General features: G+C 41.6%; 2 protein-coding genes and 1 long non-coding RNA gene across 5 annotated transcripts; all 3 read right to left on the reverse strand.

Moving 5' to 3' along the window:
- Positions 1-25,676: 25,676 nt before the first annotated feature.
- PAWR (pro-apoptotic WT1 regulator) lies at positions 25,677-103,836 on the reverse strand. 3 transcript variants are annotated; one of them, XM_039362924.1, is made up of 8 exons: positions 102,766-103,836; positions 101,937-102,233; positions 101,624-101,885; positions 70,911-71,039; positions 68,325-68,359; positions 33,969-34,110; positions 33,776-33,880; positions 25,677-28,279 (listed from the first exon to the last, which is right to left on the reverse strand). In XM_039362924.1, exons 2-8 carry the CDS (start codon positions 102,077-102,079, stop codon positions 28,193-28,195), a joined length of 903 nt encoding a protein of 300 aa, XP_039218858.1. In that variant the 5' UTR covers positions 102,080-102,233; positions 102,766-103,836; the 3' UTR covers positions 25,677-28,192. The 3 variants fall into 3 exon arrangements, with proteins under 3 accessions (XP_039218858.1, XP_039218856.1, XP_039218857.1); XM_039362922.1 differs by having other exon boundaries at positions 101,624-102,233; positions 102,766-103,787; XM_039362923.1 differs by having other exon boundaries at positions 101,624-102,233; positions 102,479-103,787.
- LOC120316838 (ubiquitin-conjugating enzyme E2 R2-like) lies at positions 81,018-81,769 on the reverse strand. Its single transcript, XM_039362925.1, has one exon. It carries the CDS (start codon positions 81,746-81,748, stop codon positions 81,041-81,043), a length of 708 nt encoding a protein of 235 aa, XP_039218859.1. The 5' UTR covers positions 81,749-81,769; the 3' UTR covers positions 81,018-81,040.
- LOC120316839 lies at positions 92,997-101,616 on the reverse strand. The gene is made up of 2 exons (XR_005559069.1): positions 101,299-101,616; positions 92,997-99,320 (listed from the first exon to the last, which is right to left on the reverse strand). It is a non-coding gene; the product is annotated as an uncharacterized LOC120316839 (long non-coding RNA).
- Positions 103,837-120,813: the final 16,977 nt, after the last annotated feature.

Raw genomic sequence — 120,813 nt, forward strand, 5'->3', positions numbered from 1 at the left:
CTTTTGGTAAGTTCACTCTGTGCCCTCTAGGGGGTGTTGGTAGCTTGGGATAACTTTAAGTAACTTGCACTTTAACTAACAGATTTACTCTGCATAGTTAGTGATGCGTGCAGTGAAGTACTTTCTTTCCCTCTGTTGTGTGCAGCATTTAACCCAATAACTGCCAGACACTCCAACACACTGATACCTGCTTTCTAGTTAGGGCTACATAGACCTATACGGTCCAAAATACTTTCTGTCGCATTGTTCTCCATCTCACCACTCCCAATCTTTCCATGTTCACCTGTGACTCCATGGCATTGTGCTTGCTCCTATTCCCATTGTTACCCTCCATTTTATTGTTGTGCTATACAATAAAGTATAAGAGAGTGTGAAAAGGGTGAAGAGTGCTATAACTTGTTATATATTTCTACAGTTTCCTTGCTTATCATCACTTCCTGGGTTGAAAAAGTTTGAGAACAGGAGTTACATCTTGACTTGTAGGATGGATTCTGAAGACCATCACAGGGTTGATTAGACAGTGCACAGTCACACATCCTCTGAGGGGACCCACAAGAAGGTAGCCAATACCTTCAATGAAAGAAATGCCCCATGTTTAAAAAATAGATGGAACTTAAATCATACAATTGTTATTGCCATCTGCACTTTAAAAAAGACTCACTGCTTGCCCGCTTGCTCATACATGAAGGAAATGCAAAGCCCCCAGACTTCCTATAATTTCAGTGGAATTTTCTTTTCCTTTGAAAATACTTCATAGCAACCTCTATAATTTTTTGACAATTTAAATGTTATGAATTGATGAGGGGAAAGATAAAAGAATTGGGCAGATGATGAATTTTTAGTACTGACTTTATGAAAGTGCACCTGTTGAAGATATAGGCCATTTAACATTAGCTATATGTGTTTTTTTTTTCTCTGCAACAGGGATATATGCATTGCTGGGTAAATGATAAGAAAAAATGCATGTCAAAGTTTCCAAGTTCAATACCTGGCATTTTAATATTAAAAATATCCTCCAATCTGTAACCCAAGACTCTTTTAGTAATTTGAAGAATATTAAGTGAAGAGATAAATAGACTAATTACGTATAAATCAATTTCACCTCTTTTTCTACATATGCAGCTATTTTGCTAAAAAAATCATTTTCATCAACAGCTTTGAGATTATATGATGGAAAAGATCCTATGGACAATTGTGGTGCATTTTTAGTTAATTTGTTTGCTTGTTCACCTCAAGTGCTCTCTCTCTATACCCATCTTGCACATTCTTCTTCTTCTCTTCTCTCTGAAGAATTGTCTCATCCTGTCAGGGCTTGTAAAATCCCACCACAGTAATTGCTTCATAAAGACTCTGGGAAGGAATGCCGTCTGCCAGTTCTGATTTCTGAGTCAGAGGCCTCTACTTATGCTTTGCTTTCTGTCTTGCTTCATAGCTCCTTGCTCAGTTGCATGCCTTCCCATCCATTGTCTCCCACAGATGCGAGGAATGGATGGAATGTGAGCTCAGAAATCCCAATTTAAAGAAGGATCAACATATTCAAATATTGATCCCTGACACAGACATTATTACTGCACGTTCCTTTCTTTCCATGTTCCTTAAGTATAGGTTCACAATGTTTTGCATTAATTACAGATTAACTATAATTTAGCAGAATATAGTAATGTTAATGCTCCTGATGGTCTAATAAGGTCAATAGGAAAGCCATTTATAGAACTCATGGCTGCCAGTGTAATGCCTTTCCAACAAAGCTTTAGAGCTCCATGTTGACCACAGTGGCACTCATAAAAAAAATTATTGAGGCTGTGGCCCAATGTTCAGACATCTAAAATAAAGCAGAGGAAAACTGAAATAGTAAAGAATGTGTCGGGAGGCAACAATAAGTAGCTGGGGAACAGTCTCATAAGTTTGCTTATTGATCACAATATCATAGCAGCCAATTTACTATAGTGATCATAACCTACTTTCAAAATACCAAATATGCCACCAATCAAAAATGTTAAGGAACATTTCTTAGGATTTAGGCTGAAGGAATTTATCTACTTGCTTTGCTCATAGCCAAAGAGAGAAATGATTCACCTTTCTTAGTCTCTTCAATCATATCATCCTTTTTTAGTCTTTATGGCCACACAGAGTGGCTCAATTTGATCAGGACCTTGGGCAAAGCCAGAGGAAAATTTAATTCTTCCCTATGTAGAAGAGCCTGCAAATAGGAATTGAGAATGGGAGGTAGAATGTTGTAGCAGTTGCCCCCCCCCTTCCTCAGCGTCCAGTTAAATTGGCATTGATAGAGAGATCCAGACCAAGGCCTTTACTGAGGTACTTTGGGGTCCATTTCTCTCCCAGTTTCTCTTTAACATCTACAAAATGAGACCATTCAGTGAGGTCATCTACTGACATGGGTTTAGATATTATCAGTACAGGGGCACGAGGACTCAGTAATTAAAGACACTGAGCTTATTAGCTGGAAAGTAATGGCGAACTCGCATTGCTTGCCCCAGCTCCTGCCAATCTAGCAATTTGCAAACATGCAAATGTGAATAGATTAATAGATACCACTTCATTCTGTAACAGCTTTCCAAGCACCTCGGTGTATAGCCATGCTGACCGGTTGACCACAAAAATGTTTTCAGACAGCACTGGCTCTCTTGGCTAAGAAATGGAGATGATCATTGCCCCCTAAAGTTAGGCACAACTGGATAGGGAAAACCTTTACCTTTACTATTACCTCAGTACATCTCAATCATAGCTCTCCAAATAATAATAATAATAATAATAATAATAATAATAATAATAATAATAATAATCCCCCAGTGAGGCACTACCTTCATGTAGTTGTGTGGGGCTTGTGTACTCTGAGGAAAATGAGAGCTATGCCAGAGGTTCAACCATACTGGACAGGTCTCATCAGAGGAGTCAGACAAAGAGTGTCTCTCCCATAAAAAATATGGTGAGAAGTAAATTTCAGAATGCCATACCGGCTCGGATGTCGCCCGGGTTAACAAGGTCCGCACTAGATATTGGAGTTCCTGGATATCTGGTGAAAAATGGGTTACAGGACTCAGGACTGTTGGCTGAGCAACCAGGGCCAGCAGCTGCAGAACTACTGGAAGAAAAGGTGTTTACCCGTCACAGATACACAGTGATGGAAAACAAAGAAATAATGATCTGTTACTACAGATCAAGTCCAACAAGAAGAGGATATCTAAAACGAATGCACCAGTTCTGGAAAGAACAACATCCAGAATCAGAAATAACAGAACAGAGACTAGCAGATCAACGCAGATTTATAATACAAAATAAAGTATTCACAGAAACAGAATTGGACGAACTGCAAAGGTTTACCCAGGGCAAAGAAATCAAAGCCTTACCAGAAGTAATTCAGAATGTAGAGGCAAACCAGGGGGAGTTGGCAGTGAAGGAATCCAGCAGAGATATACAACTGTTCTCATTTGGAAACCAGGCACCTCTTCCTCAGGAAGAACAAAACCCTCTAACTAAAGAAATAAAAGAATTGAAACAAAGAATAACTGAGCATCTAGAACAGCACAAAAACAACAGAATAAGGCTGCCTGCATTGAAGCTTGTTCCAAAGAAACAGCTAGCACAAGCATTAAAAGATGCAAATACTGCAATATCAAGTATAAGCACCAATTCACTGCAAGAAACAAACCAATTAATGTATAGCACAGCTGCAGTTATAAATGAATACCTGGGATGCAAAATCAACAAAGAAGAAAAACAAACAAACAGTGCACCACAAAAATGGAAGGTTAGACTAGAAAATAAGATCAGCAAGTTAAGATCACATGCAAGCAAGCTAGAACAGATGAAAGAAAAGAAGCTGAAGAACAAGAAGACCAAAGAATACCTAATCAAGAAATACCACTTAGAAACAAGGAAGATCAAGGAAGGACTGGAAATAATAAAGCAACAAATAAAAGCTATAGCCAGGAAAATCAGTAGATATGAAGCTCGAATTGCAAACTATAGGCAGAACCTCCAATTTCAATCCAATCAGAAACGTTTCTACCAATCCATCAATGGAGAAACTGCAAGGAATCAGTCAGTACCTGACAAGGAAGAAACAGTGCAGTTCTGGAAGCAGATATGGGATAACCCAAAGAAATACAACAAGGATGCGGCTTGGTTAAAAGAGGTGGATGCAAATAAAACAGAAGTTGAAATGAAAGAACTAGTAATAACAACAAAAATGGTAGAAAAAAGAGCAAAGAAAATCAAAAATTGGTCAGCACCAGGTGAAGATGAACTGCATGGGTTTTGGTTGAAACATCTAACTGTTATACACCCACTCATTGCCAAACAGTTCAACAATATACTACAAGGAGGAGAAATTGAAAAGTGGCTAACAACTGGGAAAACCTACCTAATAATGAAAAATCCAGCAAAAGGGGCAACACCAGGTAACTACAGGCCAATTACCTGCTTACCAACAACTTTCAAATTACTAACTGGTGTGGTAGCTGATGCAGTACAACAGCATCTAGTTGAAAACAATCTCTTTCCACCTGAGCAGAAAGGAAACCACCCCAATAGCAGAGGAACAAAAGATCAACTCCTAATAGACAAAATGAAAACTGCAAGAAAAGGAAGACCAACCTGAATGTGGCATGGATTGACTACAAAAAGGCATTTGATTCTCTGCCACATGACTGGATAATCAAGTGCCTAGAAATAACAGCAGTCAGTAGAAACATCACAAAATTTGGGCAAAGATCGATGGCACAATGGAAGACACAGTTGCAGATCAATGGTGAGAGACTGGGAGAGGTTAATATCAAGAGAGGAATATTTCAAGGAGATTCATTGTCACCATTACTATTTGTTATTGCATTGTTTCCTCTGTCAACAATACTGAATAACTCAGGATATGGCTATCAAACATCAAAAACATCTACCAGACTATCCCTTCTCCTTTATATGGATGATCTGAAGCTGAATGGAAGAACATCATCTGAAATAGAATCGCTGCTCAACACTGTCCGTATATATAGCCAAGATATTATGGAGTTTGGGTTGGACAAATGTGCCACACTTACTATCAAACAAGGAAAAGTAGTGAAAACTGAAGGAATCAAGATGCCCCACAAAAATAACATTAAGAGTCTGGATGAGGAAGATTACTACAAATACTTGGGTATCCTTCAAACTGACAACATCAAGCACACTGAAGTCAAGAAAAAGATAAGAGGTGAATACATCAAGAGAGTGAAGAAGATCTTAAAGTCCAAACTCAATGGAGGAAATACTGTGAAGGCAATCAACACCTGGGCAATTCCAGTCATTAGGTACACGGCTGGAATAGTGGACTGGACTCAAGCAGAACTAAAAGCAATGGATAGAAAGACCAGAAAAATAATGACAATAAATCATGCCCTTCATCCACGCAGTGACATTGACAGACTTTATCTACCAAGGCAAATAGGTGGGCGTGGAATGCTACAAGTACGTCAGATGGTTGAAGAAGAAAAAATGGCTTTGGAAGAATATCTGAAAAACAATGATGAAGATGCACTGAAATTAGTATATCAGAAAGGCTTACTGACTACTGGAGAGACCAAACTGGCCTACAAGAAAGACCAAATAAAGAACAGAATAGAGGCATGGGAAGACAAAGCACTACATGGCCAATACATTAAAAAAATAGCTGGGTAAGCAGATAATAACAAGACCTAGCAATGGCTAAGAGCAGGAAAATTGAAGAAAGAGACCGAGGGACTAATTCTGGCTGCACAAGACCAAGCCTTAAGGACAAATGCAATAAAGTCAAAATTGAGAAGACAGTAACAGATAGTAAGTGTCGCCTATGCAAAGAAGCTGAAGAAACAGTGGACCACCTGGTAAGCTGTTGCAAGAAGATTGCACAGACTGACTACAAGCAGCGGCATGACAAAGTAGCAACAATGGTGCATTGGAAGATCTGCAAAAAATATCATTTGCCTGTAAGCAAAAACTGGTGGGATCATAAAATAGAGAAAGTCATAGAAAATGATAAAATTAAACTGCTCTGGGACTTCAGAATTCAAACAGACAAGCACCTGCAACATAACACCCCAGACTTAACAATTGTCGATAAGAAAGACAAAAAAGTCTGGATAGTGGACGTGGCAGTGCCTGGAGATAGCAGAATAGAAGAGAAAGAACTGGAGAAGATAACAAAATACAAAGACCTACAAATAGAAATAGAAAGACTGTGGCAAAAGCAAGCAAGGGTAGTACCAATAGTCATAGGCTCCTTGGGTGCAATCCCAAAACAACTGGAGCACCACTTGAACACCATTGGCATTGACAAATTCGCTATTAGTCAATTGCAAAAGGCGGCCTTATTAGGAACTGCTTCCATCCTGCGACGATATCTGTAATACCATCAAACATCCACATCTGCCTATCCCAGGTCCTGGGTAAGGACTCGATAGGTAGACAAAATGCCAAATCCAGTCTGAACACCTGGCTGACTGTGCGATGATCCATAATAATAATAATAATAAAGTTGGAAAGGCCCTTGGAGGTCATCAAGTCCAACCCGCTGCTCAGGCAGGAAACCCTATACCATTTTGGACAAATGGCTGTCCAGTTTCTTCTTAAAAACGTCCAGTGTTGGAGCATTCACCGTTTCTGGAGGCAGGTTGTTCCACTGGTTAATTGTTCTAACTGTCAGGAAGTTTCTCCTTAGTTCTAGGTTGCTTCTCTCCTTGATTAGTTTCTATCCGTTGCTTCTTGTCCTGCCTTCAGATGCTTTGGAAAATAGCTTGACTCCCTCTTCTTTGTAGCAGCCCCTGAGATATTGGAACACTGCTATTGTGATGCCATCAAGATTCAGTCTCAGTGTTTAGAAGCTATAGGGATCTAAATGAGGGAGAACAAACTCAGACTTAACTCTCACAAAACAAAGTGCTACCACCTATAAAGTGCAGTTTTGTGCTACCACCATCCTATACAATATGTTGTACGATCAATTAACTTTGGATAGTCATTTATTCATCACTGTTTGTAATACTAATATTTTATTATATTTGTTCTTATTTATTTTTAGATCCTATTATATACATTGTTGTTTTCTATAGAAAATGTTTTACTATTAGATATTTTGCTGCATCTAGCCTTATGACTGTAATAAACTAATTTGCTTTGAAGGACAGTCCCTGAGATTCAGTTGGCCTCAACTCTGCCAGTCTTTTGAAAAGCATTAAAGAGCTGTGGTTGTGGGGGGGGGGGGGAGGTTGTTTGTTTTTTTTGCATTTGGTGTGGGAGTAGGATGATCAATTGGATGTGGGTTTTTTCCCAACACTCTATGTCTATTTTTGTTCTGAATTATGTTATAATGTTTTGTTTTAACATGTGGTTTTTATTCTCTTACTACTATTTTAAATGAGAATGGCACCCTGAGTCATGTGCTGAGTGAGCAACCTTATAAATGTATCAATTACATTAAAAAAATAATTTATGCAATTTCAAATGAGGGTGTGCCATTGTAATCAGAGAACTTATCTTTTTTCAAGAAAGAGAAGTGAACGATCTCATTTGGTTCACTACTTCTATGACAAAATAAATTAAAGATTCTAAAGTGTTCAGGCCATAAGGTTACCCACACACACAAAAAAAATCTGCAAACCATTTCACATGATTTTAAACTAAAAAGAATAAACCAGGGTGTAGACTTGAAATGTTTATTTTTCTCTTTAAGAAGAGGAAGTAGGCAGTTCAAATAGGAATATCATAGCTCACAATCTTTTCCCCCCTTCCAGTACAGTATGACCTCCAGCAAATTAGGCAGAGAAGAACTGGTTTCTGCAAATGCTTCTTCCTCTTTGCTTACTCCAGAAGTAGATTTGTCCTTGGGCCTTCTTTCAAGCTACAAACTGCCACACCCAGACTGGGAATTTCCTCCCTGCCCAAACAGACAGGTACCACACAAGCCATGATGAATCATACTTCTTTCATTTCACATCTTTCATTCCCTTTCTCTCCTCCATCCCCCTCCCTTTTCTGTTTTAAACAAGAATGCCCTTGAGAAAAGTGTCTGCCTGTCATTGACCCACCTTTTCAAATAGCCCAAACAGAAAGACCCCTTTAGCTCAGAGCAGCCCTAAAAAAAGTAGAGGCAAAATAAGGCCTGAATTCAGTTCAAAAGTTCTGCCAGTTCTAACCCCAGAGCCCTCCCAGCTCTATAATTAAGGACATTCAGAGCCATGATTGAATTCTCTCCCCTACCTGCCATTCTGAGATCAGCAATACTGAGATGAGTGAATGTGTATAGGCAGATCTCCTTCTAGATTTTGTTTCCTGTGTCATCAGCTGCAAAAGTCAAAGGGCAGAGTAGTAGCATTCGTAATAAAACATTTTTTTAACACTCTCATTCTACATTTGTTTTACTTAGAATGAAACAGACAACAGTGGTGGTGTATATTTTCAGTGTCTTTGGAAACTATTGTTAAACTAGTTAAATGTCAAACTAATCAGTGTTCTTCAGTATTCTGAGAGAAGTATTTCACAATGTGAATTTCACACTGGAGACAATAATCAAGCCATACATAAAGACAGAACACAATCCCTTTGCATATTTATTCCAAAGTAAGTCCTACTGAGCAATGGAATTTTACTTCCTGTAGTTGCTCACAGTGTAGCTGCCATAAAGAAATAACATCTGGCAGATTAGGCACGCAGATATTGCATTTAAACGCAGGAGTGTGCAAGCTGTTTGGTGTTTTTTAAAAAAATAAAAATAAACATCAGAAAATTTGTTAAGAAATTGAAATACTTGCCATAAATTCCTGTTGCTATTTTAATCTAAGCCAGGAACCTGATTTATCTAATTTTAATTCCCCTCCAATATCCCTGTTAGTTATTAAGCTTTCTCACTCTAAACCAGTGTTTCTCAACCTTGACAATTTTAAGGCATGTGGACTTCAACTCCCAGAATTCCACAGCCAGCATTGCTGGCTGTGGAATTCTGGGAGTTGAAGTCCACATGCCTTAAAATTGTCAAGGTTGAGAAACACTGCTCTAAACTGTGCTGCATCACTCTCTTGTCTAACACTGATAGCTCCATCTTGATGGTTTTTTGTGGAATTATTTTTATTTTTTATTTATAATAAAATATACTTCTTTAAAAAGTAACACCAGGGGCTTTAAATGTCATGGATATCTCCACTTTTATTTCTCACAAAAGATGCTCAATCAGTTCTGTTTATTAGCAAACAAAATGTGGCTTTGAACCATTTTGTGGACAGGGAAAACAAACACTTTCTTTGCCAACTTTTAAAGAAATGTATCCCATCTTTCAACTTTACAGGACATAGAAAAAAATGATCACACAAAAACTGAAGCTTTGTTTTCTTTAGTTTGGGTACTCTATCGCAACTGTTGAGAATGGATTAAAATAAAAATAAAATGATAAAGCAAGAAATTGGCTTCCTTCCCACTCTAAAACATTTGCTTCATTTGCTTTCATTTCCTTTACCAGGAACCGGGCTCCTGTTACTGGACTGGTTTAAAAGTCTGGTCACAGACTCAACAATGTGGCTGCCTAGCCTACTCTGGGAAGAAAAGCTAAGAGTCAAACTTTGGCTTAGTTTCCTGTCTTCGAGTGAACATAGGCATTCAAGAATGTCTATGAATAGCCAGATTCAATTACAGGAGTGTGGTATTACTGGGTTGAAAAGATCCAAAAATACGAATTCCTTTAGCTCCATGCATGTATGCCTGTTAATTCTTTCTTCCTAAGTGAAAGAATAAAAACAGAGGGGAACTAACCAAACAACCAGAGAAGGGAAAGCAGGAAACACAGCAAAGTGGATGTATGAATTTTAAAAAAGATGGTCTAAATTTCTTCTTTCTAGCACCATCTATGGGGAGTTCTTGTCCAGTTGCAGAGCTCTTGCCTCCTTTGTAGAGTTGAGAGAGGGACTGACCTAAAGTCACTCAGTTGGCTTCCAGCCTAAAGCAGGACTAGAACTCATGGTCTCCCAGTTTCTAACCCAGCACCTGTAACCATTATTCCAAACTGGCTCTCAATGGTGTTTTTTAATAATTATCCTAAACTTAATAAGGATGATACTACTCTTATATCATTGAAGAGGTTGTTTTAAATTTGAAGTGCTACTAAAGAAAAGATCTTATCTTCAACTAAACTAATTTTTCTTGGTAGTAGGATTTAATTAAAATGAATATGATATTTTAAACTAATAAGCTTGTAAAGGGAAATAAGATTAATTAAAACCCCAAAGAGGCTCAGAAATAGCTAACACTATAATGAATATCTTTGCCCGTATTTCCATAGTTTCTTTTTCCTTCTCCACTATTATTTCCTGCTACTTAACTAAAGAGCAGGGTTTTTTATATGATATCGTCCTTCCATAGTTAAAATGTTTTTTTATTGGCCAGCTGATTGGAGTTGTCTGAAATCTAATCCCATGCATTTGGCAGGGGGGATATTATCAGACTTCACACCTAGTTTACTGGTAAAGTTCTGCTCTCTAGATACTTAACAGCTTAGACTGATGCTGCTTAATGCAAGGTCAGACTATAATCAGGAATTCCTCATCAATGATCTTCATTGTGTGGCTTTAATACACTTTGTATATATTACCAAGACCTGGAAAGACAGAGTTTCCCCTTTCAAAAATGAGCCCATCTGAGTTTCAAGGGTGGCATCACTGAAAATCCCAGGACAGCAATGAGAGAGTAGCTATTGTTATCCAGGAGACCCTCATGGCTTTCCACTGTGCTATTCCTCAGATAACTGTATGTGAGACCTTGTTAAAGGAAGTTGGGGGGTCTGTGGAATAGATGAGATTGCTGCTATTATACTGGCCTTCCTTCTGCACAGAAGATTCTCCAGTGAATTGCTTGACATTGTGCTAGGTCATCAGCAGAGTTTCCCAGATTTATGATACTGTGAGACTTTAATCTACCTTCCATGAGGTTAGAGTCAAAAGCAGCTCAGGAATTCATGGTTATCATGGAAACCATGGATTCAATATAAGTCATCAAGGACTTTTTGCCTAACATCACATGGTGGATCTCATTTTAATCTCAGTGAAATACCACCATGATCTGGAATTGGGGAATGGTAGCATTCTTCTTTTGTCATGGACAGATCATTCTTTGATTGCTTTGGAATTTTCCATACCAGCTTCCTGCCACAGGTGGAACCTATTCAATTGGTCTGCCACAGACACCCAATGAATCTCATTAGGTTTCAGAGGGTGTTTGGAGACGTTCCTGAGGATCTGGTGCCCAGTTTTAGTGTTTAGTAACAACTTGAAGAGTGGCAAGCATTACCAATCCATTTCCAACTTTCAACTTGAAGAAGTTTGATGAGATGTTTGGGATGCAACTTCAGAAGGAGTGAGGTGGAAATGGTGCATACATCCGAGCCCTTATTTCCTCTTACCAGCTTTCATGCTATCCTTCTCATCACTGATAATCCCAAGTATATATCTTATCCCTGGCAGTCAAAAGTTGTTATTGAAGTTCTGTCCTGGTCCCTGGAAGTTGCATAGGTTTGGAGAAGTATGAACAGGCTCAGACTCAAACATGACTGAGTGGATTTTTAAGAAAAATCTTAATCCACAGATTTTTCCATCCTTTGTTCTGGATGATGTCATACTCTCCTAGACTACTCGAAGCATACCTAGGGAGTCCTCCTAGACTCATGGCTTCTACTTGAAGAGCAGGTGGCAAATGTGGCTTGAAGTAGCCCTTAAAAAAACCCATCTTGCAAACTAGTTGTAGCCATTCCTGGATCAGAAAATTTACTCAAGGTCATCTCTTTCTTTGATTATTGCAATATGTTCTACATGGAACTATCTTTGTATACTACTAGGAAGTTACAAGTGATCTAGAATGCAGCATTGAAAGAAGCTTCTAGGCACACATTGATAGACCCATGCAATACCACTACTTTTTAACCTGCTCTAATTGCCAATAAACTTCTGGTTACAATTCAAGGTGCTAGTTATCATCTTAAGCTCTTCTTTATATATGATCTGGTTATTTATGGACCCTCCTATCTCCTATTGAGTCTACTTATTTGCAAGGTCTGTCAGGTGTGGAATGCCCTGAGACACATAAACAGCCGCATCTGCTGGGAGCCAAGAAAAGTGTCTTTTCATCAATGTCATGTTTTCTGAAAGGCCAGCCATTGGGTCAGATGGTTTTGTAGCTCTTCTTGATTGATTCTATGATTGTTTCTGGTTGTTTGGGTGGCATCTAATGTAGAGTACTTTTTTCTGTGTTATTTTTTTGCTGGGTGGTACAGTATTTGCTGTTTTTAATGGGCAAATATATACCTTGGTTTAAAAATACATTTCCAGTGGTTTTATTAGAAATAAATGTAACACTTCCATCAATCACAGCATTTATCCTGCACTAATAAGGAACATGATGGCAAATAATGTTCCCAATGAAGTTCAATCTGAAAAGCTGTTTTAATGCTCCTAGTGTGCCTTTTAAGTAACCTGAAACTATGTTATTCTTCTACATAAATGTTTTAAACATTCTTTTTGGAGAAAGAAAAAGAATTGTTATTTTCTTTAGCTAACAAAAATGATTGGAATGACTGTTCTTGCCACACAGCCATGTCATATAGGAAATAGGAACCAGGATTAGAAACCACGTGAGGCCAGCTAATGTCATGACCTTAACTTTTCTACATTCACATCAGGAATGACTCGTTGTCTTCTCCCTTTTCATCACTTTACTTCACATTTTCTTTTATGACATTTGCTCTTCAAAACAATATAAACATTCATGAAATGAATAAAAGTTTTGGAAAGGAGGTGCCCATGCACACAAAGCTAATTTCTTTATTCTGTTTACAGTTAAAGCACTTGCTGTGCAGGAATGTATTTAAACAGTTGGACATAACTTTGCTGTTTTTTCCACGCAGTATTTTTCTCTCAACAAAGGAATTGTCTAGGTTTGGGGTTATTTTGCCCCCAAAAGAGATTTTTGTTGTATAAGTAGCTTTGATATTAAGTTGGATGGTTGAGATCATCTTAATGCACTTTAAAGATACTTTAAGTATGCTTTCATGCTACTTTTGCATTTTAAAATACTGTTAACTGCACTTTTAGAGTTCATTAAATAACAGCATCTATCTGTCTGTCTCTCATATAGCCATTTTGTCCATCAGTTCCTCTATGAAAGCAAACAGTTTGTGTGAAATACTGGAGAAATTCAATGGTCACATTTTTGGAGAGATAACTTTTTCTGCCTTCATGTTCATTATATCCGATTCAATGTTTTACCACTTGTACAAATCTCAGCTGAAGTCACCAAATGCTGTAAAAAATAATGATACATTTAACTATGTATCCACACAGACCTTGCTTTTATTTTTTAGTCAAAATTATAATTTGCCATTTTTATGTAATAAATAACTTTTTATTTGTTTTTGCTTCGCATTTCTATATGAGATTATAGTCTGAATCAGCCAGAAATGTGTTTGTTTCTTTGCAATGCTATGATGGTCATAATATCTATGGGAGAGACACTTCAAGGTGAGAGTATAAAAACTGAACAAAGAGAGGTCAGGTGCTAAAGGTTGGCTGTCAATCCTACCAGGACAAGTCCTAGGCACAAGTGAACAAAAATCTGTGGTATAATCTTATGGAAAAACTACAAACAAGCTGCAGAATTTATGTCTGAGCAACTAGTCTGACCAGATATAGGAGATGACCAGGCTGAGCCTGAGGGAGGGGTCAAATGTGTCCATTCACGCCCACAAGAGAGCTAAGTCCAGCCCACCTTGAATTCCTTTCTACTCTTAACTCCAACTAATTTCCCTTGATCATTAGTAGTTCAGATTCTTGTAGAGAGCTTAAGCTTACAATAAATCTTTATACACAGTTGAACTGCCTGGATCTTCTGATTTCCCTGGTGCTTGACACCAGATGTAACTTCAGCCAGTAGTGCGTGAAATAACTGAGTCATCTTGACATTAATAACAGCAGGAGAGGCTTGATAAAGCTTCAAAGACTCTCAAAGATGAAAGAAGTTGTAATCCAAATCAACTGGAGAGCATCAACTGGAGAGCAACTGGTCAAGAAGCTCTGACCATTCACTGACACTTTCTGCAAACTTACAACACTCCATTATCTAAATAAGAGACTTATTTCCCCTAGAACAGCGGTTCTCAACCTGTGGGTCGCGACCCCATTTGGGGTCGAACGACCATTTCACGGGGGTCGCCAAACAATGCAGTCCGCCATTTTTTCCCCCTTTTCCTTAGCTGTGCTACTCCCTTTTATTCTATTGGCTTTTGAAAGCCAATAGAATAGACTCTCTTGAATAGAGTCTAATTGTCCAGGCTGTCTCTGCCCGCCAAAAGTCCCATTCTGCAAACGGTGCTGCAAATTGTCTGCAGCGAAGGTGAGCTGTCTGGAAGTTTCCACCCCTCCCTGCTGAGCAGCTACTAAAAATGTAAGTAAAAGAGGGCCAAGGGTGGGAGGTGGGAGGCCGGCAGGCACAGGGAGGGTTGCTGGCGCGCGTGGGATCCGGCGGGTGCCTTACCTCCCTTGGGCTGGGCCAGCTGGTGGCCCAGCCGGTGGTCGGCCTGTGCCGTCTCTGCCGCTTGCCAGCTATGCCTTGGCCGGCACAGGGGGTGGCACCACACATGCGCGGCACTCCTGGGCAGGGAAAGTCCTCAACTTACGACCAGTTGGGTAGTCCTCAACTTACGACCGGTTGGGTAGTCCTCGACTTACTACCGGTTGGGGGTCGCGGCATTAAAAAGGTTGAGAACCACTGCCCTAGAAGCCAGAACTTCATGTAAAGGAAATTTCCCATTTTGACTCTCACTACTTATTGTATTGACATTTTCACTGATAATATCCATCGAACCATCATTAGTTCAGAATTCATTTCAGGAAGTAATAGCACCCAGCCAATATTGTGTGGGCCTGAAAGCAGAGTTTGGGGTAGTGAGTATTTGGATAAGAGATATTAGGATATTCTAGGCTATAGAATAGACTGGGAAATGTTTTAAAAAGGCAAAGACCATTTTACCATTTCCATATTCTGTATTGATTCCAATGAAGTCATAATGTATCAAAAGTTGAGTTTCAGTTCGAGGCTTGACTCACATATACCATACACACCTATATCCTTGCATATGTATATGGAGTTAGAATTTCGTTAGGTTACCTAACAAATTACTTTTAAAGTTGGTCAGCAAAAGACTCTCACTTCCTCACTTTGAACTCTCTAGTGTTGAGTTCAAAAACAAAAGGGAGATTTCATATCTTCAAAATAGGTATTTTACTCCACTTCTGTGGCTCTTCTCATAACACAATTATCTTCATTAAACTTCTCCCACTTCTTTTAAAGCTTTTGAACTATAATTAGCAAATATGGTACACAATTGTGTATATTTATCACTTGATATATTTGATATTGAGTACCACACAAGAGTAGATATATCTTTAAAATGTCACTTGCTATGGAATAGTCTCATCAAGTGCAAAGTTGGGAAAGAAATTGACCGAACCGGTTAATTGCCCTGGCCTTTTTAACTACTGCTTACCAGCAGTTCCTCCTTTCATTTGAAGAGCATTTAAAATTACGCTCCAGTACATTGCCTACATCCGACCTGCAAGGCTGCTGAATGTATCTAACAGACATGATAGACAGCTGCAAATGAATCTGAAAATGCAGGGCTGTTACTAAAAACCCTTCAGGCAAATGAAGAGATTAACATTCTTCCTACAGACAAAAACTCATTGCACAGACTTTTGGTCTACAAAATCCATCCAAATTAGACATAATAATGGGCTATGTCAAATAGCCAATACTTAACCAAAGTCTTTTGCGAATCCAGCCTTACGCAAGAGATGAAAATCCCCTTATGGTTAACAAAAGCATTTTGTTTAGTATAAATGTTCCAAGAATTTGAAGAAAAAATAAAGTTAACATTGTCTTATTACAATGTGGCTAAATGATAGATCTTTGACTCAGATAATTAGCTTAGTGGCAGGTAATAATGATTTTAATAAACTTGCATGCTTCTCAACTTTCAAGGATTTTCTGGGCATTCGCAACTATCAAAGAAAGAAATTATAATAAAGCATAAAAATAAAGGAAAAAGATCAAGAGCTATATAATTTTCAAGAGATTTGGAAATGGAAATTGGTTCTGGGTAATTATGATTGTGCTTTTTAGAAAAAAATAAATTAAACAGGATATACAACAAAACTCTCTAAAGCAGAGAGCAACATTCCTACCATTTAAGGATATTGGAAGCAAATATTTGAAGCTGTAACCCTATTAAAATAGGCAAAAATTAAATTTGCATTCCTGTTCTTATTTTCACCCATTGTTTTCCATCCAATTTACCAAGACCTAACTACAGCTACTATGACCATGTTGTTTCAGGAGTCATACTTTATCAGGTGTAAAGGACTATACTGGTAGGGATGAAAGCTCTCTAATGTTCATAAAAAAATATTACCTCAATATTTATTGATACTGGTTATTGTAGTTCTAAACACACCATCTCATTTAGATTAATAAAAAGAAGCCACACAAAAACCAATGTAACCTTGCATAGGATGGTACTTATGGCTCTGAAAAACAAGTGCATATTTTATATTATGAGGGATTTTTACTCTTGGGTACCTCTAAATGAATTAACAAAATGTTTGAAAATATAACAAAAAGCTTGACAAAAATGTTGCTGTATATTAATTAAGAAAGGCTTTGTTAAATTCTTTGCATCTGATGAACAGACATTTATAAGTGGCCTTTGTTCAAAGAAGCTAGAAGAAAAATGTCAGTATATTTAAATAAAATTGTCAGGGTGATTTTTAGCTTTATAAATATTTATGCGTTTAGAAACTATGTCTTGACAGTCCGTAATAGCTTAGTCTTAGTAAATGGTTACATATAAAGTACAAAGTATTTAGCTTATGAAAATTTGCCATGAAAATGATATTCAGATTTTTTTTTATTGCTTTGCATATTCTTTTACAATCTTAGGGAACAGACACACAATTTATTCACTGTATTCCATTAGATCTAGCTTTCGGTGTGTTTTACCTATATATAAGGAATGTTAAGCTTATGTCTGCATTTTCAGGTGCGGCATTCATGTGGCCCATAAATCTCTCTTTGCACCTATCAGACATCTTGTTGTACCTAATATTTTACATATAAACAAATCAGTTAATAAAAATGGGAGGCTGACAAGCTACCCAGCAAAATAGGAACCTGTAGCTTTTTTTTACTTCTGTCAGTATCTCGGGATTCAGAATGGGTTACTGTTTATAGTGGAAGTAGGTCTATGTAAATAGTTGAATGCATCTTTTTGAGGGACTGGGAGAGGACATTTGTTAAGCTAATACTTTGTAACTAGGTATACTCTCCATGTTATCCATTTTGTGACTGGATACCCTCCCCCTGAGCTCCCTTAGCTATTTTGAAAGTGTTCACATCACATTCTCAAATACTCATTGTGTTTGACTAGAGTCAGTCCTAATGAAAGCTATAAGAAAAAATGTGTATACAATACAAATAGCTGTTCTCCTGTGGTGTATAGGCATTTGTGTTACAACATACATACTTTGGTTAGAGTTTGAAAAATGACCATCTTTGACTAGGATCAATTGGAATAATAGATTTGTAAGGAATCTCTAGCAGAATGAGTAGCCCATAAATTGGAGACCCCAAACCTTTCCCAGAAGCCCTCTGGGTCCCCTCATTCTGGCCCACCTTCAAATTTGGATAGTGACTTGGCAATTTTGCTGCCACTGTCTGTCTTTTAGAGCAGCAGTCCCCAATCTTTCTGGTTCGGCGGACTGATGGGGAAGCCACAGCGGGGGGGGGGGGGGGGATGGGATAGTTTTGCATGCACATGCACTGCTTTCACAAATGCAGCTTCACACCTGTGCGTATACTTGCGCACACTCACACACCACTGCTGCAGCCTGGTTCCAAACAGGCTACGGCTTGGCACCAGGTCACAGACCAAGGGTTGGGGGCCCATTTTAGAGGGCTTTTCATCTGTTATTTTCCCCTAATCCTTCTGTGTGAAAATGATAGTGCTTTCATACTCCATGCTGCATTTTGGGGTGGTTAAAAAATTAAAAATTTAAACTAAAAAGAGAAAGAGAGAAACGTAATTGAAGGCATATGACTAGAAGATTCAATCCTTTCTTGGGAGGCAAATTTTTAACTTTACTTAAAAAGAGAAAAGGTAAAATATAAATGCCTCTTTTAACTTTAAACATTAAAATGTAAACAAAGAGCAATTTAAAAGAGTTACAAAAGAAAATGCAATGCACCAGGCCACAAGATCCTTCGTGCTTGCTAGAAATTGCTTTCCCCCTCAGAACCTTCACACAGACTACAAAGGTCTAAAAAGATGTTTCAAATCATGAGATGATTGAGGTGGGGAAAAAAGCCAATAGTGCCTTATGTATGATCCAAGATTCGCATAAAAATCAATTTTCTAAGTTGTACAGGGAAATAAGACATTTAAATTTTAATCCATCACATATCATAGCTTAAGAATATAGGAGACAAGAGACAGTTAAGTCCTTGTGCTAGACATATTTACTAATTTCCTTAGAAACGGGGTGCTTCTAAGGCAAATATATTCTGCTTCATTTTACTTTTTTTCCCTGGAATTCAAAACTTTAATATGAAGTGGTGAAGAGATCTTTGTTGTTTTTCTTTGTTTGTTTTTTCCCACCCTTCCTTCATAGCTTTTAGTATTCTGACACTCATTTTAAAAGAATAGTTTTGTTATATCTATCAAAGTGAACGATTGGGTGATCTCTGTATACCTGGAAAAGAATCATCTTTCTCTGTGTCTCAGTCTCTATCTCTCCCTCTCAGAATATGTATTCTTTCTGCATCTAGCAATAGTGCCACCTGAAACAATTGGTACACAGAGATATTTTGAGAGGCCTGAATAGATAGAACTGATATTTCATTTGCCTCAAAACTTCTATGTAATCATTTGTACTATATATAATGGCGTGATTTGTGAAAACAAGTCAGAGTCATTTAACAAGTCATTTAACTAGATAATATTAGGAAGATGGATTCAGTGGCTATTTAAATTTGATTTGCTGGCTAGACTCTTGCAGTATTTGCAAGATGCTGATTGTCTTCTCATTTACAGTAATGTATATGTGTCTGCCATAACAAAAAGGGGAGAAAAATAACACTATCTTTTTGATGTCTCAGTTTTTCATTAAAAACAAAACTTTTCTTTTAAAGTTACAGGTTTAAAAAGAATGATCTGGAAAATGGAAGCAACTAGCATTCTAAAATTATAATAAATATCAGTAATTCTATAAGGAGTTTTTGACCAATAAATTAGAAAAAAAAACAAAATATGTAATAAATAGTGGCCAGATCTAACAAAATGTATTAGTCACTGTAGGATTTATGTCAGAATAAATATTTGCACATTTACATACCTTTTAGCCAATGAAATATGCATTTTGACCTTTCCAATAACAAAATAAACCTAACGGCAGCATATGACTTTGTTTCTTATGCTGCAATAATTTAAATATCTTTAGGAATATGGATAATAATCCACAGCAAAGTACTTTATAAAAGGGAGTTGGTGATTTTTTGCATTTTTGTTTCCAAAAAACGTTATCCAAGGGGACTAATTGAGCATTGACAACAAAGATATGTACAATATTTGTACACGCCTATTTGGAGTCTTTCTGGAAAGATTCTAGTTTATAGATTGCAATTTACTGGGAGGAAGTGTCATCTAGGGATGATCTTCATGCTAATTTCTTGCTGAAAGCCTGAAATTCATTTAAATGAAATTCTATGGCACAAAGAAATCAAATAAGATTCCTTTAATTTTAATCCCAGGGAAGGAGCCAAGATGGTGGACAGGCAGCAAAGGCTGTAAAGAGCTCCCCCAAAAGTAAAAGCTTCCTTTTATTTTTATTTTAACTTTTTAACCCCTTTAACACTGCATTTTTAACCTACCAATTTTTAACCTATCAATTTTTCACCTATTTTTAACCCTTGTTAACCTATTTTTAAACCTGTTTTAACCCTTGTTTGACTTTTTATAATAATCAAAAGATTTTTTACAAAGGATATATACTGGAGAGGCTACCATTGTTTTACCTACATTTTAACAACTCTACAAACCATGATTACCAAGAATGGGGAAAAGGAGAGAGACAGCATGTTCACTCAACAGCACAGGGTTCTTCCACTGAAGCAGCAGAAAATGGAAGATTTCACTGCAATTAGACAGCCTGCTCCAGTAAGTAACTCATCTGTATGTGACTCATTGGAATGGGATTTACAAACTGAACTTGAAAGCAAATGGCATATAGAACTTTCTGTTTCTCTCACAGAAAATAGCTCCCCTCCCTGGAATTCCTCATCCGCTTTTTCTGCACAGGATGGGATAATAACAAACACAGTAAGGGAGAATGAAACAGATCTCCTTTACAGACAATGTTTGCTCACAGCTCAAACCGTAAATTCAATCTACAAACTTTTATCAATTGTCACAAATAAGGTTGACTGCTTGAAAGAGTATTTGCAAAGTTTATCAGCAGTCAAATAAACATTGCAAAGGACCCAGGAGAACACATAATGATAGACATGGGATGGCTAATGGAGAAATGGAAACTAGAACAGGCCCCTCTCTCCCTTCTACAAATGAGAGAGGAAAGACTATCCACAAAGAAAACAACACTCAGTCAGATAGTTCTAGAGGTGACCATTATAACCTCAGTTTACAGACAAACCAGGTCACCTTGCAAATCTATGACAACAGATGGAATAGAGGACGTTGGAGTGATAGAAGAGCTTATAGGCAGTCTCTGAGCCAGCTGCTCCGCTGCGAGTACATGCAGATTATTACATGCAGAGTGGCTGCCCGCAAGAAGGCAATATATGTGGGTTTTGCTATCCTTCAAGCAGTCCATAATTCCCTCAATGCTTCTTAGAATGAAGCACTTCCTGACCACTTTTTCAATATTTCCAATACATGTTTTCCACTCAGGGAACCTGAGCCTACTCCTGGTTCAGTTTCTCCATGAGGGAACTATTGCTTTAAATCTAAGCAGCAACAGACTTCATACTGATAAGTTTAAAACACGAGCACCTGAATCAACCTTGAGAAAACAGAGAAGTGATCCACAGAGTTACCCACAGTCACTGATTCTGCTGAGGGCGTGCCAGAAGAAATGTTGATAGACTTTAACGATATATTGCCAGATCCCGAGCAAGCTAATTATACACAAAGACTGGATGATTTAAAAGAAGCATTGAAAATAACTATTCAAGTTAATACATCAAATAACAATTATCATAATGATCCTCCAACAAGTGCCCCTATGGAGAACTTGAACTGACTATATGAAGGCCAGTGCAAGAAAAACACTTTAAACATCATGTCATGGAATGTAGCCGGGTGGTATCATTTCAGAGGCCTTCACCACTCTGATCCTCTGAAAGGTAAGGATATTATATTGGTGATTATACATTATTTGGCTGAGTGCCAAAGAATTGAGGCCTTTGAACTATGGTGCTGGAGAAGACTCCTGCGAGTCCCTTGGACTGCAAGGCATTCAAACCGGTCAGTCCTAGAAGAGATCAACCCCGACTGCTCTTTAGAAGGCCAGATCCTGAAGTTGAAACTCAAATACTTTGGCCACCTAATGAGAAGGAAGGACTCACTGGAGAAGGGCCTAATGCAGGGAAAGATTGAGGGCAATAGAAGAAGGGGACAACAAAGAATGAGATGGCTGGATGGAGTCACTGAAGAAGTAGGTGTGAACTTAAATGGACTCCAGAAGATGGTAGAGGACAGGAAGACCTGGAGGAACGTTGTCCATGGGGTCGCGATGGGTCGGACATGACTTCGCAATTAACAACAACATACATTATTCATGAAACACCATCAATATCCATCATCGGAGGTCCCTATACAAACCAATGCCCCCCTCATATGACTCTCTAAAGACATTAGAGCTAACTATACTGGCCTTTGTCTTGCCAAGTTGGCAAATAACTTCTTCATATCAAATGGCTCATGGCCTGGTGACTATCCTGGCAAATTTACATTTATAGCAGGGTCCAAAACTAGCACCATTGACTACATCTTAACTTCTATGGAAGTTGAACTCCTGCCTTACCTAGAAAGTGATTATCTTCCTCTGTGTATATACATGAAGCCCTTTATCAGGCAGATAACCTCCAAGGACCATTTTATCCCTGCAATCTCTACAGCCAGCCTAACAAGATGCCGGGTCAAATTTATTTATTTATTTATGAGACTTATATACCGCTTTAAGTGCGAGCACTCTCTAAGCGGTGTGCACCGGTAAGCAATGTATATATATATATTTACATTGGCCCCAACAATCTGGGTCCTCATTTTACCTACCCCGGAAGGATGGAAGGCTGAGTCAACCTTGAGCCGGTGAGATTTGAACCGCTGATCTGCTGAACACAGTCAGCTAAAGTGGCCTGCAGTACTGCACTCTAACTGCTGCGCCACCTCGGCCCAACAACTTGATGAGAAGGTAAGGAGAGCCCTAACAGAGGATAATTTTCAAAAAATCGGCGCAGCCTTTATATCAGCCAACCCGACTCAAGATTTATTATATAAAAGTTTAGTTTATGAGCTACAATCATTATTAGCACATGACCGAAATTTCTCAGCTAAGAGGTCCTGTACCATCTCCAAACCATGGTTTGATAAGGATTGCGTAGAAGCCAAGAAAGCCCTTAACTTGGCATACAAGGAATACAAAAGCAAGATTGGATATGGCAATAAAGCAATTCTTAATCAGTTACTTACACTTAAAAAACAATTCAAGCAATCGATTGCATTCAAGGAGAGACAAGACACAAGGTCTTCTTGGGAACAGCTCATCGTGGCAACAAAGCAAAAGAACTCTTTATTTTGGCATCTAATAGCTTGCCACTCTGAATCTATACCCCATTAGACTGTCATATATCTCCTATAACCTGGGAACTCCATTTTCGGAGAATGTATGAAGACCCCTCCAGCGAGAGTACAGGTCTATAATGAAGGACTTACTGGAGTAGCCTCCAGTTTCAGAGTCTGAAATCAAATCCCTCATTGGCCAACTCAGGATCGGGAAGGCTCCAGGAGCTGACTTCATTTCGGCCAAATTATTAAAGAATAATATGGAGTGGTGGATACCCATTCTGGCAGCGCTATTCACCTATATTGACTCCACTGGCCAGGTCCCAGAGGATTGGGGCTTGGCAATTGTGATCCCAATTTATAAAAAGGGAAAGCGAGACGACCCTGCCAACTACAGACCAATAAGTCTGCTAAATATAATCAGCAAACTCTATGCCAAACACCTTCAAGATAAATAGAGGGGGAAAAAATTTTTAAGGTATTAATTTTAGTTATGATTGATTACCCTTTCACCACGCTGTTTTCCTGAGCACTTTGATGTTAAAATTAAAAAAACCAATAAAATGTATATTAAAAAAAAAGATAAATTAAAGGAGTGGTTGGACCTTGAGAACTTGATTGCTGAAGAACAAGCCGGATTTAGAGAGGGGAGAGGCACCATAGATCAGTGCTTAGTTCTTCATTTGATTGAAAAATATGCATCAGATAGACCTGTATCATTATACGTTGCCTTTATAGATCTTAAGGCAGCTTTTGACACGGTTACAAGGACTAAGCTATGGGAGAAGCTGGAAGCTACCTCAATTGATCACAGGCTCCTCCATCTGTTACATGCCTTACATATGAAAACATTGCTCAAGGTGGGGGGTAATATCCAAGGGTCTCTCTTGAGGTCAGTTGAAACTCAAAAGGGGGTTAAATGGGTACATTTTGCCCCCCTTCTTTTTCAATTTTTACATAAATGATATGGTAAAATGATTAAACAATCCAAATTACCACCCCCCAAAAATAGATGACTGAAACATTGCTCTGCTGCTCTATGCAGATGACGCTGTGATTCTCTCCAGGACTCCAGTTGGCCTTAAAAGAGCCTTGCGATCTCTTATCCAGTATTGCAAATATAATAAACTGGACATAAATTATGAGAAAACAAACGTTATGGCTTTTGCAAAAAGGCCAAAACAGTGCACATGGTATTTAAATAGCCACAAAATAGAGCAGGTAACCACCTTTAAGTACCTTGGGGTGGTCATCCATGCCACCGGCTCACAAAAAGCCCATGGAGAATACGCGGCTGCCTCTGGCCAACGATCAGCAAACGCCATTCTTAAATTTTTCCACACAAAGGGAGGACACTATGTTCCAGCTGCAATTAAGCTCTTTTTGGCCAAGTCGCTAGCACAGCTTCTTTACGGGACCTTGCTCGGACCCTCAGCTTCGTGTTTTACACCACTGGAAAGAGTTCAATCCAAATTTATCAGAACAATTCTCCAGATGCCATGCTGTGCTCCCAATGCACTTCTGCACCTGGAGACACAAGCAAGAATCTGCATAGCTTCCTTAAACATCTGGCTAAGGCTTAATTGCTTTCCACAAGGCCTTGCTCCATTAATTCTATAAGATAATTTTTTCTTTTCATGGATCAAGGCAGTCAAGTCCAACCTTGCCAAACTAGGTTTCTTGTCAGCCTCAATTCTCAAATTGGATTATGACCAAGCAAAACAAATCTTGCGTCAAAGGGTAGAGGACATCGAGAGGCAAGCGGACTTAGGTATAGCTCCGCTGTTTCTGGCTCCAGACTCTATTAGATACGTGGTAACACCTGCCAGGTATCTTAGTCAGTTGGAGTCAGTAAACCATTGGAAAGCATTCTCACTTGCACGGTGCCATGCGTTTCCATCGTCCGTCTTGTATGGCAAGTACAAAAAGACACCACTGTCTGAAAGACTCTGCTCCTGTGGCTCAGGAGAAGTGGAGACCATTGGAGACATACTCCTTCGATGTTCCTTCTACAGAGCCATTCGGAAAAACCATATCCTCCCCATAATTGATAGATATCCTGGTTGTTCGGAAAGTATCTATCTCCAGTGGCTGCTTAAGGATAAGCAGACAGAGACCAAGGAGCAGGTGGCCAGATTCTGTGAAGCAGCATTGGGGATTTGCCAGAAACATAAACATTTTAGATCTTTTTAATAATCTTTTAAAATTGATTTTATTACGTGTTTTATCCAGTTTTAGACTATACTCATTGTATTTGATATACTGCCTCTAAAACTAGGCAGACCTTGGTCGCCCATTGATTGTGATTTATTGCTATGTCCTCTTGTGATGGCTCTGTCTAGTTTTGTTTTATTTGGATGTTTGATTTATGTGTGGCCTTTGGCTGTAATAAAATACTTGGTACTTGAATCCCAAATAATCTTTCCAGAGTTTAAGAGACTCTTAAAATAGTATGTTGTACTTAATATAAACTTTTTATGAAAAATTGATCAGTTTCTCTTCCTATTGAATTGTCTATTGCATTTCTTCAAACATGAATCACTGTAACTGATGAAAACTATGCAGTTTAGGGAGAGATAGTTTAGGAATGATTGAACTCAGTTTAAACTAAGCTGGAAGCTACTATCTTGCAGAAACGACTTGAGTATCCAACTAGGTTCTTTATTTATTTTAATCATAAGAGTTGCTCATCCAGGAAAATCTAAAATGTAGTTTTTCAGCTGAATATATTACTTTTTGCAGACTGTAAAGAAGCTATACGTTTTTTGAACAATACATACATTTTATTTGGGGACATATATCCTTACAATTCTCTTTACCAACATCTGAAAATAATACACTTAAAGACTTTTACACTGGGATTTGAACTTATTTTGTCTCATTCTCCTTTGTTTTACTAGTTTTTTTCCTGGTGAGTATCTTAATTTGGGCTACAGATAATTCTCAGATTACAACAGCAACGAGGACCAGAATTATCATCATTAAACGACGCAGCTGCATAGTATGATACCATGTGACCATATTGCTTATTGATGGAAATTCTAGCAGTCCCAGTTGCTGTTGCTAGTCAAGGACCACACAATGCTTTAAAACTGCAGATATGTTAGTGAAATTGTGAAGATTTCAGCTTTGTTCCTGCAGTCTCAAAAAGGATTTCCTCTCAATGCTTGGAATGGAGCTGAAATCCTTTGGTAGTGTACAGAAACATTTGAGAGTAAAAGGGCTGTCTGCCAGGAAGATTTTGCTCCATCCACTTAATAAGTAGCTTAATGACTGCAACCGGGATTGGCAGATACTGGGATTGCAGTAATTGACAAAGCAGTCATGTGGCATCTCACTTAATGACTGCTTCACTCAACAGGCAAGATCTGAACCCTAATTACAGTCATAAATCACCTATACAGCCTTTAAAAATACAAAAATGTAATCTATTATGAGTAGTTACAGAGTTGCTAAGCATTGTGATCTACTAAGAGCATTTTTGGTATGCTGCATCTATAACTGCAATCATTAGAGAAAAAAAGGTATGGACAAATTAGTGCATATTCTCAAATAGTGAGTCATGGGGGGAAAGTTGACTACATTAACTTTGTTCAATAGAAATTGCCTTTGCAATATTAATACACTTTTCATACATAAACATTGGCATTAGGAAGCAACTAAGGATGCCTATGAATTCCAGTGCTACTTTTGAGGTCCAGTTGACAAAGTATTTTTCAAGGCTATATAGCTGACTTCAAAACAGAAAAGGCTAGATCATTAGAAGCACAATTATATTTTTTCAAGCAAAAGGAAAGGTAGCTGTGTTGCTCGAAAGAAAAACATCCAGAGTCAAGGGTAAGACTATCTGAAAAGTCAGAAATGATGATTTTGAGTTTTTCAGAGCTGATTATTTTTTTCTATTTTTCCTTCTCCACTTTTTTTCTATTTCCTATTTGCCTGACAAAGCAGTGGAGGTATTTTGAAAGCTTAAATGTTATATTTAAATTTCCTTGCTAAAAATTATTCTCTAAAATGCAACTTTGGAGTTTTCTAACATATACAGAACAGACAATTGTTGCACAACAGTGACATAGACAACTGACACTAGACTATAATAGAACATGCAACATACTTTATTTAAAAAGCATTGGTGTTATTCTAGATATTTTCTATAATACTTTTAGAGGGGTGAACAATCATAAAATTCCTTTGTAAACTATATCAATTAAAACTTTATCACAATACAAAAACCACTATGAATCATATAACAGCTTGGTAGATCATGGTGTTGCAAAACAAATCCATTATACTTATTTTGATGCTAACCTTATACATGTATTTTGGATGAAATCCATTCATACAGGCATGGTTTAAATGAACAGTTTTGGTCTATAGTTATTTGGCCAAGAACACTAATATTTCTCAAAGCAAAGGTTATATGATTTGTTAAACTATTGTTAGGCAATGATTCCCATTGTATCTAGATCAGAAAACTGTAACTTAATATATAAAATCAGAAAGACTGTTCTTAGTCCAATAAAAACTGTGATTGTAATATTTGAAGTACTAAATTTCAAAAAATGGCACCCTCTGAATTCTTCCTGTGGAAACATAAGCTCTGTGTGGCAGTATGCAATATACACATTTTTCTAAAAACTACTTATTAGTTTTGATAATTATTGGTGATTTATTTATGATTTATAAAACATTTTTGTCAAACAGCATCTATACAGGAAAATACTATCTATTACTGTCAGTACTTCAGATAAAGTATAAAATAAAATCACAACATACAAGATTTTTGCAGAGTAACACTCTGTAAAAATTTTTATATCAGTAATGCACTTTATATCTGTTCAAAGAAAGAACAAATACCTCCCAAAATACGTATTTTGACCCTGTATAAACAGGTTTTATTCCTATTTCTTCTATTCATAGAGCAGGAAAAAACCCCTCCCCTACAAGTAATCTCCATATTGACTAACTGTGACCTTTGTAATCAGGAATTCTTTAAAAAGTATAACTGGGTCAAATATATATAAACACCTAATGCATCTCAATGAGCATCATTTGAATCACTTTGGGAAATTCAAGGGGATGAGCTTAGAAGTAACAGCTTCATGTAAAACATTCATCATTTCTCCCTGCTCCTTAATAATAAATATAAAGACAATTGTTTTGACATATTGCCACAAAGGAAATATCCTAATCTTGACCCTTAAACATTCATATCAGTAGTTTCATATTTCCTTCCTCACTGAGGCTTCCATCTTCTATTTTGTCAGCTTCCATCTTCTATTTTGTCAGCTGTCCAACAACTTTTAACAGTGTCTTATTTTCCTGCTTTAATTGCTCATTTTCATCTTCTATATCATCTAGATCCTTTGAGAGAGAATAAAACAAGATATACTGCTATTAATTAAGTTCTTTTTAATCATTCAGTTAATAATTCACTCTGCAATACATGATATGAATTTTAGTCCATAAAACCAAAAAATGGTGAAATATAGATTGAGATGGCTAACAAACTGGTTGGGAGCTACTTAATAAACATAATTTATATTCTGTAACAAACAATTTACTCTGATATGAATGCTTTATATACTTAACTTTATTATGGCTGTTAACCAGCACAGGATAATTGGTATTTAAGTATCCAGAATATCCAAAATTAAATTGACAATGTCAGGATAGTTAAGAAAAGTACATACAGACAAAACAAATAGGCTAAAAACCAATTATTAAATAAAAAACACCCTAAAGGGCTTGCTCAGGCTAACATATGCAACAAGGAGAAAAAAGATTAAAATTAATAATATAAACTTTGAAATAGCAGTATAAAATACAAATGTACTACATATACACAAACACATGCAAACACACAAATTTATATACCATGTATATTTGAAAATAAAAGAATAAAGTTAACAAAAGGGATTTAAGAATTATAAATTCTCTTACAGAAACCTGTTAAACCTGAGAAAGATATATTATAATAGCTGACATGGCATGTCCACCCCAAACCTAATGGTTAATGCAGTACTTTCTTACTTGTGCCGTTTTGATGGTTGGTTGAGATATGATTCTGCCTTCTCCCAGCTTGGGATCAAAGGTAGCTCAAGAGATCTTTTGTCACCATGGAAACTGCAAAGTGATCCAGGGTAGAGATGATCTGACTCACTGGAAGGGTTTCTACACCAGATCTGTTTTTTCCGCCTCTTGAGGCAGTGGTGACTTGATCTGCGTTCTCACATACACATCACTCTGTACTAGCCTTGAGCCATTAGACCAGGGGTGTCAAATTCAATTTCACTGAGGGCCGCATCAGCATTGCAGTTGCCCTTGAGGGGCCGGGTGGGTGTGACCTACTAGGTGGGCGTGGATGGAGTGGGTGTAGTCAGTTCTACATTGTTCCCGTCAAGGGTGCCTGTGGGGGCCTGGGCAGCAGTGGGACAGATCTGAGGGTCTCTGGCAGAAGGGGGTGGGACCAGGGCAAGTGCCAACGCATGGTCCACTGGAGGAGCCTCACTGTTCCTCTCAGGCCATGCAGGGGGGCTGGATGGTGGCGCAGGCTGCCCGGAGCCTTGGGCAGCAGAGGTCAAACACCCAGCCTGGCCCTCGAGCACCTGCGGCACCAAGCCCAGCCTCACTTCCCCAAGGGGGCGCCCAGCTGCACTTACCTCCTCCTCAAGGCTGTTGCTGCTGTGCTTGCTCTCCTTACTCAGGTTGCTTATGATGGGTACGAGGGCAAAGTCAGAGGGAGGCCCATTCCCTCTCCATGGGAGGAGACCCAGCTTTGTATCCAAAGCTTCCTTAGAAATAGGATGGGAGACCCCCAGGATTAGGCCAGGAGGAAGGGGCAAGGGGATGGTGAAATGGCAGCAGGGTAGGACTAAGGCAGGACTTCCCTCAGACCCTCCCTCTCCTTCTTTCCTTCCTTCCTTCCTAAGTACAGAGTGGTGGGAAAATATTTAAGATGAGGGAGGGAGAAAAACAGGCAAGAAATGCAGCTGGGGAGGTGTCACCCTGCATGAGGAATGAAGAAATGCACCATCGCCTGGAATGCACATGGCCCTCACCTACTTCATAAATCTGGCTTAGTGGGCTCTGGGGGAGGGGATACCATGAGCAGCGTGAAAGTCAACATTACCTGAGCAATGCTGCCCATCCCCCAGCCTGCCTGGTTTCGGCAGGCAGCAGGGCGCTCTCCTCACAGCGCCGAGACGTTAAGCTGGGTGGTGCGAAGCTCGCCAGCTTTGCACCTCACTGCCTGCTGAAACTGGGCAGGCTGGGGGCTAGGCAGCATTGCACTTCTCATCTTGCGCCACCCGGCTCAGCTCTTGGCGCTGTGAGGAGAGCTCCCTGCTGCCTGCTGAAACCGGGCAGGCTGGGAGCTGAGCGGCCTCGCGTTTCTTTTTGGATTTGCGCTGCCTGGCTCAGCCTCTCGGCGCTGTGAGAGTGCTCCACTGCCTGCCGAAACCCCTCCCCCAGAGCCCATCAAGCCGGATATGTGAAGTAGACAAGGGCCATTTGCTGGCCACTTCCAGGTGATGGTGCATTTTTTCATTCCTCACAAAGAGTGACACCTCCCCAGCATGCACCCAAGGGGTGCGGCCAACGCGGCAGGGACTGATTCCTCGCTGTTTCCAGACGGCCTTGTGGAGCTAAGACTGAATGCGTTTCAGCATAGATGGCCACCACAAAATTGTACATTGGCTCCTGGCCAGCCTGGGCCAGGGCCACAGCAGTGGGGGCCGTTCCCTCATTGTTTCCAGGATGGCTTCGCAGGCCACATCTGGCCCCTGGGCCTTGTGTTTGACATGTCTGCATCAGACCTTCTGGAAAGCCTTGAAGACCTGGCTTTTTCCTCAAGCCCTGGTATCAGGATGTTAGTGGACCCCAGGACATGTGTTTTGCTCTGGGTTACAAAGCAGTTTTGTGGAGCCTTGATTAATTTTAATTATGCATCATTTTATGGCTTTACTTTATGCATTACTATGTGCATTATTAGCAACTGTGGCTAAGATGACAACTATTTCAATATCTATTGTAATCCCCCCTATCTTTTTGAGTTGTTATCTCTGGTATTTGCTCTTTGCAGCAAAAAATTTAAGCATCAGTATAAATTAAAAAACCTTATCAAAACTGGTTGTGGGAACTCATCTGAGAAATACATGTTCAACAGCATTGTTTTTTGTTGAGCAACACTAAACTTATCAGCATGATATTGTTTTATTACTTAAACCAGGGATTACTTAAGCCAACCCCCGGTCCGTGGACCAGCACTGGTCTGCAGGTCGCGCAAACAAGCAAAGCCACATCTGCAGGATGCAGACAGCCTGCGAAACCACGCCCCTTCAGAAAAACCTCTCTCCATGAAACCGGTCCCTGGTGCCCAAAAGGTTGGGGCTGCTGATTTAAGCAATATAGCACTTCACATTCGAAAAATGAAATAGCATTGTCAGAATACAATTTTGAAGTCCACCACTGTTTTTATTTAATGTCTGAAAAAAGTATGGACCATATCTAGGATTTTCAAATATCAAGAAAGCTACAATTTAAGTTTACCTTTGTCTTTCAAGTGGGTGTCACAAGTACAGATCAAAATAATTGTTTTAAAGCAGAGACAGAAACATTAAACATTTACTCGATATTTGATATAAACACATTCTGGAATGTTTATCTAGCACAAGTAACATTCCAAAATGACTAAAAGTATGAGTTACTTGGACTAGGTCCAATCATAACCACTGGCTGAAATTTAAATATTCAAACAATTAAAAAAAACAAATTAATTGAATTGTGTGCAGGATTTGTTTCCCAATGAACTGAAATTCCTTTCCTAAATTACAAACTGTGTTTCAGAAGCAATGCCATGTAATACACAATAAATTCAAATAAGAAAATATTGGGCACCTAGAACAGCTACTTTATTATGATTAAAGAACTCATACTGTATTTCTCAAGAGTAGTTTTTAGAATCCCACTAGAACTGGCCATTTTATTTAACATTTCTAATATGTTTCAACTGCCTAACAATAAATCAGCAATAGTTTATCCATTTTACATGCATATATACATACTCATCTTTCTGAGCATAGGAAACCTTATTCAAAATGCAAAAATTAAGTAAGAAAAAAGACATTAAAAAAGGAACTGCATTCAAGCTACTTTACAACAAGAACACTCACTATGTTTCTCCATAATTTTCTATTCTTGCGAACACCCACATTTCCACCAACTCTGTAAACAACTCATACCATATACTGCTTTTTGTTAAATCTGATACTTTTGTGAATCTCATCTCTATCCACAAGTTTCTCACTCTTCCCTTTCTTTTCAATTCATTCACTCTTCTTCCTTGTTACAATTTGACCCTTATTTAATCTCTCTATATAACTAAACAATCTCAATATTCTTCTTTCAGTTTTGTACCAAGTCCATATTAATTACAATTAGTTCTATCTCCTCTTGTTTTATCTTACAAACTTAAGTAATGCACACCTACTGAATTCAACTGTGTTTTCCTAATAAATCCAATTTTCAAGTTTAGATGACCAAATGGGCATAGTATGCTCTTTTATTCAGCCATTTACACTTATTTCATCATTCTTTATTCCCATTATTCTACCAGTATTTCCCCTTCTTCAAATTTCTCTACCCATTTCTCCATCTTTCCTAAACCATTTTCCAAAATATTTGTTCTGATTTTTCACTACTAACTGTAATTTGCGTTCACTCCATTCTTTTGTCAAATAGAGTATTATTTTTCAGAATTATGCTTTTTCATTGCATTATACAAGCTAATTTTGGGTGTAAAGTATCTGGGTCCTCAGTCATCAATTGTATATCTGCATGTAAAAGTACACACAAACATACTTCTAATATTCTATTTATTCTCATTAATTTTTTGCTTGCTTAACGTATCATTTTATAGCATTAAGAAACAGCTTTTACCTCTATATTCATAAACAATATTTACAAATTATTAATAATTCATCACTATTCACTCTTTTAACCCACCACTGCTGCATGCTGCAACTGTTGCTCTGTCCATCTTTGATGAACTTGCTGTACTTTTTCCTTTATCATTCTGCACTGCTCTCAATTACCTTCTGTTCACCCTAATGCCGCAACTATTATTTTCATACCATTCCTACTTTCACCTGCACTCACAAGTCTAGCTGACATATCTACAACATATATTTCCAAATCATAATTAAATATGTGCATTCATCCCTTACATATATTCATCAACGCAACTCCATAAGAAATTCTATCAGAACTATTACATCTTTTCCCATTTCTTATCTTCACAACAACAACAACAACAACACACACACACACACACACACACATACTTCAATTTGGTTAATTGAAGCCTTCCCATAAGTCTTTTTAGAAAAATAGAAAAGGAATAGATCAGGGCACCAGTCTTAGTTGTCCTTTTGCCACATGCAGAATTTCCTGATAAAAATTGTACCAGGTGTTTTTGTTGTATTTTCACCTGTGTTACAAATACAGTCCAAGCCCAGTTTTACTCCAAGCACGCTCAAACTACTCTATTTAAGTTAGGCAAGATCTCTAATTTTGGCAACGGAATGTTGGCTTGCAAATCTAAAGTTTAAACACTAGATTTGAAAGCCAACATTCTGTTGCCAAAATTCTTCTCTTCTAAAGACAAGAAACTGCAAGTACACTTCTCTCTTGGATTCTTTGAAAGAAGAAAAAATGAATAAAAGAGTGAACAAATAAATGAGCATCAATGTGCCAGATTATGCACAAATGTAAATCCAATTTTTTTTGGGGGGGGGGCAAAGGAATGTATGACTTGTACAGGAATTCTAGGAAACACAGCTAGGTTGAAGAAAAACTTACCCTATTTAATAAATCAATTTCTTCCTTTAATTTTCCAATCAACTCTTCTTTATCTTGGGCTATCCTCACAAGTCTCAGGTTTTCTTGTCGCTCCTTTGCTAGATCCTTCAAAAAATAAAATTTAAAATAGTTCATTTAAAAACAGTAAAAACAATAGACATTAGATTGCAGCTTTCATGTTGATTATATTTACCTTTTCAAGATCATCAATCTTCTTTTCCAAAGAATTAGCTGATACAAAGTTTCCAGAAGAATTTGCATCCCTGTTGAATCTGCTATATCCTGTCCTATCTGTACGTGAACATCTATTAGAAACTTCATCATCTGGTGTTGTGCTGTGAAAAATACAACTTACAATTTAACATACTTGATGCATAATAGAATTATCAAAATTATTTCCATGTTCCCCAATTTAGTTGTGGCAATATCGATACTAAATCATTGAAAGCAAGTAAATAGCAACTTGTGTTAAGCTACTTGCAACAAGCATTTGGAATGGCTGTGCTAAATTATTCCCATCTTCTTTATTGTAGCATACCCATAAGACAATTCCACATTACATCTGTTTTACAGATAAGCATCAATTAATCCAAACAGGCCATAAAATATTTCAGTCTTCCAAATGTTCAACAATTTATATACAAAAATGCCTATATCATTGTCAGTTGCTATATTTAGGATGAATATATTACATTTAATGCATGGCACACCTGATTCTTTTATTTTTGTTTGCATTACTTTAAACCAGGATACAGAATACCTGTAGACTGCTAAGCCACAGTCTGAATATGGACTTCAAATTCAATATACAACCCATTGGAATACTCTTAATTTTTTTTTAAAAAAACTTAGTTTTAGGACCTTTATGATGTGGGAAAAATGATTATACCAACTCTTTTTACAATATTTTTCTCTCTCCCACTCAATTTATTAATTAAAATATGGGGAATGGGTACTGTAAGGGACAGAATAAATAATTACAGAAGGAAAGAAAAAATAAAAATAATGTATTAAAAATGTCAATTAAGTAATCATTTTTCTAAACGAAAAAAAATCATTATTTTTATTCCTTGAAACAGAGATAAAATGTAAATTAAAACCTGAGTTAAGCTCGATTCCTCATAACTTCATAAATGCATACACACAGTGCTCTTGGTAACATTCTGTTCTCAGTCAGACAGAGAAAAACTTTATTTTAGTCATTGACGAATAAAAATACATTCAGTAAAACAAAGTTAGCCTCTAATGTCAATGACAACCATTTGTGAGCAAAGCTTACATATAATGTAACAAAACTTTATTATTTTAGAGAAAAAGATTTATCCTGGTTTATTAACAAACACTGCAAATAAAAATTATTGGAGTGCCTAGGAAATGTAGATGAAAAGGAGTAAATCAGCTGAATGTCCCTGTAGAACTGGCAGTACAAAAGAACATGTGCTATGGCAGTGGTTCTTAACCTGTGGGTCGCGACCCCATTTGGGGTCGAACAACCATTTCACGGGGGTCGCCAAACAACGCAGTCCGCCATTTTTTCCCCCTTTTCCTTAGCTGTGCTACTCCCTTTTATTCTATTGGCTTTTGAAAGCCAATAGAATAGACTCTCTTGAATAGAGTCTAATTCTATTGGCTTTCAAAAGCCAATAGGAATTGTCCAGGCTGTCTCTGCCCTGCTGAGCCCGCCAAAAGTCCCATTCTGCAAACGGTGCTGCAAGTTGTCTGCAGCGAAGGCGAGCTGTCTGGAAGTTTCCACCCCTTCCTGCTGAGCAACTACTAAAAATGTAAGTAAAAGAGGGCCAGGGGTGGGAGGTGGGAGGCCGGCAGGCGCAGGGAGGGTTGCTGGCGTGCGTGGGGCCCGGCAGGTGCCTTACCTCCCTTGGGCTGGGCCAGCTAGTGGCCCAGCCGGTGCTCGCCCTGCGCAGGGGGCGGCACCACGCATGCGCGGCGCTTTCGGGCAGGGAAAGTCCTCAACTTATGACCGGTTGGGTAGTCCTCAACTTATGACCGGTTGAGTAGTCCTCGACTTACGACCAGTTGGGGGTCGCGGCATTAAAAAGGTTGAGAACCACTGTGCTATGGTTTCTATAACACCTGTGTCATGGGGTAGTGTTGAGTTTTATAAGAGGTTATCCTATATTTCCCTTCCAAAATGGGGAAAGCATCACACTAAGCCAGGGGTGTCAAACTGCGGCCCATGGGCCGAATGTGTCATGGCAACACTGCGCCTACCCATTGCCGGCAATGGAAAAAAAGTCACGATACGTCATGACACGTCACGTAACATTGCGAGTTTGAAACCCCTGCACTAAGCCATAGATAAAATACAAAATCTGAATTCTTTTTAAAAAATTTTTTTATAAACAATTTTTATTATTTTCCATTTTACACCAACAGAAGCTTAAGAACCAGCGTGGAGATATGATGATCAATTACAAAAAGAAAACAATAACATTATATATATACAATTCACACAATATTTCTTAAAACTTCCCTCTCTATCTATATAGAAATTATAATCAAGTTCAAATAAGTTCATTCATTAATATATCTAAATATAAATTTCCTTAATCAATAAAAACTTTCAACCACTCAACATCAATATAATAATCAAATTAATACAATCCTATAGCCAATTCATTTTTTAATATGTTGCTAAATATAAATTAAATGCTTAAATCAAAACCAACGCTCTCTATTTAAATTATTAGAATCTCATTAGTACATTTCTAACACAGATTTTCATTAAGTATATTGCCAAATATAAATTTCATTAGTCAATAATAAAAGCTCCTTATCTATCCCAAAGATCCTGTTTTAAACTTTATTAATTTTTCCAAATATTTGAATTTAAGCTAACCTAATTATTTAACTATTTCAGGGCCCCCAAATTTCTCTTATTTAAACATATTAGCTCCAAAACTAAATTCCTACATTTCTCAACTATATTTCTATTCTTTTTCAATAATTCTCCAATTATTAATTCCATCTCATTCCAAAACAAAACCCACAAACAGGAAAAGAAAAAAAAGAAAAACATAACAGAGAAAAAAGAACACATGTTCTTGCTATACTTCAATATTAAATTCTAAATCATTTCATAATAGCCTCCAATTTAAAACAAACCAAATCCAAGACAGTCCAAATCGCTATAAAACCTTTACCATCCATAATTATCATCTCAAATTTAATATTTATATCTTATTCTGGGTTTCCTTCTATTCCAAATAGGTTTCCATAGTCGAGTCTCTAGTCCCGCAAATAGCTCTCCCACTATCTCCTGCCACACTGTGCATAGGAGCAAGAGATCTCCCATTATTCATTTTCTTAGGCTAGTATAAGAGTTATAGTCATTCTAAAAAGCTCGTGCCAAAATGTCATTTCCCAGCTTTTTCAAGGTTACATAAACTTTAATTGAAATCCTTTTTTTTGTATAGTCCTCTTTAGTCAAGTTTTGCTCTTCTTCCAATAGTTTTTCCTCTCTCAGAAAGTCAAATGGTATCTACAAATCAGCTTGATCTTCCAAAGTAAGCTCCTCCATTTCCATATTATAGGTCATCTGACCATTTATATCAGGGCTTATTCCCGGTATCAATTGCAAATCTATTTGCTTCTTCCATCTCAGTAAGCTGAGAGCAAATCTTCTGAATATAAGTCACTTAAAGCTTGTGCTTGACTTTGTTGATGTAAAGAAATCTCCTTTTTACAAGCAATTATCATCTCCGTGTTTTCTAAGATTTTATCCAAAATATATTTATAAATAGAGTCTGAACGAGTTTCCTCCATTTTTATCATATTTGAAGACATTCTCTTTTTGGGGGAGACTATATTTAAACACAGTCACTCAATATCCATCTCCTCCCAAATTTCTTAGTCTCTTTCCTTTATGCAAATTCCAAGAGAAAAGAAAAAAAATAGCAAGAGAAATACATAGTTTCAGCAGAAAATGTCCCCCAACAAGTAATCAAAGTTAATCAGTCTTTTCAGAAAACATAAAAAATAAGGAAAAATAATACTCTCCAGATGCATAGCCTCTTAAGTCTCTCTAAAAGAAAATTTTGGGGGGCTCCAAAGTATTCAAAAATAGAATCAGCCATTAAAACAAAAATAGGTTTTGTCCTTTTCTTAAGCTTCTCCTCCCCCCATTTAAAATGTCACTTCAACAAAAAGGGGAATAATTCCAGAAAAAAAACTTTTCACAGGAAAAAAGAAAAGAAAATAGAGGTTAAAAAAAAATCTCACCGAATCTTTCACGGTGGGTCTGCTTACTTAGATGATCTTATGGCTTACGGTTGGCATAGCTAAATGATTGGCCATTTTACTGGCCGATCTTTAACCTGTCGGCCCAAAGGAGATACTCAGTGCACAGAGGACGCCGCCGCTCCTCTTCAACCATCCGAGAAGCCTCCTCAACGGTAGACACTCTTCCAGAGCGTCTTTTCGACCCTCTAAGGCAGCGGTTCTCAACCTGTGGGTCGCGACCCTTTTGAGGGTCGCACGAGCCTTTCACAGGGGTCACCTAAGACCATCAGAAAATACATATTTCTTATGGTCTTAGGCAGGGCTTGTCAACTGCCTTCTCTCCCTCCCCCCTCCACTCCACCTCACTTGTTTGTGGAAAATATGCTGCTTGGTGGCACGAACTCTACCAAATGTGCCCTGAAGGGGGCGCATGAAGAGCGCAGGCGCAGAGCAAGGCCCCGCCCTCCCGAGATTCATTGTGCAGCAACCGGATTGACTTCTCATGCACGCAAGTCAGCGAAGGGGAGATCACCGCAGCACCCAACTCCTGCGCCCATCAGCTGGCAACCCCCGAACTTGCACTTGTCAGCTGGGAGGTCTGGCAATGGCTGCCTGTCTCCTTTGCCACCCTGCCCATCCTCGTCTCCTCCTCCACCCGTTCATGTCGAGCCTGCCGGGGCTTGACAGAGAGAGAGGGAGAGAAGGAGGAAGGGACTCCTCCTCCTCTCTTAAGCTTCAAAGCACGATCAGCTTCCCAAGGACGCCACAATCCTCACAAAAGCAGGGGGGAGAAGCAAAGGGGGTGAGAAAGTTCACGGTGGGCTTGAAGGAGCACCTGTCAGCGTTGGTGATGAGAAATTCCCCACAAATCCAGGGAAGGGGTGGAGAAAAGGAGCCCCCTTTGGGATGAAACCGCCACCTTCTTCTCCTTGGCTTTGAGCTCTTCTGTTCCTCGGCAGCCGGGCTGCCAAGCCTCTGCTGGCTGGAACTTCCTTTCCTTCCCTCTCTCTTGGTCTCTTCCTCCTTCCCTCCCTCTCCCATTGTCCCTTCCTTCCTTCCTTTGCCTTCCTCTTCATCTTTCCTTCCTTCCTTCCTTCCTTCCTTCCTTCCTTCCTTTGCCTCCCTCTTTGTCCCTCCTTCCCTCCCTCTTTCTCCTTGTCCCTTCCATCCTTCCTTCCTTCCCTCTTGTCCAGGATCTACAGCTGATCCACACTTCTGCAGAGCAGCCCAGAAGCGCAGATCAGCTGTAGCTGCTCTCCTTGGTTCCTGTCCAGCAAACTTGCTCGAGCTTTGCTAGAAAACATGCCGCTTGCTAATTTAGCAGAAGCGCGAATCAGCTGTAGCCCGGCGCTGATCCTGGAGCTTCTGCTAACTTAGCAAGGGGCATGTCTTCCAGCGAAGCTGAGCAAGTGAGCTGGGCGGAGCTCTCCTCTGCCTGTGCACAGGCAGGTTTGGCATGTCGTCATGGCCACCGGCAGCAAAGCCCCCAGCCACGCTGGCAGCCTATCCCCCTCCACTTGTCCCTTCCTGGGCACGGAGGGGGGGAGGAAGGAAGGGACAAAGAGGGAGGGAAGGGACAATGAGAGAGGGAAGGAAGGAAAGAACAATGGAAGGGAGGGGAGGAAGGAAGGGATAAAGAGGGAGGGAAGGAAGGAAGGAACAAAGGGAGAGAGGGAAGGAAGGAGGAAGAGACTAAGAGGGAGGGGAAGGAAAGAAGGAAGGGACAATGGGAGAGAGGGAGGGAAGCAGGAAGAGACTAAGGGGAGGAAGAAAAGGAAGGAAAGAAGGAAGGGACAATGGGAGAGGGAGGGAAGGAGGAAAACACTAAGAAGGAGGTGAAGGAAAGGAAGGAAAGAAGGGACAATGGGAGACAGGGAGGGAAGGAGGAAGAGACTAAGACGGAGGTGAAGGAAAGAAAGAAGGAAGGGACAAGGGGAGAGAGAGGGAAGAAGAGACTAAGAAGGAGGTGAAGGAAAGGAAGGAAGGAAGGGACAAGGGGAGAGAGGGAGGGAAGGAGGAAGAGACTAAGAAGGAGGTGAAGGAAAGGAAGGAAAGAAGGAAGAAAGGGACAATGGGAGAGGGAGGGAAGGAGAAAGAGACTAAGAAGGAGGTGAAGGAAAGGAAGAAAAGAAAGAAGGAAGGGACAAGGGGAGAGAAGGGAGGGAAGGAAGGCAGGCACCCACCCCAGTCCCATCCCAGAGACCCACAGTTTCCCCCCCACAGGCACTCTGCAACCTGAGTGATCAGCTGGCCACGCCCCCTGGCCATTGATCACATGACCCTGAGACACTGTGAATGTCATAAGTATGAATCAGTTGTCAAGCATTCGAATGTAAATCACATGAACCAGGGGATGCTGCAACAATCGTAAGTGTGAAAAATGATCATAATTCGCTTTTTCAGTGCTGTTGTAACTTCAAACAGTCACTAAGCGAATTGTTGTAAGTCGAGGACTACCTATACATTCCCATTTTTTCCCTTTTTTTTGATGAAATTCTTGATACCCCCCGGCCAGCTGGATGGGGGGTTGGGGGTCACCACAACATGAGGAACTGTATTAAAGGGTTGCGGCATTAGGAAGGTTGAGAACCACTGCTCTAAGGGGTCTACCGGCAGGGGAAACTCGATCAGCAAAGGGACGACGCCCTTCGCTCGACCGCACCGCCGCGAACCGGAACCAGAAGCCCAAAATTTGAATTCTGAAACTGTGATGCAATGTAAATACGAAGCTGGTATGGAATTAAAACCTAGTTATTTTCAAGTGCATTGTGGGAGAAGGGGCGTTGTCTTACCTGAACGCCTTTTCTCAGCATGATGATGTAGAATCCACTGGTGGGTAATCTCAGCCTTTCTGCCCAGAAGAGGCTAAGTCAAATTTTAGCCATGCCTCCCTCTGAGTGTGTCTTTCCAGTTTTTGACGAGGCGAAGCATTCATGACAAAGTCTGACGCATTGGCTCCAATAAACCTGACACTGGCCTAGACTGCCTGAAGGGAAGGGTGTGGATTCTACATCATCATGCTGAGAAAAGGTGTTCAGGTAAGACAACGCCCCTTCTCCAGCATGATGCCTGTAGAATCCACCGGTGGGACATACCAAAGCCGCTCATGTCTCCACCGGGAGGGAAAAGTCTAGGCTTGTGTCCCCTGAGAAGAAACTACCTGCTGCAGGACCCGCCTACCAAACAAGGCATCTGTCGCTGCAAACTGATCAATCTTATAGCGTCTTACAAAGGAGGAAGGGAAGGACCAAGTTGCTGCCCTACATCTCTTCAATCGATGCCTCTGTGTACCAGACCGCTGAGGCAGCTGCGCTGCGCGTAGAGTGAGCAGTAATGTGTGTAGGAACTGGGAGAGACTGAGAAGTATAGGCTCAAGCAATACATGCTCTGATCCATCTACCTATGGTCAAAGAGGAGACCTTCTGACCCATGGTAGAAGGTCTGAAGGACACGAACAAAGCATCCGATTTACAGAAAACCGAGGTCCTCTTAATATAAAGACGCAGAGCCCTGTCTATATCCAACTTATGCCACTGTCTCTCTAATCGATGAGACGGATTGGGACAAAAATTTGGAAGAACCAGGTCCTGGGACCTGTGGAACCAAGTATTGACTTTTGGGATGAATGAAGGGTCCAAGCAAAGGACCACCCTATCTTTGAAAAAAGTACATAAATCACTCTGCACTGAGAGTGCAGCTAATTCCGAGATTTGTCTAGCAGATGTGATAGCTACTAAGAATGCCACCTTTAAGGAAAGAAAATGAAGTGAACAAGACCTGAGAGGTTCAAAAGTGGGGAGAGTCAGGGTTGCAATACCTTGGGTAGATCCCAAGATGGGTATCGATGCACTGGAGGTGGTCTAGCATTAACCGCCCCTTTCAGGAATGCACTAACTGCCGGGTGTTGTGCCAAAGGAACCAGGCTGTCACAAGCCAGGACCGTTGATAGGGCCGCTACCTGCCTGCAGATGGTATTAGGTGATAACCCCTTATTTATTCCCTCCAAGAGATATTCTAATATGTTAGGAATGGTGACCGACAGCGGCCTGAGATGCTGCATAACGCACCACGTGCAGAAGTTCTTCCACGTGGCATCATAAATCCTATTAGTCGAGGGATGTCTCGAGGCCTGAATCATTGAGATCACCTCTGATGAATATGATTGTCTAGTTAAACTTTCCCGCTCAAGTGCCAGGCAGCTAACGGGCCACTGTGGATCTGGATGTTGAAGATTCCCCTGGCTGAGGGCCACTCGGTCCGAAGGAATCCTCCACGGTGGCGAGAGTGACAGGTCCACAAGGTTGGCAAACCATGGACACCTTGGCCAATGTGGAGCAACTAAGATTATCTCGGCCCGTTTCTGAATCAATTTGCGAATGGTTGCCTGTATCAAAGGAAGGGGAGGGAAGGCGTAAAGAAGACCCCCCAGCCACCAGCACCGGAGAGCATCCGTTCCCTCCGCCCCCCTAGGGAGCTGAGAGTTTCTTGGAGAGGCAAAGAGATCCAGTTGTGGATGACCAAACCTGATCGAGCTCTCCCTGAACAGTTCTGGATTCAGACTCCACTCTGAGTAGTCGACCGTGACCCTGCTCAGGGAATCTGCTTGTTGATTTGCCTCCCTCGATATGTGTTCTGCCTTGATGGAACCCAGGTTGGACTCTGCCCACAGACCCAGGGCCAGAGCCTCCAGCATGAGGGATCAAGACTGGGTCCCTCCCTGCTTGTTGACGTGAGCCTTGGCAGCCACGTTGTCCGTCAGAATGAGGACATGTTGTCCCCTCACTACAGAGGAAAACTGACGGAGTGCCAAGTGTATGTGTAAGCTCGTCCTGACTATAGGCACAGAACCCAAGAATTAGGAACGATGCAGGATTCAACAAAGTTTCAAGATTTATTATGGTGCTAAGTTGAAAAGAAAGTCAGCCCTGAGAAACCTCCCATTCCAGCGTCCTAAATAAGCCCCGCCACCACGCCTCAATTACTAATCACCGCTCCACCCTCGCCACACCCTTATGTTTGTCAGACCCAGTTAACTGAAAACAGTAGATTAATTCATCTCAAGTCCCTTCAGACGCGCGTCGCAGGCAGAGCGTCATTAGCTGATCGTCGGCAGCCTATTGGGATAATTAACACCATCCAGCTGATTCTCGGTAGTCCAAATTAGTCCCCAGACGCGCGCCGCAGGCAGGACGTCATCAGCTGAGCGTCGGCATCCCTAGCGCCGCCCATGTGACTTGCAGCATCGCCGAGACCTCTCAGCAGCGTCGCAGCCCACTTAGTCAAGACGTTTTGCGCTGGGTCTGACATTCGGCCCCCCCTCACCACGGGATCCCCTGGAATAGAGCATCACATGTTAATGCATTGTTTGGTTAACAGTATCTATATATTATTTAACCCCCTCCCTCTCATTCGGTTTCGGCTTAGTTGGCCATATTTTATGGTATCTTCGGAGCAGCTCTGGAGCGAACACCTTTTCACTCTGCACCCATGAGGCATCGGATAGGGGATATCCTTTCCATAGTATTAGGTAGTATACCTTGCCCCCCCTCCATCGGGAGTCCATGATATCCTGTATCTCATACTGTCCTGGAGCTATAGGTCCAGGAGGATCTGTATGAGTGTTCCTTTCTATCGGCTTCAACAGACTCACGTGGAAAACCGGATGTATTCTACCAAAGAAGACCGGCAGTTGGAGTTGTACCGTAACAGGATTAATGATGCGTATTATGCGAAATGGACCCACGTATTTCGCTGCCAACTTCTTGCAGGGTACCTGTAACTTAAGATATTTGGTCGAGAGATATACCTGGTCACCTACTCGGAATTGGGTTGATATTCTACGACCTTTATCTGCCTGTTCCTTAGTTACTTGCCCCGCCTGTACCAGCGCTTTCTTTACTGTATGCCACACTTGGTTAGCACGGGACATCCAGTCCCCTGGCTTAGTGGCCAGGGATGTTAGTGGTTCACAACCCGGTAAAGGATTTAGATCGTAGCCATACACCACTTGAAAGGGGGTCAACCCGGTGCTCTTATGCACTGCATTGTTGTAAGCTAGCTCGGCAAAGGGTATATAATCCATCCAATCTGTCTGTTGGTGAGAGACATAGCTACGTAGATATCGTGACACGGCCGCATTGGCTCGTTCCGCCGCTCCGTTGGTACATGGATGGTATGCAGAACTCAGCCCTTGGGTAGTTCCAATACATGCCAGAAATTGACGCCAGAATCGAGCTGTGAATTGAACCCCCCGGTCTGATATAATTCGTCGGGGAGCTCCATGTAAACGATAAATATGCTGTACAAATAGCTTCACTAGTTGTGTTGCAGACGGCAGCCCTTTGCAGGGTATAAAATGAGCCTGCTTCGAAAATAAGTCTATTACCGTCCATATGACTGTGTAACCTTTTACATTTGGTAATTCCACCAGGAAGTCCATGCCAATATCCTGCCATGGCCGTATCGGATCAGACACTGACTGCAACAATCCCATTGGCTTCTTAGGTATTACCTTTGCTTGTGCACAAACCTTACATTCTTTCACGTATGTTTCAATGTCTTTCCTTAAGCTTGGCCACCAAAATCGCCTTCTTGCTAGATGTAATGTTTTCACAAAACCAAAGTGACCTGCTACTTTGGAGTCATGACATTGATGGTATACCCGGCTGCGCACTTCTTGAGGTATATACAATTTATCGCCATACCAGGCCAAACCATTACGATAGGTCAATATCCCTGGATTCGCTGATAACCAAGGATCAGTTACTAAAGCTGTTTTTATTTCTTCTTCAAAAGTTGCTAGCTTTATACAAACTTCTGCTTTTTCAGGCTCCCCATTACATTGAGGTATGACAGCCTGGATCACCTGTTCCCGTTTGCTGTCATATTGGGGCATTCGGGAGAGTGCATCCGCTAGAAAGTTCTTTCCACCCGGAACAACCTTTAAACAGAACTTGAAACGTTGAAAATACTGGGCCCATCGTACGTGTTTAGGCGCTAGTTTTCTTGGTGTTTGCAGCACTGTTAGATTCTGATGATCTGTCCAGACTTCGAAGGGATGTTGAGCCCCTTCCAACAGATGGCGCCACGTGGACAATGCCCATTTCACTGCAAACGCTTCTTTTTCCCACACTGCCCAACGTCGTTCTGTTTCAGTGAATTTTTTGGATGTGTAGGCACACGGTTGTAGCACATTTTCCTCATTACGCTGCAATAGAATAGCGCCAACGGCTACATCGCTAGCGTCCGCCTGTACAATAAAGGGCTTGTCCGGGTCAGGATGCGCCAATAACGGCTCCTGTGCAAACAGGCTTTTTAACTTTTCAAAGGCCTGTTGGCATGCCATGGTCCATTCCAGCGGTTGTTTCGCCCGGGGTTTACCAGTTTTGTGTTTGGTACGTAACAACTGAGTCAATGGTAGGGCCACATCAGCGAAGGATGGTATGAACTGACGATAAAAATTAGCGAACCCCAGAAACCGTTGTAATTGACAACGAGTCCTTGGGGCTTGCCATTCCAATACACTGCGTATTTTATTGGGATCCATCTCTATTCCCATCGCAGAAACCCGAAATCCTAAGTAATCAATACGGTCTTTGTGGAATTCGCATTTTGATACTTTACAGTATAGTTTGGAATCTAGTAATTTGCGCAACACCGTTCGCACTAATTGTATGTGGTCTTCCAGTGTACTCGAGTATATCAGTATATCGTCTAAGTATACAAGTACACCCCTATAAAGATGGTCATGCAACACTTCGTTTATTAACTGCATGAATACAGCCGGGGCTCCCTGTAGACCAAAAGGCATCACCTTGAACTGATAACTCCCTAAGGGACAGTTGAAAGTGGTCTTCCACTCATCCCCTTCCTTTATTCGTATTCTATAATATGCCTCCCGAAGATCTAATTTTGTGAAAATCTTGCCGGTGGCTAAATGGGCAAGGAGGTCTTTCATGAGAGGTAGCGGATATATGGGTTCTACGCATACCGCGTTCAGTCCTCTGAAATCTACACATAAACGTAGTCCTCCGTCCTTTTTTTCATGAAACATTACGGGTGCTGCTATTTTAGAGCGCGCCGGCTCTATAAAGCCCCTAGCCAGGTTTTTATCTATATACTCCCTCATTTCCTTTAGCTCCGCGAATGTCATGGGGTACATTCTGGGCTTAGGCAACTTTGCCCCAGGAATAAGTTCGATGGCGCAATCTGTTGCCCTATGGGGTGGCAGAGTGTCGCACTCATGTTCACTAAATACTGCCGCTAGGTCGTTGTATACGGACGGGTATCCGGGTCCGTCCCCTCCCGGTGTTGGATCTACAGCACCTAGTCCTTTCTCTCCATTATGATCAGACGTGGGCAGTGGCTGAGGACCCACAGGCAACCGCACTCGTCGAGACCCATCCTCCCACCAGATGATTGGTGTCCATTTATCGAGCCAGGCCAAACCAAGAATAAGAGGTTCGGTCATGGAAGGGACCACGATGAATCTGATAACCTCCCAATGACCACCTACATCCATCCTGACTGGTTCGGTCACCAGCGTGGTTGGAGCCCCCCCTAGCAGCGAACCATCCACCTGTTCGAATCGAATTGGGGATTTCAGTCGAGTCACCCTAATCCCCATCTGTTGGGCTACCCCCCTATTAATTAAACACCGGGTGCATCCGGTATCAAGCAATGCCTGAAAAGACCTCGCTTCCCCAGTATGTGGGCTTGTAAGAGTTACTGGAATGGTGAATGGGACGATTGGTTCACTCACCATTGAATCTTCTACAGGACCATCCTCCTCGTATTCCTGCAACATGGGGGGATGATCACCGGAAGCTGGCTGTATCGGTGTCTGCCCCGTTTGGTGGGCTACCCGTGACCTCTCCGTAGTTTTCTGCGGTGTAGAGCCTGGTTTGCCGATCGCCGTTGGTGTCCCTGGTATTGCCGGTAGTCCGCACTCTGCTGCCCGGTGCCCTGGTCGGTTACATCGGAAACACCTAAAGGTTGTCTTTGGGCGCGCTGCTTCCGGTGTGGCCTGAATCATACGGCCTGTGGGCGGGTCCTGGCCCCGGCGGGGTGGTAGTCTGCTCTCACGCCCACTGGTATGCTCCCTCAACCCGATGTCCAGTTCCATCGCGGCTTTAAACCAATCGGGCAGACGTCCCCCTATCCCTCTCACTATACATGCCCGGCGTATCTCGTTGTCCAGGCCATTACGAAAGTGGTGAACCAATAAACGATCCGGCCACGATCGCAGTCTCCCCGCTAATTTCTGAAACTCACGGATGTACTCTTTTGCCGGCCTCCCTCTTTGTCGTAGGCCCACTAGTTGGGCCTCCGCCCATTGTAAGCGTGTTGGGTCTTCAAATCTGGTTCTTAACGCATCCAGGAAGAGCCCCACATCAGCTAGCTCTCTGGCTTGGTCACTATAGAGATCAGCTGCCCATGCAGCTGCCTCTCCCTGTAGACTCGATGTGACTGCGACCACCATCGACCAATTGGATGAATACAGGGTGGAGTAGCGATCTAGATGGTTCAGTACATGACTCAGAAAGACTGCTAAGCGATCTGGGTCCCCGTCAAATGTAAGTGTTATAGGGGGAGGGTTCCACACCATATTCTGAGGCCATGGAGGTGGCACCTGTCCTCCATACCGACCAGCCTCCAGAGATGGTCTAGAGCGAGTCCCTGCTCCTCCCCCCGTGGGTCCTACGCCCATGTCATCAGGGTCTGCCGGCCTGTTCCCCAGTCCCCTCACCCCCATTCCGTAACGTGTACGATCCGTCCCCACCTGCCTTGTGGTAGGTTCCCGCAACGTGAACTGGTCATCCGGGTGCAGGTTAAGCTCTGTACCAGACAACCGGAACTGGGAGGTATAAGGTCGGCTATCCTTGCTAGGGCTATGTATAGTAGTGGGGTATATACGTTCCCCAAACTGGTCCCTGAGCACATCCAGGGTGTACTGCCCCGGGGCTGTGGAGCAGCTCCATTCCTCTTCATGGTCTCCAGTGACCCGGCGTTCCCTCCAGCCAGTGAAGCTTGGCGCCAACCGTCGTCCACGACCATCCTCAGGGAGCCCCAGCGTCGGGCTAAACCACCATTCGCCCCCCGTATCCCCCGGACGTTGCTGTCGGGCTTTTGGACCCTCAACCACGGGAGCACATATTTTTTCCTTTTTTCGAACCACCATTGGCTCCTCCCCTGTGCCGCTCGCCGTCAGGCCCTCCAGCTGGTCGCCGGACTCCTCCGAGTCTTCAGCCATGACAGGGTCCTCTCCCTGCGTTCCCTCTGCCATGGCTCTTTACTCCTAGCGAGCGCCGGGTGTTAGAACACTTAATGTGAGTGAGGGCTGACTTAATGTAAGCTCGTCCTGACTATCGGCACAGAACCCACGAATCAGGAACGATGCAGGATTCAACAAAGTTTCAAGATTTATTATGGTGCTAAGTTGAAAAGAAAGTCAGCCCTGAGAAACCTCCCATTCCAGCGTCCTAAATAAGCCCCGCCACCACGCCTCAATTACTAATCACCGCTCCACCCTCGCCACACCCTTATGTTTGTCAGACCCAGTTAATTGAAAACAGTAGATTAATTCATCTCAAGTCCCTTCAGACGCGCGTCGCAGGCAGAGCGTCATTAGCTGATCGTCGGCAGCCTATTGGGATAATTAACACCATCCAGCTGATTCTCGGTGGTCCAAATTAGTCCCCAGACGCGCGCCGCAGGCAGGACGTCATCAGCTGAGCGTCGGCATCCCTAGCGCCGCCCATGTGACTTGCAGCATCGCCGCGACCTCTCAGCAGCGTCGCAGCCCACTTAGTCAAGACGTTTTGCGCTGGGTCTGACAGTATGGCCCTGAGCTCGAGCCAATTTATGTTGTGAGCTAGCTCCAACTGGAACCACTGACCCTGTGCCAGATGAGTCTGTAGATGGGCGCCCCAACCGAACAGATTGGCATCTGTGGTCAAGATGAGTCTGGGGGGGCTCTTTGAAGATGGTCCCCTTGGTCACTGCGGATGAAGCCCACCATAAGAGAGAGGATAGAGTGCGGTGAGGAACCCTCACCCTTCTCCTGGATGAACTGGGGTTCTGTTTCTGGAAGGGAAGGAGAAACCATTGAAGGCTTCTGGAATGAAGTCTGGCCCACGGAACGATCCCCATGCAAGAGACCATCTTTCCCAGCAGTTGAGACAGCTGGACCAGAGTAACTAACCTCTCTCTCCGAATCTGATGTACGAGCTCCCGGATGCCGATCTGGCGCTCCTACGAAAGGTAGACCTTGCAAAGGTTTGAATCTATTATCGCCCCTAGATGAAGGAAGCGCTTTGTAGGTGTGGTGTGACTCTCCTTGAAATTCACGGAAAACCCGTGGTCCTGAAGAGTATTGATTGTGATTTCCAGGTCTGACAGAGCCGACTGAAAGAACTGGATTGGACTAGAATGTCGTCCAGGTAGCATTGTACGTGCAGCGGAATCATCCTGAGGTGGGCTGCCAATACTGCCAAAACTTTTGTGAAGACCCTTGGAGCTGAAGAGAGACTGAAGGGGAGAGCCCTGTACTGGTAATGCCGGTGAGCGTAACAAAACCGAAGGAATCTGCAGTGTTCCGGGAGGATTGGGATGTGCAAGTAAGCCTTTGTCAGGTCTATGAAGGATAGGAAATCCCCTTTTCTGATGCTGGCCAGAATGGACCTTAGGGTCTGCATCTTGAACCTTTTGTATTTTAAGAAATAATTTAGACCCTTTAGATCCAGTATCGCCCTCCAACCTCCCGAGGCTTTGGGTACCATGAACAGAATGGAATAAAATCCTTGTCCTTCCTGTTCCTGTGGTACCTGTTCTATTGCCCTGATTTCTAACAGATGGGAGATGGCCGTGGCTACCAATTTTGCCTTGACTGGGTTACTTGATACAGGACACTGCATGAAACGGTCCGGAGGATTTGAGATGAATTCTAAAGCGAGACCCCGTTTTATGGTCTCCCTGACTCAAGCGTTGGTGGTGGTAAGCTCCCAAATGTCACTGAATAGCACCAACCGACCGGCTATGGGAGAGTCCTCCCTGGCGTCACTTAGACCGTCTGTAGGGACGGCCCCCTGTGGCCCGGAAAGGGTGCTTGGACTGGTATTGGCCCCTGGCTCTGGTGTTCTGGCGGTCCTGTTGGCGATCTTGTCTAGGGGAAAAGGATCGTGAGCCTCTGGGCCATTCCCAGGACTGCCTGGGCCAAAAGGGCTGCCTCCACTCCCAGGAACCACTGGAGCAGAATGTCTGTCTACGAAAATCCTGCTGAGGTTGTCTATTTGACCTTTTGGAGGGGGTGTGCCAGAATCTTGCATTTATCTTTGCCCTCTATTATGTGCGGTTCAAGAATCGGACCAAATAAATGTGTACCACTGTACGTGGCCATCGACAGACACCACTTAGACTTTAAGTCAGTCCGCCATTGTTTTAGCCATAGCAATCTTCGAGAGGCAACTGTGGCTGCAATGGATTTAGCAGAATACCTGGCTGAATGAAGTGAGGCGTCTGCCATATATTCTGATGCTGCCACTAACTTTCCCAGTGTCTGATGTGTGCGTACCTGGTCAGGGGGAACAAATGCCTGAAGTTCGCGGAGCCACATGATTTAAGCCCTTGCAAAGAAGGAAGATGAAGTCGCAGCCTTAATTGCCCATGCCGAGGCCTGTTGAGCTCGGTGAAGGGAGAACTCGAACTTCTTGTCCTCCGCCTTCATGGCCTCTGCCATATCCCCTGGAATAGATTAATGGAGTATCCACAGATGGCACCTCTAAGAGGTAAGCAAAAGAGGAAGAAACATTGAAGAGCTTCCTTTCTGTGCTATTGGGGGCAGGAAAAATGACCAGGGATGACCACTGTTTCTCCACAGTAGCCCGAAATACATGCGGACAAGGAATTTGTTTCTCCTCCACAACCTGTTCCGCGAACAGTGGATTAGACTCCTGGTTGGTGGAGGTGGAAGGTTTGTCGTCCTGTGATGAGGAGAGGTTAGCCGTAGTACAGGCTTTCAGAAGTAAAGACCTGAAAAGGGAAGGATCAAAAAGACCCGAGGTTTGCACTTGTTAGGGTGCTGCCTCCTCATCCTCTGACATGGGCATGTCAGCAACCTCTAGGTCCAGTGACCCTTCCTCGCCTAATTGTGAAGAGGACTCAGAGACACCAGAACCGGGAACTGTGGCACGTCCCATTTGAGAAGGAGGCATGGATGGAGGAGGTGGTGGTTGTAAAAACCTTTGACTCCTAGAAGAAGACATAAATTGTGTAAATGCATGCTGCATGAATGCATTAAATTGATCTGACCACAGAGCCTGTTGATTCTCTGAACTAACTCCAGCCGAAGTTGTGACCTGCGTGCCTTCACAAACCTGTAGTGTGAAGGAAGAAGAGGAGGAGGAGCGGGGGGGGGGGACCAACCTGTTCAGTTTCCCCCTGAGGAGACCATGCCCTAGGGGCATCATGTGAAGGCGCATATGGAGGCTCAAATGGAGAACAGTCCAGAGAAACGGGGGGAACCACTTCAGTCTCGCTGGACATGAGCCTTTGAGCTTTGGAGAATTCCCTCTCCAGCGCCTGATGTCTCCTTGAGGCCTCTCGCTCAGCTGCTTTAGAAGTCTCCTTAGGTGCCAAATGCTTTGTCTTGGCCTTTTTCTCTCCCCCCCCCGCTTCCAAATCAATTGATCTGCATTTTGCTTTTGTGGGGGAACAGCAGTGTCTTGTGATGCCTGGGGCAAGGAACTGTCTGCCATTGCAATCAGGATATTCCAAAGGATATACCCGTAAATGGGGGAAACCCAAACACGCAGATCTGGTTGTCAGCCAGACAGTTCACTAGAAGGGGCGTTGTCTTACCTGAATGCCTTTTCTCAGTAAGGCTTTCAGGTAAGACAACGCCCCTTCTCCAGTACAGGAGATGGAGAATCCACCAATGGGACATACCAAAGCTTCACTGTCCCGATGGGTGGGAAACAGATAAGGCTGGAATAGTGTCCCCGGAGACCACCTGCTGAAGGACCCTCCTACCAAAGGAGGCGTCCACTGCAGCGAAGCGGTCAATCCTGCAATGGCAGACAAACGGGGAGGGCGAGGACCATGTCACAGCCCTGCAAATCTCCTCAATGGATGCCTGAGTGGCCCATAGAGGTCGCAGCACTGTGAGTGGAATGGGCAGTAAGATGACTTGGAGCCGGCAGGGAAGAGGACTGGTACGCCTCCGTGATACAGGGGCAGGGGGCAGGGGCAGGCCATCTTTGGGGAACGAGGACTCGCTATGTTAGAGCGATTCCTTGTTCCGGCCCCTCAAAAGGCTCATCCTGTAGTACTGGTGACAGGGGAGTACAGGGCCCTGATTGCAGGCTGCTGTTGCTTAATGCCAGGTCCGTTGTCAGCAAAGCCCCCCTTGTCCGTGATTTAATATTGGACAGCGGGGCGGACCTGGCATGTATAAGCGAAACCTGACTGGGCCCTGAGGGGGGTGTTTCCCTCTCGGAGATGTGCCCGGATGGGTTTGTGGTGCTTCATCAGCCTCGACATCAGGGCAGGGGTGGGGGAGTGGCAGTCATCGCTCGGAAGTCCTTGAGCCCTCGTGGGATTCCTGCCCCGGAGGTTGTTGGGTGTGAGTCCCTCCTATTGAAGTTGGGTTCACGGGTTCAGTTGGGCTTGCTGCTGACGTACCTACCCCCAGCTGCGTTGCAACAGCCCTGCCTGCGTTGCTGGAGTCAGTAGCCGGGTTGGCGGTGGAGTTCCCCAGACTTATAGTACTGGGGGACTTTAATCTGCCATCACTCGGCGATCGCTCAGAGGCGGCGCAGGAGTTCATGGCTTCCATGGCAACCATGGACCTGACCCAGGTAATTCAGGACCCAACTCATAGGGGTGGTCACACACTTGACCTTGTGTTTCTCTCGGGGCAATGGAGACATGATCTGGAATTAAGGGGAATAGAGATCTCGCCCTTGTCATGGACAGATCATTTCCTATTGAGGCTGGACTTCAGAGCATCACTCCCCCATCGCAGGGAGAGGAGCCGACTAGGTGGTTCCGCCCCAGGTGCCTAATGGACCCAGATCAGTTCCAGGAGGAGCTTGGGGAAATACCTGACTCCCTTGTCCACAACTCGTCCGGGTCCCTGGTTGCGGCCTGGAATGAGGCGGCGTCCGGGGCCCTGGATCGAATTGCGCCTTTGCGACCTCTCTGTGGTGGTGGTCCCCGGAGGGCGCCTTGGTTTACTGAGGAGCTCCGGGAGATGAAGCGCCACAAGAGACGTCTAGAGCGACGTTGGAGGGCCAGTAACTCTGAATCTGACCGATCACTATTAAGAGCCTATCTTAGGACTTATTTAGTGGCGATAAGGGCGGCAAAGCGTGTTCACTTTTCCGCACTTATTGCGTCCGCAGAATCTCGCCCGGCCGCTTTGTTTAGGGTGACCCGCTCCCTTCTTAAAGTGGAGGAGGCGGAGGAACCCTTGCAGGGGAGAGCTGAGGAGTTTGTTCAGTTTCTGTCGGACAAAATCGCTCAGATTCAGAGAGACCTGGACTCCGACTGGGCAGTGCCAGCCGAGTTGCCAGGGGCTGGTCTTAGTCATGTTATCTGGAGCGAGTTTGAGCCTGTGACCCCTGATGAAGTGGACAAGGCCGTGAGGGCAATGAATGCCGCCACCTGTTTATTGGACCCGTGCCCCTCCTGGCTGGTTTCTGCCAGTAGGGAGGTGACACGAGGCTGGCTCCAGGCGATAATCAACGCCTCCTTGATGGAGGGGTCTTTCCCGCAACCTTTAAAGGAAGCGGTGGTGAGGCCCCTCCTCAAGAAGCCTTCCCTGGACCCAGCTGTTTTGAAGAACTTTCGTCCCGTCTCCAACCTCCCCTTTGTGGGGAAGGTTGTAGAGAAGGTGGTGGCGTCTCAACTCTTGCGATCCTTGGAGGAAACCAATTATCTGGACCCTTTTCAATCTGGTTTCAGGCCCGGCTACAGCACTGAGACTGCTTTGGTCGCACTGACCGATGACCTCTGGCGAGCCCGGGATAGGGGTTATTCCTCTATCCTGGTGCTTCTTGACCTCTCAGCGGCTTTCGATACCATCGACCATGGTATCCTTCTGCGTCGTCTCGGAGAGGTGGGGGTGGGCGGCACCGTAGTGGTGGTTCTGGTTCTCCTCCTACCTCTCTGACAGGTCGCAGTTGGTGTTGGCGGGCGGACAGAGATCGACCCCTAGGCGCCTCGATTATGGGGTGCCTCAGGGCTCGGTCCTGTCCCCCCTCCTTTTTAACATCTACATGAAACCGCTGGGTGAGATCATTCGGCGACACGGGGTGAGATATCATCAGTATGCGGATGATACCCAATTGTATATCTCCACCCCGTGTCCTTTCAGTGAAGCAGTTGACGTGATGTGCCGGTGCCTGGAAGATGTGAGGGTCTGGATGGGGGTGAACAGGCTTAGACTCAACCCTGACAAGACCGAGTGGCTCTGGGTCTTGCCTCCCAAAGGCCAACTGGATGGTCCATCTTTAGTCCTGGGGGGGGGCAAATTTACCTCCCTCAGTGCAGGCACGCAACTTGAGTGTCCTCCTGGACTCACAGCTAAATTTGGAACAACATCTATCGGCTGTGGCCAGGGGGACTTTTGCACAGGTTCGCCTAGTGCACCAGTTGCGGCCTTATTTGGACCGGGAGGCTTTACTCACAGTCATTCATGCCCTTGTCACCTCAAGACTGGATTACTGTGACGCGCTCTACATGGGACTACCCTTGAAGGGCGTTCGGAGACTGCAGTTGGTTCAGAACGCAGCCGCGAGAGCGATTGTGGGCGCACCAAGGTACGCCCACGTGCCACCTATCCTCCGCGAGCTGCACTGGCTTCCTATGGGTCTCTGGACGCAATTCAAGGTGTTGGTTATCACCTTCAAAGCCCTTCATGGCATAGGGCCAGGTTACTTACAGGACCGCATTCTGCCGCACAGCTCCCAGAGACCGGTGAGGTCCCATAGATTGGGCCTCCTTCAGGTCCCGTCGGCCAGACAATGTCGGCTGGCGGGCCCTCGGGGAAGGGCCTTTTCTGTGGTGGCTCCGACCTGGTGGAATCAACTTCCCCCCGAGGTTCGAACTACTCCCACCCTGCCGGCCTTTAAGAAAGCCGTTAAAACTCTCCTGTTCCGGCAGGTCTGGGGCTGATGTCCCCGGGGGGCCGGGATATGATCGGACTCGTGGTATGACTGGATTATTTTATTCTTTTATGACTGTTTTTAACCTTGTACGCCGCCCTGAGTCCTTTGGGATTGGGCGGCATATAAATATTTGTAAATAAATAAATAAATACAGGTCCTGATCCATCTGCCAATAATGCCAGCAGAAACCTTCTGTCCCAGAGAAACCGGACGGAAGGAGATAAATAGGGTCTCAGATCTACAAAAAGGCTCTGTGCGCTTCATGTAATGCCGCAGTGCCCTGCGGACGTCCAGTGTGTGCCACTGCCTATCGCTGTGAAAGATACAAAGGTCATTTCTGACTGAGAGAGCAGCCAGCTCAGAGATACGTCTGGTTGACGTGATGGCGATCAAGAACGCAACCTTAAGAGAAGGTTCCACAATGGAACAGTAGACATGGGCTCAAAGGGTGTTTTGTTAGAGTACGAAGGACGTGAGGCAATTCCCAAGGGGGGTACCTGTGTACCACGGGAGGCCTGGTGTTGCATGCACCTTTGATGAAGGCTTGTATTCTGGGATGGTGAGCTAAGTGAACTGAATCAGCACAAGTGAGTAATGTTGACAGGGCCGCCATCTGTCTACGAATAGTCGCAGGGGCCAGGCCTCTGTCCAGACCGTCCAGAAGATAATCTACGATCTGAGGAATGATCAATTTGTAGATATCTAGTTGTCGCCTTCTACACCAATGGCAAAAATTCTTCCAAGTAGAATCATAAATGTGATTGGTCACTGGGTGACGGGAGGCCTGAATCATAGTGATTGCCCGTGATGAGAATAACTCTTGTGTCATGATGCTGCACTCAAGCGCTAAATGTTCAATTGCAACCACTGAGGGTCTGGGTGTTGGAGGACCCCTTGGTGCAAGGACACCCGATGCGAAGGAATCTTCCTCGAGGGAGACCAGGAGAGATTCATCAGATCGGTGACCCAGGGCCTCTGTGATCAGTACGGGACCACAAGGATCACTTCTGCCTGTTCCTGGAGCAGTTTGCGGATGGCCGCTGGAATGAGCGGGAGGGGAGGAAAGGCCTAAAGGAGACCCTGTGGCCACAGAATCTGCAGGGCAGCCATTCCCTCTGCCCTTGGAAGATAATAACGGGAGAAGTACCTGGGGAATTGGGCATTGTTTGATGACGCAAACAGGCCTAAAATCGGATGGCTGGGCCTGCGGGAGATCTCGGCAAGGAGATCTAGATGCAATCCCTTTTCCGAGATGTGTTCGGCCCTGAGAGGGGCCAGGTTGGGCTCTGTCCAGGAGCCCAGTAGCTGTGTTTTGGACATAAGGAACTTGGACCTGGTGTCCCCCTGCCAGTTCATGTGGGGCTTGGACGCCACTTTGTCCGTGAGGATCCATACCTGACGGTCCCTGATCCAGAGCCAGAACTGACGAAGATCTAAATGGATAGCCCTGAGCTCCAGCCAATTGCTGTTGTGTCTCAAGCCTGCGCGGAACCAATGGTCCTGTGCAAACTGAGACCGTAGAAGGGCACCCCAACCGAACAGATGGGCGACCGTCGTGATGGTGGCGTGGTCCAGCTCCTTGAAAGGTGACCCCTTGGACACCGCTTGTGAGAACCACCCTCGTAGATATCTGAGGTGTGGATCGGGAGCCTGACTTGGCGGTCAGATGCGCTGGCATTCGCTCATTGGACTGGCCGGAGGAACCATTAAGGCTCCCGCAAGTTGAGTGTGGCCCAGGGAACTATGGTTATGCCGGAGATCATCTTCCCCAGAAGCTGGGAGAGCCAGAGAAACGGTGTGGCCCTTGTATACCTGACAAACCAGATCCCTGATGCTGACCAACCGCTCCTGGGAGGGATAGACCCTGCACTTTGTGATGTCTATGATGGTTCCCAGGTGCAGAAAACTGATGAGGGAACTGCCTGGCTTTTCTGGAAATTGACCAAGAACCCATGCTGTTGGAGGACCTGAATAGTTAGTTGCACGTCCGACTGAGCTGCCCGGAAGGAGGACGCTTGGGTCAAGATTTCATCCAGTCAACACTGGATGCATACCAGTACCTTCCGTACGTGGGTGGCCAGTACAGCTGGGATCTTGATGAATATCCTGGGAGCCAAGGAGAGGCCAAACCGATAGGCCTTGTACTGGAAATGACTGCCCCGTAAGGGAACCTGAGGAACTGCCGATGAGCTGGAGGGATGGGGATGTGGAGATATGCCTCCATGAGGTCTATTGACGCCAGAGAGTCTCCTTGTCTGATGCCTTCCAGGATGGACTGGAGTGATTGCATCTTGTATGTGATTGCTCTCCATCCTCCTCACAAAAAGGATGGAGCAGAACCCCCTTCCGGTGGTACCGGTTTTATGGCCTGAATCTCTAGAAGATGTTGAATGGCCTCCTGCACGAGTCTCTGTTGTTGATTCCGAGAAATGAGACAAGAGATGAAGCGGTCCAGGGTGCTGACTAGGAACTTCAGGGACAGACCAAACTGGATGGTTTGTGGGACCCAGGCATCCATGAATGTGAGTTTCCACTGATGGAAGAAGTGGGCCAGCCTTCCCCCGATGGGAAGTGCAGTGTAAGAGTCGCTTGGACCTCCTATAGGGGCGACCTGCCCCTCGAAATGGCCCCTTAGTTTGGTTCTGTTGCCGAGCCTGTCACACGGACGGACATATGGCCTGTCCTGCCTGGGTGTGTATGAATGGGAGGGCTGAGTGGCAGTTGAACTTGCTGCCGGCCGAGAGGACTGCCTGTGGACATATGAAGTGGGACATTTGTCGGACCGTTCATTCAAGTGAGCCATGGCCTTCCGCTTGTCCTTGTTTTCCACAAGGTATGGGACCAGGGCCTCCCCAAAAAGATTATAGTCCAGATATGGAGCAGTCACCAGACGCCATTTTGCTTTGGCATCAACCTGCCAGTGTTTCAGCCACAGCATCCTTCTGGCTGTAATGTTGGCTGCAAGGGACCTAGATGCAAAGGTGGCCGACTGAAGCGTTGCATCCGCAGCATACTCAGTGGCCGCCACCATTTTGCTTAGGTTCTGGTGAGTCCAAATGTCCTCAGCAGGGATTTTGGCCTGAAGCTGACGAAGCCATAATAGGGTGGTCCGCACAAAAAAGGATGTGCAAGTGGCCTTTTTAATTGCTCATGCTGCTGATTGATGGGTCTTCCGAAAGGTGTAGTCCCATTTTCTGTCGTCCGCTTTAAGTGCCTCCGACATGTCCCGAGCGACCGCCGTCTGGGATACCAGAGGGGTCCAGGCTTCATCTACCTTGGGAACCTCCAGGGTCTCAGTGAGATCTGTGGAAGTGCTAAAAATCCTTTTATCAGTCTTGCTTACTGAGGGAAGGGAGGAAGGGGAGGGCCACTTACATGGAACGTGATGTTGTGCTGCCACCACTTCAACAAATATCGGATTTGGGCTGGAGTCCGATGTTGCATGCGGCAGAGGGAACTGATCGAGCCCTATGTGTGCCGTTGATGTGGCCTTGTGAAGCAGGGGAAGAAATAGAGTTGGATTGAACAAGCCCCCCGATGGGGAGAGTTCATCCTCCTCTGATAGATTAAATTCGGGCTGCTCCTCACCCTGCAGGGATGAGAATCCGCTCATGGGGGAGTGTGCAGGAGATGTGGGTTCCTGAAATATAGGAAACTCCATAGGAGGGACATAAGGTGACATGCCCAACGTAGAAGTCCCCTGCCCGGATAGATGGAAGGACCGTTCTGCTAGAGCATGGTCCACAACCCTGGATAGCAAGGCCTCAAGGCAGCCATCAGAGAAAATGTCTCCGATGTCTGGTTCCCTGAGGCCTGTGGCCGTTGTCGTGAAGGTGGCCTCTGGAGCTGAACCCGAGATGGTAGCTGTGTGTTGTGACCATTCAGGCGGGAAACTGAGTGTCGTGGGTGTCCCTGTGAGAGACCACACATCCTGGGCCGAGGTTGAAAGACCTAAAGGAAGGTCAAATTCCGAGTCCACCAATTGATCCTTCTTCAATCCAGCCTGTCTCTACGCTCTGGAGAACTCCTTCTCCAGAGCCTGGTGCCTACAGCTGGCTTGCTTTTCCGCCAACTTGGAAGGCTTCTTGAGTGTGTTCTTGGCCTTAGATTTTGGCTTGCCTGCCGCCTCCTGTTCAGAGGAATCGTGGCAGCCGTTACTGGATGGAGAGACAGTGCCCATGGGGTGAGGCATCATGGAGTCCTCCATCCTGGTTGAGCAGTCTCAGGAAAGCTGAGGCGAAGCTCTGACAGGCAAGCCATTGGCGGAAGCGAGATTGGAACAAGTAACAAGACTGTTCTCCCGACCACCTGACCAGCAAAAAAATTTCTCTCTGGGCTTTGGTCACGGCAATTGAGTCAGATACCGAAGGCATGTTTGGGGCCACTCTCTGGGCTCTGCCCGGAGGCCTTAGGTGGCCAGTCAAGGTGCACCAGAAAAAACCTCCAATGAAGGGCGCAGAAGGCCTGAGATGAGGCCTGGCAGAGGCAATGTGAATTCAAAATGGCGGCTTCAGAACAGTATGGTGGCCTGAGAATTTGGGCCTAGTCAGTTAATTATTGGCTGTAAATAATGATACAGTTGATAAGGCCCAATAGTAATCGCTATGCAGGGCTAGAATGGTCTCTCAGCTGTGCTGAAATTAATGGCCTGAAGGTCTGATGGAAACGCCCTGTAACGTTTTGAGGCCTTCAACTAATAAATTGGCTGGTGGCAATGCAAGGCCGACTACGTGGCGCGCCCAAAATGGCGGCCACGGCAAATTCTGTTAAGGCTTCCTGAGATCGATTAGGGGACTACTGTGAAAGCTCCTGTGTCGAAAAGCAGGACTCCAACTAATTTTGCTCAGAAAACTGATTATAAAAGCAGTTTGAATTTTGGGCTCGTCGGCCATCCAAAATGGCGGCCGCAACTTTCGGGCCGTATGAAACGGCCTCCGGAGGCTTGGCAAGGTAAGATTAATCTGTGGGGGTAAGCTGACTGCAGTGCAAAGCGCTGTGCAGGTAAAGCAGAGCTCCAGTTAAAACTTTTCAGAAACTGATTGCAAAGGTGAAGGAAAAACCTCCGTTTGAGTTCTGAGCTCCTCAGCCATCCAAAATGGCGGCCGCAACTTTCAGGCCATTTAAAATGGCCTCTGGAAGTGTCGAGGATGAGGGGGAAGGCTCTGGGGCTGATTGTGGCTGCAGCGCTGAGCGTTGTGCAGAAAAGCCCATGGGGAATTGGAAAAGCAAAAAAAATTTCTCCCCCCCCCCAGAAAAGAGCGGAGAAGTACTTTCCCCCACACACAAACCCAGAGGCCTCAAATCAGCCGATTAGAGGCTGCGCTGATTCCAGCATCTTGGGGGAAAAAATTTGGGGGGGAAATTAACTTTTTTTGAAAGAGAATCACTAATTAGGGAATATAAAATTTAAAAGCAAGGAGAATCCAACAATGGTATCTGACCTGCTAAATGAATTGAAGATCTCTAAACCTGAGAGCCAACCTTGATACGTCTTCAAGAGCTTGAGATCAAGTCAAGACTGGATCTCCTAGCAAGAGGGGGCATGTTAAGTTTGGCTACTTGGTCTCAAGAACAGGCAAACAGTGAAAACCTATTGGTGGATTCTCCATCTCCTGTACTGGAGAACTGCCTGTCTAGGCCTGTGGCGCTGCGCCACAAACTAAATGGAAACAGGTGGATTCTAGATAAAATTCTCCCCCGCTCAGTATACCACACTAGCAAATGGAATCCTGATCCTCAGAGAGTAGAAATGGACCAATAAGCAATGCAATAAGGGGTCACCACGTGACTATTTGAATGTACTTATAGTATCCTTGAAATGCATGAATGTGCTCCCCCCTGGTAAAGGTCTGATACAGCAGACCTAGTCAACAGTAAAGCAGGTCCCAATGGACTGCTAGGAACACGAGGTCCTTACAAGATGGCGTCAACACCTGAAAACATTCAGTCAAAATGGTGGCCGCGCCCTGAACACGTGGTCAAAATGGCGGCCGCACTTTGCAGTCTCCTCTAATAATTGCAATAGCGCCAAAAAGGTCTACCAGACTGCCTGGAAGGGAAAGGCTCTAAGGGTTTCTTCCTAAAATTCCCCCCCCCTTTTGTCACAAATAACTTGCTGTTAGTCGCGCAGCCTCCACTGCGATGCGGCAAACGACTGCTTCCAAAGGAACCTCATGGCATCGAAAGCAACTGAAAACAACTTGCTGTTACGTGGAAGGGAGTCCCTCCGGTTACCCGAGCTCCACGGAAATCCTTATCCTCTGCAATTCAGCTGTTCGGCTGATCAGCGCTCCCGCTGATCAGCTAGATCGGAACCAAAAGCCCCGGTTACGATCGGCCTGGAAATAGATCCCATAGGAGCCTAGTGGGCTCATAGAGCCTAGAGGCCAGATCAATCCTCAAATAACTTCAGCAACTTGGATCTAAATTTAGAAACAAGCACCAAAATTTAGAGATCGTTGAATTTAAATGAATCCAATTAGTGAATCAATCAAATTAATTAATCAACCTAAACTGACTGAGGAGCCTGAGATTTTGTGTCCTATTGAGCTAGACTAAGTCAAAAAACTGGAAAGACACACTCAGAGGGAGGCGTGGCTAAAATTTGACTTAGTCTCTTCTGAGCAGGAAGGCTGAGATTACCCACCGGTGGATTCTACAGGCATCATGCTGGAGAAAGTAACAATTACTGTTTGGCCTTCTATGTATGAGATCTTCTGTCTTAATATTGATCTACCTTGATCTAGCCCTAAAAGTCAAAACAGCCTCACTGGAAAAGCCATAGTGGCTGAGCTTCTTTTGGATAGCTGTTTCTCAAGACAATTTAGAACAATTAATCAGTGGAACAACTTGCCTCAAGAATTACTGGATGCTCCAACAAAGAAAGTTTTTAAGAAGAGACTGGACAACCATTTGTCTGAAATGGTATAGGGGTTGGACTAGAAGACCTCCAAGGTCCCTTCCAGTTCTGTTATTCTTGTCAATCTTAGTCAGTTCACTGGAACTGGGATACAGTTTTAGTTAGTAGAGATATTTATCCAGAGATTGGATTCAGGCTTACTAACTCCTGCTTCCCATGGTCTCAACTCTAAAAGGGGTAGAGCTCTCTGCTCTTTTGCTGCCAGTTACTAACCTTTGGATTTTTACAGCCCAGATATAATAGCACTAATTACATAGTACAAATAATAGCACACTTAAGGTGGCTGCTGCACTTACCTGCAGTTTGCTTCCCATTGCCATATGCTGCTGTCCTCACCAGATATACCACCCTATACAAGTGCCATGATTCTCCTAATGTGCACTAGCATGAGGTCTATGAATTGCTAGGCTACCTTCCACTAAACCACTTCTGCATTTTCAAAGAAAGCCACAAAGCTAGGAATGACCATATCTAGCAAACAAAAATGTAACTATATTTGCAGTGTTTAAAACAAAGTTGTATAAGTTATGCAATGCATACATTATCTTCTATAATGTGTGAATGGGGAAGTTGGAGAGGATGTTAATATAGTTTCAGCTTTCTAGGAAAATGAAGGGGACTGTTACTATATTGCCACTAAAAGAGATTTCTTAAGGTAGTCTTGTTCGAATGGGGCTCTGCAGATTCCATGAGAAATCACTAAAGGATGTGTTAGAGATTGTGACCAGGAGGTAGGGTGAAAATAATTTTTCCACTATGCTAGCACTAGCAGTGGTGCAATTTTTTCGCTACCAACCTTACACCTTTTGTTATAATTATCACAAAACATGGATAGTTTTGGTTACAATGAATTCTACCAGGAAATGTTCTTATTTTTTTGAGATTTTTAATCCAAGGATTCCCAGAGAGCTGAACATTATTTCAAGAATTCCTCCACACTAAAGAGTTATGAAGGAATGCTGTAAACATATTCCAGAGGGTCTATTTTATAATTGGGAAAAAAATTCCTAAACCCTATGTCTAAAATAATACAGTGAACTATTTTGTGGATGTAGCAAGCCGTGAGTTGCCGGATAAACAAGATTCTTTCAAAGTAGCTTTACCCAACTTGGAACTCTTTTAAGATGGACGACAACATTTATTGTCCTCAGCCAATAATACCATCTTGGCTGGAAATAAAGGAAACTGAAGTCAATATATGTGTAAGGATGAATGTTTGGGGAAGGCTGTTTTAAAGCATGATGACAGAGCTGTAAGGAATTCTTCAGCTTAATACTATTACCATATTTGGCATTCCTTGTTCTGGACTTTATTATCTACAAACAGGAAGTGTCTGTTGCAACACTAAACATAAAGTTTAGAATTCAACTTTTGAAAGTTTACTGAATTCATACTTTGTAAAAGACCTGTCCAGTTGTCATATACATTTCACATGACTGAAGTTTCCTTCTAAAAAAGTAAGTGTCTTTTGCAGTTCCACCCACAGGATTCTGTTTTACGTGGGTTCATAACTAGTAAATTGTAAGATTAACGTCTATTTGAATAAGTTCTTTATCTGGCCAGGAAAAGGAAAGAAATTTTGTGACAGATTGCACTGGTCACTCTACTGAATGATCTGCATCATGACCTGGATGGGGCAAGCATGACCTTCATAGTATTAGTAGTGGCTTTTGATATAGAATTGACTATCCTTTTTTATACAGTAATTTTAATAAACATTATATTTATTCCCTTTCCAGCACTGATATTGTTACCTAGTTTGGGTAATGAAATGTCTACAAGCTGAGAGAGCACCAAAAACCCCTCATGTTAACTCTGAGATACAAATATTCTTCTTTATTGACTATATAGTCTTATATTTTTGGAAATTTTATTTTTATTTTTTAGCATTGGATTTAGGATTCAAAGGTGTTTAGATATATTTTTCTAATAAAAATAAAATAAATAAAATAAAATAGATTGAATTTCTTTTCAAAACAAAATGCTACAATCAGAACTACAAATTAAAAAAAGCTGGGCATTGGCCTCTCACTATGACTTCCACTTACAAATCTAGAAGGATCTCTAAGTCCACAAACACTCTTAAGTCATGAAGCACCACCCTGATAGACAGAGCCTGCCCATCAAGGAGTAGCAGTGATGATTACAAAGGACCCCAAACTATCAACAGCAACTAAGATATAACATTAAATTGTAGTCTGCTCTCTTCAATACAAACCAGGAACAAGCAGCAATAGCAATTTCCCAATATGTGGTGATGTACAATTGGGTATCATAAGTGTTCTGATGATACCCCACCCTGATAACCTCTTCCAGTTACTTTATATAAATGTTAAAAAGCAGGAGAGACAGGACTAGCCTTTATGCATACCACAGATCATGGGCACTGGGCTGGTCTCTCCTCCCCCCACCTATACAGATTAAAGCTACCCACTAGGGCAGGGGTAGGCAACTCAAAACACTTAAAGAGCCACTTGGACCCGTTTCCCACCAAAAACAAAACACTGGGAGCCGCAAAACCCTTTTGATATCTAAAATGAAGATAACACTGTATATATCCTTTTTTACCTTTATTATAGGTGTGTGTGTGTTTGTGTGTGTGTGTTTGTGTGTGTATGTATGTGTGTGTGTGTGTATATATGTATATGTATATGTATATGTATATATGTATGTGTATACACACACACACACACACACACACACACAGGTAAAAAAAGGATATATGCAGTGTTATCTTCATTTTAGATGTCAAAAGGGTCTCTCTCTCTCTCTCTGTCTCTCTCTCCCTCCCTCTCTATCTGCCTTTGGTCTGCCACTCCTCTTCCCCTGCTCTCTTTCTCTCTCTCTCTCTCTCTCTCTTTCCTCTCTCCCTCCCTCTCTCTCTCTTTCTCCCCCCCCTCCTATCTGCTGCTCACCTGGCAAGCTTCAAGCTGTTGTCCAACAAGCAACCTCGTCTCTTTTATGACTCATGGACTTCAACTCCCAGAATTCCTGAGTCAGCCTAGCTGGGCCAGCTAGCTCTCTCCTGCCCTTCCTGCTTCCTGCTTCCTGCAGAGATGCAGCAAAGGGAGGAGCTCCGCCCAGTAAGCTTTTCAGCTCCTCGGAGAATACTGTGAGTGCACTCTCTTTTACACATACACACAGACACACACACACACACACAAAAACACAAACACACACACACACACAGAGAGAGAGAGAGAGAAGCAGGGAAGCGCAATTGCCTCTCTCTGTCTCTGTCTCTCTCTGCAAAGGCAGAGGAGGCTGGGAGCCACAGGGGAAGGCTCAAAGAGCCACATGCGGCTCCGGAGCCGCAGGTTGCCGACCTGTGCACTAGGGTATATATGGAACCCTTGCAAGACAACACCTGTTTTTCCTAATCTTCATAAGCAGTCCAAAAACATACCATAGGCCAACTTCCAAAGAAGAAAAGGTGGACTGAAGATGGGTCTATGAAAAGCAGAATTGGTACCTGTGGCAGCATGAAGGGCCAGTGAGTAGACCAACTCTTCTGTTATTTCTCTCTAGGAAAGAAGAGGACTTGAGATCACCCACAAGTGTTCCAGAGAGCTGTTCTTGTGAGGAGACTGAAAGACAGTAGTCTCTGAAAGATTTATAGCTCTGGGAGATGAGGGAATAACCATCTTGTTAAAATCGTGATCAGCCCCTCTGAAAGGACATTAGGTTTATAAACTTCCATTTCTAATTACTTTCAGAAATTGCTTATTAATTGCTTTTCAACTATTGGGAATTTTTGTACTGTTCTGAGAGGTCTAACAGCACTGGGTAAGTGTTCCTTCAATCCTTAACAAAAAAAAACTTTTAAGTATAAGTTATATAGCTTATTTTTTTAATAAACAGCAAAAGGATGATTAAAACTTTGATTTTAGAAGTTTATAAATGGACTAAGGGTCCAGATAAATTTGAAATAAGATTTTGGAATTAATTATAAAGAACTCTCCCCATAGGAAACTGCTTTTGTTTTGAATTTAAACAATCATTAAAGGGTAAGACTGTAAAAATTGAACACCTGAGGGTGTTCAAATAAAGGAGAAGAACACTCAAACTGAATGTACAATTATAGAATGAAGCAAAGTATTATAACATTGGGCAAACTGAAGGACATTTTTGAACAATGAATTCAGAAGTTAATATTAATAGTATCTGCCTCTAGCTGATGTCTTAATAAATAAAAAGGATATATACACAACAAATCAAGAAAGAGTGACCTGAGTCATAATCCCTATATTGGGTTTAGAAAAAAGACTTGTTAAAGGTTTGAAATTTTTTGCGAAAATGGACAAAGAAAAAAAATGAAAAGAAATCAAGTTCTATGATATTGTTTGAAGGGACTAAAGATTACGATTGTTAGAAATAAAAGGAACGTAAAGTTGATGTACTTGATCAAAATTAAAATAACTAAGGTAACTCTTAATGGACTTTTGCTGATATCAGAACTGAAGTAATTTATTATTAATAATTAAATTAAATTATTATTAATAATTTATTAATTTGTTTACAGATAAGAGATAGAATGTGGGAAGAGGGAATCATTTGTTGTATTTTAAGAGAAATAGATAAGTTGTTAAAATTGTTTATACTTGTGACAAATGTGGGCAATCACTTCTTTATAATTTTTTTATTACATTCTTATTTTTCTTTTTTCTATCTTTTCCCTTTTTTCTATACCTTCTATTATTTTCATTTATTCTAGTTTTTTTCAACTTGTATTAGTTTTCACTGTTGTAATTATACTATTTAATAAAATTACTGTATAAAAAGGATATCATAGTCAATTGTATATCAAAAGCCACTACTAATACTAGGAATGTCATACTTCCCCATCCAGCTCATAATCCAGGTCATGTAGTAGAGTGACCAGTGGAATCTGTCACAAAATCAGGCCTTAACCCTGCCAGAAAAGGGTCCAGATAATCCATTTTTAGAGTGTTGCAAAGTTGATCCATGCAAAATCTAAAACGGAGGTTCATTAAAACTTCCTGTGATGGGCAATGATACAATCCACTTCAGAGTATGGCATAGGATGTTCAACACTCTAAAAACTAGAAAGGAGGATGTTGGATACTTAGAATGGAATGAAAAGGAAGACTCATCTTGCAAAAGATTTCTCTCATGTTAATGTAATAAAACTATATTTTTACTACTCTGAAAGTTATGCTTCTTTTGGATGTTGTAGATTTCTTTTAGGAAGGTAATACTATCATTACCTTCTGTCATTGTATAATGGCTTTTCTTTTGCCATCTCCCTTCCAAATATTTGGCTTAGATAGGTTTATTTTCAGTGTCACGGTTTCTTGGGGATTAGGTACCAAAAAAATAGAAGAATAGGAAGATAAGAGAAAAGGGTCAGGCTTTATTGCCATTACTTTCTCTTTAAGTTTGAAAAAACATATTGTGCTAATTTGCTCTGTCTTGGGGGTCTTTTTCGGATTACGTCTAAGAAACATCTGTTCTCATAGAAGCAACATTGCTTTAGTCACCTTTCTTATTCATTACTTTGTAATAAAAATAGTACTGGCGTATTTAGCTCCTTAAAACTGTGGTATTTGCTAAATATAATTACAGAATTATTGAAAAAAAATAGGTTGTATCGATAAAAGTAGACTTTTTGTTCCTATGTTGATAGACTTACAATTTTGATAGAGTGATTGTTTGCTGATACGGTACAAATGAGTACCACTGACTAGGACACAATAGATTAAGAAAGCTTGGTTTAGCTAAACAGTAGCACTTAAAAGCAGTATCATACATATTAAAAAGGAGACCCTCTATGTCCTGAAGTGGATATGACTGGAATGCATCTGCATCTGTAGATAACCAGTGAAAGCTTGCTAATATATTGGTTCTTAGGTATTTCTATCTAGTATCCTACAAAACGTGAATTATTTTCCTGAGAAGGTCATTTAGTCTCCCATCTTTTCAATTAAACTTCTTAATGTTAAAATTTATTTTCCACTTCTCTTCTGCAGTGCAAAAGGTAGTAGCTCAGTAAGCTATAGCTTACATTAAGTCTATTGTGGGAGTCACATCATGGGCTATATAAAACTAGTTGAGAAAGAGCCTTAACTTACAATTCTAGGTTTTATAGAGTTGAAATAATATCTTCTATTAAACAAGGAAATTTAGTACCAAGTCTGAGTGTTTGTTTTCTAGAATCATAGTTATACTTCACTAATCAGTAATCTACTAAGCAATTCCTTACCTTTTGTATCTGTTTCCAATTGCTCTAGATGTGTCCTGTTAAAATATATTTAAAAAACATAATTAAGTATCTAATATTTATAACTGCTGATTTATAATTATTGTATAACTTAAAACAATTGGCGATGTGTGCCTTATATGTCTCAGAATACCATTCTTTGGTCAATATAAATATTCAGTAATGACCACTTACAGTGAGATACTGCTTCACAATCATGAAGATTTTTACAAAATGATCCAATACACTTTGGCCCACAGAGCCCAAGGGAAATTTTAAAATTCTGCCGAGAATTGTTTCCAGAACAATTCCATAGACAGAGGAGTTTACATACTAGAAATATAAAGAGCAATGAACAGAAATTATTCTGAGGCTTAACTCTAGAGCAGCATCTTTGATATAGTGGTATTAATGAGAAATTATATTGTATAAAGGAAGAAGGGAATAAATATAACTTATTGTTGTTCATTTATATTCCAGCTTTGCCTTGAATTGAACTCAAAGCAACTTATAAAAACATCCCAAAGTGAAAGATATAGATAGGCACAATATATATGACATTTAAATATATCATATAATAATAGGACATATTTGTAGCTTGGGTTTTAGATTTTGGCTGTAGTTTATTCTCCAAGCTTGTTTTCATATAATTCCTGGACGTTTCATTACTAAACTAGGTAACATCATCAGCCCATATAACTTTGAAATAATAGGAAATAAAAACCAATCAGCTGCTCGGAATTCAAATATAGCTCCAAACAACTGACCACACTGGCACACAAGACGCTTATAAGCTAAAGAGAATAGGACAAGAGAATCCTGCTGATGATGTTACCTAGTTTGGTAACAAAACATTCAGGAATTATATTAATTCTGTGTGTGTGTGTGTGTGTGTGTGTGTGTGTGTGTGTGTGTGTATTCCAACTCAGCAAATCATTATTTATGAAAAGACTCACTTAACAACTGTCTTGCTTAGCCACAGAAATTTTGGGCTCAATTATGTCATATCTTGAGGACTACCTATATTAACAGATAGAAACTCTTGAAATAACCAATTCAAAGGCAAAATATTGTGTACTATCAATAAGGGAATGCTCTAGTAAGGTGGTTGTTGTGGGTTATAACAGTTAACTGATTTTTATTTATGTGAATTTTAATCACTTAATTTAATTAATATAATCAGAATATTCACAGAGTGCACTAATAAATGTAATACTTAAATCCTGGTCTAAAACCACAATAACATTTGATTTTTTATTGTTTTTATCAGAAAGTAGTTACATGTTGGTGTATCTATGCATTATCTTCACCCCTACTTATATTTCAGCCTTGACATCTCTTTCAGTTGGAAAAGTGATCTAATCCTTAAAAAATCTGCTTATTGGACATAGTATACTCCAAAAGTGGTGTTAGGTACTCTTGATTCATCCTATAACTCTCAGAGTGCTATGCCATTTTATCGTATCCTTCATGATAGTACACAAACGCTTCTTTGGGTTTTCACAAAGAGCTGCTATAAATTAATTCAGAAGGAAGAGGCAATAACCAAAGTTATGAGGACAAAATAAATATAAGTTGTAATAAGATTTCCATATCATATAATAATAATAATAACAATAACAATAACAATAACAATAACAATAACAATAACAATAATAATAATAATAATAATAATAATAATAATAATAATAATAAAGTTGGAAGGGACCTTGGAGGTCATCTGGTCCAACCCCCTGCTCAGGCAGGAAACCCTACACCATTTCAAACAAATGGCCATCCAGTCTCTTCTTAAAAACGTCCAGTGTTGGAGCATTCACCACCTCTGGAGGCAGGTTGTTTTACTGGTTAATTGTTCTAACTATCAGGAAGTTTCTCCTTAGTTCTAGGTTGCTTCTCTCCTTGATTAGTTTCCATCCGTTGCTTCTTGTCCTGCCTTCAGGCGCCTTGGAAAATAGCTTCACTCCCTCTTCTTTGTGGCAGCTCCTGAGATACTGGAACACTGCTATCATGTCCCCCCTCGTCCTTCTCTTCATTAAACTAGACATAACCAATTCCAGCAGCCGTTCCTTATATGCTTTAGCCTCCAGTCCCCTAATCATCTTTGTTGCTCTTCTCTGTACTCTTTCTAGAGTCTCAATATCTTTTTTACATCGTGGTGACCAAAACTGGATGCAGTATTCCAAGTGTGGCCTTACCAAGGCATTGAAGAGTGGTATTAATACTTCACGTGATCTTGATTCTATCCCTCTGTTAATGCAGCCTAGCACTGTGTTGGCCTTTTTGGCAGCTGCAGCACACTGCTGGCTCATATTTAAGTGATTGTTCACTAGGACTCCGAGGTCCCTCTCACAGTTACTACTATTGAGCAAGGTACTGAATTTCATTTTGTTAGATAGCTCCCAGTGTTCAAGTCTGTCCAGATCCTCCTGTATCTTAAGCCTGTCTTCTGGAGTGTTGGCTATTCCTGCCAGCTTGGTGTCAGCTGCAAATTTGATGATTTCCCCATCTATCCCCCAATGTAACATTGGCACTAAAATCTGTCAAAATAAGAGTTAAAGATATTTGTAGATATGTATTATAACATCTCACCTGTAATATATATGAAGCATTTGGATCTGAAATAGTGGATTCATTTTGTATTGTATTTTGTTGTGTGATTGCATCTTCTCTTTTACGTTCTTTTTGTCCTGCTTCATCATCATCATATTCATCCAAACTCTAAAATAAAACAAATCAGTGTTTTCAAACTTGCACATTAAATCTGAAGTACTACATTTCAGCAAACTTTGGATATTGCAAAATTTATCTATATACTATATGGCCTTTTGGGTGTTAACAGATATCATTTGCCCATATTAAGCTGCGTATAATGAATGTATTGGTCTAAATACTTGCTTGGTTAAATGCAATATAATATTTCAAAGGTAAACTCTATCTTGGTATGTGATTGAGATTCAATGCAAGAAAAGTTCTGAGGATAAGTTTTAAAAGAAAGAAATAGATCAATTGCAGACATTATAGAACCTTTTAATTAAAATTCCGATAGTTAATTTTAAAAATTGTAAATTGTAATTATACACTACTAAAACTCTACTGTTTGTAATCTTCGATAAGCCCAAATGGTCCATCATGGTGCAAAAGGTTTTGAACAAGATTCCTCAAATCAAACTTAAAGAATGCATACAAAATCTTGTAACCATTATTCCTAGGTAATTGAAATTTCAAGGGTCTTCACAATAGTGTATTTGCAAAGTTGTGGCCACTGCAGCATCATTGTACTGTTTATATGACTGTGATTTCCAAAACTCTTTGCCAGCTTCCCACAAGCAAAGTCAATGGGCAAACCAGCAAGAAGTCGGAGGCTTTCCATAGAAGTTGATGGTTTCAAAAGGTCAATAAAAAAGTCAAACTCCATAATTAGGAATGGTAGTACTGAGGGATTGGGAATATATACCACATGTTCATCACAGCATGGTATGGCATGGCATTCTTTTTTATTTTTTCAACTTTAGCTCTATTCCTTGTGTCTTCCATAGTCTATATTACTCTATTTTTAAAGTTTTTAATAAAAATTATATATAAATGTTATAGGTATGGAAGTAATTAAATCAATACAGGATCCAATTTGACTCGGTCACCAGGACCAAAGGTTTATTCTTCCAAGCTTTTGGGCTTATGCTGGAGCCCATCATCAGGGAATTTCTCTCCCTCCAGAATATGTGCACTGGACTCTACACATATGGTTACTGGTTTTGTGTAGTTCTTAGTTGTTAACTGGGGTGTTGATGGCTGGCTATCAAGTTGTTAATGTGATTTCTTTGTGATGCTATGCCCGCGGCGCCTAAGTACCCGATAGGCTGGTGTTTTCCAGGCTTTAATCATTTTTATGGCTACTTTTGTTCCTGCTCAGCCAATAATCATAGCAGCTGGAGAATTGAAAGTATGGCTTTGTTCATTTCAACGTGAGGCTACCAATGAGTTCAGATCTCACCTAACTGCTCACTCATGCTCTTGCAATCTGGTAATTAGCCTCCTCCCATCCGTCCCACATAGTGGCAGGGGCAATCCATGCAGGGAATCTTTTTGAAATTTACATTTGAAGTTTCTTCCACCACCAAACTATCTTCATAGTGCACGATTTGTCCTCGCACAGTAGAAAGAAGATGGCCATATACTTAAATATTTGATCTTCTGAAATTAGCTAATTATCTTGAGAAATAAATAAATAACATTTGGCTATAGTTTCTGATACTAGACAAAACACAGATTTTAAATCAGAAGTATGTGAATTACATGGAAAGAGACTGTCATGTACCTTAATCAATACCAGGTGATCACTGAGCTGCCTTATGGCAGAGAAGGAATAAATTTTAAATACAAGTATTCATACAGGTCAATTTCGCTTAACAACTGACTTGTTTGAAGTTACAATGGTGCTGAAAAATAACTTTATAAGCAGTCCTCACTGCTTTATTACCATTACAGCCTCCTTGTAGTTAAATGATCAACATTAGGGTGCTTCACTACAGTGAAGTATTTACAACTGTTGCAGCCTCCTGAAGTCATCCAATCATCATTTGCACACTTCACAACCAGTTTCAAACAAGCAGAGTCTATGGAGAAGCTGACAGAAAATTCATGGTCATGTGATGTTTTGCTTAATGATCTATGTTGGCTTGCCTAATGACCAAATGAGGTGACATCATAAGTCCATTGGAATCATGTGATGTTTCACTTAGCAACTGCATCACTTACTGAAGGAGTTGTCAGTCCCAACTGCAGTTGGTAAACGAGAACTAACTGTATTTGTGCATGCTATCTACACCCCAAATCAGTGCACAGGTAGCAATGTGGTCCAAGACTTTGATCACATGCCAATTCCAGATTGTAGCCAAGCCTCCAGCCAAACTGTCCTCTAGATCATTAGCAAAAACCTGAAGTTTCCTCTGGAATCCAAATGAGTCCATCCATTATCTGCAACTACTCTTGGATTTGAGGCTCCTCACTAAAAAGCCTGTGGCAGCTGTGACCAGCAAGTATATTGCACAACTCCATCTAGTGTACAATTGTGCTCATTCCTGATCCAGAAATCAACATTCACAGTCATTCATGTGTTAACCATTTTTTGACTGGACTATTACAATGCTACCAAAGACTATCTAGAAATTTCAATTAATTTAAAATGTAATGACACATAGTCAAGGGTGCACCTCAGTAAGTATGCCCAGATAACTACTTTGTGCGCTGCATTGGCTCCCAGGATGATACCTATTCGGAGCCAGGATATGTTACCTCATAGTTTGTCAATAAATCACAATTGATTCATCTAGATAGAATGTAAACAATGATTTACAGATTAACTGGAGTCATACATCACTCTAAGCCAGAACTAAATCACTAGACTATGGTTAAGTTCTATGCATGTTGCTCCAATCACTTTGAATAAAGAATGTGAATTAAACATCTAAAATAAAAGCTAGACTTCAAAGCATGAAGAAATTAGAACTATGAGCATACAAACATTCTCCTTACTTATAGATATATTAAAAGCACAAGTTGCTTTGTTTTTTTAAAAAGAAAACAAATAAGATACTGCCAAGAACTTTATATATTTTCCAATTTTGGGGGGAAGGGAGGGAGGGCTAGGTGTAATATGGACAATTTTGTTCCCCTGATATTATGGTATCTTCAAGTCCTGTAGTTTGTTTCCGTATCAGCAAACCGACACATATATAATAGCTTACTTGAGGGAAACTAAACTAGACGTCATGAACCTTTTTTAAGAAATGGGTTGCACAGTATTGGTGATGCTGTAAGAAATAAATATTGAAGTAAAAACATAACTGAAGCTTTACAGCAGGAGTCACCAATCCCTGAGCCACAGCGCACCACTGGGCTACAGCTTGTTTAAAACCGGGCCACAGGAGAAATGGGGAAGCATACGTGCATGAAGCTCCATTCATGCGAGCAAGCACACGGACATGAAGCTCCACACACATGAGCAGCGGGCAAGCATGAGCATGTGCAAGAAGCTCCACTCACGCAAGGTTTGTACAAATGGAACTTATAGTGCTGATTCCCATGCTAAACTCATTCCTAAACTAGTTTTGATCAGCAAGCTCTTCTCTAATATGTCCAATTATTTCAAGTTGTTTACTTTTGCTAAGAACTAATACTAATGCATACTTCTATGAATTTTTGTTTATATTAAAGAATTATGAAAATATTAAATTGATTCATATGTTAATACATACAGATTTTTCATCAGCTGTTTCTCCAAACAATACTAAGTAGCCAAAGTTATATAAAACAATATATTATATTTCTGATTTCATACTGGATTTCTTGACTGCAATAAATGTTCTAGTAGTACATTTCTGGTTTGACTCAAACTGATGACATCTGATGGAAAAATTAGCAAAATTGTGATACCAAAGAGCATACAGAACCAAATTTCCTATTATTGCTTTTTAATCAGTTACTTTTCATTTTTCTTTCCTACATATTTTACATGAGATATTTCTGACTGATCTCCAAGATAAAAGAGTTTGCGGCTTAATGTAGCTTACTAAAAAATTATCATTTATATTGCTGTCTGTATATAAAAATATAAGACAAGTTCAATATCTATTGTCTTCATGGACACAAACTATTTTTTTTTGTAGGAGCAACACTGAAATAGTTTTCTATTTATTTATTCCTCCCCTCACTTTCCAATCTTAGAAAGCTTCAAGCTTATAGCATTGTTATTTTCTGTAGGTTTCTCATTGAAGCACTAAGCAGGCCTAACCCAGCTTAGTTCTGAGCTCAGATAAAGTTGGCAAAGTGTAGCTACCTGCTCTCTGATATAATATAGCTAAATTTCAAGAGATTAACTCTATTTCTATATACTGCAGACAAAATAATATGGATTCAACTATTGAATCCAAAGTTCAATAGTTATAGCACCTTTATAGCACCCTCACCTCTGCAAAAACACATGGTTAATGCAAATCATTACTACTACAAAAGCACTGCAGTAATTAAAACCATAACAGCCTTGTCACATATTCCATAGTAAGTGCAATCACATTTTTCTGTCCAGAATATTAAAATGTATGCTTAAATTTTCCAAGTGTATAGAATATACTGAAATAATTTTTCTTAAAAGAAAGACAGCTGAACCAGCATCTGAGGGTGAAAAGGAATGTTTTCACAGGCATAGTTAGTAAATACCACTGGTCTTAACAGACATTCTTCCTTAAATGGAAGCTAATACTGACTAAGCTAAAAAAATATTTTCCTACAATAGATGTTGCAGTCCAGTTATTAACCTTTGCAACACCTTCAGCCAGAATACATGAAATCTGTATACTTTATAATTAAAAAATATTTTTCATTTCATACTTTGAAATATTCTGTCATTTTTCATTTCTATATGACAAAGAAAAGCAATGGTTTTGTTATACATATTTAAATGTTATCATGACAAAAACAGTGCATAAATGGATTTACATAAGCACCAATCTTACATTCCTATGTGTATAGCTATAAGTACTAAGTGTATGAGAGAGTACACACAATCCTTTAAACATAACACCTCTAAATGTTAAGAGCATTTTCAAGGGATTGGAAATGAACATTTAGAATGCTAAAACCAGCATTAATATACATAATCCAGCTGCCTTTTAGCATTAGTCTATTTTAGGATAGCCATGTAATTCAAACCAATAAGAGAAGAAGGAGAGAAAAGACAGAGGTTTCTGAAACAAGCCTTATTGTTAATGTTTTATATTTTTACATGTTTGCTTGAAAGTGCCTTGTGACTCTCTGCTGCTGGGAGGTTCTTTAATCTAGGAGTGGCTTATAGGTCAGTTAGATGGGGAGGGAATCTGCTACACTTTCCAATATACTATCAAAAAACCTGCCCCATTTAATGGATTGGATTATGAAATTTGCATATAAGGTAGTGTAGGGCAGAGGTCCCCAACCTTTTGGGCACCAGGGACAAGTTCTGTAGAAAGAGGTTTTATTGTGGACAGGAGGAGCCGTGGTTTTGCGCGCTGCCTGCATCCTGCCAATGGGGCTTTGCTTGTTTGCACGGACAGGTTTCTGGCATGTGCAGACCGGTGCTGGACCACGGACAAGGGGTTGGAGACCCCTGGTATAGGGGAAATTTAAGCAAAGAGGCAATCAAGGAACAGGTTTTCCTTCCCCATTTTACTGGGAGAAGCTTCAAAAAGCCTCTCATTAATGATCTCCAGCACCAAGTACAGTTTGTTGCTTTGTATTTCTTTATTGCACTACCAGTGACAAATGGATTAAAATTTAATTGAAAGAATCTGGCAAACATTATTATCTGAGGTTAGTTATAATGGAAATTAACATAGAATCTCCCTAGATTTGCAAGTTCTATCTTGCTAGGTGAAGCAGAAAGAAAAATGGAAATGTCTGCTTCCACTTTAGATTAAGTATAATTTAGCATGTCAACAAAACCAGAAAGTGTTGCTCATCTTAAAGACTGTTAGACAAGAAAGGCCAGACTCAACACCAATATTTAAATTCTTGACTTACAAACACAACTAGCACTGGAATTGCCATTATTAAGTTGATGCAGTCATAAAGAGAGATATCACATGATCACATTGATTTAACGTTGGCAATCCTGGCACTGCATTCAGGAGCAAATAAAATGTTTGCTGGCAGTTGATGGGCCAAGCTGGGGATCCATGTGGGGCTGGGGAGAGAAGGTAGCTGAAAAAATGAATGCTTGCTGGCGCTTGCTAGGACAGCTGAGATTTCTCAGGGCACAGCAAGTAAGCCCAGAGCCGCAGTTCTGGGTCTGTTTGGAACCCCACAAGGCAGGTTAACAGGCAGTAAAAGGGCATAAATGGGGAGGGAGAGATAGGTGGGTGTGTGGGAGTTGGAATGTCCCTGTAAATTAAGAATGAGCAGGCTGCCAAAGGGCTGAATTTTAATCATGATTGTAAGGATGCTACAATAGACATAACTTTGGGTGCAGGTTGTAAGTCCATTTTTTTAGCACCATCATAACATCGAATGGTCACTGAATGAATGATTGTAAATTAAGAACTATCAGTAATTTAACCAAAAATTCAAATAAAGGTAACAAGTCTAGGCAGAAGCTTTGTAACTTTCTATTTTTGTAATTTTCAGTTGTCTTTTAGAAGTAAATCCCTACATGGTGATTTACTTCATATAAATATGTAACAGAAAGTCATGTTCATTTTTAAATAAGGGCATCATAATGCTTCTATCGTAGAAAACAATAGCCAAAATTCCAGTTAAATAGCAATAGCATATAGATAGTCCTCAATTAACTGCCCTGTTTAACAACTATTAGAATTTATGACAGCACTGAAAACAATATCCCTGTGCCACGGTTTTCTAAAAGGGAGACAACAGCATTAGATACAATGTATACAAGTAGTTCTGGACTTATGATGACTCATTTAGTGACTGTTCAAAATTACAACGGCACTGAAAAAAGTGACTTACGACCATTTTTCACACTTAGGGCCATTGCAGCATCCCCATGGTCATTTGATCAAAATTTGGGTGCTTGGTAACTGGCATGTACGTATGACAGTTGCATTGTTCCAGGGACATGTGATCACTTTTTGTGACTTTCTGACCAGCAAAGTCAATGGGGAAGCCAGATTCATGTAACAACTATGTTACTAACTGAACAATTACAGTAAATTCACTTAACAACTGTGGCAAGAAAGGTCAAAAAATGGGGCAAAACTCACTTAATTGTCTTGTTGAGCTGTGGAGAATGCAGAACAAGGAAAACACTTTTTCCCTTTTTGCTTCAATAAAACAAGAGTACCTTAAACAAGTCCATTTTTACTCATTAAACAACTTGTAGCAAACACAGATCACCAGCTGGACCTAACCACGACCCACCTTTATTGCCAGTGAATCCAATAAGTAATCTGCTTTCCCTACAGCATCCCTAATTAAACTTGAAGTCCCTAAAGACTGGATCTTTCTACCCTTTCCTCGGCTGTCCTCAAAAACTGATACAGGAAGATTCCTTATCCAGAAAGATAATACCCCTGTGACTCTGGACACACAGAAACAAGGGAGCATGTGCTTCTCAGTCCCTAATACTATGGAAACATCCACACTAGCCTCATTTCACCATTACTGTATAAATACCCAGGGCACACAAGACAATTCTACACCTCCCTGCTGTTTTAAGATATCAACCGTGCTGCAACATGCAATGTTGCTATTTGATACCAACATGGTACAACATGCAATGTTGCTAAGTTTATTATTCATTTATTAGATTTGCCTGCTGCCCATCTCATCTAAAGTTCTGCACGGCAGTACTCAAAATTCATCAGATGATGTGACCTGTGGCCAAAATTAGACTTAATGAGCATCTAGGTCGATATACAGGCAGTCCTCAACTTATGATCACAATTGAACCCAAAATTTATGTTGTTAAGTGAGAAATTCGTTAAGTGAGTTTTACCCCATTTTACGGCTTTTCTTGCCACAGTTGCTAAGTGAATCACTGCAGTTCTTAAAGTGAATCTGGTTTCCCCATTGACTTTGCTTGTCAGAAGACTGCAAAAGGTGATCACATGACCCCAGGACACTGCAATGGTCATAAATGTGAATCAGTTGTCAAACATCTGAATGTAAATCATATAACTATGGGGATGTTTCAAAGTCATAAGTGTGAAAAATGGTCATAAGTCACTTTTTTCAGTGTCATTGTAACTTTGAAAGGTTACTAAACAAACTGTTGTAAGTCAAGGATTACCTGTATTAATGCTATCTCTAATTTGATATAGTCTCTCACATATTAATCTTTTATGTTCTCTAATGCTCAGGTCCCTTTTTTTAGATTTGTATAGACTTTTACACTTTTTTTTAATATTGTCTACCTTTTCATTTTTTAAAGCTTCTGATGCATCTTCTATTTTAATTGAGTGTACCCTACCCTATTTATGCTGGTCTAAGTCACATTTTTTTCACTACGTTCTCTGAATTTCACTTTCAGCTATCAGAGCAGCATCATCATCACAGCACATCACTGATGTTTCCTCCATCAGTTTTAAAACCATTCTCGTCTTCTTTCAATACAGCTTCTCTCAATATGTATTCAAGTATATAGTTGAATGAGTGAACAGCCTTATTTGACTCCTCTGCCAACCTAGTCAGTATTTTTGCCATATCTTATACAGACTATGGCTTATTTGGATTTCTTTTGCTTTCTCAGTTATTCAACATACATCAGCAAGATCTCATATCTTGAACATTTAGCATTGCTCTTTTCATGTAAAGTTCTAATGTGTGGGATTACTCTAACAAATATTTGCTAGCATGTGGAATTAAGGATACTGTATGAGTTTACACATTCAGTAAGTCTTCCTTTGGCATTGATATATGGACTGACTACTTTGAATCTATTGGCCATGCTAGTGTTCTCTAGATTTCCTGATACTGTTTAGTTAGAAATTTCACTGATTGTCCTTCTGCCTCTTCTATATTTATGAAGACATTCATAAATTTCTATTACTTTCCAATTTGGTAATGACTGAGGTGCTGTTTTAGGTTCCTTTTTTGTACTAGATATTATCATAATTAAGGTACCCTCACAATGTTTTCTTTACTGTACCAAAAGTTAATTTACACTTTCCATCTTTGTTTGGTTTTCTTGAAATCAGTAATCTTTATTGAAATACTTCAGAATGCTGTTTCAAGGTTGGAACCTCTTTCTAAGTTTGTTGATCTTTTGGAAGACTTTCCTTGTATTTTTTTTTTCAGTGTTTCAAAGTGTTTATTGGAAGATTCATATCACAAGACAACTGGCCCCCCATCCCCGCTCTCCCCTACCTGGACGGTTCACCCCCCCCGCCTCTTGATCTGCCGTGGAACTTTCGGCCCTCCCTGCCAAGCTGCTAATCCCACTCGCCCATCATCCTGACGGGAAATTGGAATAATGGGGGGGGCGTTTTCAACCACCAGTTCCAAAACACAGAAGCTTTGTGCCCTCCACTCACCGCCTTGGGGAAAAAGGGAAATCTAACAAAAGAGGAGAAAAAAAAAACAACCAGCAGCAGAACCACCAGGAGGCTAAACAAATGCGCATAGAAGGAGCAGCAAAGAAGCCTCCGGAAGGAAGGAAGCGGGGGGACTCTACACAGCTCGCAGGGAGCATTTTCCCCCTTCTCCACGGTCTCTGCTGGGCGTTAAAATACATCCAAACCTCTTGATGAAAGATTGGGTTTAATTCGAGAACCTAAACAACAGAGCAAGCCTGTTTTGCTGTGCTGTGAACTCTCCGGAAGAAGGGAAGGGAGGGGGAGCAAGGGGAGGGTACTGTCTTTTAAAAGGGGGGGAGAGGGGAGGGAATCAAAAACACAGTGATGGGACAGGAGAGGAGATGCGATCCAAGAGCATCCGCCGCAGGTCTTTCTCGCTAGGGAAGCCAAAGAACCAGGAAATTTTGGGGGGGGAGGAACCAAATCGAGACTCCGTACGAGAAGAGAAAGCAGGAAACGCACGTTTTGCATGGGGTCTTCTCCCCCCCGCCCCCCTTGTAGGTATATATCTCTTTTTCTTCTTTTTTTTTTTGCTGAACGGTCTTTGGATTTACTGCTGTGCCCTCCCCCCCCTCTGGCAAAACCGGCGGGGCAGTACAATACGGGGTGGAGTTTGGGGCGCGCGGGGTGGAAGGGAGGGTCAGAGGGGACAGGTCACGACTCCTCGTTGCCGGAATCGTCGGCGTCGTAACAATCGGCGTCTTCCTCCTCGTCATCAATGTCGTCGTCATACAGGTCGTCATAAAGCAAGTCGGAGCTGCTGTTGTTGGAAGGCACTTTAGTTTTGATGCAGTACTCAGCCAGCGTGGTGGGCACCTTCACACTGTCCTTCTCTGCTTCCGCCTTGGTGGCCTGCACTTGTTTCCGGATGATTTCCGCATATTCTTTGTCTTTCCCTTTGCTGTCTCTCCATTTCCTGAACATAACGGAGGCGTCCACATTTGCTGGAGAGAATGTGTTGGGCTCATTAAGCAAGGAGATTACACTCAGCAGGATAGTCCTGACATTCTGGATTCGGTTCCACTGTTCCGATGGCAATTCTCCACTTTGAGGATCATCTACAGGTGGGTGAAGAATTGAAATACATACATCCCCATTCTCATAAATGTTCGGATGCCACATTTTGGTCAGAAATCTGAAGGTAGGTGGTGAATACAGGTAATCCATAGGAAATTTAATATGAGCCTTGAAGTAGCCGCCCTCGTAGAGCGTGTTGGGTGGCCCGAAGATGGCCACCTCCCAGTTGTACAGGTCGGACTCGTCGACCAGAGTGATGCGGAAGCCCTCCACCGGCTCCTCCTGCAGCCCTTTCAGCTCCAGCATCAGCGCCTTCTGAGAGCTGCTCACTTGCTGCTGCGCCATGGCGGAGGATGAGGCGGCGGGGGACGGCAAGGCGGGCGCCGCTCAGGACGGGACAGGACAGGCCGCGGCGGGACAGGCCGGGCTAGGCCGCCCGGCCTGCCCGCCACCACCGCGATCCTCCTGCTCTGTGCGGGGCGGCCCTGGGTGAGCCCACCGGTGCCGCAGGGCCCGAGGAGGGGTGGGGAGGGGAAAAGGCAACGAGTGTGGCCTGCGCCACCGAGCGAGGCAGCTGCGCACTTTCCTTGTATTTTTGTGGTGGCATGGAGCCATGGTGGCACAGTGGTTAAAATGCAGTACTGTAGGCTACTTCTGCTGACTGCTGGCTACCAACAGATAGGCAGTTCAATTCTCACCGGCTCAAAGTTGACTCAGCCTTCTATCCCTCTGAGGTCAGTAAAACAATGACCCAGATTGTTCAGGGCAATATGCTGACTCTGTAAACAACTTAGAGAGGGCTGTAAAGCACTGTGAAGCAGTATATGTCTAAGTGCTATTACTATTTCCATCTATAATGTCTTTACAGATGTCACTGTAATACTACTTCTGAAATTCTTGTTAAATTCCTTCCTGAAAGCTTTGTCTTTGGCTTCTCTTCCTTTCTTGGCAATTTCTGCCATCTGTTCTTATATCCAGTTTGCTTTCTTGATCTTTGGCAGTCTCTTTTTTCATTAATCCATAACAATTATTTGATACCATTTCATACTTCCCCTGGTTCCTTATCAATGAAATTCAGGACTCAAAATAAATCCTGATGCTTTGAGAATTGTAAATATATACTGAAGCTCATATTGTGGAAATTGATTGGCTTTCTTCTACTTTAACTTAACTTGAATCTTGCACATGACTTTATAATCTGCTCCATAGTCGGCCTCTTTGTTTTATGATTCATCTCTTCAAACTCCCTGTACCAATAGTAAAGTCCACGGGTCGGCAACCCACAGCTCCGGAGCTGCATGCGGCTCTTTGAGCCTTCCCCGGTGGCTCCGGAGCCTCCTCTGCCATTTGTACGAGAAACAAGGAGAGAGAGGCACTTGCACTTCCCTCCCTCTCTCTCTTTCTCTCATGCGGACTTGACCCATCGCAGGGCTCCTGATTGGCCCTGAGCCTGGGTGCCCCGCCCCCTGGGAGAAGGGCAGTCAGGAAGTCCCTTTCCCGGGCTGGTCCTGTCTGAGGCGTACATGGCTGGGGAGCCGCGTGGGTAAGACCTGGGATCCCCGCTAGGAGCGGCCCGCCAGAGCCTCTGCTGAGCAGGCCAGCCCTCCCGCAAGCCACAACACCGAGGGAGAGCAGTCCCTGTGATGCCCAGCCGGCACGACCATTGGCCAAGCAGCACCGGAGATGGAGGGTCAGTGACAGGAGGGGGCTCTGAGTCTGCGGAGCACCACTACGAAGCAGCCGCAGGGCAGGTGGTGTGTCTCCCCGGATTACCTGTACCAGGCGGCAGTCCCAGCTGGGGCATCATTCCCTGGGCCATCTCTGGGCCATTCTCTGAGCGGCCGAGTCAGCCATGCATCTCACCAGGCCAGACGGTAGTCCCAGCTGGGCCAGCGGCTGGCTGGGGCATCGCTCCCTGGGCTGTCCCTGGGCAGCCGAACTGGCCACGCGTCTCCCCGGGCCGAGCCGGGTGGCAGTCCCAGCTGGGTGGCAGCCAGCAGGGGCATCAATCCCTGGGCCGTCCCCAGGCCACTCCCTCAGCAACTGAGCCGGCCATGCGTTTCCCCGGACCAGGCCGGGCGAGAGTCCTGGCTGGGGCGGCCGCCGGTGGGGGCATCAAGCCCTGGGCCGTCCCCGAGCTGCTCCCTGGCAGCCGAGCCAGCCACATATCTCTCTAGGCCGGTCCGTGGTACCCCGGGTGCCTTCTGCTGCCTCCTGCCCCTCCCACGCTTGGCCTTCCCGGGACCTCCGGCCATTTTCCCATGCCCGGAGCAGGAGAGGAAGTGCTGCTTTCTGGGTATCGGAAGGGGCTTTCCCCTCACAGCCCCCCATCCACTGGGGCAGTCCTCTGGACCAGGACCTGGGCTGTGCAAATCGTAGCACGCCTCCTTTCCCACTGCCCAGCCTGGCCTGGCTCGCCCTCCTACAGGCCGGCCAGCCAGGGAGGTCAAGCGGCCCTGGCGAGGGAGCCACTCCCACCCCATGGCCGGCTGACCAGGAATCCCGTCCAGCTCAGCGGGGAGCTCGGGGGCCACCTGATCACCACAGGGGTGTCCATGTCAGCTGCCTCCTGCTAATTGGGCCTGCTAATTGTAGGCTCCCAGCTGGCTTCCTCGGTGAGTCAGGCACCCGGGACTCTGCAGAGCCGCCCCTAATTGTGCCCCACGAGGGCCCAACCAAGGCCCGGCCTGACCTTCGAAACGCCGCTTGCCCGAATTCTTTCTGAACTGTAAGCTGCCCAGAGTCACTGAAAGGGGCAACCAGAGATAGGGGAGAGGAAAGAGAGAAAGGAAAGAGAGAGTGAGAGAGGAAAGAGAAAGAGGAAAGAGAGAGAAAGTGAGAAAAGGGAGAGAGGGAGAGGAAAGAAAGAAAAAAAGAAAGAGAAAAGAGAAAGAGAAAGGAAAGAGAGGAAAGAGAGGGGAAAGAGAAAGAGAGAGAGAGAAAAGAGAGAGGGGGGAAAGAGAGAAAGTGAGGAAAGGGAGAGAGGGAGAGGACCTCTCCCGGCAGTATTGGCTCTCGTTGCAGTGGGGGGGTTTAGTTTGATGTCATTGTGTATCCTACCATGAAGGCGGGGCTTCATCGGCTGCAATTTAACATCTTTCCTCTGCTGCGTGCTCCCATATTTATCTTCGCTCGCATGTACAAGCATCAACTGGATGTGGTATTTTTCAATGTTTGAATCATCTTCCTCCATCATGGTGTCCCCCATGCTCATCTTCCCTCGTAGGTCAATATTCAGGTTAAACCCCCCCACTGCAACGAGAGCCAATACTGCCGGGAGAGGGCGGAACATAACTTTAACAATACCCCCTGAGGTCGACGGAAATGTGAACAAAAGTGCTCGAGAGAACGACAGAAGAAATCTTTACTCCGATTCTCCCCCCCCACCTATCAGCTGTTCAGCAGGGAATGCTAGCACAGTCTAGGAACCACGCGCAGATGTCTATGGAACCCGTTTGAATCACCTTGTTAGAAACGGTCTCTCAGCCCTGAAGATGTTGGGGAGTTTTCCCAACGAAAGCTTGGCAACCTTTTAATATAGTAAAATACTTTAATTGAAGTATTTTAACTTTAAACTCTCCTGGTGAACGCGCTTTATTCATTCCATTTATATATATATATGTAAGTATAAAGAAAAGAAAAGAAAGGTAAAAAAGGATATCTGCAGTGTTATCTTCATTTTAGATATCAAAAGGGTTTTGCAGCTCCCAGTGTTTTGTTTTCAGTGGGAAACGGGTCCAAGTGGCTCTTTGAGTGTTTTGGGTTGCTTACCCCTGCTCTACCCATACAGTGGCTCACCATTACTAAAAGCCAACATGGGTTTGTCAAAAATAGATCATGCCAGACAAATCTTATTGCATTCTTTGACCAAGTGACAAAATTAGTGGATCAGAGGAATGCTGTGGACATAATTTACTTGGACTTCAGTAAGGCATTTGATACAGTAGATCACAACCTACTACTTGACAAGATAGAAAAATGTGGGGTAGACAGAACCACCACCAGATGGATCCGTAGCTGGCTGACCGGCCGTACTCAGCGAGTGGTCCTCAATGGAACTGCATCTATATGGAGGGAAGTGTGTAGTGGGGTGCCCCAGGGCTCTGTTCTGGGCCCAGTACTCTTCAACATCTTCATCAACGATTTGGATGAAGGGATAGATGGGGAACTCATCAAATTTGCAGACGACACCAAACTGGTGCATTAACAGAGGGATAGAATCAAGATCACGTGAAGTATTAATACCACTCTTCAATGCCTTGGTAAGGCCACACTTGGAATACTGCATCCAGTTTTGGTCACCACGATGTAAAAAAGATGTTGAGACTCTAGAAGAGTACAGAGAAGAGCAATAAAGATGATTAGGGGACTGGAGGCTAAAACATATAAGGAACGGTTGCTAGAATTGGGTATGTCTAGTTTAACGAAGAGAAGGACAAGGGGGGACATGATAGCAGTATTCCAATATCTCAGGGGCTGCCATAAAGAAGAGGGAATTAAGCTATTTTCCAAAGCACCTGAAGGCAGGACAAGAAGCAACGGGTGGAAACTAATCAAGGAGAGAAGCAACCTAGAACTAAGGAGAAACGTCCTGACAGTGAGAACAATTAATCAGTGGAACAGCTTGCCTCCAGAAGCAGTAAATGCTCCAACACTGGAAGTTTTTAAGAAGAGACTGGACAGCCATTTGTCCGAAATGGTGTAGGGTTTCCTGCCCGAGCAGGGGGTTGGACTAGATGACCTCCAAGGTCCCTTCCAACTTTACTACTATTATTATTATTATTATAAAGAAAAAAAGTATTTTACAACAGAATTAATTCCATATCCTTTGAGAATGAATCACTGTATCATCATTAGTAAAACTGGTAACTGTTTATCCAATTTTCTAACTTTAAACTAATCATCACAGGCTTTCTACAGTAAAAACAACTCATGTAAGTAAAGTTGAACTATGAAGCCCATCATTTAAATATTTTCAAATTAATATAATGATGGGAGCTTCCGGTGGGAGGCGACGGCGATGGCGGCTAGCTTTTAGCCGTCCAGCTGGGGAAGTGTCAGAGCCGCGGAGCGCAGCGCGCATCAGCTGGCCCGCGGCTCGGAAATCCCTTCCCGGGCAAAGGGAAGGGACAGAGAACGCAAGAGTAGAGGTAGAACCCCTGAACCCCCTCTGGATTTATTTCTAGAGGGGGTGAAAGGAGTGTTCCCTCGGAGCTCTTGCTGATCTCCGCCTCCCATCTGTTTTTGCTTCCTAGGAAGCAAAAGAAACCGCCGCTTCTATCTCCGTGTTTACAGCATTTTGGTGAGTAATTTTTAAACGGACGGAGCAGTTTAAAGGATTTTTTGTTATATTTTAGGTGTTTATTTTTTTATCTTTTGATTTTTACTATTTTTCCTCCTTTTTTTTGTTATACTAGTGAAAGGATTTAAGATGGCGTTTTGAAACTGTCGGAGTTTTTTTTCCTTCCTCTTTTGTTTTACTTTCCCTTTCTAAGGACTGTTTTTTGCTTCTGCTTTTGCTTTTGGTTTAGAATTTTTTCTTTTGAACTGTTTGCTCTTTTACTACTTATTCTTTGGATTTACTCTGGACTTTTAATGACTATAGTTTGTCTCTTTTTAAAAAATTTTTTTTTCTTTCCTCCTCCCTTTTTGGCTGGAGGGGAAAGGGAAGTGACAATTGTGCTTTTTAAAATGGCTTCAAAGAGGCAGCAGCCTTCCTCAGCACCTAAGGTTATTTCTTCTCCTATAACTTCCACTGCACAGCTACAACAACAATCTAAACATGTACCACCGGCTCAGCCACCACCCTCCCCTCCTTTACCTGGACTTTCAGTACAAGAGGTTAGAGGCATAATGGGAGAGATTGTAGTTCAAATGAGAGAGGAAATGAATCAATTTGTTTCACAGATTAAATCAGAAATTAAATCTGATCTCAAAGAAGAGATAACGGGGATAAAGTCTAAATTGCAAGAAAATAATAATGAACTACGACAAGATATATTGGCAGCTGTTTCAGGTTTGGCTACTGTGGTGGTTAAGCTCGACGCAAGGCTTGAGGAAGTGGAAGACAAAGTTGACTCTTTGGATGACAAAATTCAAGACGTGGAAAGGAAGGTGGACTCCTCACAAGAAGATATTTTGATGTTTCAGTATAGACAGATGGAGTATGCCCTGAGGATTAGAGGCCTCAAGGAAGATATCAATCAAGATTTGGTGGAGGTGGTCCTTACTGATCTGGCGCTGGCCTTGGATATGGATAAAGGAGAATTACAGAGAGAAGTGGAAAAAATTTATAGACTCAACTCCTGGATTGCTAAGCAGAAGAATTTGCCTAGAGATGTGGTGATTTACTTTACAAAGAAGTCCCTGCGGAATGAGATTATACAAGCCTTTTACAACAAAAGATTTCAGATTGCCGCCCAAGATGTCATCATTCTAAAGGAAATCCCATCCAAAATTTTAAGAAGTAGAAAAGACTTTGCTTTTTTAACCAATGAGCTTAAAGCTAGATCGATGCCATTTAGATGGGAAATTCCGAGGGGTATTGTTTTGAGCCATGCTGGGACACGCTACAGATTGAACACAGTTGATAAAGCTAGAGATTTTTATACTTCGGTCCTGGGTGCAGGCTCAACTTCATCTGGTCGGAAATCTTTGAGTGGTAAGGAAGCTGAGCAGCAATCTGAGGCATTAGATTTGGTTTCCGCAGGGATGATAGAAGCGGCAAAGCAACGCCAGACGGAGGCTAAAGAGCAGAGGATGACTCGTGCAGCCTATAAGCGTAAAGAGAAGGAGCAACGTAAAAAAGAGCCCAAAGAGAGTTCTCCTGGAAGTGCTTCACCGCCGGTGGGAGGAGCAAGACCCAAGAGTTATGCAACACACGCAGCTCTGTCAGATTTTGATGGTGTCTTCTCCAGGCTGCGTGCCAAGGGAGATGGCAAAGTTTTTGACCTGGAATGTTAATGGATTGAATTCTCCTCAGAAACGGAAAAAAATCTTTTATTATTTGAAGCAACATACCAATGATGTTATTTGTCTACAGGAAACTCATATTTTACTTAAAGACCAGAAATATTTAGTTAATGCTCGTTTGGGATCTCATTTTATATCTCCTGCTCCTGGGAAGAAAGGGGGAGTTGTTATATATGTTAAACAAAACCTACCAGCTTGTCTGGTAGAATCAGATCCCCAGGGGAGATATGTGATGATTGAACTTGGTATATATGGTAAGAAAGTACTTATAGTTGGACTTTACGCTCCAAATCAACAACAGGAACAATTTTATAAACAGTTACATCAAAAAATAACTTTGCTTGATTATAGATCAGTGGTATTAATGGGTGATTGGAATGGTGTCTTAGATACACTAAGGGATAAGAAAGGTTCCTCTCCTTTTCTTAAACAAGCAAGGCTACCTAAAGCCTTTTTTGACATGAAAGAAGACTGGGAATTAAGGGATTATTGGCGGGAACGTAATCAAGAGGAGAGAGACTTTACTTTTTTTTCTGATAGACACCAATCTTTTTCAAGAATTGACTTTTTCTTGATTACCACGGACTTGTATAATAAAGTAAAGAATGTAAAGATTTTTCCTAGATCACTGACGGATCATAGTCCAGTTTGGATGGAGCTGATTCAAGAGAAAGAGGAAAGAAGATCTTGGAGAGTTAATGAAAATTTGTTTAGACAAGAAAAGAATGTTCAAAAACTAAAGGAGTGTTTAAAGGACTATTTTGCTTTGAATATGTATAAGGGGACTTCAATGTCAATGGTATGGGATGCAGGTAAAGCATTTATGCGCGGTGTTTTGATAAAAATGAATAATTTTTATAAGCGAAATCAGATTCAGAAACGTAGAGAACTTGAAGATGAAATTAAATTAAAAGAAAGGGCTTTGATTTTAAATCCTTCTGATGAGAGTATTAAAGAATCTGTAAAGTTATTAAGGTCACAATTTAATATGTTGATAGCAGATCAAGCTGCAACCAACTTATTATTTATGAAACAAAATACATTTTGTAATGCCAATAAGCCTGGGAGATGGTTGGCTTATCAATTAAGAAAGAAACAGAGACAAAGAATAATAGAGAAAATAAATTATAAGGGTAAATTAGTTTCTCAGAAGGAATTGATTAAAAAATCTTTTTTGGATTATTATCAAAACCTATATAAATCTACTAATATACAAATGCTAGATATAAATAAATATTTAGCTGAGGCAAGTTTTCCTAAACTGACTGAGGATCAGAAATATGAAATTAATGGTTTAATTACTAAGGAGGAAATTACCTCAGCAATTCAACAATTGAAATTAGGGAAAGCACCGGGTACGGATGGGTTAACAGCTGTTTATTACAAAGTTCTAATAGAGGAGATGATCCAACCATTACATGATCTTTTTAATGGTATTTTACAGGGTTTAGAGATTCCTCCTTCATGGCGTAGTGCTTTTATATCATTGATTCCAAAGGAGGATCAAGATCTTACCCTACCAAAAAATTACAGGCCTATATCTCTTTTAAATGTGGATTATAAGATATTTGTAAAAATTTTGGTAAATAGGCTTATGAGGGTGGTGCATCATCTTGTGCATAAAGATCAATCAGGATTTATAACAGGAAGGTATATGAAAAATAATGTCAGACAAATTATTAATTTACTAGAATATTTAGACAAGAACAACCAAGTTCCTGCAGGGCTCATATTTTTAGATGCTGAAAAAGCATTTGATCAATTGAATTGGCATTTTATGTTAAGAGTAATGGAAGAAATGAATTTTGGTGAAAAGATATTACAAGCCCTTACGGTAATATATCAAAAACAAACGGCACAACTTATTGTTAATGGAGGTTTGTCGGAGGTTTTTACAATAGAGAAAGGTACTAGACAGGGGTGTCCTTTATCGCCATTGTTGTTTGTTTTAACATTGGAAATATTATTGATCAAAATTCGAGAGTCTCAGGAAATTAAAGGAATATATGTTAATAAAAAAGAATATAAGTTGAGAGCTTTTGCGGATGACTTGGTTGTTACTTTGTCGCAACCTGATTATTCTGTAGTAAACTTATTACAGTTGATTCATCATTATGGTTTGGTCTCGGGTTTTAAGATTAACGTAAATAAGACTAAAATTTTACCTAAAAATATGTCGAGTCAGGAGAAGCAGATTTTGGTCAACTTGACGGGTTTTGAGATTGTTAATAAGGTAAAATATTTGGGGGTGATGCTGTCTGTTTCTAATGCAAAATTATTTAAAAATAATTATGAAAGGTTGTGGGTCAGGGTACAGAAGGACTTGAAGAATTGGGAAAAGTTGCAATTATCCCTCATGGGAAGAATTGCAGTGATAAAAATGAATATTCTACCCAAGTTTCTTTTTTTGTTTCAAATGTTACCAATTTTGAAAAATGAGATTAATTTAAATGAGTGGCAGAAGGGTCTCAACAAATTTATTTGGGCAGGGAAAAAACCAAGGGTTAAGTTTAAAATTATGCAAGACTTCCGTGAGAGGGGTGGACTTAAGGTACCAAATTTGAAATTATATTATGATGCGGTGGTTTTAACATTAATTAGTGATTGGGTAAATTTGACAAATTCTGAGATACTTTACTTAGAGGGATGGGATTTACTTTATGGGTGGCATGCCTATTTAATATTTAATAAAAAAATAGATTGGGCTTTTAAATCTCATATTTTAAGAATTTCTTTACTTAGGATTTGGAGAAAATATTATAAAAGTGATTTTAAAGTACCATTATGGGCTATACCTTGGCATGCGATAGAAGGAATAAAAAGAGGGGTTAAAATGGATATGGTGTCTTATAGACAGTTACTTAAATGGGATGGACAAAACTGGCAATTAAAATCACGGGAAGAGTTAGCACAAGAAAATTTTACTTATTCTTGGTTCCAATATAGGCAATTATTAGATAGATGGAAGATGGATTGTAAGGTGGGTTTTCTTAGAGAAGATGAAAACCTTATTAAGCAACTGAAGGATCAAAGACAAACCCACATTAAGAGAATTTATGGGGTTTTAGTTGAATTGGACTCAGAAACGGAACTAATTAAAGATTGTATGATTAGATGGGCGCAGAATTTTGGTGAGCCAGTTTCATTGGACACCTGGGAAACTATTTGGGTGAGAAATGTCAAATTTACTCAAGCACAGAACTTAAGGGAGAATTTTTATAAAATGTTTTATAGATGGCACCTTGATCCACAAAAAATGTCTTATATGTATCCTGACGTGCAACCCAAATGTTGGAGATGTGGTTATAAGGAGGCTTCTTATTATCATATTTGGTGGTCATGCAGAGAGATAAAAGCATTTTGGATTAAAATATGGTGGAATATCCAGAGAATTTTTAGAAGGAGGGTAAAATTTACTCCGCAATTATTTTTGTTAGGTATTGTTACAGATTGTGATACAAAGGAGGTTGTATTGATGTTAAACTTGATCACAGCCGCTAGGCTGTTAGTAGGACAATACTGGAAGAAGGAATCTTTGCCTACATTGCAGGAATGGTTTCTTAAAGTAGCTTATCTGGCAGAAATGGCAAAGATTTCGGCTTTCTTAAAGCAACAAACGCAAGAGAAGTTTTTTGCTGTTTGGGATAAATGGATAAAATTTATACAATTTAGATTGGGTATACAAAAATATTATATAGTTTTTTCATAAGTTTTATTTTCATATATATTATAGATAATTTTTTATATATATAAATATAAAGTTTTTAATTTAATTTTTATTTTTATTTTTTAAGCCTATATTCTGCTCTGGGAAGCTCAGGGGGGGGGAAGGGAGGGTTTTTTTTTTGGGGAGGGCTGGGGGATGGGGTTATTTATTTAATATATGTATTGTTTAGTTTTATTTTTCTGTATATGTTGCCTCTTGTTTTGTATTATTTTTCCTTTTTTGTGTAAAATTTATAAAACTTTCAATAAAAAAAAAAAATATTAATATAATGTATGTTTTTTCAATTAATCCTATTAAACAAGAGTACCCATTCTGCAAAATATAAAAAAGAGATATTTCGGAAACCAAATAAACTGACCAATAATTCATTGTAAAACTGAATTTCTGTAAAACATCATCACTGCAAATAACTTGCACTGGCCATCCTTATAAATGGCTACAATTAGAACATGTACTCATTTAAATAAACAAGATCATTATAACTTTAAAACAATATTTGATTTCATGCTTGAAAGAGAAATATGTCTAGTAAGGAATGTATTTCATTACTTCATTCTGAATAGTAAGTTTACTTTAAAACACATTTTCAACACATATTTACTTTAAAAAGTAGCATGGAGGAAAGAAAGATACGTAGCTTTGATTAGAAACTCACTGAATTGCTGAGAAGAACAATTTCTTTCCAGATTTCTCTGTCACACACACTCTCTTCGTGTATGTGTGCACACATTCATGTCTGTGTGAGAGGGAGAAACACTAGGGCTATGTTCCAAATCAGGTGATGTCAAAACACAATGAAACTATTTGGGGCAGATTTTTATTTACAAAAAAGATAGTATGTCTCAATTCAAAAAAATATTAAATGGCTCCAATTTATCAGCAATGCATGTGGGATTTTTTTTTTTTTTTTTACAAAACATGTGTCTGAACATGTAAAATGCTTGCTGGACAAGGGAGAAGGAAGAAGCTTTGAATTCAGAGATTAACAGTTTTGTCCTCTGCTAAGAAGTGACCTATGATCATATTGCAATATCTCAGCCTTTTTGAAAGGTTGGGTATAGAGGGCAAGCTTCTGATTGGGTAATGCAGGAGCTGATTGGCAAGGTATAAAGGATCTTCATCAAATAGTATTCACAGATGATTACTGGAAGTTTTAGGAAACCTGCTATAATCAAAAGAGATAATTTTCTGAATAAGATTTCTCTAACAGGTCTGGTCAGACTCTGAAATGACTGCAATCCTACATAGAACTAAATCAAAGTAGACCTTGAAAGAAGAATGCAGTATCTAATTTCCTCCTCACACAAACTGCTTTGTTATTGCTCTAATTTTTCATTGAGCCATGAACTAGTATGTCTGCACAGTAGCATTATCAAGAAATCTAGTCTTGCCACTCAGATTGGACAAGTTCTGAGTGGCAAGTTGGCTGCTGAGAAGACAGATGATTAAAATGGGGAATATCTCTGTTGCAATAGCTGGATCTCAACCACTTTAAAAACAGAATTAAAAAAAAATAAGCCCTAAAAATTTTAATACTATAGAAGGAATTGTCCCTGCTTAATTTCTTCAGAAATCATATTTTAAGGCAGGAAACATTCCAGTAAATCTATGTGGAATCAATATAGGACATTTAATTATTATTACAAAATATTACTAGAGGCCTGTATCTGCCCTTTGAACAAATCAGGCTGTGAGATTGAATTTGGGTCAGATCAGAGATTTACTCTTCCGAGCTCACAGAACAGCCCAAAGCACATATTTCAGTAGAGAGAAGTTCCCTGAAGATGGGCTCCAGCATGAGTCCAAAATCTTTGGTCCCGGTGACTGATCCAAATTCAATCTCGCATCATTATCCTGGGACACATATATTTGCCTTCAAATCAGGTTGTCTCTGTACAGTGCTAAGAACTACATTAGACTATCACTCATTTTATCTGAAAAGATCAATTATTAATATTTATTAATATTTTGTTCTTACTTATACCTCATACTAACCCTATTTGAAAACACAAGATTCAGAAGCACAGTAAACAAATAAAAAAGAGATAATCCATCTATCGGCCATATTTTCATTCTACAAAGAATGGGTAAGTCAGCATTTTTTGGTTTGGTCTTAGTTGCCGTAAAGGTAGACATCTTTTTCAGGCATTATACAAAATGATGCAGGTACCACAAACACTTTTTTAATAATTAACTGAACTTTCACAAGAATGTAAGATCCCTCCTGTAAAATTAATAGCTTGAATTATACATCTCTCTAAGCCATCAATGTCCAACTTTTAGCTTGCCTGGGCTGCACTGGGTGAAAAGGAATAATCTTGGGCTCTATATAATAAAGTATATAATTAATGCATATACAGTAAATCACATAATAATGTTAAAAGTTTATGATCTTATGGGGCTCACATTACTAGCTTTCCAGGACCACATGTAGTGCATGCTCCAAATCAAATCAAACAACCATATTTAGCGATAGCATTGTATATAACACAAGCCCAAATGTAAATGAGCTGGCCAGTGAGAAAATTTCTTTTGTGATGTCCAACAACTGTCTGTGCAATAGCTGTTTCTATCAGCTAAGACTGTAGTTTCTGTATTTCACTTCATCTTAATCACACTGTTTCAGAAGCCCTCAAATACCACAGAGACTTACCATCCCTTCATGAAATACAATGATGTGGACTGCAGTGCACAAAGGTGTTAAGGATGCAGTTAAGACAACTGCTTATAATACAACAGACTAATATAACTATAGCTCTGGAAAACTATTTTTGTGTTGAGTTTGACAGCCATGCATGTTTGTTCACAGTTTTTGAGGGAAACTAATGCAGAGTCTTTTTGCATCTGCTACTTTAGTTCTTAATTCAAAATGCTGGCTTTGATCTTTGAAAAACAGAACAAACCCCATCCATCTTAAGAAATAATTATCTGGTGTACAATAGGTGGCTGAATGTGCTTTTGTGGTCATTTAGCATGTTGTTATGCTTTTCTGGTATTGTTCAGTTGCCTTATAGATCCTTTTCAACAGAAACACAAGTTACAAATATTTAGTTAAGACTGTCTAAACGTGTTATAATTTTTAGTCCAAATGAACAAACAATAAAAAGAAGAAATATGTCCATCCTACCAAAGCGGATGTGACTGAATCCCTATTTATTAAAGTTTAGGAAGCTAGCAAAATAAAGCAAGAGGTATTAATGCACCAAAATGAAGTCTTAGTACCATGATGGATTGCCTCTTGTGTTATTTTTGACCTCAGCTGATTATTTATTTTACTGCAGTGTTATTGAAAGAAAACATTTTCCACTCCTCAGGTGCCAAAATAACCTGGCCAACTTTTAATGTTATATTCCCTGGGGAAACCTGAAGGAAAGTTGTTATTTGTTATTGCTCTATTTTTTCTAAATCTTCCACTATTTTTTTCTCTTTATTTTTTAATTAAATAACATACAATCAAGAACAACTTCTCCACAAAAATATTCTTTTTCATAGATAAAATACAGATAGTTATAAAAAAATTCTAGATTTTCAGTACAGAATATGGCACTGTTTCATAAGACGTTTTTGTTTTTAGGCTTAATTTCTCATCCCTCCTAATACAGATAATATTAACTGATCTCACATTTAGACAAAGTCACATTTGACTGACAAGGGGCCATTTCCCAGGCTTCAATCACTTCGCTGGCTGTCTTTGTACCTGCTCAGCCAACAATCTTGTATCTGCTTAGGCAACAAGGCAATGTTTTAATTTTAAAAGAATAAAGAATAAGTTTAAATCTATAGTCCTACAATCAAAATCTTCATTTTCAATAAGCTTTCTCAAATATCGTGCTAATTGACATATAAAATGTATTTAGTGTTACCATAAGAATATATGGCTTTTACCTTTGCTCTTAGTGATATCTTTATTCACAATAGTAGGGATATAATAAAATAAGCAGTTCAAAGTCAATTACTGTTTTTTTTGTTATACTTTTATAATCAAATTGTTTAATAGAAACAAGCAAATAAATAATCACACATACATACTAATGAGTTCCTGAATTGTATTTTTTAAAAAGTCTATCAAATTGACAATAACAGAAATCATGTAGCAGTTCATGCCAATATACTGCTAATTATAACTGCTACATACCTGAAGACTGAATTATTTATTATTTTATTTATTAAATTTGTATGCCATTCATCTCTATACCAAGCAACTAATTAGAAAAAAATATTCATGAACATTAAAATCCTTTTAAAAACATTGATGAAAATGACAGATATCAGTAGCTATTAGTTGTGCATGCAGCAAGAATGTATTAATAAAACTCCCCAATATGCTTGTATTTTTTTCCAGTCACCTAAAAGTTAAGGTATATACCAACTAGTCTCTATTTAGAAAATGTTAATTCATATGTCCTTATATCACATATCATTGGATTTTAACAGAAAATGGGTAATTTTTATAGAACTAATTATGTTGTCAAAAACAATCAATAGCAGGTTATTTTAATTCACAAGGTGGAATTTTCCAAAGTGGCTGTGAAGAAATGGTTTTTTAACACACTTTAATGTATGTACTGTGATCCGGCTTCCCATATAATACATACAGGAAAAGTTGTGCACAAAATATGCAACATAATGTACTTTAAAATTCTATGTTGTCTATATACAGAACAAGCAATATCTAGAAGAATCTACTGAAGCTTCTAGAGTAGTTGGTGGCCTGGAGGGAAAGAGAGGGGCAGGCACAGGGCCAAGTGCATATGCATGACACAAACAGGGTGGTACGAGTGTGAACACGACACAAATGGGGGCAGTGCTAGCACCTGCGCGACAGGGCAGCGCTAGCGCAAGTGGGGGACGTGCACACACACATGCATGTGCACTAGCCAGCCATTCACGCAGCCCAGTGACCAAGAGGCCACGGCCAGGTAATGGGCCGTGGCTCACAGACTGGGGAACCCTGTTCTAAAATATCTAGTTAAATCCATGTGTTCTTACATGTAAATGAAGATATTTGATTGTTTAGACTACTTGCTAAAACATATTGCACAACATGAATCGCTTCCAAGAAATTGTAATTAAAGTTCTACACAGAATATTTTAGCTTGTAAATATTTCAATCAATATTTTGAAGTATATTAATATATTTATACACTTCAAATATAAGATTATAAATATGAAAAAGTACATATAAACAAATATGCTTAATATGTGTAACTGCCAAGCAAGTTCATCATCCTTTATATATCCAAAATTTACAGACTTATCCAACACATCCATCATTCATACTACAAGACTATAAGCAGTCTTCAGCTTTCATCCATTCACTCAGCAACTATTCAAAGTTACAGTAGTGCAGAAAAAATGGACATACAACTGATCCTTGACGTTTTGACAATCACAATACCCACACAATCATGTGATCACAATCTGGGCATTCAGCTCATGATTTTGACATTGCAAGGAGCTGCAATACATGTTTACCATTTGCAACCTTCCCAGCTGGCTTCCCACAAAGTAATTGGAAAACCTGGCAGGGAAAGTCACCAATTATTACAGTAAATTTCTCCCATCCATAGCACACATACCTGCCCATGCGCAGCCTCTGCAGTTCTTCCCTAGCCCTCTCCCATTCTCCCTCTACTTGTCTGTGGCTTGCGCTGGATTTTCCAAGTCCTTCCTGGCCTTCCTAGTGTTGTGTTCATTACCAGGGACATCCATTGTAACCTGAAAATTATTTGAAATCAAAATCTCTCTTCTGGTTTTCTATATATATTTGTGTTCAAGATCAAAGCCCACATTTTAGTTCATCAATGCACCTATGCTTGCCTTTTCTAACTTTTACTTTCTATTGTATACATTCCCATTCACGTCATTCAGTTCTCCAATTCTACCTCCCTCAATTATATTAAAGCCTCTGATCTCATTATATAAAAAGGCTACTCCTCCCCATTAGAGGCTATATTAAAAAGGGTATCTTATACTCTTTCCATATTTCAGCGGTTTTGTTCCAAATTGTCCTGCACACTTATCTCAAATGCATAATAACTCCAATTTTTCAGACCTCAAAGGCCACATCAGGGCACAGGCACATATCTGTCCATGCACACATAACCTTCTGTCCCTCTTTGCTCAGAGATTTTGTTCTAAATCTGTTACAATTTTCAACAATGAAATAATGCTCCATAACAACCCACTAAACAACAAGTTTGATAATCTGAACAAGTGGAGCCCAGTGTCCAATATTCCATATTTAGTCAAACCATAAACAAATGCAGTGGTGTTGTGGCTCCAGAAACAATAGTAGGAAATAGATATCAAAACCTTTTAATGTGGGATTAGGTTTGTATTTGGCACAGAAAAGCCAAGGTTACCCATTAGATAGTTGTCTAGAGCAAACTATGACTCTACTGATACCATTAGGTATATCAGTGGCCTTTGTTGCCATTGACAGTGGTATCTTTTTGGAGCAGCTGAGTAAACTAGGAGTAGTATTTTTGTTTCTACCCTTATTTATTTGGGTGCTAACAGGGATAATACCTAACATCTGCCTGGCCTCCTGAATTTTGAGCTGCATTTTGCAAAGTTCTGTTCTGTTTCTTAAGTTATTTAATAGCTCTATATTCTTCTTTAAGGAACAGATTCATAGTCTGGGGGGTCTTCCTTCTTCCAGAGCTGATACTGAATAAAAGTTCCCCTTACTGTCTCTAGCTTTAACTGATTAACCACCTATTCCTCCTTACTTGCTTTCCAAGCCCAATTTAAAAGGCTCAGGGTGTATTACAGGGCTCATATTTCAAATAAATTGTTACTGAATGTGAAATTGGCCCTATCTAGGACAGGAGTGCATTTAACACCTCCTTTTACATAAACCGTTCTCCAATTTTGAAGAATTAGACAATTTTAGAACTGCTTCAGAATTTTAAAACAGATATTATCTATGCTTGCAAGATCTATTGGACTAGGCATAATATGGCATTCTAAATACCAATTCAAATGAATGGGAGAAGAGAACTAATGAACAAACAGGACAACAAAAATTGTTTTACCTAATTGAGACTGGAAAAACCAGTTAGCGGTAAGCAAGAGAAAGTTATACCTTAGTCAATATGTTCAAATTATTCATGATTTGTAGATAGTAAGACATAATGTAGCAATCTATCTTCTAATTGCCATGTCAGTATTTTCATAATAATGAGGAAACAAAGCTCTGATATATCAGATATGCTGAAAAATATACAAAAGAAGAATTGTGAAGTCATATATTCAAAGAAACGATGCCTTCTATCTTTCAAACTCAAGTTAAATCACATGTCAGAATAAATAACTAGGCAAAAAATGGCTTTTGAAGGATGGGCAGAAGCTACTGAATATTATGAGTTATCCAAGGGCAAAAAAAAAAATTGGAGAAATAAGATGAACTTTGATTATGCCTATTTTCTAAACAGATTTCCTTATACTAAAGATAAATATTATTTTGCCCAAGATTGTTGCAAGTTCCTGGACAGCTGCTCTTAGCAGATGCTAGCATGAATATTATAAAAAAAACTCAAGACTGTTTTCATCAACAGCATCTTTCTAAAATTCTCATCAAGTAGCTATGAAATAATTAGATAGTTGTGAAATAAAGTATTGGGTGATTTCAGATGTTACATTCCAGAAAAAAGGACAGCAGTATTGTTTTACATTATTGGAATACTAAAGAGCAAGAATTGTGAATACCATTTTTTTCCAAGTTTTCTGCTTTTCCATTTAAAGAGACTCGTGTTATTGTCACATGTTTACAACTTTTGGCAGCATTTTAAATTAATGCCAGAATACATGTAAGTTTTAAAAAAAGACAGTTGTATTAGCTAACAAAAATGTTATTTTCTCATTTTTAAGCCACTGCATACATTAGTATTATAGAAGAAAAAAACTATATTGAACACTATATACCTGAACTTTTTTATCACAATATTGGTTATAACATGTCTATCGTCTTGTTGTATTTAACAGAGACCAATATCTTTAAAGCAATTTAAAAATTCAGTGAATTTTTAAAAAAGTATTAATACAGAACACAGTATAGACTTTGATCATATGTTTAGGATATTTTTCTTTTAGGCCTGTCCTAACACTTTATCTTCAGACACATTATATACAAAACTAAGGGCATGGGTTATTCAACAGTTAGCTATTCTAATCCATAATAAATTTTAATTTCATTAGAAGTTGTATGCACTTAAAAAAGACCTCCTATAGACCAGGGCTTTTCAACCAGTGGTACGGGTACCACCTGTGGTACATTGGCACCTGGCAGGTGGTACGCGACCATCCTAGAAAAGTGGTAGCGGGGGAGGGGAATGAGCTGAACCGTGGCAGCACCGCACAAACCTGAGCGAGAGAGATGGCTGGAGCTGCAGGGCTCAGTGGAAGCGCCAGAATCAGTGCTGCTTTCCAGCTAATCAGCGCTTCTTCAAGGCTGTCAGGGCTCAGCGGAACTGCCAGGATCAGCACCAGGCTCCAGAAGAAGCACCGATCAGCTGGAATGTTGCAGCCTCTCCATCTTCTGATTTACATTCAGATGCCTGGCAACTGATTCACATCACGAGCATCTTGTGATTTACATTCAGATGCTTGGCAACTGATTCATATTTATGACGGTCACAGTGTCCCGGGTCATGTGAAGTGACCAAAATCTGCTGCAAACACCCAGCAGACGGGGGGGGGATAAAAACCAAACACTCCCCACCCCACCCCCGCTGCCAATCCCCAACAGAAATGCTCACAACAATGAAAACCTCGGACAGGAGGAAGAGCACCGCTGGGCGGGCAGGCAGGTGTCTTGGTCGGCTGTGGCTTGGGGGACACTTTTTTCTGTGTCATTGTAACTTCGAACAGTCACTAAGAGAACTGTTGTAAGTCGAGGACTACCTGTACTTTATCACTTTTTTCCTTTTGGGGGGGGCATCAAATTTTTGACACCTTGCTAGGCAACTGGTGGTACCCAGATGCTGCCATATCCTAAAAGTGGTACAATGGGTGAAAAGGTTAAAAAGCCCTGCTATAGACTACCATGATTTTTTTTTAGTTTACCCAAACTCCACAGATCTACAGTCACTGTTGCAAGCCTGTAAAACCTGCAAGCAGATCAAGAATAAGGCTGTTCCGGATTCAAGCAGTTTAAGTAACTTCATATAAACAGAATAAAAACCAAGGCTACCTTCTTTAATGGAAAACAACAGCACCAACTTTACAGGGACGTTAAGTCCAGTTCGATCCATTTAGGTGGATTCGACTACAATTCTCAAACCACATTCACCCAACCACAGAAATGAAGGAAGCACTCTGTGGTTTTAGCGCCTCAAACAGTTTCATTCCAGCGGCCTCCCGCTTCCCGAGAAGCAATTTGTAGGCAGCCGCCCTCATGCACCATCGAGGCAGCCCAGACTCCTCAGGTGCAGCCGAAGGGAGAGGCGTGGCTCTCCTCCGAGCTGGGCCGCCCCTTCCTCCCCAGCGCCGGCCCTCTTGACCCAGCGCCGACTCACCTCAGTGGCCGGGATGTTCACGACACCTGTCGAGCGCCTTTTCTCCCTCAGCTTCCTTTTCTCGATCTGCCCTTTTCCCTTCCGGGCGCTGGGGCCGGAGGAACCTTTGCCCTTGGGAGCCACTTTCTCCTCCTCGGGAGAAGTTGGCGCCGCGCTGGTTCTGCTCCCCGGGGGCTCCGCGCCTCCTGCTCTGGTTCCGGCTGTCGGCTGGGGTTCCTTCGGAGTGTTTCTGGCCAGAGGAACGCAATTCATGCCGCCGCTGCCATTGTTGTTAAGTTCGGCGGCGGTGGCGGTGCTGCCGCCACCGCCGCTGGTGGCAATATTGGTGGCTACTTTGCCGTCACTCACCCCGGCCGGCGGTGCTTGTTTGGCCCGCATCTTCTCCCGCTTAGCCTTCCATTCCTCCAAGAAGTCGGTCGTGGCGGCGCCGCTGCCCCGATAGCCCCCGGTGGCCATGTTTCAGGGAAGCTGCCGATTCCTTTGCGCCCTCCCAACGGGCCCCGACGTGGCTGCTGACCTTCCGAGGTTTACTAACCGAGCGGACTGGCAAAAATTGCTGGCCGACCAAGAAGAGGCACCGAGCGGGGTGGGGAGGACTCCACGCAACCCTCTACAAGAAACAAAAGGGAGCGAGTGAGGCGACCGCGCTGTCTCCAGGGAGGTGCTCCTCCAGATCCCCAGGGCAGCCCCCCGATTGGGTCTACCACAGCCCCTCGGGCTTCGCTCCGCTTCTCTTTTGGCCCGCCCCCATCTCCGTTTACCAGCAAATCTGAACTCTCGGCTACTCAAATCCCAGCTAACTTTATGCGCTGGAATGGCTGTAATTTTCACACACTCTCTACGCGCGAATCTTACCAACTCTTTTCTTTCTCACGCGCGAAAAGTTCCTATGCAAGCTGTTCTTGCCGGACCTCTCCGCTTTCCTCTCAAACCAATGTGGACGGAGGATGGGAAGCCTCGGAGTCAGGCAGGTACCCTGTCTTAATCTAATTTTGCTGGACACGCGTGTTTCTCGCCTTTCCACGGGCTACATAGCTCCCCCACCGAGCAGTTTCCTTTCTCCAACTCCCGGCGTCGACGAAGATTTGCATTCATAGCACCCTAACCAGCGCCGTTAAGCGCCGGAGCATGCTCGAGCTTACCCTCTGATGCTGCCTAGTAAGAAGACTGCGGAGGCTGCGGCTTCCCCAGGTGAGTTGCCTGGTTGCGGCGCGGAACCCCCGAAGCAGGTCCCGGAAGACTTAGCAGCGCTCCCGAAACTTTCCGACAGTCTCCCATAGGGCGGAGGGTAACCAGACGAAAGGAGCCGAGGCGGGAGCGGAAACTGCCGAGGTGGCCCTGACAATGGACAAAGGGGCGTGGAGAAGCCTTCCTAACCCTGAGTGCCTGGAGAGATAACTCCCTCCGAGTCGATTTGTAAGCTGAGCGCAGCAGCGCCTGTTTGTTTTCACGACGCCCGGGATGCCTTCCATAACCGCCCGGATGACAGACGGCTAATACCTCCGTTCTTCTAGGATAGCATAATTTCTTCCTCCTGAAGTAAGACCAGTCCAGAGGAAATAGATATCAGGCGTACAGATATTAGCATTGGATTATTAACACGAGTACTGTACAAAGTCTGTTCTATGAAACTGAGATCTACTTCCTCCTCCATTTGCAACTTTAACATTTCAGTATTAACTTTTGGGGCAGGATTCTTATGTGAACTAAAGTTATTGAAATTACATTTTCAATACAGCAGTTCACAGTTGGGGAATCCAGGCTCGTTTTACATCACTTTCCTAATTATATTTAAATAATGAAACTTTAATAACAGCAAAATCTATCTGCATAACTAATTGTCACAGGTAACTTATGAATATTTATTTTATTGGAGATTGATGAATAAAGGGCATATTTACAATATTATACTTTTGAAACAATATATTCTTCTGTATAGGCACATGTCATTAGATTTAGAATTGTTATAGTGAAATTACAATGGATAATTGAGTACTTGCTAGGGGGAAAAATCAAGCCAGATTTCAGCTTTAAGGACCTGTTTAGTGCTGATGATTGTCTTATGAATAACAAGCAAATAAGTATCTGATTGATTAAAATTGAAATTTTATTTGTAGGAATCTTCTCTTCTGATTAATGATAATGTATCATTTGTTTCACAGGTGTGCTGTAACTTTCTCCTATCTCAAATATTACGTGGGAATTGATGCTGAATTGATTTTATAGACATTTATTAGAGTAAGGTTGAAAATCTTATGGTCTTTGGATATCCCTCCTTGCTTGATTCTGTGCTGACTCAATCTTTTTTTTCAGCAAGTTTTGATTAGAAAACACCACAATGTTCTTTCCTCCTATTTTTCCCACATTAGCCTTCTTGTAATGTGGGTCAGGATGAGTGAAAGTACAGGTGGTCCCTTGGTTATGACTATTCAAAGTTCAGCAACTGTTCAAAGTTACAGTGATGTGAATGAGCAGGGACTTATGATCCCATTGCAACACTCAGTGGTTACGTGATTGCAATCTAGGTGCTCAGCACTTCAAGTGCTTTTTTGCAATTATGATGTTGCAGCAAGTCATATCGCATGATCCCAATTTCCAATGTTCCCTGCTGACTTCTCAAAAAGGAAAGTCAGTGAGGAAGCCAGCAGATGATCATAACTTGCTTCTGGGTTTTTTGCATCTGTGTTTCATAGCGCCTGTCCACTGCATCTCCACCTGTCATTGGCACCCATACTCCTAGTGCCTGCCTGTGGTACACTCCATAGCACCTGTCCACTGTGCTCATTCTCTCATAGTGCTCATCTGAAGCCCTCACCTACCAACCTGCTTGCTTGGGACTCCTGCATCTTCGTGCATAGATCTGGGAGTTACGATGGCAACTCGGGCTCAGGGATTGACATTGTACTTTATGACTGCATCACTTAGTGACAGAAATTCTGGTTTCAGTTGCTGTCATAACCCAAAGACTACCAGTTTTTATCCCTAAGGGGAAATGAGAATTTATGTTTTCCTAGTTTCTGATCCACCATCCTAATCAGTACACCAAAGGCAAGCAATTTATTTGGCCAATCTCAGTCCTAGAGGAGATCAACCCTGACTGCTCTTTAGAAGGCCAGATGCTGAAGTTGAAACTCAAGTACTTTGGCCACCTAATGAGAAGGAAGGACTCATTGGAGAAGAGCCTAATGCTGGGAAAGATTGAGGGCAATAGAAGAAGGGGACGACAGAGAATGAGATGGCTGGATGGAGTCACTGAAGCAGTAGGCATGAGCTTAAATGGACTTCAGAAGATGGTAGAGGACAGGGAGGCCTGGAGGAACATTGTCCATAGGGTCGTGATGGGTTGGACACGACTTTGCAACTAACAACAACAACAACTACAAATAGCATAAGAAAAGTATTTCATTCCTGTTTTCCTTTCCTATTCACAAAATGAGTATTGTGTTATTGCAGTACAGCCTTACATATAACTTCAGAAATCTATTCTTTGAGTTCACATATTACAGAAATTAAAGTCCAACAATACAGTACATAGTACAGCCTTGGCTTGATAGATATTAATAATGCAAGAAGTCAATAAGAAAATACCTAGCAGTTTCCAAAAAATGGATTGATTATTAAGCATAATAATAGTGAATATAAATACAGTCTAATAAAAATGCAATATTAAGCACTTCATTTCCTGCTTATGACTTGAACAATAAGCCACTAACTCTCTTACTTTGATGATCATCAGACTTAAAATTACTTCTTAAGCATCAATAGTGTTGAGGTGGCAATAATACATATTCATAGTTTTTATGATATATTTTTAAAGTATGTTCTAAGATATTTTCATATTCAATATTTTCTTGATAGTATTTTTATAGAGAACAGGGATGCAAAATGTGCGGCTACTTTTTGCAGTTTGGGAAGATTTAAGGGGCAAAATTGAGTCTTAGCATCCTGGATATTGAAGCAGATGAAGCCCAGATACATGTTCTTCCTTGCCCCTTAAAATCAGGCTGGTCCTCTGGAATGGCCTCTCATACACAGTCCAATTAGCCTCACATGTATCCTCACCTTTCAGAAGCAGCTAAAAACAACTTTTCCAGAGAATACTTGGAGGCTGCTTACCAGATGCTAATAAACTTTTGTATTTTTTAATTTTATCATTATGTGTTGTTTTGTAACAAGATGTCAGCTGCCAAGGATCTGCTTATGATTGTGGCACGATGTAAATAAACTCTTCAAAGATATCAGCAGTAATTTGAATATAAAATTAAAATTATAATCTCATGTACATCCTAGATTTTTTTAAAACCAGTAAACAGGAATTGGATCAGATTCTTTCTTGTATCTGAACTCCATCATTATATCTGCATCCATCATTGTAGATCTTTCCCAACAGTAAAAAACGGCATATTTTAAATTCCAAAAACAGTCACTGACCCCATGATCTGTTATTGATTAACTCAAGTTCTGTTGTGGTGAGATTGGTGAAGTGCCCATTGCTAAAATGCTGACTTAAGATGTTTGCATTTCAATAGCGGTATCTCTTAATGGGAGCTTTTGGGGATAACTTTTAAATAAATGTAAATATAGGTTTTCATGCTCTTTTCACCCACTTCTTGGAATAGTGGAATATACATATTTCCACTAGCTCTTATTATATGTTTCCAATTATAATAAGAAAACATTTGTCCATCTCAGGGGGAAACTCATTCCAGAAGATGCCACTACAGAGAAGGTGCACTTCCTGGGTCTTGAAAGATGTCACCGTTTAATCAAGGAGATTTAGTCTGCCAGATCATACCAAATAGGCAGAAACCACAGATCAATAATAAATAAATAAATGGACCCTGTAAGCACCTTGAATCTTACCCAAATGCACGGTGGCAACCATAGGTGTATTCTGGCAAGTCCATATATTGCCGCATTCTGGATTAGCTGAATTTTCCAAGTGATCTTCAAAGACAGTAATGTGCAGAGTGGATTGAACCATGAGGTGACAAGGATGTGAGTGACTGTCTACATTGCTAGAGAATGTACAAATTGCACATCTCTTCTAACTGGGGAAGTGCAATCCTTTCCAGAAGTAATGTTGGAAAATCCCTGGGTCTGTGAGGTCCCAACAGTCTTGGTAGAATTCAAATGGAAGCAGCTTTTCCCCATCTAGGCCTGAGTAGGTCCTAGGCATTACGACATATCGTCAAAAGCCTTATTTGGTCAGCCTGGGATTGAGATACAATTGGGTATTACTAATGGAGAGTGGCAAACAGAGTCTGCTTTGAGCTGCATTGATTTGAGAGGACAGCAAATGGCAGCATTATATAATCCATACATACATTATATAGTATTGCTATAGGGTATTGTTGGTTTCTTAAAAAGCTAAATGCAGATCTAAACTTTTTTCCCCAAAGACATAAATGATACTAATACAGGAAGTAGTGAAATGTTCTTTCTTGGTATTTAAAAAGACTGGATCATAATGATTTTGTGTACTTTAATATCTTGCTTATTAGTTCCACATGAATATTGTACAAAAATTCTGTATAATTTCCATGGAAATAAACCTCCCTTACCTTCATAGGATCGCATAGAAATACTTGTTCTTTTTTCTAGCCCTGAAGGCTACATTAGTAAATCTTGACATAAAATGTCACAAGCAAAAGAGCAGGCAAAAAAGGCTGCTATAGCCTTGTATTTTATTAATGAATTTATTTTTTTTAATTAATAAATATAGGTAACTTTTGAAACAAAACTGTTTCAAAATAATTATGTACCTCTTTGGAGTGATATCAAAAATGATTTACAAAGATGGGACAAACTACATTTATCATTACTGGCAGAATTTCAGTAAGTAAAATTAATGTTTTACCAAAGATGCTCTTTCTGTTCCAGATAACACCAATACTTGCAACAGACATTTCATTTAAACAGTGGCAGAGGGATATCTCTAAATTCATATGGCGAGGAAACAAATCAAGAATCAAATAAAAGTTATTGCAAGATGCCAAGGAAAGAGATTTGAAATTGTATTTTGATGCATGCTGTTTGGTTTGGTTAAAAGAGTGGGTGAACCTCCAGAATAAGAGGCTGCTTGATTTGTAAGGCCATGGATTAAGATTTGGATGGCATGGGTATTTATGGTACAATAAAGTTAAAGTAAATGTTGATTTTAATAATAATTTTATTAGACATGCCATATTAAGAATTTGGAATAAATATAAAACAAGGTTTTTGTTGCGTCCTTGGCGGGAAAACAGACACGAGAAGCAGCTGGAGTTCTCAGGTTCTTTTATTCAGCGTTCAGCTTACAGGAAGATGGCTTCAGCTCAGCCCAAACGCCTCGCAGCCCCTTATATAGGCAACTCCCGGGTAAATGGGTTACTTTTCCCGCGCCAGCACCCGCGCATGCGCACGGCGCTGGCGACAGCCTGTCTGGTCCCGGGCAGCTTTGCACCTGCCCGGGACTGCCTGCAAACGCCCGAGCCGTTTGCAAAGGCTCGGGACATAACACCCCTTTCCCCCGGGCTAAAACTACTACCAACATACAGCATTTATTTTATATAACATTTTGCTCCCCAGTGCTCCCACTGTTTACTGGCCTTTGCCTTGCCAGCAATGTTATGTAGTCTTCTAGGTACTTGGGAGATTTCTTTGCTCTCTGTGACCTTCTTAGCTGTGGGTTACTGGCATAAGTCCCCTGACTGGAGGGAGGCGTGAGCCTATTCTCTCTATTGTGCCCTGGTGTCTTCCAAGGACTGTGCCCCGATGCCTGGCCTGCTTGCTTGCCCACCGGGCTCGTCAGGCCAGGGCTTCTGTTGCTTTGTGACCTGGTTGACCTGCCTAGCTGTAGACCCTCAGGCCCCTTGAAGTGATAGCCGCTGCTGGGCGTCTCTGTAGGACCTCCTAGGTCAGTCCAAGACCTGTCAGGAGGCTGTCCATTCCCTGAACCCCATTCTGTGTTTGGGCTCATGTGGGTTTCTGTACTCTCCCAAAACTCAGGTGTCCCCTGATTTGTGCTAGGGGTGTTGTAGTCGGGACTTGGTTCCTCGACTAGCTCTGTGTATGTTTGACCCTCTGTAGGATTTGGGGTAAGGTCAGGCCAACTTTGGGGATTGTGTGCCAGCTCTCTTGCGGGGAATGATTTGTTGGGATGCCCCCGGGTATCCTCCGTGACTGGAGTGCTGTGTGACGTGTGTGGAACGTGAGTATGCCCCCGGGGTGACTCCCTGGCTGGAGTAGGCGTGGATGCCTGTTGTGTGGGTAAGCTCCATGACTTCCTTTTCGGAGCAATTGCAGAATCTTGGGACGGGCCGTCTGTGGCTCCCTCAGTGGAGATGGGCAGTAACTCTTGCCCTTCCCTTTGCTCCAAAGGGTCCCCCTCCCCCCCTGGAAAAGACCCAGGAGTTTCAGCAGAAAAGTCCCGCCTAGAGCGGAGTTGGTCGATGTGCCGACGCAGGACACGACCGTTGTCCAGGGCAACCTCGTAGGAGAGAGGACCTGTGATCCTGGACACAGAAGCGGGGACCCATGTATGACCAGGCCCGTAATTGCGAGCCCAAACCGGGGCACCCACAAGTAGTTGTCTAGGTGCCCTAGGATGTGAGGTAGATGAAGGCAGTCTGTCCGGATGCAACCGGTCAAGTCTAGTAGTAAGTTGGCGCCCCCAACGAAGTTCAGCTGGACTTCTCCCTGTAGAAGTGGACGGTGTGGTGCGATAAGAAAGGAGAAAGTCAGCCAACCTGTGATGCCAGTCCCCGTAGGTGAGTCTCTTCAAGGCGTCCTTTGCGATGCGCACCATGCGTTCAGCCATACCGTTGGTGGAAGGGTGAAAGGCGCAGATGTGGCATGACGAATCAGGTTTGCCTGTAAGAAAGCTTGGAATTCGGAGGAGGTGAATTGAGGGCCGTTGTCAGACACAATGACATCTGGCAGCCCGTGTGCAGCAAAAATCCCCCTCAGTACCTGAATAGTCTTTGCAGTGGTGGTGGTGAGACAGGCACAACCTCAAGCCATTTTGAATGGCTGTCAACAAGGACCAAGAAGAACTGGCCCTGAAAGGGCCCAGCGTAGTCAATGTGCACCCTAGACCATGGGGACTGTGTTTCCTCCCATTTATGCACAGGAGCTTGGGGCATCTCTGGGCGAGATCGTTGGCACATGTGGCATGCGTGTACCTTAGCCTCAATATCTTTATCTAAAGCAGGCCACCACAAGTGGCTGCGTGCAAGAGCCTTCATACGAACAATGCCAGGATGACCCTCGTGGAGGGATTCTAAGACCCTAGTCCTCATTGAGGTGGGAATGACAACTCTGTTTCCCCAAAGCAAACAACCCTGAGAAAGGGACAATTCGTTCCTTTTGGACCAGAAACTCTGAAACTCAGGACTAGGGCAGTGCTCAGGCCACCCGGACAGGACCCAGGAGCGGACACGTGAAAGTGTGTGATCTGTACCTGTTTCAGCGGTAACATCCCTGGCACTAAGAGGGAGCTCGGGCAAGGCTTGGATTGATAGAATGTTGACAGCTGGCGCGGGGTCAGCTTCTACTACTGGCAGAGGCAACCTACTGAGGCCATCAGCATGGCCCATTTCTTTCCCAGGCTTGTGGAGTAATGAAAAATCATATGCAGACAAAAAAATAGACCACCTAAGCATTCTAGGGGAAATGATGTGGGGAGTCTGCTTACGTGTGGTAAACAGTCCCAGCAGAGGCTTATGGTCAGTGAAGACCGTGAAATGCCTGCCATATAGAAAATCGTGGAATTTTTTAATTCCAGCAACAACAGCCAGAGCCTCCCTGTCTATCTGAGCGTAGTTGCGCTCGGCAGAAGACAATGTTCTGGAGTAGTATGCAATAGGAACCTGAGTTCCATCAGACCTGAGGTGACTCAGGACAGCTCCAACCCCGTAGGGGGATGCATCACAAGCGATGCACACAGGAAGAGACTCGTTGAAATGTGCAAGAACACTGTTAGAAGTGAGCAAGGCCTTGACTTCTTTAAAGCAAGCCTCATGTGCTTGTGACCACAGCCACACAGCTTGTTTGTCTAGTAGCCTGTGAAGAGGCTCAGCTACACTAGCTTTATGTGGAAGAAAAGAATTGTAGAAATTCAGGAGGCCTAGGAAGGCCTGAAGTTCGGCCTTAGACTTTGGCCTGGGTGCTTCTAAAATAGCAGTTAGTTTGGATTCAGCAGGATGAATCCCAGCAGCATCAATTTTGAATCCCAGAAATTCAGTAGAAGGCCCCCAATCTTGCATTTGTCTTTTCTGAGCTTAAGGCCTGATTTCCTGAATCTTAACAGGACAGCCCTAAGCCTTTCAGCTAGAATGTGTGTGGAGTCTCCTGCAATCAAGACATCGTCAAAGTAGGGGCAGACCCCTGGTATACCTCGTAGTGTGTTTTCCATTACGCTTTGGAAAATCCCAGGAGCGACATTCACTCCAAACTGCAGCCTTTTTACCTTAAAGGCTCCCCTGTGGGTCACAATTCTGAGCTATGGCAGCATCATCATCAACAGGCAGCTGTTGATATGCTTGAGCTAGGTCAAGCTTTGCAAAAACACGCCCCCCCTTGAGAGAGGCCAGGATGTGACTGACCACAGGAACAGGATAGGCATGTTGCTGCAATGCCTTATTGAGTGTGCATTTGTAATCAGCACAAATGCGAATGTCCCCATTTGCCTTTAGAGGCGTGACAATGGGGGTCTCCCATGGGCTGGAATCAACAGGTTCTAGGATTCCTTGTTGGATTAGTTTGTCTAATTCAGTGTCAATCTTACTTTTTAAAGCAAAAGGGACCCTTCTTGCTTTAATCCTAATGGGAGTGACAGTGGGGTCTAGCTTTAAGGACACAGGTGGTCCTTTGAATGTGCCCAGCTGGGGGCTGAAAACATCTGCAAATTCCTTGCAGACTTCCTGTAGGTCGAGTGTTTGTAAGCTGTTGAGTCCTGTGACGTGTATCCCCAGGGCCTCAAACCAATCGAGTCCTATGAGACTCGTTCTTTCACCCCCTACTACTAACAAGTCTAGTGGACCTTCAAAACTCTTGTATTGCACGTTAAGGGTGGCCTCCCCCTTAACACACACTCTTGAGTTCTGAAAATCAGTTAATACAATATCAGAAGGCCTTAACTTGGCCTTAGTCCCACTACTGGAACAAATCTTCCTAAATGTATGCAATGAAATGATGGAAAGGGCGACCCTGTGTCTAGTTCCATAGATAATGGAACCCCTTGTAGCTTCACGTTGAGTGACAGCTTTTTCTTCATGGGCTTGTGTGTGCCTGTCCTACAAATGTTTCTACGCGAAGCGCAAAAACCTACCCTATTCTGGCTGGGGACTCTGGTACCCTTCAGGCGTTCTTCTTGAGGTTGTGCCTTTCGTCGGCCCAGACACACAGCTGCAATGTGCCCTTGTTTGCCGCATGCCCGGCAGGTAGCGGAGCGGAACTTGCAGTCGGTTCTCCTGTGGCGACCTCCACAGCCGATGCACTTGAGCGGAGCTGAAGAGCTTTCCTTCTGATTTTCTCCCTTCGCGGGGTGTAGACGGTCGACTTCTTCGTCCGGATCCTCCTCGGAGTTTCGTCGGACGTCTTCTTGGTGCACGGACGCACCCTCTGCACTGCTTCTGATCGGCCGCATGTTCTTGACGGCGCCGCCTGCTGCTTCTTCCGCGGTGGCTTCCCTTAAAGCGTCTTGGAAGGATAATTCTTCCTTAGCGAAAAGTCTCTGTTGTAGCTCTCGATGCCTCAACCCGCACACGAATCGGTCCCTCAGTCGTTCCTCGAGGTCCTTGAACTCGCAGGGCTTGGCGGCCTTCCGTAACGCGGCGATGTATTCCTTGGCTGACTCACCGGACCGTTGATCCCTCTGCTCGAAGGTGTGGCGCCATGAGATAACGGACACCTTGGGGTGGAAGTGGTCCTTCAGCAGCTTCTTCAGGTCTGCGTAGCTTACAGACTCTACTGGAACAGGTGCTGCAAGGTTTTCTGCGATTTCGAAGGCGTCTTGGCCGCAAGCGCAAAGCAGGGTGGCAGCCTTCAAGCTATCTTCCCTCACTTGGTTTGCCTTGAAGTAGTTCTCCATTCTGGATACGTAGGACTCCCACCGCTCTGGATGTGAGACGTCGAATTCCGCAAGCCTTCCGATTTTCGCCATCTTCGGATCTTCAGGAGACGGGTCTATCAGCCAGCCTACCCCCGAATGCGCACTGGATTGGCGGGCAGCTGCTGAGTCAACACCGTTCCTCTTCCGCCGCTCAGGACTCCTTGGGTAAGCTTACACTTTTTCCTTTCCAGGTAGTGCAAGGCATCCCACCTTCGTCGCCAGTGTTGCGTCCTTGGCGGGAAAACAGACACGAGAAGCAGCTGGAGTTCTCAGGTTCTTTTATTCAGCGTTCAGCTTACAGGAAGATGGCTTCAGCTCAGCCCAAACGCCTCGCAGCCTCTTATATAGGCAACTCCCGGGTAAATGGGTTACTTTTCCCGCGCCAGCACCCGCGCATGCGCACGGCGCTGGCGACAGCCTGTCTGGTCCCGGGCAGCTTTGCACCTGCCCGGGACTGCCTGCAAACGCCCGAGCCGTTTGCAAAGGCTCGGGACATAACAGTTTTGTTTTGTTTTTTTACAAAATTGCCCCTATGGGTGTCCCCGCCCCCAAGAAGCTTTTTTTAGAAACGAAATGGTGGTGAAGCCGGACTAGTGGACATATAGTAAAATAGTATCTTCCAATTCTGGACACCTCATCCTCAAGTCTAGCGAAGAATTAGAATTAGAAGGTCATGCTTGTCACTGGTTTACATATCAACAAATGAAGGAAAGATATAAACTAGACAAAAAAGGGCATGGTTTTGAGTTTGCTAAAAATGAATTGGAAATCCTACTATGTGGTAGTGATGATCATATAATTGCCAAGATCTATAAAATGTTATTAACATTGAATTTGGAAAATTAATATGTAAAACACTGTATGATCTAAAGTAACTTTACAAGCATTTGGGGGAATGATTGCATAAAATTAAAATAACAAAAAAATAAATAATCTAATATTCCTGTTGTCTTTGCATTTTTTTTTAGTACACTTACTTTTGTATGGAGGAACGATAGTGTTTTTCCAATTGGCAAGAACAGATGTAATGCAATCACATGCCTTAAACAAATTTCACAGCCACTGCCTAAGCAAATCACATCTATTTTTGATCCTCATCTATCTATTCATCTCACCTATGATCGTATACATTTTTCTTATTGATTGGACTCATTCAGAGTGTTGCATCCCTGAGTTTTCCATTATCATTCATTAGGGCATAACGTTTCTATCACTAACCTGGAAATTTCTACTTTCAGTTATAGTCACAACAATCTAAAGATATCAGTTCATCCTTTCTGATAGTTTTTTCATTTATATTTAAACCTACATTTTCATTTCCATGCATGTATTTATTAACTCTACACGATCAGACCATCTTCATTCAGATCCATTACACTTTTCACAATTTTTCTTAGTTTCACAGAAACCTCCATTTCTTATTATTCATCAATTCATACATTTTACTATTTTATCTCTTACATCCCAAATTGCAATCTTCCATATTCCTCAGTTTATATGAGCTAAACCTATAAGTATTGGCCTCTTCTACCCATCATGGTATTAGTTAACCAAAGCTTACATATGGTTTTTTTAAGCAAAATAAAAACATAGGCTTTATATAATAGAAACAACTTTATTGTTTGCTTTATTCATTCCTGATAATTGAGGTTTGGCACAATTTGGGCTGGTATGTTCCTTTCCTGGTTAGGCTTGGATTGTTACAGCATGTGTCTTTCCGCAAGTGGTAGGATCCAGTTTAAGTTTATCTGCCCCATTATATTATTGTTTCCAGGCAACAATGGGACAGGTTTTTTCTCTCTCCCAAATCTGGTGAGATCACCTGTTTGCAACTGGTATGAGATTTGCAATAAACAGTATTAGATATTGTGGCTTTATAGTGCTTTGTGTCCCATGATCAAGCCTGTAGTGCAGACATGTCAAACATAAGGCCCGGGGGTCGGATGTGGCCCACGAAGTGGTTTCATGTGGCCCGCGAAGCCATCATGGAAACAGTGAGGGAACAGTCCCCGCTGCCTTGGCCCTGGCCCAGGCCAGCCGGGAGGGAGCCAATGTACAATTTTGTGGTGGCCATCTATGCTGAAACACATTCAGTCTTAGGTCCACAAGGTCATCTGGAAAAAGTGAGGAACCAGCCCCTGCCGTGTTGGTCCCACCCCTGGGGGCATGCTGGGGAGATGTCACCCTTTGTGAGGAGTGAAGAAATGTACCATCGCCTGGAAGTAGCCAGCAAATGGCCCTCACCTACTTTACCTATCTGGCTTGATGGGCTCCTGGGGAGGGGTTTCAGCAGGAGGTGAGGGTCCTCCAGTGGATTATGCCTTGGCACTTGCCCCGGTCCTACCCCCTTCTGCCAGAAACCCTCAGATCTGTCCCACTCCTGCCCAGGCCCCACAGGCACCCTTGAATCAAATGATGTAGAGTGGCCATGCCCACCTAATAGGCCACACCCACTCCATCCACACCCACCCAGTAGGTCACACCCACTGACCACATTCACCCGGCCCCCTGAGGGCAATTGCAATGTTGATGCGGCCCTCAATGAAATTGAGTTTGACACCCCTGCACTATACTGACAGCAGACCAACTTGTTCCTGTGGCCCAAATTCATATGCAACTATACCCTTTGAGGCTGTGCTGCTGGTCATTGCTGGAGTGTTCCCATTGGCTACAGATTTTCCTTTTCAATCTTAGCCTCATGTTTCTGCAGTATCTAGAACCCAGAACAGATCATCAAAGGGTCAGCCTCCCATTTCTGCCTGACTAGAACTCAATATTACATGCCAGGTCTACTTGTTCATCTACCACCAAATCATAGACAGATTCTATCTTACTATTTACAGACTCAATGTTCAGCAGCAACCTGTTTTAATTCTGTGTTTTGTTGCTGTCCTGCTTTTTCAGTGTTCCACTATGTAGTTTTACTGCATCTTTATAATCTGCCCAGACTCATTAAAGAGGTAGGTGTCATGCAGTGGCATATGAAAATTTTTAGAAATAATATGTTTTCATCTTGAATTATTTGTAAAAATAATAAAAGCGGGATTCAAATAATAAAATAATACATAAAGTTAGTAGCAAAACATCTCCTGTAAAAAAAAAAGTAATTATTTCCATATAGAAGGGTTATATTGTTTCTAATTTGGCAGGCAATTATTTTGCTCTGGATTGTAGAATTCAGTGCCCTTAAAAGCAATCTGGCCACATGTCAGCATCTTATTGCATTATTTAGTGCCAAATTTAGTGTAGCCCAAATATAAGTCAATAGCTGTAACTATTCTTTTTAAAGATAGAACTTTCTAGAAGAATTTGCTTGCATCAGTACCAAGCAAGGGAGCTATTATTTAGGTGTGTTCTAACTTGTTTAATTGCCTCAGCCTTAGACATCACATTCCAGCTGTTGCCACCTTCTCGCTTCAAAGATGAAAATGCCCATGATATTAATATCAATCCAACAGTTATTGGCTCATTTTCAATTTCCATCAGAATCATGTTTTTACAAGTTTGTAAACACTCACTCCTCCACCTCTTTTACCCCCACCCCATTCCAGTTAACTGCTCTGGGAGCTTTCACATTTTTGTATTAATTTTCTGGTAAGTTCCTGAAATCCAGTTTTTGTATTAAGTTGTAACTAAAGGAACAGTTAATTTGATCTTGGCTAGATCTACCTTTTGTCCAGCTTGTAATGCTTAGCCATTAAACAATATAAGCAATATTAGCTAAAATTGAAAACAGTTTTAGACAAAAACATATAGACATGATCTTAGTCAAACGTGTTTAAACAAGGCTAAAAATGTATACAGAAACTTGAAAATCAGTTAATGCTAGATGCTTATTTTTAATTTTGTATAAGAAAGAATTGCTTTATATTAAATAGGAAATTAGGTTCTGTATGCTAACTATTGTTTAAACTTTGCAATTGTGGAAATGTGAGAAGTAGAAAAAAAATATAATACATGGTTGCTTTTAGACTAGCATACCCATGTTCCCTCTCTGAAAACTGATTTATTAAATTACAATGGATAGCTTCATGTAACATTCTAAGTCCACACTACACAAACTCCATTATAATTCATCATGATATAAGAACCCAGATTCTGTCTTGGTTTTATTATTTGATACTAGCAAATAAGAGTTTTTCGAGCTTAGAACTATGCTAGTTAAACAGATACGCATATGTGATCACTACAACACACAATCAATCTATTGAGAAGAAGTCTTCTCAGAAACAAAGTCCAGATTTCATTTTAGACATTTATGGAATGTCATGATTAATTCATTCTTAATATTTATTTTTACTGAATTACCATTTTTTCTGACTAATGCTACTTAATAAGCACATGTACACTGTATATGACTGAAAGGTTATAGTAAAACAGGTCCCCTTAGTCAACTACTCCTTGCTTGTTATGAGTAACTCCCTAATAAATTGGGCTAATTATTGCTTTGTCTTTTTTTGTTTGGCTTCAGGATAATATTTCAAGCGTAGTTATAGGCCTATCTTGTTTGGATTAAGCAAATATTTTCATCTAGAACTGTGGAAATAATCTATACTGCTTTAGATATGAGAGGCTAAAATTGAAGTCAGACAGTTCATGTTGGATGTAAACTATTTCATGTAATAGGAAAAGCTTTATAACTGCTAGCTGTGTAATGTTGTCAATGAACCTACTGAAAAGTTTTTTCTAGATAAATTTCATTAGTTTAAACTGCACCTTGGGAGGGATTCTTTTTCATCTGTGTTGTACTAAATATTTTAAATAAACAGATTATATGAATAAAGGCTATCTATTGCACTGTTCATTGATCCTGGTTTTATTCATAATGGTTCATATAAAGATATGGGATGGGGGAGGTTCTACATGAAGCCATCAGAGAAAAATAAAAATTGTAATGGATCCAAACAACTCAGAGAAGAGTTAATCAAACAAAAAGATACAATTCAATCAACATAAAAGTAAGCCAAGAGATAGCTGTGAAAAAGTAATGACAAAAATTCCCAGAGATAGATGAATATCACCACAAAGAGGCCCAGTAGGATTAACTTTGTACAGAATAAATATTAGCAAAATTGAGACAAGTAAGAGAAATGAAGGAGAATTCAGTTGTATTACAGATGTGACCAATCAGAACAACTTGTGACAGAGGTCAACTCCCGGTCTGTGGCTTGCCAGGAACCAGGCTGCGCAAGCAAGCAAAGCCCCATTTATGCACATGCAGGATTCAGGCAGTGTGTGAAATGATGTCCCCCTGATCCATGGAAAAAACACACTCCATGGAATCAATCCTTGATGCCCAAAAGATTGGGGCCGCTGACTTATGATGAAGAGTATACTTTTATATATATATATATATATATATATGTAACAGTGATTTTTAAGTAGTGTTTCTCAAAATGTGATTTATAATCCCTCTGAGTTGGGGGGGGGTTAAATTGCAAAACAATAGAAGTTGAATCTGGATGGTCTTCTAGAGCAGCACTTATCAATCATGGCAACTTTAAAATGTGTGGACTTCAATTCCTAGCATGCTGGCTGAACAATTCTTGGAACTGAAGTCCACATGTCTTATAGATGCTAAGGCTGAGAAACTATACTTTATTGCAAGCTTACTAGTTCTGTGTAGAAGTATGCAAAATGAACAACCAAGTTGTAGTGGTTAAGGTATCAGGCTAGAAACTGGGAGGCTGTGAATTCTAGTCTGCCCTAGGTACAAAGCCAGCTGGGTGACCTTGGGACTAGTCACTTTAATTTCTGCCCTTGGAAGGAAGCAGTGGCAAACCACTTCTGGAACACCTTGCCAAGTAAACTCCAGAGACTTGTCCAGACAGTCTCCAAGAATCAGACACAATTGAATAGAATAAGAAAAAAAATGGAAATTAAATTTCCACAAATTTCAATGAACACCAAATGTTTGTTTTGGTGTTTTAAAATATTGTACTCACTTTTTAAAAGGAAGAATAATCATGTCCTGAGGACAAGAGGCTCCTATATAAATCTCTGATCATCTGATATGACCTTCAATCTGCAGAGGAACTTCTGATGCAGGAGCTGTAACGCTGAAGCAAACAGGGAATTGCAAAAATAGGGCTAAAGGTTTTTAATACCAGGCACTAGGCTTAAAGAATATTGCACCAAGCATCAGAATTTCCTGTACAGCACCAAAAGCAGCTTATCACCTGCCAGTGTTTTGTAAACTGCAGAATTTTAATAGCAGTTTAAGTGAAACTACTTTTTCCCATATCCAGGCAAAGGAAGCAATTCTTTATATATTTTTCTCTGACTTTAGGAAGTGAAAATAATTGTTCATACAAATTACTTCAATTTCACCATTACTGACTGGAATCTGTCACTGCCTGTGTTTGTCTTTTGCCAAGCTACAACACATAAATGCTGTAAAAATTAGGATTTATTTTTTTAAAAAATGAAAATATGATAACTGTATCTTCAGAAACATTGCCACTGGGCTGCACTTAGATATTTGGAGACATTGGGACACACATGGATTTATCAAAGTTTACTTCAATTGAAATCAGTCATGTAGCCATAAATAATAACACTGTCCTGCCAAAAGAAACATCTACTCCAGAAGTGATATGAAAATGCCTCAAGAATGTACAAGATTATGGTCATATAATCAGCTTTGTAAAGATCAGATGAAGCTACATCAGATGCAGAGGACCAAATAATGAAAAGTAATGAAAACCAAATACTGTCCTGGCAATCTCTGCTTGGATCTCTCATACCACAAAAATAGATGGGAAGCCTGAACAAATAACTCCACTGTGTTTTCTACATAATGTTTTATACATCTTCAGTGAATGAAAGATTGTTCAAGAGAATTAGAAGATGATAAAAAAGAAGCTTCATAGAACTACAGCTAATTGATACAGCAAGTGTTTGGTGGAGAGAAAAAAACAATATTGTGCTATAGAACCACTTCATTATGCAAAATTAATCAGCTTTCAAGGCATATAACTTGTGAGATAAACAAGCACAGAAGATAGGAACCTCCAAAAGAGATTTCTAAAAGTAACTATAGTAAAAAAAACCTTAGAATAAACAATAAACACCAAGAGGCAGTATCCACAAATGGTTTATATTGAGTTTATAAACTATTTTGGATTCTTATTTGTGGTGAATTGTGGGCACAAACTATATGAGGGGAGTCTCAACTGACAATTAGATTGCTGGAAGTTTCATTTGTAAGAGGTGACAATATTGTTAGTGGTACTGACTGTCTAAATGGCTAAGAAAGTGAGCTGCTGAACAACAGCCCAATTTGGAGAAAAATTACAAGTGTGGTGAACCAAAATAATCATGTCTTTTGGACAATCCTAAGTTTGTAGAGGAAGCTAGATTTTTTTAAAAGGCACATAACAAACATAAGTTCCCAAACTTTTAATTCCCACATTAATATTCAACTGAAAATGGGAGTAATTTTCAGTTGGTTATAAGATGGTTGGCTATAAAAATGTTTTAAATAAAATACATAAACATTAGTGCATATTCAAAATATCTGTACATATGTACAGCAAATAAATATTAATGAATAATGAGAATACCTCAATATTTAAATAGCCTTCCCTGCCTCCCTTTCAAGAATGTTATTATTAAGTAAAAAAGTTGGAAGTCTGGTGAACTTTAGAACTCTCTAAACTCCAAAGGTAACATTTCTCTAATGCCACTCTTCTGGCACCTATTTTATGTGGTACACTCATTGTATATTGGAGCCAGAGGGGATAGCTCAAGGAAAGGTAGATGAAATAATAAGAGATGAAATAAACCAATACAGAATCATAGCTGCATTTGTAGCTTGTTAAGATCTACTGTTAAACACAGGAAAATCAGAGGTCCAGGCAGTTCAAATGAATATAAAGGTTTATTGCAAGCTTATGCTCTCTACAAGAATTTGAAATACAAACGGTCAAAGCAAATTGGTGATAGATAAGAGTCAATGGAATTCATGGCGGGCTGGGCTTAGAACTCTTGTGGGCACGAAGGGACTAGAGATTGATGACATGTTGTATCCCTCCCTCTGGCTCCACCTGCTCATCTACAATACAATAAGTAATTTGCAATTTCTTCTTTGGTT

This window comes from Crotalus tigris, unplaced genomic scaffold, assembly GCF_016545835.1.
Source record: "Crotalus tigris isolate CLP2741 ecotype Arizona unplaced genomic scaffold, ASM1654583v1 scf7180000019496.3020429, whole genome shotgun sequence".
NCBI classification, from domain to species: Eukaryota; Metazoa; Chordata; class Lepidosauria; order Squamata; family Viperidae; genus Crotalus; species Crotalus tigris.

Bases quoted from the DNA above. Each gene is read 5' to 3' on its own strand.
- PAWR (XM_039362922.1), bottom strand. From the start codon at position 102,079: ATGGCCACCGGGGGCTATCGGGGCAGCGGCGCCGCCACGACCGACTTC. The intron at 34,111-68,324 runs GTAAGGAATTGC...TATTTTTCACAG, and splicing joins ATTGGAAACAGATACAAAAG to CACAACACCAGATGATGAAG. The intron at 28,280-33,775 runs GTAAGTTTTTCT...TCTCTCTCAAAG, and splicing joins AAATTGATTTATTAAATAGG to GATCTAGATGATATAGAAGA.
- LOC120316838 (XM_039362925.1), bottom strand. From the start codon at position 81,748: ATGGCGCAGCAGCAAGTGAGCAGCTCTCAGAAGGCGCTGATGCTGGAG.